Source organism: Sturnus vulgaris, chromosome 5, assembly GCF_052056855.1.
Source record: "Sturnus vulgaris isolate bStuVul1 chromosome 5, bStuVul1.hap1, whole genome shotgun sequence".
NCBI classification, from domain to species: Eukaryota; Metazoa; Chordata; class Aves; order Passeriformes; family Sturnidae; genus Sturnus; species Sturnus vulgaris.
Window position 1 is genome coordinate 73,212,894 of NC_142247.1, and position 121,896 is coordinate 73,334,789.

Sequence of the window (121,896 nt, forward strand, 5' to 3'; positions counted from 1 at the left end):
TTTTTGCTTCATGGGGTTCAGAGACTGACTCAAAAAATGTCCCTCAGAATAATTCCACGAGCAAGGAAAGGTTCCACTGCTCCCCCCCACATCCCCAAGAGTGAAATTCCACCAGTCAAATCCTTCCCTTCCCCAAATATTTCAGGGAATGACGGGAATGGTGGTGGGGTTTCCATACAAAGAGCAACCAGATCGATGTGACCCAAAGTGAGGTGAAAGCTGGGCAAGGTTTGCTTTGGTGGGTGGGTTGTTCCCCCCTTTTTTTTGGTTCAACCACACAGGAACACCCTGGAATTTTCCAACAGCCTCCCAAAATCCCGTTGTCTGCTCAGCACGGGAATGTCTCTGTGTCCAATAGGAAGGACAAGGTTGGATCCTGCCCTGTTCCTTTTTTTAATTTATTTTATTTTTCAGCCGATTAGCAGCACTGAGACAATCTGGAGAAATCCTGAACATCTTTTCCCTGGTGGAAGAGGCTTCCTGTGCTTCCCCCACCCAGCTTGAGACTCCATTCCTTCTTCCCTCCTTTTCCTTGGCAGCACACCCCAAAATTGGCACCAAACTCCAAGCCCAGCCCTTTCCAAAAGCTGCCCTGCCCCACGGATGATGTTTGACGTCCTCTTTTCCTGCTCTTCTCTTTCCCTAGGGATTAAGGATGCTGACAAGAAGGAGCTGGGCAGGATTGCTTCAGATCCCACGGCGGAGCACGTGCTTTATGTGGGAGATTTCCAGCTGCTCCCAGATGTGGCTCCCAAACTCTCGCGGAGGCTCTGCTTCACCGCCTCGGAGCCGCCGCGCCCCGCCAGGCTGAGGGTGCCAGGTGTGTCCAGGTCCTCCCTCCATCCTGCTTTTCCAGCTGCCCAAACCGGTTTCAGGATGTGATTCCATGGGGGTGAACTCCCCACATCCCTCTGATCCTACAGGAGCAACCAGCTCCTGCTTTGGGACAATAATCCTGGTTGGGTTTGGGTTTGGGTTTTTGTTTTTTTTTCCTTGTGGCTGCCTCTCCATGGTTTGTTTAGGGATATTGGATCCTGGGAATTTTGATGCTGGGTCAAGCAAAAGGAGCAGCAATGGGATGGAGAAGAATTTCTGCTCCTCGGGGTGTTTGGTTGTGGGATTGTTACAGGGAATTCTGGCAGCACAGCTTGGGGGTCTGGGGAAGAACTTAATTCCCTGATGATGATGCAAAGAGCAGCCAAAGGGCTCTCCAAAGGGATTTCCAAAAAGAGATCTCCAGAGAGATCTCCAAAGGGATTTCCAAAAAGGGACCTCCAAAGGGATCCAGATCTCCAAGAGATCCTGACACTGCAGTGAATCCAGAGGTGATGGCACTGAATTCCTGCCCCTTCTTGGCTCACGAGCTCATTTCCTAGAAATGGGAAGACCTTCAGCTGAGACTTTAAAAGTCTCTTTTTGGGGGTTCTGCAGCACTTCAGGGCTTCCTGTGACATTCCATGGACAGTCCAAGCTTCCTGGCAGATTTCTCCAGTGTCAGGAGGAGGGAGAAGGGCAGGGAGGAGCTGCTGCCCCTTGCATTTACCAGCTGTTCAATGGGGAAGTGTAACCAGAACCAGTTTCTGTTTCCTGCTTTGTGCTGTCAAAAAAAACGGCCAAAAAAAAAAAAAAAAATTCTGCTGGAGCATCTCCTGTCTGGAAACAGATGCCAGGTGTCCCTGTGCTCCCAACCTGAGCGACACTGACTCCACCCCTGAACTTCCACACGTGCTGGAATCCAATCCAAACCCTTCCCTCGGTGTTTTTGCAGCTGAGCAGATCCTGGGCCCTCGGGAGCTGCGTGTCAGCGAGCACAGCCACAGCTCCCTGAGGCTCTCGTGGGTGGCAGCCACGGGCAGGGTGACAGGGTACCGTGTCCATGTCCACCCCTCGCTGCCACCGGGGCAGCCGGAGCACCAGCGACAGGTAGGGACATGTTCCCAATTTCCAGGGCACCAGTTGGGTTCCGGTCCCCCAGTGTTGGGTTCCGGTCCCCCAGTGTTGGGTTCCGGTCCCCCAGTGTTGAGTTCCAGGTCCCCCAGTGTTGGGTTCCAGTCCCCAGTGTTGGGTTCCGGTCCCCCAGTGTTGGGTTCCGGGTCCCCCAGTGTTGGGTTCCAGTCCCCAGTGTTGGGTTCCGGGTCCCCCAGTGTTGGGTTCCGGGTCCCCCAGTGTTGGGTTCTGGGTCCCCCAGTGTTGGGTTCCAGTCCCCAATGTTGGGTTTCAGTTCCCCAGTGTTGGGTTTCAGTTCCCCAGTGTTGGGTTCCAGGTCCCCCAGTGTTGGGTTCCAGTCCCCAGTGTTGGGTTTCAGTTCCCCAGTGTTGGGTTTCAGATCCCAATGTTGGGTTCCGGTCCCCAGGGTTGGGTTCCGGTGCCTGGCATTGGGTTTCAGTCCCTGGCATTGGGTTTTAATTCCCAGTGTTGGGTTTCGGTCCCCAGCATTGGGTTTCAGATCCCAGCTTTGAGTTTGAGTCCCCAGCATTGGATTTTAATTCCCAATGTTGGGTTCCAGTCCCCTGTGTTGGGTTCCAGTTCCCAGAGTTGGATTTTAATTCCCAATGTTGGGTTCTGGTCCCCCATGTTGGGTTTCAGATCCCAGCGTTGGATTTTAATTTCCAGTGTTGGGTTCCAGTCCCCAACGTTGAGTTGGAGTCCCCAGTGTTGGGTTTTAATTCCCAATGTTGGGTTCCAGTCCCCGGCTTTGGGTTTCGGTCCCCAAAGTTGGGTTTCAATTTCCCAGCGTTGGGTTTGAGTCCCTAATGTTGGGTTTCTGTCCCCAGCATTGAGTTTTAATTCCCAGTGTTGGGTTCCAGTTCCCAATGTTGGGTTCCGGTCCCCCAGCATTGGGTTCCGGTCCCCAGCGTTGGGTTTTAGATCCCAGTGTTGAGTTGCAGTCCCCAGCATTGGATTTCAATTCCCAGTGTTGGGTTCCAGTCCCCAGTGTTGGGTTTCCTTTCCCGGTTTTTAGAGGCTCATCCCATGTTGAGGGCACAGCCTGGTCAGGAAGTGGCACCATGTCCTTCAACCATCCCGGTCACATTGGAATTTTTGGGAATTCCTGAGGGCTGAAGTGAAGCTGCAGATCCACCACGGGTGTGGATCCACCATCAAATCCACCACTTCCAATTCCCAGTGTTGGGTTTCAGTTCCCAGTGTTGTGGGGTCGTGCTGGGTTAGGAATCTTCCCAATATCCAATCCTTTTTCTCCTTGTCTTTATGATGCCACCGCTCAATCCCATCCAGCCTCCCTGGCAGCATCTCCTGCTGCCAGACTTGTTCATTTTGGGAGGATCTCCGTAAGTTTTGGGATTTTCCGTGTCCTTGTGTGAGGAATGCTGCCGTGTGCTCCAGCTCATCCCACACTGCACAAAGTTTGAGAGTAAAACTGAAGATTGGAAGATATTTGCCCTAAAAACTTAGATTCCTAATAATAGAACAAAGCTATGAAAGCTTAAATTATTAAGGTGAAGATTATTAATTGTATTAATTATTAAAATTGTATTTAAGTGGAGTGATCATCCTTGGCAGCTTCTGTGTTTTCCCCGTTATTACGAGATCCCGAAGTTCTGTTTCCATCTCTTGCCCTCGGGGAACATCAAAATTTCCATCTCTGAGATTAAAAGGAGCTGTCTCCATTGTTTTTTTCCTTCATTTTCCACAAAGGAATTTGAGATCACTTTGACCCTTAATGCACTCTCCATGTTTTATTTCCATGGGCTATTCCAAAATTTAGCGATCACAACATCCGGGTGAGGGTTTTAAGGGGCTCCCGCCCATGGAAGTCACCTTGAGCAGGTGTGGCAGGTGACCTGCTGCTCTGCTGGGGGGTGTAACGGTGTCCCTTGTCCCCCGTGTGACAGGTGGAGGTGGATGGGGACACAACCACGGTGCTGGTGACAGATCTGAGGCCCGGCACCGAGTACGTGCTCACGGTGAGGGCCAGACACGGAGGAGCCCTCGGGGAGCCGGAGACCATCAAAGGGAAAACAAGTGAGTGTCCCATGGGCCATCCCTGAGGAAAACAGCAGCCAGAGCTGGAGAGGAGGGAGGGATGGATGGATGATGGATTGATGGATGGATGTTGGATGGATGTTGGATGGATGGATGATGGATGTTGGATGGATGATGGAGGATGGATGGAGGATGGATGGATGATGGAGGATGGATGGAGGATGGATGGATGATGGATGTTGGAGGATGGATGGATGTTGGAGGATGGATGGATGGATGATGGATGGATGGATGATGGATGGATGGATGATGGATGATGGATGGATGATGGATGGATGATGGATGGATGGATGATGGATGGATGGATGATGGATGGATGATGGATGGATGATGGATGGATGATGGATGGATGATGGATATTGGATGGATGATGGATGGATGATGGATGGATGATGGATGGATGATGAATGTTGGATGGATGATGGATGATGGATGATGGATGGATGATGGATGATGGATGGATGATGGATGATGGATGATGGATGGATGATGGATGATGGATGGATGATGGATGATGGATGGATGATGGATGATGGAGGATGGATGGATGGATGGAGACGTGGGTTTGGAGCTTCAAAGTTCATTAGAGAAGCTCCCGTTGAGTCCTGAGGTGCAGGAAGGATTCCTTGGTTTTCCAAACTCCTCCACGAGGAGCCTGGATCCAATCCCAGCCCAGATTGTCAATGGATTAAATCTGAGGAATTGTAGAGGTGTGGCTGAACCTTTGTCCAAGGATTAAAGAAGGCAAACCTGGTATATTTATATTAAAATTAATGATTTCTTATGATAAATTAGTAGATAGAAAAATCTTGATCAGAATTATTTACTGCACAGTAGAGAAGATAAAACTACCAGGAGAGGACAGAATCCTGCACTTTATCAATGTAATTACCTTATAGAAATTAAATAAAACAATTATATTAAAGTAATAATAATAAAATTAGTTTTAAAACCCACAATTATTGAGGTCACTCACCCAGATCTTTCCAGGGGCTGACCCTCAGGGGTGGCTTTGAGGGGTGTCCCCAATCAAAGGAGGAATCTCAATTCCCAAAAAGGGATATGGGGATGTGTCAGGAGAATGTTTGGATGTGGGACTGGATTTTTATCATCTCTGCTTTTAGGGTTTCTCAGAGTTCAAGGGATTCACTAATCCCACTCCCATCCCTTTGCCAGAGGGAATTTATAACCCATTATTCCTTCCCTCCCCACACCCCCTTGCAGTGCCTGGAATTTTTTGTTTTCTCGAGAGCAGATCTCTGACAGGATAAATAAATAAATAAATAAACAAATCTCCTCAATGAGCTTTGGCTCACCTGGATTTGCCAGGAAGAAGATGGAATGTTTTTATGGATGGAAATAAAACCATTTGAGCTCTCCTTTTATCATCCCCAACACGAAGCCAGAGGCTGGAGCCAAAAATAAATCTGCCATGTCTGGCTGGATCCACGTGGGCTCCTCTCCCCTGGAATTGTGGCAGCCTTGGATTCTTGGCTTTGGCTCCTGCTCAATCTGCAGAGTTTTCCCTGCCCGGGGAGAGGATATTTCAAATCCCAACACCATTCCCAAAAAAAAAAACCTCCCAAACTTTCTGCCTTTCTAGTCTTATTTTCAAGTGGGGAAAAAAGGGTTTGGTAGGAGTGGGATTGTTGATTTTAGGTTTCTCCATTTGTGTCTCTCTATCCCTCAACCCAAAAAGTTTTCCAAGGATCTTTTCCCATTATTCTGGCTCTGCCACCTCCATTTCTGCCTTCTTTTCGTGTCCCCAAAGCTCCTGTGCCTCCAGTCACCAATTTCCGTGTGGTGGAGGAAGGAATTTTCAGCCTGAAGGTGGCTTGGACCCCTCCCCTGGGCAAACTGGAGGGCTACAAGATCCACATCGCCAGGGGTGAGTTTTATTCGCTTTTAATTCATTTTAATCCATTTTTTTCATTGCTATTTTTCTTTTTTTTTCTTTTTTTTTTTTTTTTTTTCTTGGAGTTGGTTTTAAAAGGAGCAGTGATCCAAGGACAGGGGAGGTGCCCTTAATTCCTGGCATGGCTTTGGAAAGAATCCAGGATAAATTTTTCCAAATATTGTGTGATTTAAACAAATCTTTATGGGGAAGCTTCACCTTTGCAGATTTAAACAGATTTTTATGGAAAAATCTTCACATTTAAACCAATTTTTATGGAAAATCTTCACCTTTTCAGATTTAAACAAATTTTGGGGGAAAAGCTTCACCTTTGCAGTATTAAGCAGACAGGACTTCGGGTGTTTTATGTAGAAAAAGCTGATTTTTTTAAAATTTTATTTATATATATATATATATAAAATATTTCTATTTCTAGCTCTATTTCTAATTCTATATTTATATTTCTATATTTATTTCTATTTCTACTATGTATTTCTATTTTTATAGGGTTAGCACAAGACACGACGTTAGATTTAATTGGCTAACACCATATCAATACTCATTTTACGGGTTGATAAATGGCATTTTTATTACTTTTGGCTGATTTCCATCTATTTTTAACCGATTTCCGCGGGACAGATTTCTTGGGGTTTTTTTTTTACAGCTGCCGACAGTAAAATCTTCTTGTCCTGCCTTTCATCCTCATAATCCTCATTAATTAAATTTATAAATCCTTTTTTTTTTTTTAAATAACGCGATTTACAACATCCGCCATCCCTTTTTTTTTTCCTCATTTTACAATTATTTTTATTTTTATTTTTGCAGTCTCGAATCCCGGGGTGTCCCTGGAGCAGTCGCTGGGGGCCGATGTCTCTTCCCACCTGCTGGAGAACCTGCAGGAGGATCGGGAATTCTCCATCGACATCCGGGCCGTGTATCCCGAGGGTCCCGGCCCGCCCGCGACCACCCGGGCCAGGACACGTAAGGGACACAGAGACCCCCGGGTTAGGACACGTAAGGGACACAGAGAGACCCCCGGGCTGCCCTTAATTGATTTTCATTTTTTAAAAAATTGTTTTGAATTTTTAAATTTTTTTTTTTTTAAATTTTGGGGGGGGGTTTTAAAAAGTTTTTTTTTTAAATTTTTTAAAATTTTTGTTAATTTATTTAAATTTTTTTTAATTTTTAAAAATTTTTGTTAATTTTTAATTTTTTTAAAATTTTTATTTTTTTTTAATTTTTGTTAATTTATTTAAATTTTTTTAATTTTTAAAAATTTTTGTTAATTTATTTAATTTTTTTAATTTTTAAATTTTTTTTAAATTTTTGTTAATTTATTTAAATTTTTTTATTTTTAAAAATTTTTTAGAATTTTTGTTAATTTATTTACATTTTTTTAATTTTTAAAAATTTTAAAAATTTTTGCTAATTTATTTAAATTTTTTTAATTTTTGAAAATTTTTTTAAATTTTTGTTAATTTATTTAAATTTTTTCAATTTTTAATTTTTTAAAAAATTTTTGTTAATTTTTAAAATTTTTTTTAATTTTTAAATTTTTTTAAAATTTTTGTTAATTTTTTTAATTTTTTTTAATTTTTTTTTAAATTTAATTAGTTGAAATTTTATAAATTTTTTTATTTTTTAAGATTTTTTTTAAACTTTATTTCAATTCTCTCTAAAATTTTTAAACATTTTTTGGCATTTAAAAAAATTTATTTTAATTTTTTCTTCTTATTTTTTTTTTTTTAATTTTTAAAAATCTTTTCAAGTTTCTTTTTAAATTTACTTTTTTTTTTTAAAAAAAAAAAAAAACTTCCATGCTCGCCCTCATTCCCTTGCACCAGAGCCCAATCCCACCTGGCCACCTCCTTCCAGGTGTTCCCCCAGGTGAGCTGGAGGGATGTCGATGGAGACCCAGCTCCCAAAGGAACGCTCTGAAATTTTCTTCCCTCTCCTCCTTCCAGTGAAGCTCCTGCCTGTGGAAAATCTCCGGCTGCAGAACGAGACCATGGACACCCTGCAGGCCAGGTGGAGCCCGGTCCGGGGAGCAACGGGGTACAGACTCACCTGGACGTCTGCAGGTAAGGACTGGGATGGGATACAGCTCACCTGGACAGGACAGGGATGGATACAGACTCACCTGGACATCTACAGGTAAGGACTGGGATGGGATACAGACTCACCTGGACGTCTGCAGGTAAGGACAGGGATGGGATACAGACTCACCTGGACAGGACAGGGATGGGATACAGACTCACCTGGACAGGACAGGGATGGATACAGACTCACCTGGACAGGACAGGGATGGGATACAGGCTCACCTGGACAGGACAGGGATGGATACAGACTCACCTGGACAGGACAGGAATGGATACAGACTCACCTGGACGTCTGCAGGTAAGGACAGGGATGGGATACAGACTCACCTGGACGTCTGCAGGTAAGGACAGGGATGGGATACAGACTCACCTGGACATCTGCAGGTAAGGACAGGGATGGGATACAGACTCACCTGGACGTCAGCAGGTAAGGACAGGGATGGGATACAGACTTAGCTGGACGTCAACAGGTAAGGACTGGGATGGGATACAGACTCACCTGGACAGGACAGGGATGGGATTCAGACTCACCTGGACAGGATAGGGATGGATACAGGGATGGATTCAGGCTCACCTGGGCATCAGCAGGTATGGACACAGGGATGGGATACAGACTCACCTGGACAGGACAGGGATGGGATTGATCTCACCTGGACATCTGCAGGTAAGGACAGGGATGGGGTGTGTATCAGTGAGCAGGGCAGGGAAAGATGGGAGCTGTGAGATTCCCAAGGGATTGGATTGGCTCGGATCGGATTGGATTCCATCGTTGTCCAGAAGGAATTGGGATTTTTTGGGGGGTCTGTGACCAGTGGAATTTTCTCTGCCATGGATGCAAATCTTCCTGCTGTGTCTCTGCATATCTGGTGGATATCCAGCCTTGTTACATGGAATTAGCATTCCATGGATTTACTGCACCTGAGGAGCTTGGGAATAGCTGAGAGGAGCTGGGGAAAACCCTCCCTGCAGAGCTGCCCAGCCCCTGAGTATTTGGGGTCACCCCTTTTTTGGGGGGACAACTGAGTCCATGATTTCTGGGGGGACAGCCTGGAAGTGCCTGTGCTCGTTGCTTTTCTCTCTGCAGCACTAAAACCTGGCTGCACCCCCCAGAATCCTCGTTTTTAGGAAAATTTGGGAGTTTGGAGACAGATCCACCTTTGCAGCTGGAGCTTTTCCCCTGGCCTGAACCCAAAGATGTTTTCCTTGGTGCTGGGAGTGAGAAATTCTGGTTTGGATGGCAGATTTTGGCCTTGGGAGATTGATGTTTCTGGGGCTCAGGGATGTCAGGACACCTGGGCTCTATCCCAGGCTTTGAATAAAAACCACATTTTCCTCTCCTGGTTCTGAGAGGAGGAGATAAATCCCACCAGGACAGGGGGGGATTAGTGGGAAAACAGCTCCAAAAGTCACCAGGGGGGAAAAATCTTCGCAGGGGAGACATAAAACAGCTTTTGTGGCTTTGTAATGAACTTGTCTCGTGGCACACCCCAAAACTCAGCATTTTGCCCGGGCTGTGCCCAATATCCCAGCTAGGAATGGAATTCTGTCTGGGAGTGGGGACACTGAGGGGACAGTGGGACAACCTCCTCAGGTAGAGCAGGAAGAACACATCAACCCCACCCCGAATTTCCAGCTGTTTTTCACCTCGTACCAGCTGCACCCAAAAAAAAAAAAAAAAAAATCCCAAGGGATTTTTGGGTGGAAAAATCCCAAGGGCAGCCCCTCCCCGGCCTCTGAGTCCTCTTCCCACCCTCCATCCCGGGGTTAGGGATGCAGTGATGAGATCCAGACCCTGCTGCCTGTCCCAAGCACGGGAGGGGTTTGGTTTTCCTCGTCTGCCTTTTAAAACCGAGATTAGATAAACACAAAGTGGAGATTGGGGGATGTGGAGAGCAGGTGGGAAAAGGGGGATGTGGCTCCAGGTGCTGCTGGAACAGAAAATGGGGACGTGGCACCATCCAGTGACCAAAGTGGAAAAGGCATTTTCCCTCTTTTAGAGGTTTTCCTCATCATCCTGCTGCCCGCACCTCCCCGCCCCTGGCAATCGGGGCTGGAGCCACAGGAATTCGGTTTTAACTCTTCTCCTGCTGGGCACGTTTAGCTGAGCTGGGTTTAGCCCACACCAAGGACTTTAAAACTGGGTTTTGGGGCATTGCTGCCCTCAATTCCTGCAGGATGACTCCAGCATGGAGCCACCCAGGGCTGGGCAGGGTGTGGACCCTTTTATGGGATCATTCCCAGACCCCAACGTGCCCAGTTTGGGGTTTCCCTGGTTTATTCCCTTTGCTTTGCAAATCCATGGTTTGGATTCAGTTCCTCTCAAGCAGTTTTGGATCATTTAGGTATTAAAATTCCAAAATAAATAACCACAGTTGCCTCGGTGATCCTGTCTTGGTTTCAAAGACAGGTGTGTGGCAAGAAAGGGAGGAGCCTCTTTTTAAAAAAGGAGAATGTAAAGCCCTTCCCTCCAAATTATTATAATTTCTAAATTAAGGCGCTCTCGGGCAAAGATCTGGGAATAGGAATAACAGTTCTTCACTAGGAGAATTAAAATAGAAATACAGGATTACAAAAACCAAACCACAGCCAGAGTGAGACTCAAGGTGCCCCGTCAGTCAGTCAGGGTTGGTGCAGTCCCATTCCAAGGTGCAGTTTTCCTCCAAAGCTCCAGGGATGATGTGGAAGGCTCTGGTTTTCCTCTGGGATCCAGTGGGAAAAGGCTGCTCTGATGTTCCAAATCTCAGTTTTTATCTGGGTAGGAAATGCTTGGCTCCTCCCCCTGGGTGGAGCATCTGCCAGTGGGATGATGGAATTTTATCAGTTAATTAGTGGGACCCAATGGGATGATGGAATTCTATCAGTTAATTAGTGGGTCCCAGTGGGATGATGGAATTTTATCAGTTAATTAGTGGGACCCAATGGGATGATGGAATTTTATCAGTTAATTAGTGGGACCCAATGGGATCATTTGAATTTTATCAGTTAATTAGTGGGTCCCAGTAGGATGATGGAATTTTATCAGTTAATTAGTGGGACCCAATGGGATGATGGGATTTTATCAGTTAATTAGTGGGACCCAATGGGATGATGGAATTTTATCAGCCATGCCCTGGGACTCCATGGCCCATTAACAGAGGATCTCTCCCATGGGATCAGGATCCCTGTCCCAGCTGGTGACAAAATCCAGACTTTTGGTCACACCCTGTATTTCAACCCAAGCCAGATCCCTGAGCATTTCCAGGTTGGGTGTGGATGATTTCCCCCCGGGGTGGCCCCGCTGTGTCCCAGGGCGGGGTGGCCTGAGCCAGGGGACTCCGTTTCCCTCCACAGAGGGCAGCATCCAGGACGTGACCCTGGGCAGCTCCTACAGCTACTACATGATCCAGGGGCTGGAGGCGGGCACGGAGCACACGGTGACCATCAACCCCATCTTTGGGGACATCGAGGGACCGGTGGTGACCGGCAAAGCCACCACGGGTGAGTGTCCTGCAGCAGGGGTGGCATTCAGCCCGCACAGACACGGGGGTGCTGGCACGGAGTTGGTGTCACTTCTGTCACTTCTCTGGGAGCTCTTTGAAGCTGTTGGATGGAAATGGATGAAACCACTAACAAAAAAAAAAAACACCACACCAACAAGGCTAGTCAACCAGTAAACAATTATAATCCCCCCAAAAAATAAAAATTCCTCAAAACAAACTCCCAATACAAAATCAAATGTCAAAAACCAATATTGAATCCTTTTCCCTAAAAAACCTTTGTAACCTAAAAAAAAATTACACCCAACAACCTAATAGATCTATAATTAGTTAATTAATCCGTCTTTAAAACACTGCAAACAAAGCTACAATTCTAAATAGTATTAAAACAAAACATTGAAAATCCCTATGACATAATCCTGTTATCAACCAAAAAATAATAAAAAAGGTAATCCTCAAAGTCTGTAAACACAAGTCCTAAAAAAAACCCCACAAAAATATCTGTGTACAAATAATCTCTATATACAACAAACCCAATTGAAAAACCATACAACAAAAAAATTCAGAAAATTCAACACTTAAAAAAACAACAACAACAAAAATTGTTTTTTCAAATAACCTAACAACTAAAAATCCGAACTTAATACCACGTGCATCCATAATGTAAGAAAAACTTACACAACTTAAACCACAAAAATGCACTTCTACTTTAACAATAATAAAACAAAAAAACAACAAAAAAAATGAATATCACTTTTCTGCCTTGCAGTGGCATCCAGCACTGTCCAGATGCTGAAAGTGAGTGAGATTTCCATCAACAGCCTGCTGGTGTCCTGGGATTCGGTCATGGGAGCCACTGGGTACAGGGTGGCCTGGGGCCCGACGCCAGGTGAGATCCAGCTCTGCTCTCCTGGGATGGGAGAACCTCAGGAGTGGTGGGAGTGGGGCAGGTCCAGCTCAGGAGCTCCTCCAAGCAGCCTCTCCCACAATTCCAGGGCGTGAACTAAAGCCAGGGATTATTCCTGGTCCTGAGGCCGACACAGAGTCCCCAGGAAGGCGATAGGGAGCATTCCCAGATTCCTGTGGTCCCTGGATGTGACCTGGTTTGCATTCAGTTCCTCTCAACTGGTTTTGGATTATTTAGGTATTGAAATTCCAAAATAAATAACCACAGGAAAACTGTGAAATCCCAGCATGGAAAAGACCTCCAAGTCCAACCTGTGCCCAATCCCCGCCTCGTGATGGAAGTGCCACCTCCAGGAATTCCTTGGACACCTCCAGGGCTGGGCACTCCAAACCTCCCTGGGCAGTTGCAAGGCCTGACCACCCTTTCCTGCTGAATTATCCTGGAGCAGGTGGATTTCCCAGGATGCAACAGAGCTGCCGCTCTCCCGACCCTTTTCTCCTCTTGTGTTTTATTTCCTCTTCCAAAGAATTCCTCGGCAAGGACCGTCCCCGTCACGTGTCCCTCAGCAAGTCGGTGACGTCCCAGCAGCTGGGCAGCCTGGCCCCTGACACCGAGTACGTGATCTCCGTGTCCGTGCTCTTCGGGCCCGGGGAGGGCCCCGGGGTCACCACCTCGGCCAGGACGGGTGAGTGAGGGCGGGGTGGTGGAGCAGCTGCCACTGAACGTAACCTCTGTGTATGTGGTTGGAGCTCGAGTATCCCCGGCTGCGTCCGCTCCTGTGCTCTGGGCTTGGGAGGAGATTCAGATTCATGAGATCCTGGATTGGTTGAGGGTTGGAAAGTTTGGAAGAGTTGGAAGAGTTGGAAGGGTTGGGAGGTTTGGAAGGTATGGAAGGGCTGGAGGAGTTGGAAGGTTTGGAAGAGTTGGAAAGTTTGGAAGGCTGGGAAGAGTTGGAAAGGCTGAATGAGTTGGAAGATATTGAAGAGTTGGGAGAGTTGGAAAGGCTGGAAGGTTTGGAAGAGTTGGAAAGGCTGGAGGAAAGTTTGGAAGAGTTGGAAGGTTTGGGATGATTGGAAGAGTTGGAAAGTTTGGAAGGTTTGGGATGATTGGAAGAGTTGGAAGAGTTGGAAGGTTTGGGATGATTGGAAGGGTTGGAAGAGTTGGAAGATTTGGAAGAGTTGGAAAGTTTGGAAGGGATGGAAAGTTTGGAAGGGATAGAAAGTTTGGAAGGGTTGGAAGCCCACCTTGTTCCAGCACCTTCCACTATCCCAGGTTGCTCCAAGCCCCATCCAACCTGGCCTTGGACACTTCCAGGGATGGAGCAGCCACAGCTTCTCTGGGAAACCAGTGCCAGCCCCTCCCCATCCTCACAGCCAGGAATTCCTTCCCAAAATCCAACCTCCACCTGCTCTCGTTCATTTAAAGCCCCTCTCCCTTATCCAGATCCCTCCCCAGTGGTGAAGTGCCCAATCCATACTCACTGAGATTCCAGGTATCCCAAAATTCACACCAGTATTAAGTCCTCAGCATTGTTAGAATCCATAAAAAAAAAAAAATCTGAAAAATAGGAAATCTGGGTAAAATCTGCTGTAGGAAACCACAGGAAGATAAAGAGGGTGGAACATCCTTTTTGCTTGGTGGTGAGGGCTGTCTCCTGCCTCAAAGAATTCCAGAATTCCCAAAGGATCCTTCCAGGAGATCAGATTCCCTGGACAAGAGGCAGCAGATGCAAATCCTTTGTGTAAAATAGGGAAAGTTGATGGACAAACCTTGTCCCTCTCTCTGAAACTTCGGGGCTGCTGCCCAAAAAAACAGACCCAAGAACGGAGATGGAATTCTTGGAAGATGTTCCAAAGTGGCAGCAGGTGGCTGGAAACCCTGGAATGCCACATGGACACAATGTTTAGACCCTTGTGAGGAAGGGAAACAGGGAATATTCAGCATCTGGATCTGGGATATGGATCTCCTGACTCCATGGATCCCTGAACTGCCTGGCCTGGCCCTGCTCCCACTGCATCTGGATCCCACATTCTCCTTGATGGCTTCAAGGAGTGGATTCTCTCCAGATGAGGATGAGGAGACACCAAGGATAAGCCAAAATTTCTTTGATGTAATTTTGACTCATTAACCTGTCAGTGATTAGCCTCTGGACAGGAATTAGGACACTCCTGGTGTTGTCCCCATCACCCTGGCCTGTCCTGGCCCTGCTCCCACTGGATTTAGGGCAGAACATTCTCTTTGATGGCTTCAAGGAGTGGATTCTCTCCAAGTGAGGATGAGGAGACATCAAGGACAAGCACAGACACCATTTTTAACCCTTTGATGTAATTTTGACTCATTAACCTGTCAGTGATTAGCCTCTGGACAGGAATTAGGACAATCCTGGTGTTGTCCCCATCACCCTGGCCTGTCCTGGCCCTGCTCCCACTGGATTTAGGGCAGAACATTCTCTTTGATGGCTTCAAGGAGTGGATTCTCTCCAGATGAGGATGAGGAGACATCAAGGATAAGCAAAGATGCCATTTTTAACCCTTTGATGTAATTTTGACTCATTAACCTGTCAGTGATTAGCCTCTGGACAGGAATTAGGACACTCCTGACGCTGTCCCCATCCTGCAGCTCCTCTGGGATCTGTCTCCAACTTCAAGGTGACATCCCACACCAGCACCAGCCTGTCCCTGGCCTGGAGTGCCACAGCCGCTGCCACCAAATTCAAACTCACCTGGAGCCCCGTGGGAGCAGGCACAGGTGAGCAGGGAAAGGACATTCCAGGCACCTTCCCAAATTCCTGACCCGCTCCTGGGGGTAGGAAAGAGATCCCAGAGCTGGGAAACTCGGTCCTGTTGGTGACAGCTCCTCCTCTTTGTTTTCGTGGTTTTGTTGATGGAGAGAATCCCCAGAGCTCTGGGACAGCAGCACAGAAATTTCCTTTGGAGGAAATGATGCCTTTAGTTTTCAGTTTTCCTGCTCTCCTGGGAGGTGCTTTTCTGATGTGCTGGGGTGAGGAAGACAAACCAGTCCTGTTCCAGTTAAGAACTCAAGTTTCTCCAAACTTCAGCCCTGAGCATGTGGAAAGGTGGAGGGTGGGTTCATACAAATGAACCAGAACCTATAAAAGTGTGAGATTTTGTGGCCAACCCCTTCTTTCCTTCCATCTTGGAGCCATCCAGGCAGGGGCCACCACTGTGGCACTGATATTGCCAGGGTGTGGCTTTTGTAGGCTTTTCATAGGCCTCATGATATTTATATTTATTTTTATTTTTATTTTTATTTTTATTTTTGTTTTTATATATTTATATTTATATATTTATATTTTATTTTTATATTTATATATTTTTATTTTTTATTTTTATATATTTTTAAATATATTTTTATATTTATATGTTTATATTTTTATATTTATATTTTTATGTTTTATCTTTATATTTATGTATTTATATTTATATTTTTATTTTAATATTTTTTAATTTTTATATTTATATAGTTATATTTTTATTTATATTTATTTATTTATATATTTATATATATTTATATTTTTATATTTATATTTTTATTTTTATTTTTATAGTTATATATTTTGATTTTTATTTTTATATATTTTTAAATATATTTATATATTTTGATTTTTATATTTATATGTTTATATTTTTATATTTATATTTTTATGTTTTATCTTTGTATTTATATATTTATATTTTTATTTTTTATTTTTTTATTTTTTTATTTTTATATTTATATATCTTTATTTATATATTTATGTATATTTATATTTTTATATTTCCATATTTTTTATATTTTTATATTTATATATTTTTTATATTTCTATTCATACATTCATTTCTATATTTATTTACTTAAAATCTATTTTATATTTACACCTTTCATTCCCCTTACCTCCGTGTGTAGCCTCTATTCCAGCTCCTCAAGGCTGATGAAAGAGGTGAACTCCAGGCTCTGAAATTTCCGTTTTTGCAGGACAGCAGGCTGCCAGGACTCGCTACCTGGGCAGCCGAGTGCTGGCTCATCGCCTCGACCACCTGGAGCCCAGCACCGTGTACAGGGTCAGTGTCAGGGCTGTGTTCAGCAGGACCGAGGGGCCCGAGGTGATCCTGACTCACCACACAGGTAAATCCAGCTGGGAAAACCCTCCTGGAGTTGGGATGCAAAGCTTGGATTGGTTTGGGGATTGGCTCAGTTGGGCAGAGCCCGGTGATGATGAAAACACCCAAGTTTGGGGTTTAATTCTCGTGTTCCTCCATTTAAGAGTTGGGCTCTGTGATCCCGGTGGATCCAATTTAGGGTGGCCTGTGGATGGTGGGGGCACGAGCAGCCCTCGCTGCAATAATGGGAATGATGGGATTATGGCAATAATCCAGGGCTGTTCCCATCCTGGATTTATCAAGGCAATTCCCAGAGTTATTTATCCACAACCACCTCGGGAATGCAGGAGCCTCTCTGCAGGCATCCCCCACCAGCCTTCACTCCGGAGGTTTTGGGAATTCCTTGGATTGTGCCTCTTCCAGCGTGGAATTCTGGCTCCTTTTCCACCTGAGTCCATCTCAATGGGTTTTCCATGGAATTTGAAGATGTGTCTGGATGATCCATCCTCTCTTGGAGCTTTTCTCGTTCCCTCTGTGTGTCACCAGTTTGGTGTGGGTGTTTAGAGATGAGGATGAGATTCCTCAGCTTGGAATCCATGGATCCATCAGGAATTTCAGCCCGGAATCCTGGATAATGTTTGGAAAGTAGATACTGAATAAATGCCCCAAATTTTCTCCTCCACCACATCTTGGAGCCATGGTGCTGCTCTGGGACTGAGCTGAAATCTTATCCTGGTTCATTTTTCCAGCTCCTCCTGGAGATTCCAACCCCATCCCAACCATCCAGGACCTGAGGGTTACTGACACTGGTGTAAACACTTTGAAGCTGGCTTGGCAAAGGCTTGCTGGGATAAACCACTACAAGATATCCTGGGAGCCATCCAATGGTAAGAATCCAAATCCCTTGGTCAGGGAGCACAAGGAAGCCACAAAAAAAAATGAGGAGTTTGGTTCAGGAAATTCCTTTTTCCATGGGTGGTCGGGGCAGGTGGAGACTTTAATGTCTGCAGGGATTAGGCTGAACTCCTCTAAACGAGCCCTGAGCTAAGCTTTAGGCTCCAACCAAGGGTGTAAATGTAACTGGGAGTTGGGAATTCCAATAATTAGTTCCTTTCCAGGTTTGTGACCTCAGTTTCAGAGTGAGCTCCTGGCTCTCCCCCCTGGCCAGGTGCTGTCAGGTGTGTGTGAGGCTGCTGTGACCACGGCTGTTACACTCCCTGCGGCAGGGTGGGGTTTGGCACCACTCAATTCGTGTTTTTTTCTGGGGTCTCTTCTGTCTTCACTCACAGCCAGGATGAAAAAATACACGAAGGAAATGAATTTTCTCGTGTTTGGGCTTGGTTGTTTATTAAATCTTATCTAAAGTGCAGAAAGTTCAGTAACAATTCTATCCATTAGCTAGAAGTGAGCAAAATGGAGAGAAATCCAGTTAGCCACAAGGTCTCTTAAATCTAAACAGTTCAATAGAGAAATAACACCGATATTATTTATATTTTTAACCCAATAACCAAATTTTAACCCAAATTCCTGTGACCTCAGTGTGACACTGACTGTCCAACCAGAAACTACTGCCTGAAGCCATGGAGAAGAAGGAAGATGAGCACCAAAAGAGACACCCCCCAAAATCCTCCATCTTGTCCCAGCCCTATTTCTATATTATAAAAATCTCAAATTTAAAACCCTTCACCGTGTGAAATCACACTTTTATTTAACTGCACACCCGTGATTTTAACTCCATCACCCGAATTTGGAAGCTTTTTCCAAAGCTTCAAGTCAAAAGCAGAGTTCAGTGCCAGAAAGCACAGAAAGCTCAAAAAAAATCCCAGGTTTCTGGGATCCAACACTTCCCTTTCCATGGACCCCACGGATTTTTTTTTTTTTTTTTTTTTTTTTTTTTTTTTGGGATGTCTCCTCTCAGGTGACTCGGAATCCTCCCAGCTGGTCCCAGCAGAGGCCGTTTCCTTCACCATTCCCAAACTGAAGGACAACACCACCTACACCATCTCCGTGTGTGCAGTGGGAAAGGGGCAGGAGGGAAACCCCACGGTCCTCAAAGCCAAAACCTGTGAGTATGGGATTCATGGATTGGGATGGGAGCACCTCCATAGGGGAGTGAGAGGGGAAAAAAAAAAAGAGCAATTTTGGCTGATGGACACCTTGTTCCTGGAATTCCAGAATGTTTTAGGTTGGAATGTCTGCTTCCAAAACCTTCCATAGTTCAGGTTGCTCCAAGCCCCATTGTTTCTTCTCAGATCCCACCAAAAACCAGGCACTGCTCCTTTCTTCTTTTTACGGAGCAATATTGGGATTTCCCTGCCTTCCCCTGCCAATAATCCCCTTTTTTGTGGCGCATTGTCTTGGAATTCCCTCTTTGTGCAATATCCTGACCGTTTCCAGCATCCCTCAGGAGTTGTGCCAACCCTGGCAGGTTTGGGGATCAAACAGAGGAGGAAGTCAGCGATGTGGAGCCAACCCTGGGATTTCAGGGAGTGTGGACACACACATTCACAGAGCTGGGGAATTCCAGTTTGGGAATTCTTTCCAAGCCTGGATTTCTCCTGACTCTCAGCTCCATTCCCAGGCTGACAAGCTGACTGCAGCTTCAGTTAGGGAGGAGTCTCCCAGGGTGATAACTTGGTGAAAAACAAAATAAAATTCATCATAAAGATTAACCCCTGGTGTCTTTGCCGTGGGACACATCCTGAGGTGCTGTCCCAAGGATGTTTTTCCCAATTGTCCCATGAGCTCCTGTCCTGTCCTGGCTGCACTAACACACTTTAAATACAAGTTATCCGTACAATAAATTGGCCTTTTTTCCCCAGAAAAGTCCGTGTGTGTTGCTGTCCTTTCTCTCTCTTTGCAGCCCAGTAACCACAAGGGAGCATCTGGGGGAAAAAAAAAAAAAATCACAGGAAAAATCTTCATTACCCATCCCAAAAACTCAAATTCCAGTCAGTTGAGAATCCAGACTGAAGATCTGGCAAAATTCCCACCAAATGAGGACCTGCTCTGACTCAGCTCCTTGGAAAACACGTGAAGTGCTGGAGGAGCTCCTCCCTCTCACCAGAATCACGGAATTCAGGAGACAGAAATGTCCCCGGGGCTGTTTCCAGCCCCTGAGCTTTGTTCCTTGCTTTTCCAACAGCGGATTTGCCCAAAGTGAGGGAATTCAGGGTGCAGGAGGCCGAGGATTCCAGCGTTTTGTTGTCCTGGGATGCAGTTCCTGGAGCATCCCTGTATCTGCTGACGTGGGGATTGTCCTCAGGTAAGGTTTGGTGTGGGAAGGGAAACGCTGATCCATGTCCTGAACTCCTCTGGATGTGGTTTAGAAGGAGAAACCTGGGGGTTTCCATGGGTTCCTTCATCTCAGCTTCTCCATTTTGGCTGGAAAAGAAGGAGAAATGGGAGCTGGGGGGAGCTCCCCAAATGTCCCAATTGGCCACTGTAAAATCCTTGGGGGAATTAAAAAAGGAGAGGTGGGAATAGCTGAGGAAAAAGGAATTTTGGCATTAGCTGTGTGCCTTCCTGTCCATCAAATCCAAAAAAAATAAAAGGTGGATTTTTGTCACCCATAAAACCCCATTCTTACTTTTTTTAAATCTCTGCTCTGCTGTGAAGAGTTTTTAAAAATTCCTTCATCATTCCTCACCATTCCTTTTCCCAACTGATTTGGCTTTTCGGGATTTACATTTTTAAAGCACTGACTCCATGATTTTTTTTTTTTTTCCCCCTGGATAAAATCCTCCTTGAATTTAGAGTTTCCTTTCCCTGTGACTTCAACCACAAACTTTTTTCTGGGATCAGTTCATGTCCAAAGTCAATAAAGAAACCAAATCCAACAGAATTCCCTGCGGTGCTTTTGGAGCTACCAGGAGCTTTAATTTTTTATTTATTTTTGAATTTAATTCCAAGGATATTTCAGGATTGGCAGCTCCATACTTGCAGGCTGTGTCACTCAGGATGAAATATCCCGTGACAGCAGAATTTTTTTTTTTTTTTTTTTTTTTTGGATAAATATTATGGAAAAGTGATTTGGGAATGGAACCTTTGGATCTCTGGGATGATTTTAGAGATTTAAAGCAACTGTTCCCCTTCCTGTGCTGTGCTGTTCAATTATTGATCCTGAAGGATTCAGAAATCCCTGATTTCAGAATTTTAGGGAATGGGAAATGGATAATCCCAAGTCTGGCAGTGGCCCCGTGCCCTCCCTCCATCGATCCTGCTGGAATAGGTTTATAAATATTGATTTCTATCAAATCCTGATCCCACTTCTCCATAGGATAAAATTTATGCTCCTGAGTGAGTAATTCCAATTTTTCCTGATTAATTATCCCAGCTGCCAAAATTGGTGTATAAAAGCAATTAAGAATTTGGTCCTTTTTTTTTTAATGAATTTTCCTCCACAAAACTTGATTTTTTTTTTCTTCCCCTAAATGAACATTATTTTATTACACATTTTCCTTTTTAAGCTCATTTAATGCCCTTTTCCCTGCTGATTCCATCCAGCCAGTCCCATAAAAAAAATTTCTATTCCATTTGGGATCATTCCACCTGTGGGTCAGACAAAATAAACCAATTACGGCTATTTTGACTCAACTTCCCAAAAAGAGGGGAGCATTTAGTTTAAGTCAAATTTAAATCAAATTTCAGGAGGGATTTTACTATTTTATTTAAAGGAGGAAAAACCTCCCTTCCAAAACTTTTTGTGGAGAATTGAGAACAACGAACTGGATTTGACCTTTGGAAATTTTTTCCAACCTTAATTTTGTGAATTGACGACGGTGGAGCAGATTATTTGCACTGATTTTATTTCTTGCCATACAAACTGAACTTTCTGGGTGATTTTTTTTTTTTAAAGTACAATGTTATTTCAGAATAAAAAAGGTACAAATTCCACTTTGAACAGTGTCAAATTCATCATTTATTATTTCTAAATGAAAGCACTTAGCAATCATTATTATGACTTTTTTTCCTCCTATCATTATTTTAAATCAAAACGATGAATTGTGTGTGCAACCAAATTTCTCAGTCAAGTTTGATTTTAATTTTCATCAAACTTTCCATTCATTCCCAAAAAAATTATCTTATTTCTATCCATAAGAACCACTGGATAGAAATTTGCCTCTCAGCCTTGAGCACCACTTGCACCAAATTCCCTAAATTTTTGTGAAAATTCCAAATTTTTTTCCTTTTTAATGCACAAAATCAACCTCATTTCACCTGGCTTAGGACCTGACCATTGCACTTCGTAAATTATTTTCTTTTGCCTCTTCTCCAAATCCCAGGAATCATCTCATCCTCAAATTCCTGTTTGGCAACAGTGATGCCACAGAACTGGGAATTACTCTCGAGTTTTTGTGGCTCCCAGTCGTGTTCCTCCTGTTTTCCACAGCTCCTGCTCTTTCCCGGGAATTCTTACCAGCAGCTTCCCGATCGTATCGAGTCCTGGGGCTGAGCTCCAAGGAAATGTATTTGTTTTCCATAAAACCCGTGTTTGGAGACTGGGAGGGATTGGAGACGACGCTCCTTGGACAAACGGGTACGGAGGATGGACACCTGGGTTTTCCAGGGAAAGCTGCTCTTGAGGCTGATTTTTGGGTTTTCTCCACTTTTTGTCTTTGCTGGAGAGTGACATCATGGCTAAAAGAGGTTTAAAATTCGCTTTTTCTCTTTGGGTCCTGCAGCAGGAGCTCCCAGGGAGTCACCAGCGGCTCCAGTGGCTCCTACGCCGCTGGATACGAGGGAATCTCCATCGGGATCTCCCCGCGGTGTGGGGACCACTCCCCTCCCAGTGCCCACCAGCACCAACCTCCCAGAGCTCCCAGTATGGACCAGCACGGGGTCGGCACCGTTGACAGCCCTGCCTGGGCCGAGTGAGTGTGGGGATGGTGACGATGACCATGATGTAGAGATGATGATGACGATGACGATGTAGAGATGATGATGATGATGATGATGCTGTAGAGATGATGACGATGATGACGATGATGTAGAGATGACGATGATGACGATGATGTAGAGATGATGATGACGATGACGATGTAGAGATGACGATGATGACGATGCTGTAGAGATGATGACGATGCTGTAGAGATGATGATGATGATGATGATGCTGTAGAGATGATGACGATGATGACGATGATGTAGAGATGACGATGATGACGATGATGTAGAGATGATGACGATGATGTAGAGATGATGACGATGCTGTAGAGATGACGATGATGATGTAGAGAAGATGACGATGATGACGATGCTGTAGAGATGATGACGATGCTGTAGAGATGATGACGATGCTGTAGAGATGATGATGATGATGACGATGCTGTAGAGATGACGATGATGGTGATGCTGTAGAGACGATGATAGTGATGCTGTAGAGATGATGATGGTGTAGAAACAGTCCAAGCTCCCAGAGGCCCCAATCTTCTCTGATCCCAGGAGCTAAACTCATTTGTAATTCCTTGAATAACGAGAGTGGACGATGTCAGGGAAGGCCCAAAGCCCACAAATGTGGTGAAGGCCTCAGCCTTCAGCTTACCCTGAGGGGTGAAGGTGCTGCTGCTCACCCCAAAATTGGCATCGCAAGAGGTTTGGGGTTTGCTTTGTGTCTCTGAACAGAAAAAAAAACACGATTCTGCTTTAGGACCCTTCCGCTTATGGAATTCCTCTCTTCCCTCTGCAGTTTGTGGGAAGCTCAAGGCAGACGTTGGGTTCCTGGTGGATGAATCCTCGAGTATTGGCCAGAGCAACTTCAATAAAGTGAAGGATTTCCTCTTCCGGATCGTCTCCTATTTCCCCAAGATTGGGCCTGAAGGGACACAGGCAAGATTTCCTTATTCCATTTCCTGAAGATATTTTCCTTCTGTTTTCTCCTTCTGCTCAGCCCTGCCTGGAGCTCGCCCAGGAGTTGTGGAGCAGAAAGGCCAGGGAAGGATCTGTGTGGAACAAAAAAGACAGGAATTAAAATCTCCTCAATGTCACCTTTCCCATTTGGATCGATTTCCATTTCTTGGTTATTTTTCCAAGACTGAATCATCAGGAATAAAGCAAATTCCACACCTGAAACGCTGTCTAGGTTAGCCCAGAGATCTGCCAGGTGCATGTTCCTCCCTCAGATCCCATTTCTGACCCCACCCAGAGCGGGAAGGGTTGGGAATCCAGAGTGGGGATGGCTGGAAATCCGGAGTGGGGACAATTGGAAATCGGGAGTGGGAACCACTGGAAATCCAGAGCAGGGATGATGGGAAATCAGGAGTGGGGAATTGTTGGAATTACAGATTGGGAATGGTTGGAAATCTGGAGAGGGAACAGTGGGAAATCCAGGGTGGAAATGGTTGGGAAATCCAGAGTGGAAATGGTTGGGAAATCCAGAGTGGAAATGGTTGGGGAATCCAGAGCAGGAACGGTTGGAAATCCAGAGCGGGAATGGTTGGGAAATCCAAGCAGGAATGGCTGGAAATCCAGAGTGGGAACGGTTGGAAATCCAGAGTGGGGATGATGGGAAATCTGGAGTGGGGATGGTTGTGAAACCACAGTGGGGATGGTGGGAAATCCAGACAGAAAACACTTGGGAATCCAGAGTGGGAATGGTTGGGAATCCAGAGTGGGAATGGTTGGGAATCCAGAGTGGGAATGGTTGGGAATCCAGGATGGATCAAGTGGGAAATGCAGGATGTCCCAGCAGCTCCCTCTTCCAACAAGCAGAGAACCAAAGCCCTGGATCATGATGGGAACCACCTCCAGGGAAAATGAAGCCTTGAGGGATTTAGTGGCAGCAAAGCCAATGGGAAGACTCAGTCCCTCATTTATTTGGGGTCATTTATTTAATTAATGTCATATTTAAATTAGGAAGGGAGAGTTAGAGGGCTAAGTTTAAGTTAAGCAGGAAATGTGAATTTCTTGGGCTCTGCTCGGAGGTTTTAGGTGAATGATGAAGTTACCCTGGGCCAACAAATAACCCTGAGAAAATTTTTAAAAAAATTATTTAGGTGAGGATCTGAGTCCCTTTTCCCAGAGAATTCAACCTCTTCCCATTCCCTGTGCTCCACGCTCTGACTGGAGGCAGTCTCTCCCATTTCCTGTGGATTTTAGGGATTTTAATCCCTGTTTTTTGGCAGGTTGCTGTTGCTCAGTACAGCGAGGAGCCCAGGGCAGCTTTTCACTTCAACCAACACCGCGACCGCAACGGAGCCCTGGGAGCCATCAAAGGGCTGAGCTACACCGGAGGCAACACCAAAACAGGTCTGGGAGGAGACTTGGACACCTGGGATCATCCCTCTGGGCCAGGACAGAACCTGGAAGCCAAGGAAAACATTTCTCTGCGTGGTCTGGAGCCATTTCCTTGGTGGCAACGTTGTGCTCAAAGTTGTTTTAAATTTGAGCACGGATTAAATTTAATTTTCGGGAACGGTTTTTCCAGCCACTTGTCCTGGTTTTTCCCCCTGGGTTTTCCTCATTGTTTTATGGTTTTGCCTGCACTTGAGGGAGGTTTTCATCCACCATAAACACGAGGATGGCTGATTTGAAGCATTCTTGCATCCCAGAAATCCAGATATTTTGTCAAATTCAGAAAGCTCGGAGAGGGATGACACTTCCCATGCTGGACACTGGGAATACCTGGTTCCCTGGAGGAACACAACCAGGAATGCTAAATTAAAGGTGGTTCATTTTAATTTAATCATTTAGCCCTTTTTTTTGGAACCTGGTGCCAGTAACTGGGAGATTTTATCCTGTTATGGACCATTCAGGAACTGGACTCGATGATCCTTGTGGATCCTTTCCAACTTGGAATATTCTGTAGTTTTGTGGTTTTTCAAGGAATTCTTCACATCAGGAAAGCTTTGAGGCACCCAAATCCCTCATCCTGCCTCAGAGATATTGGACAAGAGCACAAAAAAAAACAGGGATAGTCAAAACAGGAATTTTCATGGGATGGTTTAGGGGAAGAAGACATGGAATTGATCAGGGTGGAAATTCCTGGCTAACCATGCCTTTAATCCTTCTTTTTTATGGAGTTTGTGTCAATAAAGACATTTTACTCCATGCAGGAATCTTTCCATAGTGTTTTGGAGCTTCTTGACCATTTCAATCTGTGGGAGATTTCTTTGTGAAACTTTCTTGGTCTTCCCAAAGGCTTTTGGAAATGGGAATTCTGTGGATTTTTTTTTCCAGAAACGAAAGAAAAGTGCTTCGATTTTTTTTTTTTTTTTTTAATATTTTGGTTTCCTTTTTCCAAAGCTACCTGCTGATTCCACCAGAACCATTCCAGCCAAGCTGATTTCCTGCTGTTATCCTTCAAAAGACGCTGTCCCACACCCAGGGCTTTCCACTTATCCTGAATTCCCTTCATCCTCCACCCCTGGAATGAGAATCCAAACCCCTGGAATTAATCCAGACTCCCACCCTGTCTCTCCCTGTCTGCTCAGGCCGTGCCATATCCTACGTGCTAAAGGAATTATTCCAGCCCTCCAGAGGGATGAGGCCGGGTTTTCCTCACATCCTGCTGCTCGTGACCGATGGACAATCCCAGGACGACGTGCTGCCCCCAGCCAGGGCAGCCCACGCTCTGGGTAGGAGTTCCAGTTGGCTTCCCATGGTTCTCCATGAATTTCCAGGGGGTTGAGGTTGCCCCATTTAATTTCCATGGTTTTCCATTAATTTCCAGGGGGTTGAGGTTGCCCCATTTTATTTCGATGGTTTTCCATTAATTTCCAGGGGGTTGAGGTTGCCCCATTTTGTTTGCATGGTTTTCCATGAATTTCCAGGAGGTTGATGTTGCCCTGTTTTGTTTCCATGGCTCTCCATGAATTTCCAGGGGGTTTGAGGTTGCCTAGTTGGGTTTCCATGGCTCTCCATGAAGAGGTTTGAGGTTGCTCCATTTTGTTTCCATGGTTCTCCATTAATTTCCAGAGGTTTGACGTTGCCTTGTTGTGTTTCCATGGATGGCCATGAATTTCCACGGGGTTGACATTGCCCAGTTGGGTTTTCCTTAATTCTCCATTAATTTCCAGAGGTTTGGGGTTGCCCTGTTTTGTTTCCATGGTTTTCCATTAATTTCCAGAGGTTTGGGGTTGCCCTGTTTTGTTTCCCTCAGTTCTCCACGAATTTCCAGGGGGTTGATGTTACCCCATTTTCTTTCCATGGTTCTCCATGAATTTCCAGAGGCTGAGGTTGCCCCATTTTATTTCCATGATTTTCCATTAATTTCCAGGGGTTTGAGGTTGCCCAATTTAGTTTCCCTCAGTTCTCCATGAATTTCCAGAGGTTTGAGGTTGCCCAGTTGGGTTTCCATGGTTCTCCATGAATTTCCAGAGGTTTGAGGTTGCCCAGTTGGGTTTCCATGGTTTTCCATGAATTTCCAGGAGGTTGAGGTTGCCCAGTTGGGTTTCCCTCAGTTTTCCATGAATTTCCAGGGGGTTGAGGTTGCGCTGTTTTGTTTCCATGGTTTTCCATGAATTTCCAGGAGGTTGAGGTTGCCTGGTTGGGTTTCCCTCAGTTTTCCATGGATTTCCAGGGGTTTGAGTGTGGAGCACTGTGTGAGGAGTCACTTTGAGGGCACTGCTGGTTCCTTCCCCCCTTTATCCTTTCTCTTTTCCCAACTTGTCTTGGTTTGCCGTGGCTCACCCCCAGCTCCAGGTGACCTCTCTGTGTTTTCTTCCTGATCCCACCAGAAGTTTTTACCAGGTAGGGGTTTGGAACCTCCAATCCTAGGAATGAGGAGAGGTGGAATCCGTGTCATTCCAGGGCTCCGTGTCATTGCTGTGGGGGTGTCAGGAGCCGACCCCATGGAGCTCCACGGGATCTTGCTGCAGCAGAACCCCCAGAACGTTTTCTACGTCAGCACCTTCGAGGACTTCCCCCAAATCCTCCAGGAGCTGATAGAAAACATTTGTTCTGATCCTCAGCTTCCAGGAACCCAAATCCCACTGGAAAAGGTGAGTTCCTGCTCCTGGGAGTAAATCCAGCTTGGATTCCAGGCACAGGAAAATCTTTTTCCCTGAGGGGAGTTTCCGAGCAGAATCAGAGTGGATTTAGGACACCCTGTCCCATCCTGACCTCACAGCCCAGCCCTAAAGAGCAAAACCTTTGAAATCCAGGGAGTGGAGCTGGGGAAGCCAGGATAGAGCTGGGAATGTTTTGGTGGATAAAGCCACTGCAGAACACTTAGAGATAATAAAAATTCATATTATAAATTCATAGGAATAGACTCTAAACGCCTGAGAATTCTCCTGGATGGTCGACTTTGCTTTTCCCTTTTTTTGCCTAAGCCAAGGAATGTTTTAGCCTGTGTTTCCTGGGGTTTTTTTGCCATCCTTTGGTGGATATTAATTCCCTGATAATTTTTATTTTTTCTCTTTTCTGTTGAAGAGCTCCAGGGGCTCAGCAGCTCACAGGGGTTACAACCCCCACAGCTCCACCACGAAGGGAGAGAAAGGGGAGCGGGTGAGTCACAGAATATTCTCACTTTTTGGATCCTCGAGTCCAACTCCTCAGGGAATGGCCCCACAGCATGATCCACTTGGATTATCACCATCATGGAATCGTGGAATGCTTTGGGTTGGAAGGGACTGGAAAGATCATCCAGTTCCAACCTCAACACCTCCCACTACCCCAGGTTGCTCCAAGCTCCATCCAACCTGGCCTTGGACATTCCAGGGATCCAGGGGCAGCCACAGCTTCTCTGGGAATTCCATCCCAGCCAGGAATTCCTTCCCAATATCCCATCCATCCCTGCCCTCTGGCAGAAAACACGACCAAATTATGACCAAGGACAAGAATCACCCTCAGATCTTTTCTGTCGGCGTTTTGCTCTTCCTGCTCCGTGCTGGCTTTGACAACCCAAGAGAGGGGGACCTGCTGTGGGATTTGGGATTTGGGAACGCTCTCGAGTGCTGCCTGGAGCTGTTTGGGGTTTGCTTGCCCCCCAGGCTGATGTGCTCCACGTTTTCAGGGTCTCCCTGGGAAGGATGGCATTCCTGGGCTGCCGGGCAGGCCGGGCCGGACGGGTGCCCCGGGACCCCCTGGAATCATGGTAGGGATTGGGTTTAATAAATTTTTCCAAAGGGCCATTCCAGAGACAAGTGGCCGATCTCCCTCTGTCCTGTTTTGCAGGGGCTCCCTGGCAGCCAAGGTGACGTTGTGAGTATTTGGAATTTTGGGTTGGGAGGGACCTTAAATCCCACCCCATTCCATGGGCAGGGACACCTCCCGCTATCCCAGGGTGCTCCAAGCCCTGCCCAACCTGGCCTTGGACATTTCCACGGTCCTGTGGGTGTTTCTCTATTTAATACTGCAGGATTTATTTTTCATTCCAGGGATCTCCGGGCTATCCAGGACCAGCTGGGCCAAAAGGAGACAGAGTGAGTTCCACTCTTGGATTTCACTGGGAAAAATTAATTTCATTGTTCTGACCTCTCTTTTCCAAGCATTTTCACTGGGATTTTTTGTGAATGTGAATTTTTAAGCTGTGTCTACCTAATCCTCCACTGCCAGACTTCATCTTGGGGAGTTCCCTCAGGAATTTTATGTCTTTATGGTGTTCAATCCTAATCCCAGGTTCTGGGCACAATTAATTAGTTAGTTAATTGCAGGAGGAGGTGGGGTCATTCTGAGTTTCCATTATGAACAAACCTGGTTTAATCCATTTAAAGCACTAAAATATTTCAATATTTACTGGGGGCAGATCCCAGGAGGAGCTTCCTGTCCTTCCTCCAATCCCCACTCCTCCTCTTTCCCTGCATCCCCCTGAGCTGTCTGTGAGGATGAAGATCAGGAATGGATCCTGCTGAAAGCCAATTTCCATTTTTCCCTTGGGATTAATTTTTTTTTTCCCATGCCAGCAAGCCAAATCCGGGTCCCGGCCGTGTGGTTTTGGGTATACAAGGTGCTTTGGGTCGATAGAATTCAATGAATTAAATTAAATTAAATTAAATTAAAACACCCAATTTCCTGTCTGCTCCTGGATCTCCCGAGGTGCCTTTATCCACAGGGAGAGCCAGGCTACGTCCTGGGAGGAGTGGAGGTGATTCCAGGCCGGAATGGGCAGCCTGGCCCCCCTGTGAGTATCAAACCCCAAAGATATTTGGAGCCTTCATCTCCCCAAGGGCTGGGAGAGATCCCAAATCCCTCCCTCTTTTCCTTGGCTGCAGGGACAGAAGGGGCAGCCGGGGGTTCCCGGGGTTCCAGGAGTTCCAGGTTCTCCAGGACCACCTGGAATCTCCATCAAGGTGAGTTTGCAGCACAGTTCTGGGAAAAGGAGACCCAGCACGGAATTTTGGAGGTGGAGGTGCCTGGAGACCTCTCCCAAAGCTCTTCCTTCTGCTGGGAGCAGGAATTTTGCTCTGCAGGATTTTTTTTTTTTTTTTTTTTTTCTGGGATGAAGTTTGGTGAGGAGCCCCAAAATTCCCATCCCATGGGAATTCTCCTTGTCCTTTGTGTTTCAGGGTGAACCAGGGGATTCAGGAAGCAGGGTGAGTACCTGAGGTCACCTTTCACTTGGGGATGAAAAGCCTTTTTTTCCCCAAGAATTATTCCCAAGCTTCCCAGGAAATTCTGGCTTCCAAACTTCCCAAAATTCCATGGGAATCCATGAAGGGATCATGGAGTGGGAGTTTCCTGTGCTTCCTGCAGGGTCCCCGTGGGAGGAGTGGCCTCAAAGGTGACAGAGGGGACACGGGAGAGCCGGTGAGTGATCCCAGAAAATCAGGGAAAAATCGGGGGACGCATCCAGAGGAAGGAAAAAAATGTGGATCAAGAGTGTGGGACAGGAAATCCAAAAGAAAGGAAGGGCTGGTTCTGCCCAGGAATCATCCCACGAGGAGGTTTGGGGTGGGGGAAGTTGGAGTTCAAGGGGAGACACGAGAAGGGAAAAAATCCATGCAGGATTATTGGGAATAAAAGACACCAGCAGTTTGGGAATTCTGTGTGTTACAAATGGCTCAATCCGATGGATAAAATCCATGGGCTGCTTTTCCATCCTTCCTGGATCTGTTTTTGTCATATTGGAGAGCCATATCCCATAAATCAGCTTTTTCCAAGGGTCTGGATTCACCATTCCAGACCAACGTGGGCTCCCAGCCTCTGATTTCCATTATTTCCCCTTCCCAAATAAAGCCAGGGATTCATAACTTATTTGTGAGGGGAAAGGAAATTTGGGAATACACAGACAGCTCTGTAATTCCTCAGTTTTAAAGGAACTGCTCAGATGGACAGATCAGGATAAATATTTCCCTGCAGAATTAAAAATAAACCTTTCCAGTTTGGAGAAAAAAAGAAAAAAATTGATGATATGCCTTCCTTTTCCAGGGAAAACCTGGTTTGCCAGGCCCTGTGGGACTCCATGGGGTTCCTGGACTTCCTGGACCACGAGGAGAAAAGGTTGGATATTTCCTGAAACCCTCAGCCCAGGGGGAAAATGAGAGGAATAGCAGGAATGTCCCAACATTCCTGGAATTTCCTGGCTCTGCTCAGGGCCAAACATTTCCAGAGGAAATTTCTCCCCTCCTGTTTTGCTAAAAAAGGCTCTGCAGCAGAAATCTGGGAAGGATGGGTGCCCTGGGATCTGGAATTCCTGAGGATTCTGTGCTTTCCTTGCAGGGAATGGCAGGAATTGGAATTCCTGGCACTGCTGGAGTGAAGGGGGAGGAAGGAGAGCAGGTGGGTTGGGATTTGCATTAAAATCCTCTTGGAGTGTTCAGTGTCCCCAAAATCTCCTCCAATATTTAGGATTTCCTTGGAATCCCGTGGTTCCACGTGGAAATGGGTGAGAAAAGGGAAGATTTGGGGTTTAAAATCAGAGCTTTCACTGTTTTCCTTCTGTTGTTTCCAGGGAATGATGGGACCCCCAGGAGCACCAGGACCAAAGGTGGGTGCTGAAATCCTGAACCCGAATTCCCAGGCCTGGAATTTCAGGTTCCAAGGAAATTTTCTGCCCCTCACCAGCATCATAATGAATCACCATGATCATTCCTGTGGGAATCATTGGATCCATGGAATGGTTTGGGTTGGAGGTGACCTCCCAAAGCCACCTGCTCCAAACCCTCTGCACTGAGCAGGGACAACTCCAACCACGCCAGCCCGACCTGGAGCCTTCCCTCAACAGCACAAAAAAAAATAAATAAAATTTTAAAAAATCATTTTCCACTCTCCCTGGCCTCTGGAATTCCTTGCTGCCAAGGAAAGACCCGGAATGGCAGCAAGGTGGGATGTTTTAAATATCAAAATAACAAACATCACTTTTGTGATGGCCAGGGAGACTCCAGAGCCCCGGGCTGGAAGAGTTGTCCATGCAATGAATGGAAAATTGGGATGAAGAGCTCCATCCCTCCCTGTGGATGGCAGCAGGAACCCCAAAACTGCTGGATCTGTTCCCATTCTGGTGGAAATTCCCTTCTGGTTTCTTCCAGGGAATTCCAGGACCCCCAGGGCAGAAGGGAGACCAAGTGAGTGAAGCAATAAGAGAATATTTGACCAGCTCAGGTGCAGTTATCCTGATTTTTTTTTCCCAGTTTGTTCCCTGTGGGATCCTTGAGCTCAGTTCTCCTCTCCGTGGCTCTTGTGCTTCTGGGATGACTTTTGAGCACTTTTAAGGAATAAATGGTGGGGAAAGGGATGAGCAAAAAGTTTTCCCTGCCTCCCATTTTTCCTTCCGTTGGCCACCATTCCTTCCTCTTGCCTTGCAGGGAACTCCAGGATTTCCAGGTGCTCCAGCCTTGGAGGTAACTTGGGGTGGTTTAGAGACTTCTTTGTCCTTCAGCCGTGCGGCTTCAATCCCAAAATTCCCGGAATCCAAGAGTTGTGTCCCACAGAACCACGGGAAGGACACCCAGACCTTTTCCCTGACCCTCCAGCCAACTTTGTCCTCTTCCCTCTTTCTCCACTTCCTGTATTCCCGATGTTCCCATTGTCCCCTCCTCCACTGCTGTCCAAGGATCAAAATTCACTGAATCCATCTGCTCCAGAAACCTTGATGGTGGCCACCTCTGTGCCACAAGATTTCTTATCCCATAAAATCCTTATCCCATAGAATTCGTATCCCACACAATCCTGATCCCACACAATCCTCATCCCACACAATCGTTATCCCACACAATCCTCATCCCACACAATCGTTATCCCACACAATCCTGATCCCACACAATCCTGATCCCACACAATCCTGATCCCACACAATCCTGATCCCACACAATCCTGATCCCATAAAATTCTTATCCCATAAAATTCATATCCCATAAAATCCTTATCCCATAAAATCCTTATCCCATAAAATCCTTATCCCATAAAATCCTTATCCCATAACAATTCTTATCCCATAAAATCCTTATCCCATACAATTCCCATCCCACAAAATTAATATCCCACACAATCCTGATCCCACACAATCCTTATCCCATAAAATCCTTATCCCATAAAATTCATATCCCATAAAATTCATATCCCATAAAATCTTTATCCCACACAATCCTGATCCCATAAAATCCTTATCCCATAAAATTAATATCCCATAAAATCCTTATCCCATAAAATTCATATCCCATAAAATCTTTATCCCACACAATCCTGATCCCATAAAATCCTTACCCCATAAAATTCATATCCCATAAAATTCATATCCCACACAATCCTGATCCCATAAAATCCTTATCCCATAAAATTCATATCCCATAAAATTCATATCCCATAAAATTCATATCCCACACAATCCTGATCCCATAAAATCCTTATCCCATAAAATCCATATCCCATAAAATCCATATCCCATAAAATCCATATCCCATAAAATCCTTATCCCATAAAATTCATATCCCATAAAATCCTTATCCCACACCAATCCTTATCCCATAAAATTCACATCCCGTAAAATTCATATCCCATAAAATTCATATCCCATAAAATCCTTATCCCACACCAATCCTTATCCCATAAAATTCACATCCCGTAAAATTCATATCCCACAAAATTCACATCCCATAAAATCCTTATCCCACAAAATTCACATCCCATAAAATTCACATCCCATAAAATTCATATCCCATAAAATCCTTATCCCACACAATCCTTATCCCATACAATCCTTATCCCATTGGATTCCTTGCCTTGGGAAAAGCACCATGAAAAGGAGATTTTATTTTTTTTTTCCCCCTCCCATAACCGAGGATTTCTCTGATTTCTCCTCAGGTTTTGGGACCTCCGGGCATGAAAGGTGTCAGGGTAAGACTGACATTTAATTAATTAATCAATTAATCAATTAATCAATTAATTAGCACTGCTTAAAAAGCCGAGATCTATTCCTGGAAAAGCTGTTCCATGTTTCCTGAATTCCATCTCCTTTGTGCTTGGCAGGAGAGCAGAGCTTGGAAAAGTCTCATCCTGGGGGATATTTCTCCCGCTTTTATTCACATTTTTGTGCTTGGAATTCCCATTCTAGCCTTAATCCAGGGGAAAATTTGGGATTTCAGGAGGGAGGACATCACTCAGGTGCAGCCCCAGCCCAATTCCAGGAGATCCTTCCAGCCAAGGGAGGCCAAAATCAGGGATAGGAGAGGCTGGAAGGGATTTCTGGAGATCCCCAATCCCACCTCCTGCTCCCAGCAGAGCCCAAAGCTGGGCCAGGTTCCCTGTGCTGAGAATTCCCAAGGATGGAGAATTCCCAAGGGTGGAGAATTCCCAAGGGTGGAGAATTCCCATGGATGGAGAATTCCCAGGGGTGGAGAATTCCCAGGGCTGGAGAATTCCCAAGGGTGGAGAATTCCCAAGGATGGAGAATTCCCAGGGCTGGAGAATTCCCAGGGCTGGAGAATTCCCAAGGATGGAGAATTCCCAAGGAAGGAAAATTCCCATGGATGGAGAATTCCCAAGGGTGGAGAATTCCCAGAGATGGGGAATTCCCATGGATGGAGAATTCCCAAGGGTGGAGAATTCCCAGGGATGGAGAATTCCCAGGGATGGAGAATTCCCAAGGGTGGAGAATTCCCAGGGCTGGAGAATTCCCAAGGATGGAGAATTCCCAAGGATGGAGAATTCCCAGGGCTGGAGAATTCCCAAGGATGGAGAATTCCCAAGGATGGAGAATTCCCAAGGAAGGAGAATTCCCAGGGCTGGAGAATTCCCAAGGATGGAGAATTCCCAGGGCTGGAGAATTCCCAGGATGGAGAATTCCCAAGGGTGGAGAATTTCCATGGATGGAGAATTCCCAGGGATGGAGAATTCCCAAGGGTGGAGAATTCCCAGGGATGGAGAATTCCCAAGGATGGAGAATTCCCAGGATGGAGAATTCCCAAGGATGGAGAATTCCCATGGATGGAGAATTCCCAGGGATGGAGAATTCCCAGGGCTGGAGAATTCCCAAGGATGGAGAATTCCCAAGGATGGAGAATTCCCAAGGATGGAGAATTCCCAAGGATGGAGAATTCCCACATTTTCAGGCCCCTCATCCTGAGTTTGGCCTCATGGAGAGAAAATTGAATTTCCCAAGCTCTGGGACAGAGCTGGTCCCTGGCTCCAGTGTTAAAATATTAAAATATCATTAAAATATGAACAATACTAAAAATGGTAAAATATTCCATATTTTATACTTTAGAGAATTCCAATCCCTTTCTGGATGGCTTTGACATGGAACACGACCTGGAATTTTTTTAATTGATTTTTCTTTTTTACTTTTTTTTCCTTTTTTTTCTTTTTTTTCTTTTTTTTTTTTTTTTTTTTTTTTTACTTTTTTTTCTGGTTTTTTGGGGGGGGGGTTTGTTTTTTTTTTTTTTTTTACTTTTTTTTCTGTTTTTAATTTTAATTTTTTTTTTTTTTTTTGCTGGGATTGGATGTTGGAATCACCTCCTTTTATTCCTCCTATTGCCCAGACCGCTTAACCTTGGCTGGTAAAAATCTCTCTTTTCTTTTAGGCTGAGCTTAAATCGTGTCCTAGGAATTTTGCTGTGGCTTTGTGTAGGAATTTGGCCTGGAATGCCCGAATTTTTATTTTTTTTTTTTTTTAATTATTATTCCTGATTCTTCACTGCCAACCTACAGAGAAATGACAGGTGTTCGTTTTATTCAGTTTACAGCAGTAAAAATGCGTTTGTGGTGCTTTGCAGTGATGAATTTTGGATGGCAGAAGAGCAGGTGCCACGGGAAAAAAATTCCTTTAAATCCAGGATGGGAGGATTTGGGGAAGGAATTTTTTCTGGGATGCACAAGAAGTGCAAAATGCAGCCCTAAGGAGTCGTGGGAAGTTGGTTTCCTGCAGGATATTCTTGAGTTCAGGTTTGTCTTTTATTCCCAGGGAGATCCTGGCCCAGCTGGACCACGAGGAGACAAAGGAATCCCGGGACAAAAAGGGGAGAAGGTGATGATGACCTTGCACTTCCTTTAGGGATAAAAGGATTTATTTTATTTTATTTTATTTTGTTTTATTTTATTTTATTTTGTTTTGTTTTGTTTTATTTTATTTTATTTTATTTTAATTTTATTTTTATTTTATTTGATTTTTATTTTATTTTATTTTTATTTTTGTATTTTTATTTTATTTTACTTTAATTTTTATTTTATTTTATTTTATTTTTATTTTTATTTTATTTGATTTTTATTTGATTTTTATTTTAATTTTTATTTTATTTTATTTTATTTTTATTTGATTTTTATTTTATTTTATTTTATTTTATTTTATTTTATTTTATTTTATTTTATTTTATTTTATTTTATTTTATTTTATTTTATTTTATTTTATTTCTGTGGCCACCAAGGAAACTCTGAGGGAGATGGAATTCCTCCCCAAGTCATCCATCCAGGATTCCATGGGGAGAATTCCATGGGCAGAAATCCAAAATTCCTGGGAAGGAAATCAGGGAGGGAATAAATGCTGAGCTCCCTGCTCGTCCCTGGGGATGGAAACACCCCAGATCTGCTCTGGCTTTTCCTGCTCCGTGGAGATTCCTCCTGAAATTGGAAAAGCTGCCTTGGCAAGACCTCACATCCTTTTTTTTTGGGGTTTTTTTTTCCAGGGAAGTCCAGGATTTGGGATTCCTGGCCAGCCTGGGCTAAAGGGAGACGTTGGTGACAGGGTGAGTGGGGGACAAACCAGGAGAGTTAGGGACAAAAATCAAAGGTGACCCCAGGGATCAGCCCTGGGAATGTGAGCCCAGGATCAGCCCTGGGAATGTGAGCCCAGGATCAGCCCTGGGAATGTGACCCCAGGGATCAGCCTCGGGAATGTGACCCCAGGGATCAAACTCGGGAATGTGACCCCAGGGATCAGCCCTGGGAATGTGACCCCAGGGATCAGCCCTGGGAATGTGACCCCAGGATCAGCCCTGGGAATGTGAGCCCAGGGATCAGCCTCGGGAATGTGAGCCCAGGGATCAGCCCTGGGAATGTGAGCCCAGGGATCAGCCTTGGGAATGTGACCCCAGGGATCAGCCTCGGGAATGTGACCCCAGGGATCAATCTTGGGAATGTGACCCCAGGGATCAGCCCTGGGAATGTGACCCCAGGATCAGCCCTGGGAATGTGACCCCAGGGATCAGCTTTGGGAATGTGACCCCAGGGATCAACCTCGGGAATGTGACCCCGGGGATCAGCCCTGGGAATGTGACCCCAGGATCAGCCCTGGGAATGTGACCCCAGGGATCAGCCCTGGGAATGTGACCCCAGGGATCAGCCCTGGGAATGTGACCCCAGGGATCAGCCCTGGGAATGTGACCCCAGGATCAGCCCTGGGAATGTGACCCTTGGTCATGAGCTGGGTGCAAAGCTGGGATCCCCAAAAATGTGGAGAATTCCTCGTGACTGCAGGAAAACACGGATGGCCAGTGCTCAGCTCGGTGATCACCATTTCCAATTATTTCCTCTCCTGGAAGTCCCCTCCATCTTCATCTTCCTGAATTTTGTGTCCAGGAAGGTCTTGGTGGCTCCCATGTCACTCCACAGACATCCAGGAAGGGTTGGGATAATCCCTGCTCTTCCCTTCTGTCCCGTCCATTTTAAACCACCAAAAATCAACAAATCCCACCATTATTTTTGGGAAGATGAAAATATTGATGGTTTCAAATTTGGGGAGGCAGGAGACACCTCAGGGTGCACCTGGCACTGCCCCTCGTGGGACATTCCCTGGATTTTTTTCGTGGTTTTTTTTTTTTTTTTTCCCTCTCCCGGATTTTAGCTGCTGGAATTATCTCACCTGTGTCATTCCTTCTGTGTTTCTGCAGGGAAATGTGGGATTGTCCGGGAAGCCAGGCCAGAAGGTGAGTCCATGGAAAGCTTTGTTCCCTGAGAGGATGGGAATTCCTGGAAAAGAATTCCCAGAGCAGCTGTGGCTGCCTCTGAATCCTTGGAATGTCCAAAGCCAGGTTGGACATTGGGATTTGGAGCATCCTGGGACAGTGGGAAGTGTCCAAAATCTGGGATCAAAATGGTCTTAGAGGTTCCTTCCAACATTTTTGATCAAACCTTAAAAAAATTCCTGCGAATCCTCACCCGCGGGATTTTTCCTGGGAAAAGTTCAAAACCAGAAAATTTCTGGAAAAAAAATCCCACCCGTGGTGTTTGTTCAGTGAGTGGGCATTCCTCAAACTGGGATCCACCCCCCAGGCTTGACTGGGAATTGTTCCAAAAAATCAGTGAATGGAATATTTAGTCCGGATCAGCTTCCAGGGATTGGAAAAATGGGATGTCACAAGAAAAAAAAAAAAAATGGGATGCAGCCGAGGCAGGAGGTGTTAATGAGATGCGTTAATGAGATGTGTTAATGAGGTCGCAAATTAGAGGCAAGGAAAAATGTTTGGGGTCGGGAGAAAACCTGGAGGGGTGGTGTCCCAAATTTCCCGGATTTCCTGGAATATTCTGAGCTGGGAGAGACCCACAAGGATCCAGCTGGGAATGGGATCAAAGAGAGGGAGGAGAGGAGCCCCCCGTGAGAGCTCGGCTGATCTGAAATGGGAATAAAAATAAAAAAGTGGAATGGGAACTGATCCCGGATCCCCGATAATATAATAGTCATAATAATAATAATAATAATAATAATAATAATAATAATAATAATAATAATAATAATAATAATAATAATAATAATAATAATATTGTTATTGTTATTGTTATTAATTATTATTAATTATTATTAATTATTATTATTATTATTATTATTATTTATTGAATAAACCGAAATGGTATAAATATATATCAGGGATGGCTCTGGGGTCTGGATAGGTGAGCTCGGAGCTGGAGACTTTCCAGCCCAATAATCCTACAAAAATAATTAAATAATAGAATTAAATAAATCAAAATGCTATCAAATATATATCAGAGATGATTGTGGGGTCTGCATAGATGAGGTCGGAGTTGGAGACTTTCCAGCCCAATAATCCTACAAAAATAAAAATTAAAATTTAAAAAAAAAAAAAAAAGTAGAATTAAATAAATCGAAATATTACAAATATATATCAGGGATGGCTCAGGGGTCTGGATAGGTGAGATCAGAGCTGGAGGCTTTCCAGCCCAATAATAATATAATAATAATAATAATAATAATAATAATAATAATATTAGAATTGAATAAACCAAGATGCTATCAGTATATATCAGGGATGACTGTGGGGTCTGGGTAGATGAGGCTGGAGCTTTCTGGCCTAATAATCCTACAAAAATTAAAATAAAAATTTTAAAAAATGTAATAATAATAATAATAGTAGCAGAATTAAATAAACTGAAATACTATGGGATGGGGGAAGGCGCCCACGGGATTGGGAATGGGAATGGGATTGGGAATGGGATTGGGATTGGGATTGGGAATGGGAATGGGAGTGGGATTGGGATTGGGATTGGGATTGGGAATGGGAATGGGATTGGGAATGGGAGTGGGATTGGGATTGGCTGGAATGGAAAAGCCAAAAAAATAAAGAACTAAACTGGGGGGTTTGGGGTTTTTTTATGGGGTGGTTTTTGGGTTTTGGGGTGGTTTTTTTGTTTTGTTTTTTGGTTTTTTGTTCTTGCTGGTTTGGGTTGGTTGGTTTTCTGGTTTTTGTGGTTTGGTTTGGGGTTTTTGTGGTTTTTTGGGGGTTTGTTTAGTTGCTGTTGGGGTTTGGGTTTTTTATTTTTTTGGTTGGTTGGTTTTTTGGTTTTTTGGGTTTTTTTGGTTGGTTGGTTGGTTTTATGTGGTTTGTTTTGGTTTGGGTTGGGTTTTTTAGGGTTTGTTTTGTTGCTTTTGGGTTTTGTTTTTTTTATTTGTTTGTTTTTTTGGTTTTGTTGTGGTTGTTGATGTTTTGGGGGTTTTTTTGTTGTTGCTGCTGGTTTTGGTTGGTTGGTTTTCTGTTTTTTGGGTTTTGTTTTGGGTTTTTTGTTGTTGAGTTTGTTTTGCTGCTTTTGAGTTTTGGTTTTTTGATTTTTTTTTTGTTTGTTTGTTTTTTTGGTTTTTTTTGTTGTTGTTGCTGATTTTGGTTTTCTTGTTGCTGTTTTTGGTTGGTTTTCTGGTTTTTTGTGGTTTGTTTTTGTTTGTTTGATGTTTTGGGGGGTTTTTTTGGGGGGGTTGTTTTGTTGCTTTTGGGTTTTGGTTTTTTTTTTTTTTTGTTTGGTTGGTTTTTTGGGTTTTTTGGGTTTTTTGTTGTTGTTGTTTCTGGCTTTGGTTGGTTGGTTTTCTGTTTTTCGTGGTTTGTATTTTTGGGGGTTTTTTTGGGGTGTATTTTGGGGTTTGTTTTGTTTGTTTTGCTGTTTAAAACCATCCCAGACATCCCAAAAATTGCCTCTATCCCAATTTTCCAAGCATTAAACTGAGCCTAAAGAGATTTAATCTCCTTTAGAGCCCCTGGAATGTTTGATGGGCTCGGGTTTTTTTCCCTTTAAACCATTTCCTCCAGGCTTAAGTGCAAAATAAAATAAAATAAAATAAAATTCCTGTCACTTGATGGAAAAAAAACATTTGGAAAAGCTGTTCCTCTTTTTTTAGGGAGAAGCTGGAGTCCCTGGAGAGCCCGGAGTGAGAGGGATCAGGGTAAAAATTCCATTTTTCTCACTGTAATTATCATTTCCTGCCCTGGAGAGTTGGGGGGAGTTTCCCTTCTCCATCCCAATGGGTGGAGAATTTTCACTTGGAAATATTCCACTTCCAAATATTCCTTTCCCTTGGAGAAAATAATATTTTCCTCGCTATTTTCCCCTCTCTGAGCTGCTTGGTTGGGCTCTGCTTGTGATTTTTAATTTTTTTATTATTTACTTATTTATTATAATTTATTTATATTATTTATTTATTATTTATTAATAATTTTTTTTTTCTCTTCTTGCAGGGTCCTCCTGGACTGCCAGGACGACCTGGAGAGCAAGGAATGAAAGGAGATCCAGGAGAACCTGGAGAGGAGGTGAGGAATTCCTGAAGGAGCAGCTGGGAGAGGGTGGATTTTGGGACAGCTTTTATTTATTCCCAACAGTATAAATAAATAATATTTATTTCTTGGGATTGGGGCTGGATGGATTCACTCCATCCTTTTTTTTCATCCCCGTGGGGGAAAAAAAAAAAAATCAGGGAAAATATTACCAAGTTTCTCATGATTTTACCTAAATCCTATTCAGGAGATTCCCAAAAAATCACAGCAGCTCCTTCCCCCTCTCCCACCCTTCTCCTCGTGGCCATTTCAACAAGAATTGGGAGTTTTGATTTGTAATTTAATTATTTGGGAGTTTAAATTTACAGTTTAATTATTTAATTTACTTCGTTTAATTATTTCATTTCCTTTATTTATTTTATTTAATTGAATGATTTCATTCCTTCCATTTAACGATTTCATTTCTTTTAAATTTTATTTATTCTTGCTGTTGATTTAGTGGGGACAGGGAAGGACACGAGCAGCCAGAGCAGCAATTCCCAAGAAATTGGGAGGAAAAAAACTCATTCCCAGAGGTCCAAAAGGTGTTTTTTTGGATGGATCCTTTGCAGCCATTCCTGCCCAAAATCCTGATTTACCTGCAGGAATCGTGCCCTGAGTCAGGGAAAAAATGGGATTGGGAGAAAAGCTGCAGGAAATATCCAAACCAGATCCAATCCCCAAAGAAATGGTGTGGCTTCCTCAGCCAAGATGTGGTGGCAGGGAAATAAAAGCAAGATTTGGGTTGCACGAGAGGTAATTCCATGAATCCAGGTGGGATAGCAGAGGGGAAAAAGGAAAAGCAGGAAATCTCCCAGGAAAATATGAACCTTTCTGGAGGTCAAGCTCCAAGTGCAGAGCAGAATTGCTCAGAATTTAACTTTGAAATGGGAATTAGGGAGGCACCAGCAGGGCTTGGTTGGTCCTTGTAGAAAACGTGGCATTAGTTTGGGATCAGCACCCAGGAAATGGGAATTTCAGAGGGGAGCTAACACTTTGCTGCTGGTTTTCAGGGATTTCCTGGGAAGGATGGTCTGAGAGGTGAAAGAGGCCCCCCAGGCCCAAAGGTAGGTCCTGAGGCCACATTTTTGTGGTGGTGCCACCACCTTGAGCGCACCAGAAGGGAGAAAAACCCAGCTCAGGTCTCTCCTGATCCCCCCCAAAATTTGGGGATTTCAAAGCAGAGCTCCTGGGATGGGCTCAGGAAGTCGTGGGGCCGTGGTCCCACATCTCCACAGAGCTCCTTTGGGGAGAAGAACGTTCCCCAGGAGCCCAAGGGAGTGAATTTCTGGAATGTTCTCGGATTGTTGCTTCCTCCTGCGAGCTGAAGAGCGTGTGGAAAGGGGTGGGGGAGGAATGGCGGCTTCGGATCAGAGGTGGGAACAGCTCCTTCCTCAAGGGAGAGGAAAACGCTGCAGGAAGCAGGCAGGGACATTTCCCCATTGCCACAACATTCCAGACTTGTGGAAAAACCAAGATTTACCCAAGGGACAGGCATCCCAAACCATCCCTGGCTGGAGGTGCCGTCGGGGCCTTCCTGGTGCCCTTCATTCCACCGGAATCTGTCGATGCAGAGCCGGATTTGGGTGGAATGAAGCCCCTCAGAGAGGCAGCTCAGCCCCAGCTCAGCACGATGTTCCTCACCCCAGCGGCCTCCAGGCTGGGCCTCCCAAATCCCCGCGGCTCATCCCTGCTTTCATCCGTGTTTCACCGTGCCCAGGTGGGAATCCCGTCGCCGTGACCGTCCGTGGGAGCCAAGATGTGCTGGTTCGAAAGCAAAGCCAGTGAGAGAAAGTCAGAAATGCAATTTAAATGTGAATATTTAAAAAAAAGAGAAAAGAAATAAAACACAAGCAACAGTAGAAAAGAAAAGCACAGCCAGAGTGAGAATCCAGGCTGACTCCCATCAGTCAGTCAGGGGTTGGTGCAGTCCCATTCCAAGGTGCAGTTTTCCTCCAAAGCTCCAGGGATGATGTGGAAGGCTCTGGTTTTCCTCTGGGATCCAGTGGGAAAAGGCTGCTCTGATGTTCCAAATCTCAGATTTTATCTGGGTAGGAAATGCTTGGCTCCTCCCCCTGGGTGGAGCAACTCCCAATGGGATGATGGAATTTTATCAGTTAATTAGTGGGACCCAATGGGATGATGGAATTTTATCAGTTAATTAGTGGGACCCAATGGGATGATGGAATTTGATCAGTTAATTAGTGGGACCCAGTGGGATGATGGAATTTTATCAGTTAATTAGTGGGATCCAATGGGATCATTTGAATTTTATCAGTTAATTAGTGGGACCCAATGGGATGATGGAATTTGATCAGTTAATTAGTGGGACCCAGTGGGATGATGGAATTTTGTCAGTTAATTAGTGGGACCCAGTGGGATGATGGAATTTTATCAGTTAATTAGTGGGACCCAATGGGATGATGGAATTTTATCAGTTAATTAGTGGGACCCAGTGGGATGATGGAATTTTGTCAGTTAATTAGTGGGACCCAGTGGGATGATGGAATTTTATCAGTTAATTAGTGGGACCCAGTGGGATGATGGAATTTGATCAGTTAATTAGTGGGACCCAGTGGGATGATGGAATTTTATCAGTTAATTAGTGGGACCCAATGGGATGATGGAATTTGATCAGTTAATTAGTGGGACCCAGTGGGATGATGGAATTTTATCAGCCATGCCCTGGGACTCCATGGCCCATTAACAGGAGAGATCTCCTGGAGGGAGGATGGGCTGTGGAAAGATAAAAAATTATAATCTGGTTTTTAACTCCTGGCCCATTAACAGAGGATTTTCCAGATCAGGATCACTGCCCCAGCTGGTGTCACAGCTCGTGATAGAATTAAAACTTTTGGGGACATCTTATTTGGTAACCTAGGACACCACCCCACTGGAGATGTTGGACCCAGCCACTTGTGTGGCCACCAAGGCTCCAGAAGGGGCCACCAGCCCCGAGGGCACCTTGGCCATCATTCTTGGTGTCCTCTGCACTGGTGGCACTGAGGGACCTCAAAAATCTTTCCTTTTCCACAAATTTGTGGTGGAGAAGGGGATGGAGCAAAGCTCTGGCCTAAATAAATCTCCTTTGGACTCTGCTCCTGGGCCAGGCTTTCCCTACAAAATCCAGCCCTGCCCGTGTCCAGTGGAGGAGGGGAGGAGCCTCTGGAGCAGGGTGGGATCCAAAGCCCCAAATGGGATTTATCCAGTTTTACAGAGCAGGCAGAGGAAGGGCCAGATTTTTGGGATTGCTCCCCTTCCTCTTCCTGCTCCTCATGGAAATGATGGAATTAATGAGTTCATCTCGTTTATTCCAAGGGAGAGCCTGGCCCACCGGGAAAAGGAGTGGAAATGAAGGTAAATAAATCAAAATTCGAGACCATGTAAATGGGATGGCAGAGGGGACCCGAGGTGTGTCCCCTTGGCCATCAGCCACCTCCAGGAGAAACTTCCTGGAGAGCAGAGGGGGACAAGCTGGGACCTTTCTTTGCCCTTGCAGGACCTGGAGAGGCTTTTTGAAGCGTACGGGATCAAGGTAGGAGATCCTTTGTGATTCCTCCTGGCCAGGGGTTGGAAATTTGGCTTTTTCCACCTCTTCCCTCTGGAATCCTGGAGGTGACATTTGCTCCTCCAGCAACCCCAGGAAGGTTCATTCCATTTCCAGGTTTTGTTTAAATATTCCTGGATATGTAAAATTTCAATATTTCTGGGGCGGGTTTTTTGCTGCCATTTTATGGGGTGGGTGGTGGCTTTGAGGCCCCTTGAGGAGCTTAAAAATCCCCTCTTGATTCCAACCTCAACACCTTCCACCATCCCAGTTTGCTCCAAACCCCACCCAACCTGGCCTTGGATGCTTCCAGAGATCCAGGGGCAGCCACAGCTTCTCTGGGAATTCCATCCAGCTCCTCCCCCACCCTCCCAGCCAAAAATTCCTTCCCAGTATCCAACCTAAATCCTCAGACAGTTTAAAACTTTTCCCTGTTGTCGTATCCCCATATTCCCGTGGAAAAAAAGCCACTCTCCCGCTTCTTTAAATCCCTTTGAAGTCCTGAAAGGCCACAGATGTGGGGTTTTTTTTATTTAGGATGGGGAGAGATCCCACCGAAGCTCCATGATTTTTTGATGGAGCTTTTCTGATCCCAAACCTGTATTTAAACCATCCCTCGGCCGTCCCTGCCCCTGGGATCCCCTGGGAATTTGTCATTCCTCGTTTTGGGGTGGGATTGTCACGTGTTGGGGACACGAGGGTGGCACTGGGCTGCCTTACTGGTGTGCACTGGTTCCAGCTGGAGCTGCTGAGGGAGCTCTCCGAGGCCATCCTGAGGGAAGGGCTGGACGGGCTCCGGTGGCACCGGGGTGGCTCCAGGACGAGCCAAACTTCCAGGGAAAACCAGGCAGCCCTGCCTGTCACCGTGAGTAGTGTCACCTGGCAGGGGGGGACAGACCTCCAGGGAATGAGGGGGGTGGGAATGAGCCGCCCAAGGGTCACCTCTGTCATCCAGCAGGTCAGGGTGGCTCGGGAGAGGAGCCGGGATCTGGGATTTTTGGGATGGAGGGATACAAACCGCTCGTTTTTTAATGGGAATGAAGGAAGCAGTCAAGCTTTGTTGTCCGTTCCCAAAGCCACCAGAGTTGGTCCTTGTGCCCTCGAGGAGCTTTTGGGGTGGTGGGTGTGGGGCTGGAAGCTCCAAAAAGGATCCCAGGGGTGGGAGGAGCATTCCTTGGATGTGGCCAGCAAGGAATCGCTGCCCACTCGCCCCAGCCTGGCTCAGAAATGTCCCCGAGTGGGACAGAGCGCGCTGGAAGGTTGGGAAAAAAGGTTGGAATGAAGCCACCAGGATGGAGCAGCAAATCCTGGGAGCTCGGGGCTGTCGCTGTCACACCAATCCCTTGTTCTGGTGCTGCAGGACCCGCTGGTGTCCCACACGTCCCACCCGGTCCCGGCTGGCACCGAGGGGACAGGAGAAGGACAGAGCCCGGAGCTGGGGGTGTCACCGTCTGGAGGATCCCCCGAGGTGAAAATGAACAGCGGGGAAGACGAAATCGGGGATTTTACTGTGCCCAGTTCTGGGCTCTTCCAATCAGGAACGACATGGAGAGTGTCCAGGGAAGGGAATGGAACTGGGGAAGGGTCTGGAGAACCAGGAATGGCTGAGGGAGATGGGAATGGAGAACCAGGAATGGCTGAGGGAGATGGGAATGGGTCTGGAGAACCAGGAATGGCTGAGGGAGCTGGGAATGGAGAACCAGGAATGGCTGAGGGAGCTGGGAAGGGGCTGAGCCTGGAGAAAAGGAGGCTCAGGGGGGACCTTGTGGCTCTGCACAACTCCCTGACAGGAGGGGACAGCCGGGGGGATTTGGGATCTGGGAACAGGGACAGGAGGAGAGGGAACGGCCTCAGGGTGGGCACCAGCAGGAATTTCCCCATGGAAAAGGGTGGGCAGGGATTGGAAGTGCCCAGGGAGGTTTGGAATGTCCATCCCTGGAGTGCCCAAGGAATTCCTGGAGGTGGCACCCAGGGCTCTGGGCTGGAGACAAGATGAGGATCAGGCAAAGGTTGGATTCCATGGTCCTGGAATTCTTTTCCATCCTGGGATTCTGTGGAGCGTGTCCTGCCCTGGCAGGGATGGATCCAATCCATCAGGAGGGGCTGGGAATGCCAGAGCTCCGGGAGCTCCCAGGGGCAGGGTGGGATTGTTGGGATGTCCTGGGCAGGGCCAGGAGCTGGGACTGGATGATCCCTGTTGGACACTTCCCACTCAGGACATTCCATGATTCTGTGACTCCAGAATTCATTTGGAATAACCAGACAAATCCCAGCCACCTGCACCCTGATTAACAGCTCCAATTTATGGAAATTAGGAATTTATCCACAATTTTAAGGCTTCTCTCCATGCTGGGCTTCCTGTAGGAGGCATCTCCTGGGGTTTTATCTCCATCAGGATGATCCTCAGAAATTTGGACAAGGTGGGACAGGACATTCCCTCTCAGCCCCAGGCTCCTCCCGTGTCCTCAGGTTTTTCCCAGATTTTTCCAAGCTGGATTAGGACATTTTAGAGGCTTGGGAAGGGAGATTTGCACCAAGAGACACAACCTTGGAGCCTGCAAAAGTTGGGATTTGGGATACAGAGACCCCAAAATTGTCTCTGTTGAGCTTTGGGAGCCCAATCCAAACTGGAAAAAAAAGGATTTGGGACCATCAGAGCATCCCTCAATTCCTCAGGGAATCCTTCCTTTTCCATTGGTGCTGATTGGATGGATGCAAAGGAGTTAAAATTCCCAGAGTTTGACTGGACACATCATTGGAATTCTGAATTTTGCCCTGACTTTGTTGCAATGGAAAAATGAAATTAGGGAAAGGATGAGGATTTCTGCATGGATCAGGGCTTGGGAAAGGGTCCTGCTGTCCGTTTTTTCCATACTTTTTTCCCCAGGAATTAATGGAATTTTGTCAGCATTTATCCATCCCTCTCTGCAGAGCTCGGCACCACATCCAGGAGATCTGCAGGAAAAGCATTCCCTGGATTTCTCTGAGCCCTTGGAGGAGGAGCAGGACAGCAGCCAGGTGAGTTTTTCCAAGGATTTCAGACCAGTGATGGACTGGGGATGCAAATCTTAATTTTGGGGTGGCTTCTCCATATCCCTGGAGAGCACCAGAGCTCCTGGAACGGGCAGGAGGCTGATGGGAGTGACCAAAAACCCCGTTGGGAAACGTTTTGTTGGTTAATCCCACAATTTTCTGGGGGGGAAAACCAGGATAATCCCATTTTCTCTGATCCCATCTGGCCACACCATCCTGGTGTAATTCCAGCTTGGTTGACTGAAGAGTTGATGGCTCCCAAGACTTTTAAAACAGGGATAATGCAGATTCCAAACTGGGAATTTAAAATATTCCTCTTAAAAGGCGTTTCCTTTTCCTTCCCACTTTCCATGGATATGGAAATCCATGGATATGGAAATCCATGGATATGGTCTCAGGATATTCCAGGATCTTCCTGCTGTGCTCTGGAGTATCTGAGTCATTTAAAGAGCAGGATTTTAGGGTCTAGGCAGGAATTTTGGGATTTTTTTCTCATTCCTAAAATCCCATTTCCCTCTGTTTCCTTGCCCTCCTGGGCAGAGATTCCTTTCCCAAAAACCCAGCACTCTCCAGTTTGGACATTCCCTGTGGAATTCTTGGAAATACCCAGAGACAGGACAACACCGGCTTTAAAAAGTGAAGGGAAAAATCCCTTGGATATTTCCTTGGATCTGCAGGACCAGCATCAGCAAGGATATTTTTAAGAGGAGAATAACTGGAAGTGAGGAAATGCTGCTCCAGGAAATCCTGCTCTGCTTTATCCAGTTTGCCAAACTTTTCCTTCTGCTCCCATCCCTTCGTTTCCCTGGTTTCCTTTCCCTGGAAATGAATCCCAGGGTTAATCCTGGAGCTGGAATCACGGTGGCTCAGCAGCCACGAGAGGGCTCCCGGCTCCAACGCAAAATCCTGGAATGGGAATTGCGGCTCTGGAGAGGCCGGGATGTGCCAAGAGCATCCCCGGGCTCTGCTTTTCCTCCTGGATGCAGAAATTCCCTCTCCTGGGAATGGTTGAGATGGAGAAACACAGAGGATGGAGCCCAAATCCATCGGGTTTTTTAGAACCATGGAATGGTTTGGGTGGGAAGGGATTTACAGGATCATCCCATTCCATCCCCATCCATGGCTGGGACAATTCCCACCATCCCAGGGGATCCAAACCCCAATGTTCAACCTGGCCTGGGACATTCCAGGGATTCTCTGGCAATTCCAGCCCAGCCAGCAATTCCTCATTCCCAAGATCCCATCCATCCCTGTGTCCTGTCCCTCTGTCCCTTGTCCCCAGTCCCTCTCCAGCTCTCCTGGAGCCCCTTTATTCCCTGGAATGTTCTGGAAGCTCTCCCTGGATCCTTCCCTTCTCCAGGGGAACATTCCCAGCTCTCCCAGCCAGGGCAGAGCAGCTCCATGGATTTCTCTGGATTTTCTCCAGCACTTCCTCCAATGATCCCCATTTTATCAGGAGCTTTATAAACATAAAACAACTCCCACCATTTTTTTTTTTAGGACATTCCAAACTCCCTCAGCACGATGGGATCTGCATCCCAAGGATGCATTTGGAGTAAAATCCCATTTATCCTCACGGGAAGGGAACAGCAGATTCCAAAGGCAGGGAAAGAGCAGCTCCAAAATCTTGGATATTCCCAGGGGGATGGAGCCAGTTTTCCTGACAGTTTTCCTGACAATTTTCCTGCTGCTTTTCCCAGTAGCATCATCAGGAATCACGAATTTCCACCAGTTCCACGGTGCCTGGGAGAGCCCAGGAGCTCCATCCCTGAGGAGCAATTCCTGGAAGCAAAGGAATCTCTGGGAAGAGCAGGATGATCCCAAATCCACGTGTCCAGAGCAGGGCTGGACACTCCTCCATGGATGAGCCACTGCTTTGGGATTGTGGGACCATCCCCAAAAATTCCTGATCCTCCATCCCTGCATTTAAGCTTATTCCTTTTATTTATCCCTATGGATAAACCCACAATTGCTTCATTTCCCTCTCTGAAATCCTGACTTTTTTTCCTATTTTTTCCTATTTTTTTCCTATTTTTTCCTATTTTTTTCCTATTATTTTCCTATTTTTTCCTATTTTTTTCCTTTTTTTCCCTATTTTTTTCTATTTTTCCTATTTTTTCCTTTTTTCCTATTTTTTCCTAATTTTTCCTATTTTTTCCTATTTTTTTCCTATGTTTTCCTATTTTTTCATATTTTTTCCTTTTTTCCCTATTTTTTCTATTTTTCCTATTTTTTTCCTATTTTTCCCTATTTTTCCCTATTTTTTCCCTATTTTTTCCCTTTCCTTTTTTGCAGGAATACTTTTTTTCCCTCTCCCTTTTATTTACATTCTTCTCTTCCCTCCTTTTCTCCCTTCCCTCTTTCCCTTCCTTTTTTTTTTTTTTTTTTTTGTTCCCCCATAGCAACAAACCATTCCCTCCCAATTTTTCTTGGAAATGCCTCATTCCTGGAGCAGGAAACTGCCAAAATTATGGAGGAATTACAGAAATAATGGAGCCTCATTACCCCAGGCAATTTCCCAGGAAATGAGATCCCAGGGAACATTCCAAACCTCAGCCAGGTCTTGGCAACCTCTGGAATCTCTGGAATTTAGAGCCGTTCCCAGGGAAATGAGCATTTGGGAGATTTTTTTTCCCTCCTTTATCCCAAAAAAATCCACCCTGGATGGGTTCTCCCCATGCCAGCATATCCTTCATCCCTCTTTTATCCCTTTTTCCCTCTTCCAGTAAAGAATTCCAGTTTTTATTGGCTCAAAAATGGTTTTTTTTTTCTCCTTGTGAGCCAGAAATTTGCTGGGTTTGTTATCCATGAGTGGAATTATCCTTTAGTTTGTTAAAATCCAGGAAAACGGGATGATCATCCCTAAAACCTCACCCTGCTGCACTCACCAACATTCCCTGGAAGTTCAGGATTGATTTTTCTCTGCTTAAACCATCCAAAAATCCATTAAATTCATGGAGGTGAATCCAGACCTTTGTTCCTAAAAAAAAAAAAATGGGAATATCCCTAAATAACTGCACCACATCCTGATTTTTCCTGATTTTTGCTCCTCCTGGAAGGTCTCAGGGCGAATAAATTCCGCTTTAAATTTAATAAATTTAATAAATAAATAAATAATTTAATAAATTTATGGCAAATAAATTCAGTTTTTGCCTTCAGATCCAAACATTCCCCAAATATTTGGCTCAGGAAATGATTGCTGGGAATATTCTCATTTTTTTTCCAATGGATCATTTCCTACTGCTTGCTATGGAAAAGCAGGAACAATTTAGGAGCCAGGTTAGGAATAATTTGCTTTGCTTTGTGTGCCTTTAAATATTTCAAATTATCACCGAGGGGCTGATTAACATGTGGGTGTTAATTGGCATTAATTGATGGTTTCTTCCAATTGGATGCTCCAGGAGCAGGGAGGGATTTCAGAATTCCAAGTTGGAATATTTTAGGTGGGGTTTTATTGCTCTGAAACAGCCGTGGATTTGTGGCCTGGTGACAAACTGGAAAATGGAATCAGGGAATTGTTAAGGTTGGAAAAGATGATTTTGGTTGATTGGCATTGATGTTGTTATTTTATAATTAGGATTTCATGGAATCACGGAATGGGTTGGGAGGGATCCTGAAGCCCATCCAGATCCGTGGGCAGGGACACCTTCCACTATTCCAGATTGTTCCAAGCCCCATCCTTGGACACTTCCAGGAATGGGGAATCCACAATTTCTCTGGGAAACTCTTTCCAGGGCCTCCCCATTCCCTGGATAAGGAATTTTTTCATCTAATGCTATCCCATCCCATCCAATCCCATCCAATCCAATTTCATCTCATCCAATCCCATCCATCCAATCCCATCCAATCCCATCCAATCCAATTCCATCCATCCAATCCCATCCCATCCAATCCCATCCAATCCAATTTCATCTCATCCAATCCCATCCATCCAATTCCATCCAATCCAATTCCATCCAATCCAATTCCATCCATCCAATCCCATCCCATCCAATCCAATCCCATCCAATTCCATCCATCCCATCCAATCCCATCCAATCCCATCCAATCCAATTTCATCTCATCCAATCCCATCCATCCAATCCAATTCCATCCCATCCATCCAATCCAATTCCATCCCATCCATCCAATCCAATTCCATCCCATCTATCCAATCCCATCCCACCAAATCCAATCCAATCCTATCCAATCCAATTTCACCCCATCCAATCCCATCCATCCAATCCAATCCCATCAAATCCAATCCCCTCCCATCCCATCCCATCTAATCCAATCCAATCTCATCCCATCCAATCCCATCCCATCCAATCCCATCAAATCCCATCCCATCCAATCCCATCAAATCCCATCCCATCCAATCCAATCTCATCAAATCCCATCCCATCAAATTCAATCCAATCCAATCTCATCCCATCCCATCCAATCCAATCTCATCCCATCCCATCCAATCCAATCTCATCCCATCCCATCCAATCCCATCAAATCCCATCCCATCCCATCCCATCCCATCCCATCCCATCCCATCCCATCCCATCCCATCCTCTCCTCTGTTGGTTTTAAACCATTCCTTGGCCGTACCTCAGGCGCCGCGTTTCCCATCCCACAGGAAAATGGGAATTCCAACAGCGGCTCCGCCATCCCCAGGCACAGATCCAGGAGATCTCCCTGGCCTGAGGGACATTCCATGAGGATCCCATCCCAGAGCCATCCCTGTGATCCAGGATCCTGCAGTGCCCCTTCCCTGGAGCCTCCACCCCCAGCTCATCCCCCCGGTGCTCCGGGAGCTCGGAAATTCCCGTTGGGATCCACGGTGAGCGATGGAGGTGGATCCCTAATTCCAACCTGGACCAAGACACCATGAAGATGGAAATTTAGGGATAAAGATCCATAAATAAGGCAGGAAACAGCTGCTGCAGGAATCCTTTTTCATGGACAAACAGATCCTTCTCCATGAATTTACGCAGGGAAAAGAGGGAACAGGATAATCTGGGTTTGGGGGAAAACAGAACAGCTGGAATTCCCTCGGAATTCCCTGTGGGGGTGGTGATAAACCTGCACATTCCTGGCACACCTGGACATTCCAGGGATCTCTAACACAAGATCCCAGAAATGGGGAGGGGGGGGGAGGGGGAAGTTGATTTTTATACAATTTAAGAGCAAAAATTCCAGTTCCCAGGAGTTAAGGATGGAAAATTCGGGACCCTCACTCTGCATTCCCAGGAGGAATGAGCTGAGCTCATCCACCCCTTCTCCAGAAATTCCAGGGTTAAAATGGGATACCCAGGCCATTGCCAAAAGCCTGGAATTCCTCAGGAATTGCCCAGGAATTCCATGCTCCTGGCAGCTCCCAGAGGTCCCATCCAGGCTGGAGCAGAGCAGGAGCCTGGAGGCCACCCCAAATCCAGCCAGGAACATTCCAGAAGATCCTGGTGATCCCTGGAAACCCCCAGCTTCCCTCTGGGATTCCCTACTTCCTTCCTCACATCCCATTCCTCAGAGGTGGCTTTTCCATGGCTCAAGGAAAAGTTTTTCCAGCTGCTCTCACACTTCCCTCTCCTCTTTTTGAATCCAAGGCGTATCCAGGCCCTCATCATCCGAGGAGAGTTAAGGTATGGAATTCCTCCTGCCCTGCTTTTATCCCAGGGAGGAGGCAGCTGCTCCTTTCTCCCATCCCATGGATCCCATCCCATCCTATTATCCCATCCCATTATCCCATCCCATTATCCCATCCCATTATCCCATCAAATCCAATCCAATCCCATCCCATTATCCCATCCCATTATCCCATCCCATTATCCCATCCCATTATCCCATCCCATTATCCCATCCCATTATCCCATCCCATTATCCCATCCCATTATCCCATCCCATTATCCCATCAAATCCAATCCAATCCCATCCCATTATCCCATCCCATTATCCCATCCCATTATCCCATCCCATTATCCCATCCCATTATCCCATCAAATCCCATCCCATTATCCCATCCCATTATCCCATCCCATTATCCCATCCCATGGATCCCATCCCATCCCATTATCCCATCCCATTATCCCAACAAATCCAATCCAATCTCATCTCATCCAATCCTATCCCATCCCATCCCATGGATCCCATTATCCCATCCCATGGATCCCATTATCCCATCCCATGGATCCCATTATCCCATCCCATCCCCTGGATCCCATCCCACGGATCCCATTCAATCCCATGGATCCCATGGATCCCATCCCACGGATCCCATCCAATCCCATGGATCCCATGATCCCATCCCCTGGATCCCATCCCATGGATCCCATTATCCCATCCCATCCCATGGATCCCATTATCCCATCCCAGTGCATTTTTTCCTTGCAGAAGGAGGGAAGTGCCCCAGCAGATCCCTCCTCCCGTGGGCCAAAGGTCGGTGCTCTTATCCCACTTTTTCATGCCCATTCCCGGGATAATGATCCATTTTCCCAGAGCTGCCTCACTTTGGAAACTGAGGAATCACAGGAAAAAAAAAAAATCAGGAAATTCAGGATGAAATCAACAGATTTTGCCTTTGGTGATGAGCAGAAATTCCAGGAGGGAATTTCTTTCACAGCTGATCCAAACATGGGATTTGTGTTTTGGGAATCCTCAATCAGTTTGGGATTCCTCCTGTCTCCTTCAAATTCCTGGGATTCTTTAACATCCACAGAATCCTGGGATAGGGAAATCCTCCATTTGTCACTTATCCCTGGCCTTTGCTCCAGGATTTGTGGTTTTCCCACTGCACAGGAGAATTCCCAATCCATTGTGGGAATGGGATTCTTCCATGGATTTTTGCCAAAAAAAAAATGGAGCAGGAATGAGGGGAGCACTCAAAGAGGGAAGGGGGAAAATTCCTTGGAATAATGAATTTTTTGGGATTTTTTTTTTTTTCTTGGGGATTGCTTGTTTTCCAGGGAGAAATGGGAGCTCCTGGAGCCCGTGGAGATAAAGGAGAAAAGGTAGGGATGGGGATTTTCCTGCTTGATCCTTTGAAACCAGAATTCCAAACCGGAATTCTGGGATTGGCACATTCCCACATTTATCCCCAAACCTTCCTGGGGGTTTTTTGTTCCCAAATTCCAGCAGTTTTCCCACACATCTGCCACGCTCAGGAGGAAATACAAAATTAAAATTTGTTGGATTTAGTGATTTTTGAGGAATTTTTCCAGCCTAAATGATGGAATTATTGTTTTCTACGATGCTGAAAATTCGAGGGGGGAGGTTCCCAATATTCATTTTCTGCTGGATAAGAGAATTAAAAGATGGGATAAAAAAGGAAAATCCAGCCGTGGCAGGAGAGGGATGGGGGAAAAAAAAGCCACAAAAAAAAAAAAATTCATTTCATGGACAGTGAAAATTTATAGGGAGCAGGTGGAGATGGGACACGGAATTTTGGGAGAAAGGGAGGGTTGGTAAAAGGCAGAATCCCGTGGGGAATTTTGGATGGAATCCTGGGAGAAAAGGAGGGAGGAGAAGTGGCTGGAAAGGGAATTTTGTCTTGCAGGGACAGCCTGGGGACGTGGGAGAACCTGGAGAGAAGGTGAGTGCTGGAATCAGCTCCGAAGTTTTGGTTTTTTTTGGGAATTTCCTCCAAGAGCAGCCTGGGTGGGGCTGGATCCAATCCCAACCCTGGAATATCCATGGATTAAATCTAAGGAATTGCAGAGCTGTGGATGAACCTTTGTCCAGCAGGATTAATGACGGCAAACCAAAAATATTGATATAAAAATTAATTATTATTAATTAATAATTCGACAACAACATCATCATCATCAGGATTATTAATTCTGGAGAAGCTGGATCTCCCGGGATAGAACAGCGCGGGATACCAAAGTAAATAAATTAAATTAATTATTTTGGCGATTGAAAATTTTAAATTAATTATTTTAAAGCAATTATATTAAAATTAGCCACAAACCCAAACAATTGAAGTCGGGATTGACGTCCCTCACCCAGACAAGGGCCTGAGAGGGGCACTGGATGTCTCCTCTCATCCCACCACTAAATTCCACGGAATTTGGGCGTTTTCCCAGATTTTTTTCCCCTCCTCATTCCAGGCAGAGAATCCCTGGAGATCTCTTGCTCAGGGGGTGGCAATTCCATGACCTTGGAATTCTCTCTTGATTCCCCAGGGCACCAAAGGAGAGCGAGGGGAAGAGGGACAGAAGGTAAAGGACAAAGCTGGTGCCAGCCAGATCCAAGGAGGGATTTTCCCTCCTTTTCCCACCTCGGGATCAGGGGCCGGGAGGAGATTCCAGGAGGATCACACGGACAGGACACCTTGGGAATGAATCTGATCCAGAATTCTGGGACAGAATTCCAGGAATATTCCAGGAGGATCACACGGACAGGACACCTTGGGAATGAGTCTGACCCAAAATCCTGGGATACAATTCCCAGAAATATTCCAGGAGGATCACACGGACAGGACACCTTGGGAATGAGAATGAGTCTGACCCAAAATCCTGGGATACAATTCCCAGAATTATTCCAGGAGGATCACATGGACAGGACACCTTGGGAATGAGCAATGAATGCCAGGGAATGAGTGTGACCCAGAATCCTGGGATAGAATTCCCAGGAATATTCCAGCTCCCTGTCCTGCTCAGATCATCCAGAGGAGATGAGGGCTCTGTAGGAACCCTTGGAATGGGATCAGCTCTGTGGGATTTCAGGATTTCCATGGAGCAGCACAAACCAAACCCTCCCTGGGCTGGGTTTACACTGGGAGCAGAATTCCTGATTTTTCCTGACTTTCCTTCCACAGGGAGAACCAGGAATTGGGTTCAGAGGTCCCATTGGCCAGGCTGGGCCACCCGGATTTAAGGTAAAGTTGGATCTTGCTTGGATTTTGTTTTTCCCTGGATTTTTCCTCTTTGTCATCCTGCTTTTCCACTGCTGGATGTGGAGCACGGAAGTGGAAGCACCAAAACCATCCTGGAAAGGCAGGAGAAGGATTTGGGATGGAGGGAATGCCCTGAGTCCTCCAAAGGCCCCTTTCAGAGGGAGATCCTGAGGAAAAACATGGATTCATGGAAGGGCTGACCTCTCTGCAACCAGCAGGGACATCCTCAGGCTGGGGGGAAAAAATAAAAATCCAGGGAATTGTGGGCTCAGCAGGAACGAGTTCCAGGAATCCCTGGGATGTTTGAATTCACCACAGGTCAGGAGCCAAAGGCTCTGTCCTTATTCAGGCACGGAAAAACCCTTTTGTCACCAAAACTTGGGAAGAGAACACATCCCAAAATTCGGTGACGATTTCTCCAGCCCTCGCATCTCCTCACGGATCAGGACTGGAAGTGCTGTCCCAAATTCCCTGCACTGATCACGGGAATTCAAGGAGACATCCCAGCCTTAAATCCCACCCAATATCCCAATTCCTCGTGATTCCCTCACCAGGGAGAGCCAGGGGCCCCAGGACCTCCAGGAGCTCAGGGCATCCAAGGAATTCGCGGCAACGCCGGCACTCCCGGATCCCAGGGGGACAGAGGGGCTCCAGGTGTGCCCGGAATTCCAGGACAGAAGGTGAGGGGACAGCGTGGGTCGTGTTTGTCACCTCCAGGTGACCACAGTGAGCAAACTGTCCGTGCCAGGTGGGTCAAACCCTCACAATTCCAGGTCTCCCTGAGGCTGGATGTTGTCAGGGAAGCAGGAACAAATCCCAGTTGGGAATGATTAGAAGGATGGGATGATGCTCAGGTTCCAAAAGAAAACAGTGGAACTCCCAGGGAGTTTTTCCTCCTGGGAATTTGATGGTGTGACCAGAGGAGGGGACTGGGAAGGAGTGGCCATAGCGTGGGGATGGAATTTTGGGGTCATTTTGGGGTCTGGGAACAGAGGGAGGAATCCCAGAATCCCAGGATCACCGAGGTTGGGAAAACCCTCCAAGGTCATGGAGCCCAAGCTGTGCCAAATCCCCAGTGAGTGCCACATCCAGGAATTCCTTGGACAAATCCAAGGGATTTGTGGGGAATCCAAACCTCCCTGGGCAGCCCCTGGCAATGTTTAACAACACTTTCCACGAGGAAATTCCTGCCAGTGCAGGGATCCCTGGGATCACCAGCTCCTGCTTTTGTCTGGATCAGGGAAATCAGGACCTTTCCCATCCGTGTGTTCTCCCCTCACAGGGTTTTGTTTTCCAGGGGGAACGTGGGAGGAGAGGCCGGAGTGGATTTCCCGGGCCCGTGGGACCATCGGGATCTCCAGGAAAAGAGGTGGATTTGTACAAATTCCCTGGGGTTTTTGGGAAGGGTGGATGAGGGATCTGGGCTGGGTGGGCTTTGATCCTCTGGGAATGTTGGGATAGGAGAGGCACCAGCACTTCCAAAGCAAATCCTCCTCTTTTATCCTGTTCTCCTTGTCCTACAGGGAATTCCTGGGACACCTGGACCCAAAGGCAACAAGGTCAGTGCCACCTTCCCAGAAATCTTGGGATGGGAATGGGATAAATCCCTGCCTTCTCCTGGCTCCTCATCCCTGACCCCATCCTGCTTCATCCCACTCCATCCTCGCTCCCTTCCTCCATGGAATTGAGTCTCCCGAGTCTTCCTGGGACTTCAGTCCTGGCCAGACTCATCAGGAATTGTGTGGTGGGGTTTCCCTGCTCTGAGTGGCACCTCTGGAATTCTCTGCTTTCCAGGGAGAAGCCGGCGTCGGAGCCGCTGGCCCAAGAGGTCCCCGTGGATCCCCTGGCCCTCGGGTAGGTCCATCCATGAATATTCCAGCCGTGGATTCCTGCAGCTTCCAGCCCCCCTTTGGAATCAGTTTGATCCATCACCTCCCTCCTACCCATCCCAGAAATTCCTGAGGGGTTTCAAGCAGCAAAATTCCCTTTTCCTCCTATCCCCTGAGAAGTTTTGGTCTCCTTCCAGCAACGACGGAATCGGAGGCCGTGTTTAAATTTGCTGCTCCTCCCAAAAATAAATCGGGATTTTATGGCCCAGTCCATGGGGGAAAACTCCCCACCTGCTTTTTGGATTTTTTTAGACTCCCCAAAAATGGCAACAGCTGTGGGTAAACCTTGCTGGAGCTTCATTATCCAAAGGAAATGATGGAATAATGTTTCTGCTCTTCTGACTCCGGCATGAGGTGAAATCCCAGGATTTCAGGTTGCCTTGGCTTCGTATGGGAGACATAAATTTGGCCTCAGTTGTTTGGAATTCGGGCAATTCCTGAGGTTTAAAGGTCAAGAAGGTCCTAAAAGGCCTCCCTGGAGCCTCTGGCACAGCTCTTTCATCCCAAATCCATAAAAACACCCGGCACCAATTCCCGATGGAGGGATAAAGGGGCTGTGGGGACAGGGAATTCTCTCTGCCCCATTCCCAGAGGGAAGGTTTGTGGGTTTGGGATTCCCTGCATTCCTCACGGCCATCCCTGCCCCCTCTGCATCCCCCAGGGTGACGAGGGCATCGTGGGAATGCGGGGTCCCCCTGGAATGATGGTGAGTGCTCCAAGATCCCGGAAAAACCTCGGATCCGCGGCTGGAAAAAATCCCAAAAATGGGATTGTCCCGGTGGGAAATGGGGATTTGGGAACCTGAGTTCCAAGGGGATGAGGGGAGTGGAAATCCTGTGAATTCCTCGCTGTGCTTCTCCATTTTGGGTGGCTCATCCCAAGGTTTGGAAGCCCTCCTGGAATATCAGTGCCTCCCTGCTGTTGGCAGGTCTGTGGGAATTGCAGGAATTTCAGGGCAGGAATTTCGGGCCCTTGTTCTGCTGGAGGGGGCTGAGTGGAGGGAGACACAAATGACAGCTGGAATTTGGATAAACTCCTTATTATTTATTATTTGTTATTTATTATTATTTATTATTTGTTATTTATTATTTGTCATTTGTCATTTGTTATTTATCATTATTTATTATTTGTTATTTATTATTTATTATTTGTTATTTGTTATTTGTTATTTGTTATTTGTTATTATTTACTAATTATTATTTGTTATTTATTATTTGTTATTTATTACTTGTTAATTGTTACCCATTATTTGCTAATTGTTAACTGTTAAGTGTTTTTTATTAATTATTAGGCTGTTACTTTTCATGGAATGAAAGGATTTTTTTATAAGGATGCAGAGCAATAGGAAACGGGAAAATGGCTTTAAACTGGAATAGGGCAGGGATAAATGGGATATTGGGATATTTGGAAGAAATTCTTCCCTGGGAGAAGGGTGGGGAGTCCCTGGCACAGAATTCCCAGAAAAACTGTGGAAGTGTCCAAGGCCAGCCTGGGTGTCCCTGCAGATGGAAATTCCCATCTTGCTGCACATTCCCAGGCATTTAGCAAACAGGGGGTGACCACGATGCCTTTGGACCTCTCCAAATTTGCTTCCCATCCTCTCTTGGCCTCCAAGGGAATCTGGAGAATTCCCATCAAGGATCCAACTCTACCTTGGAGCAAGTTGGCTTTTCCTTCTTGTTGAGGGTCCAAAAAATCCCAGTGGGATTCTCAAAAAAAAAGAGGGAATTGGGCTGAATTTATCCACCTGCCAGGAGCTCCTGTGCTGGTTTTTCCAGCAGTTTTTCCATGCTGGAGCCCATCCCTGCCTTTGGGCTGCTCTTTCCCAGCTTTCCCACTTTTCTCCTGTTATTGTGGATCCTCACGTGGTTTTTATGGGTTTTTTCCAGGGTCCAAAAGGGTTCCCAGGCGTGAAAGGCCAAAGGGTAAGAGCGGATTTTATTGACAACTCTTATCTCTGCAACTTTTATCTCTGCAACTTTTATTTTCTCCACACGGAGCAGCTGCCCTTTTAAATCAGTGGGAATGATCCCAGGATCTCCTGGGAATTAACCGGGAGAACCCTGGATCAGGCTTTGGGAATGATCCCAAAATCTCCTGGATTTAGACTGGGAGAGCTCCTGGATCAGCCTTTGGGAATGACCCCAAAATCTGGGAATGGATTGGGAGAGCCCTGGATCAGCCTTTGGGAATGATCCCAAAATCTCCTGGGAATAAACTGGGAGAGCCCCTGGAACAACCTTTGGGAATGATCCCAAAATCTCCTGGATTTAGACTGGGACAGCTCCTGGATCAGCCTTTGGGAAAAATCCCAAAATCTGGGAATGGACTGGGAGAGCCCCTGGATCAACCTTTGGGAATGATCCCAAAATCTCCTGGATTTAGACTGGGACAGCTCCTGGATCAGCCCTTGGGAATGACCCCAAAATCTACTGGGAATAAACTGGGAGGGCCCCTGGATCAGCCTTTGGGAATGACCCCAAAATCTCCTGGGAAAGGATTGGGAGAGCCCTGGATCAGCCTTGGGAATAATCCCAAAATCTCCTGGGAATAAACTGGGAGAGCCCCTGGATCAGCCTTGGGAATGATCCCAAAATCTCCTGGATTTAGCCTGGGAGAGCCCTGGATCAGCCTCGTGTGCTCTGTGCTCCAGCTCCTATTCCATGCAGATTCCATTAAAAGATTTGAGGGAGAAATTTGGGGAATCCTTCGTTTTTTAGGATGCTGAATCCCATTGGGATGGGAAATCCAGCAGTAATTCCACATTGTGCAGAGCATGGAGTCAGGGAAACCACCTCAGTCCTCTGGGATTTTGTTCCCTGTCAGTGCCACAAATTTGGGGTTCCCACAACATTCCATGGCGAGCTGAGGGTTTTCCAGAGTGTCCAAGGGATCTGATTTTAGTTTTTAGTGGCCTGGAGTGGGAATCGATGGCCTGAGCAACACAAGAGGGAATAAAAAGGGAATAATTCACCTATTTTATTTTTTTTTCCCTGTTTTTAGGGTGATCGGGGACTTGTGGGACCGAAGGGAGAACGGGTAAGGAAATTCCAGATTTTTTGGGGTTTTCCTTTCACTGCGTGGCTCCAAGAAAAGCCTGGATCCATCATCTCCCCTGTGGAAATTAGGGGGAGACAAGACCTGGGTTCTCCCTCTCCTTTTTGGGGTTCTCCACCAGTTTAAAATCAAAATTTTTTTATTCCATCCTTGCACTGGAAGCATCTCATGGAGCTGAGTTTGTGGGATGAATTTGATGGGATACAAAGCAAAAAGAGAAAAAAAAAAGAAAATAATAAAGCAATTTTGGGAACGATTTGCTGGAGCACAAAAATCCTGAATTAAGGGAGGAAGAAAATTCCCCCTAATTTTTTTTTTTTTTTTTTTGAATGAGCAGCTGACCCCAAACCCAACCCTTAATTTCCCGAGCTGGTTCCTGACAGGTAATGGGAAAAATAACTCCTCAAATGCTCCTGGGGAAAAAAAAAAAAAAATGAAAATGCTCAGAAACGGCTGAACTCGTGCCCGGCGTTTTGTTAAGTTTCCTTCCTCGCTTGGAAAATGAGGTTTGGAAAAAAAAAAAAAGCTCCGTGATGATGCCGCCCTTGAGTCACGCAATATTCCGTGATTAAGGCACTTTTTTGTCTCCGAGGAAGCTCCTCTGGAAAAAGGAATTCGCTCCGGAGACCAATCAAGTCTTAATTTGCTTCGTGAGCAAGGGAACTCTTCCCGAGCCCAAGGAATGTGGGATGAGTTTTTCCCCACGGAAGATAAGGTGGAATCGGAGATAAAACCGGGAGCAGGAGGGGAGGGGGGAAAAAAAATCGGTTTGGGTTTGTTGCACCTGATTGCTGCAGCTTCGTTTTCCGTCTCCTTCTCCCTGGATGGATGTGGGAATAATTCCATGCGTCCCAGAGAGGGGTTTTTAGTCTCTCTTTTATTCCCAAAAATTTGTTGAGGCCCCATCCTGCCCCTGTTAGAGAGCTGGGGAGCAGGAATGTGCACGAAATCAGGATTTGGGCAGAGTCCAAAAAATGTCGGATTTTTGGGAATATTGGATGTGGAGTTGGTAAAACCCCAGCAAGGCCGGATCAGCCAGATCAGGAATATTTGCACTCAAGGGAATCGAGTGAAGGGAATTTTTTTTTTTCCCACCTGCCTCATCCCTTTGGAGTCACAGCCATCCCTCCTCCAGAGCAGAGACATTCCTTGGAAAATCCTGGATTCCGCTCTCTGAGGAGCTCGGTGTGGATGTGTCCGTGGGGTTCCCGTGTCCCTGAGCTCCCAGGGGTGACACTTTGGGGGTGTCACCCCCCCCCCCCCCAAAAAACCTCCCTCCGAGGGAGGGGTGACCTCAGTGCCACCCCCATTCCTCAGCTCCGGCTGCATCCACAAACCGGGACACCACGGACAGCTCCAGTCCCAATCCTGCCACTTCCCAGAGCTGGGAAAAGCTGGAAATCCCAACCCTCGAGTGACAAAGCCACGTGGCACTGATGGAATCTGTCCCAGCACGGGCAGCCTGGGATCAGGGAATGATCCTGCTTGTCCTTTTCCATCATGGAATGACCCTGTTGTTGTCCTTTTCCATCATGGAATGACCCTTTTGTCCTTTTCCATCATCATGGAACGATCCTGTTGTTCTTTTCCATCATGGAATGATCCTGCTTGTCCTTTTCCATCATGGAATTATCCTGGTTTTCCTTTTCCATCATGGAATGATCCTGTTGTTGTCCTTCCCCATCATGGAATGATCCTGTTGTCCTTTTCCATCATGGAATGACCCTGTTGTCCTTTTCCATCATGGAATGATCCTGGTTGTCCTTTTCCATCATGGAATGACCCTGTTGTCCTTTTCCATCATCATGGAATGATCCTGTTGTCCTTTTCCATCATGGAATTATCCCAGCACAGGCAGCCTGGGATCAGGGAATGATCCTGTTGTCCTTTTCCATCATGGAATGACCCTGTTGTTGTCCTTTTCCATCATGGAATTATCCTGGTTGTCCTTTTCCATCATGGAATGACCCTTTTGTCCTTTTCCATCATCATGGAATGATCCTGTTGTTCTTTTCCATCATGGAATGATCCTGCTTGTCCTTTTCCATCATGGAATTATCCTGGTTTTCCTTTTCCATCATGGAATGATCCTGTTGTTGTCCTTCCCCATCATGGAATGATCCTGTTGTCCTTTTCCATCATGGAATGACCCTGTTGTCCTTTTCCATCATGGAATGATCCTGGTTGTCCTTTTCCATCATGGAATGACCCTGTTGTCCTTTTCCATCATCATGGAATGATCCTGTTGTTCTTTTCCATCATGGAATGATCCTGTTGTCCTTTTCCATCATGGAATGATCCTGGTTTTCCTTTTCCATCATGGAATGACCCTGTTGTCCTTTTCCATCCAGGAGAGCTGCACTGGGATAACTCCGACGTTTTTAGGGACAGGAGGTCACTGGGAAACCTCAGGATTTGGAGTTTTCTGGGCACGTCCATAATCCGGCTTTTAATTAAGGGTGATTAACCCTAACAATTAATGTCACTGTAATCACTGCATTCCCAGTGGGATCCAGGAGCTCCCAGTCAATCCCTTTCCCTGTCTCTCCTCTCTCCAGGGTGAATCCGTGACAATTTTTGGACCCCAGGGCTACAAAGGCACCAAAGGAGATCCCGTAAGTTCGACTTTCCAAGCTTCCCCTTCCCTGCTCGGGATCAACACCTGGATCCAGCTGGATCCTTCCAGGAGAGCTGGAAAAATTGGGATCCACCAATTCCTGGTTTTCCTTTCAGGGTGAGCAGGGCCTGCCGGGTTTTGATGGAGACAAAGGCGAGAAGGGAGAGGACGGACCTGCAGGAGAAAAGGTGGGAACTTCCCAAAATGTCCCCTCCAAAGGGACTGAGGGTGGTGAAGGGAATTCCCAAAAAAAAAAATTACAGGTGCCCCTGGATCCCTGGAAGCGCCCAAGGCCAGGTTGGATGAGGTTTGGAGCAGCCTGGGATGGTGGAATTTGTCCCAAGGCTGGGATTGGAACTGGGTGATCTTCAAAGCCACCTCCATCCCAAATTTCCTGGGATTTTTCCGGTCCCAGTCCCGTTTTCCCGAGAGGAATTATGGAATTCTGCCACTCCCAGCTGAGTCACAGCTCCCATCTCCGTGTCTCGCTCATCCCAATTTTCCCTAAAAAATTTCCATTAAAAATTATCCATTTAAAAGAAATCCATTAAAATATTCCATTAAAAATATTTCCTAAAAAATAATTCATTTAAAAAATCAATTAAAAATCCATTAAAAATATTCCATAAAAAAGATTCCCTAAAAAATAATTCATAGAAAAAGAATCGATTAAAAAATCCATTAAAAATATTCCATAAAAAAGATTCCCTAAAAAATAATTCATAAAAAAAGAATCGATGAAATAATTCATTTAAAAAGAATCAATTAAAAAATCCATTTAAAATAATCCATGAAAATATTCCATGAAAAATATTCCCTAAAAATAATTCATAAAAATAAATTTAAAATACATTAAAAAGAATCCATAAAAATATTCCATTAAAATTCTTCCTTAAAAAAATAATTCATTTAAAAAAATCCTTAAAAATAATCCATTTAAAAAATCCTTTAAAATATTCCATGAAAAATATTCCCTAAAAAATAATTCATAAAAAATCAATTAAAAATCCATTAAAAATAATCCATAAAAAATATTCCATTAAAAATCTTCCTTAAAAAAAAATCCATTAAAAATCCATAAAAAATAATCCATTAAAAATTCTCTAAAAAATAATGCATAAAAAAAAAAGAATCAATTAAAAAATGCATTAAAAATAATCCATAAAAATATTCCATTATAATGTTCCTTTAAAAATAATCCAGAAAAAATCCAGAAAAAAAAAAAAAAAAGGAATCCAGAAAAAATAATCCGTAAACACAATCCATTAAAAATATTCCCTAAAAAAAATAATTCATTAAAAATAATCAATAAAAAAATCCAGAAAAAAAGAATCCAGAAAAATATTCCATTAAAAATCTTCCTTTAAAAAAAAAAATCCATTAAAAAATCCAGAAAAAAAAAAAAAAACATAAATTGAATTTTAATATGCAAATTCTTTTTGTCATCTTTATTACCTCCACGACTTTTTCCCGTGGATAAATTCCAGAGATCAGGTGCTGAAAATACATTTAATACAATTAATAAAAAATTTTTAGGGAATCAAAGGAGAACCTGGATCCAAGGGAACGATGGGAATTTTCGGGAGCAGAGGACCCGTGGGACAGAAGGTGAGACCCAAAATCGAGGAATTTTCCTGCCACGACTGAGCTGGAAAATCCCATCCTGCTTTTCCCATGGAATATAATCCATAATTCCTTCCCCCCCCCAAAAAAAAAAAAAATTGCATTGAATTGATTGAAGCTCTGGAAAAGCAGCAGCAGCTGCACTTTTCCAGGAAAATCCTAAATATTTGTAAAGGAGCTGAGCGCCCTGAGAGATTTTCCTGGAAAATCCTGAATATTTTAAAGGAGCAGAGCGCTCTAGGATTTTTCCAAGAAAATCCTAAATATTTTAAAGGAGCTGAGCTCTCTGGGATTTTTCCAAGAAAATCCTAAAGATTTTTAAAGGAGCTGAGCGCCCTAGGAGATTTTCCAAGAAAATCCTAAATATTTTAAAGGAGCAGAGCGCCCTGGGAGCTTTTCCAAGAAAAAAATCCTAAATATTTTAAAGGAGCAGAGCACTCTGGGATTTTGCCAAGAAAATCCCAAAGATTTGTAAAGGAGCTGAGCGCTCTGGGACTTTTCCAAGAAAATCCTAAATATTTTAAAGGAGCAGAGCGCCCTGGGAGCTTTTCCAAGAAAAAATCCCAAAGATTTTTAAAGGAGCAGAGCGCTCTGGGATTTTTCCAAGAAAATCCTAAATATTTTAAAGGAGCTGAGCGCCCTGAGAGATTTTCCAAGAAAATCCTAAAGATTTTAAAGGAGCAGAGCGCTCTGGGATTTTTCCAAGAAAATCCTAAATATTTTAAAGGAGCAGAGCGCTCTGGGAGCTTTTCCAGGCTGGAATGTTCCTTGAGGAATTGCTGGAATGTCAATATTCCAGGAGGGAGGTGAGAGATTCTCTCCAAGCTCCGTTTAGAGGTGGCAGGAATCCACTTGGGATATTTGGGATATCCCAGCGCCCTTCCAGCTGCTCTCCTTATCCCGTTTTCCACAATTCCTGCGGCATTCCCCGTTCCCAAAGGGATCCCAGCTCTTCCCCGACGTGACCCATCCCTTTTTTTTTTTTTTTTTTTTTTTTTTTTTTCCTTGCAGGGGGAGCCAGGAGAACCGAGCTCACCGGGATCTTCTGTGAGTTGGAAAATATTTCCCTGTCATTCCAAAAATGTGGAGAAACGCCCTGGTTCTCCCACAGGAATTTGGGATGGGGTGGGAAGAACCCGTGGGAACTCGGAGCTGCTCCCAACCCCTCCCAAATCCATGTTCCAAGAGGGTTTTTTTTTGTTGGAAAACCAGCGTGGATATCGGGGATCACAGCCAGAGGTTTGGGAGAAATTCCTCTCTGTGAGGATGGGGTGGCCCTGGCACAGAATTCCCAGAAAAATTTGGGATGCCCCATCGCCACAAGTGTCCAAGGGCAGCTTGGATGGGGTTTGGAGAAATTTGGGACAGGGGAAATTATCCCTGCCCTTGGAATTGGGACTGGATGGGATTTAAGGTCCCTTCCCACCCAAACCATTCCCTGATTCCATGATTTTGCATTCAGGAACACAAGGAAAAAAAAAAAAACCACATTTATTCCCTGTTTTTAATGACTTTGGTTTATTAGCCCTCCTCCATCCCCCAAGTGGAAAATTCTCCAAGCTCCAAATCCTCTCAAAATCACGGAATCATGGAATGTTTGGAGCTGGAAATGACCCCCCCCCAGGATCACCGAGCCCAGCTCTTCAATTAAAAATTCCATTCAATTAAGAAGTTCCAAATTCCAAATTTCCGAGGTTGTCCCCGTTCATTCCTGGTCACAGCTGTGGAATTATTGACGGGCCTGGAATCCAGAGTGGGAATTGCTCCATGAGGAAAAGCATCCAATTAATGATTTTATTAATTATTATTATAATTAATAATAATTATAAACAACCTTCTGAGCACTTTGCCCAAGTGGAATGTGCTGCAGGAGCTGGGATCAGCACCGGGAGTCGTGGGATTGGGGATTTTTATGGAATTGTTTTGTTGGGAATGCCAGAATCCATGGGGTGAATCCATCCAGGAACAGAGCAAAGTTTGCCGAGTGCCAAGGGATCCCAACATCCCGTTTTTCCCTGGATTTTAGGGATAATAACTCCCACAAAGTGCCAGCCACCATCTGAGCCAAGCAAAGGAATCTTCCTTTGGGAAATATCCCAAATTCTGCTGGCACGGGCCAAAGATGGGATTTGATCTTTCACCGCATTCCCAAAATTACAAAAAAAACCAAATCCGAGCTGGGACGCTGCTGGAAATCCAGGATAAATCCTGGAATTCATCCCACCTCTGCCAGGTCTGGTTTTATTGGAAAATTTAAGGAATTCTCACCCATCATTCAGGCAATTCCCGATGGGAATTAAGCTCCCACTTTCATTATTCCTTCCCTGAGTTATTCCCGAGCTCTCCATCATTCCCAAATCCCTTTTTTTTTCCCGAACTCCCATCCTGCCTGGACCCAAATCTTCCAGGCAAAGGCCGGGTGCTCCTCATTTTCCTTCATTTCCCTCCAATCCCATCTTTTATTCCCACAAATTGCCGGCGATTGCCGCTCCCTCTGAATTCCCTGGCAGAGATTTCAGCTCCCTCCTCCCTTGGCTCTCCCGATTTTCGGATTCCGTGGAAGTTCCCAACCGAGCTGAGCAGCATTTTGCGTTTTCTCCCCTGCAATTATTCCTCGGAAATTTTCTATGGATGCGTTTGACTCCACGAACGGGCTGGGTTTTGATATTTCCAGGCGCCTCCTCCTCTTTTCCAAAAGCTCCTCTCTCCCTTTTTGTTTTCCTGCTCCTGCCTCGCCTCCTTCTTTTATGCTCAAATTGCCGCTCGTTATTCCCATTAAATCATCATTTGGATCGTGGATTCCTGCTCCTCTTCTTTATTCCCTGTGATTGCGCGTTCAAATAACAACGGATTAACCCGTTATTCCCCTCAAAACTCCGATTTTTTTTTTTATTTTTTAATGTTCTTTTCCTCTCTTTTCTTGCTCCCCTGTTTTGGTTTTCCAGGGATTCTGAATCCATGGAGTCTGGGGCGCTCCAGACTCGGGGTTCAGCAGGATTGGGGATGGTTTATAAGCAGGAATTTGAGTTTATTGTGGATATTAAGTTTCCCAGGAAAACTGGGATCACAGAAAATCCTAAAATTCTGCGGGTTGGATCATTCCCCTCCCAGATCCTCTCATTCCAAACCCCCTTCCAAGGGGAATTTTCCACCGAATCAGGCAATTCCCACCTCAAACACCAAATTTTAATTTTTTTTTTTTTTTTTTCGGGAAAGGAGCTGAAAAAGCAGCAAACAATCCTGCCCAGACCCATTCCACCAAAACCCAGCAGGCAAGGGAATAAAAACCGGATTAAAAAAAAAAACAAAAAACAAAAAACCACGGCTGGAGCTGCGAGGTGGAGATTCCATTTGCATCATCCCATCAAATATTGAGGAGCAGGAGCAGCAGGAGGAGGAAAAAATCTATTAGGAGAAGTTTGGGAATTCATCCTCTTTTTTTTTTTAATATATATATTTAATTTATTTTAATTTATTTTTTGATGTGTGTGGCTTCAAAGGGCTCCATCCTTTCGGGGGAGCATCCCGATGGATTCCAGCCTTTCCCTGCTCATTCCCCTGGAGCTCCGCTGGAATTTTTTATTTTTTTATTATTTTTTATTTTATTTTTTGCCTGGAAGCAAAAACCCGCGGTTTCTCTGCGTCACAGGATTGGTGACTCAGCCTCTCTGCGTTCGCCCTTAAATTCCAGCAAATTTTTCATCCCAAATCCAAAGAGCCGGAGCCGTTTCCAGTATTCCCGCAGTAATTGCCTTTAAATTGCCATTTAAATTTTAATTGACTTCCGGTTATCGTCCAGCCTTGACTTCCCTGGCACAACACCGGGATGGAAATCCGAGGGAACAAATTTCCATTCGGCTTCTTTCTATTTTCTTTTTTTTCTTTTTTCTATTTTCTTTTTTCTATTTTCTTTTTTCTGTTTTCTTTTTTCTTTTTTCTTTTTTTTTTATTTTTTTTCCTTTTTTTTTTTTTTTTCCTTTTTTTTTTTTTTTTTTTAAATTCCTCCTATCCCATCTTTTCCCTGTCCTGGGAAAACATCACCTCCATCACCTTCTTCCCCTCCAGACCAATCCCGATTTTAACCCTTCCAATCCACATCCCAAACTCTCTCCAGCCCAGGAAATCATTTATGGAGTGATAAAATCCAGGTCTAAATCTCATTTATGTTGCTTGGACTAATTAGGCCAAGCTTAGACCCAGCTTTGCTTCAGCACATCCTAAAGTGAGTTTAACTTTTCCTGAAACCGTTTGGGATTCTCTCATGGAAAACCTGGAGATATTTGGGATAATTAAGAGAAATATTCGAGCTAATTAAGAGAACTCCAATTAAGGGTCAGGTTTTCTAGCGCACAAAAAAAAAAAAAAAAAAATTTAAAAAAAAAAAAATCTTTTTTTGACCCATCCCTGGTGTGATCCCAGAACTCCAGGCACTTGGAGGTATCCCGGATTTGTGGGATTTCAGCACCACACAAATGGTTTATTACCCTCCAGTCTGTCATTCCCGGGGTTTTATGGTTTATTTACAATCCCAAAATAGAATTTTCTATTGATTGTGCCAACAAATAGTTCCCAATAAAGAGATATCCCTGCCTGATAGTGCCTGGAATAAGGAGGAACATGGATTTTCCCCGATCCAGGGAAGCTTTGGCACACAAATTTTATTTTTTTTTTTAATCTGTATTTTATTTTTAATGCATTTGTTTCCCTCCAACAACCACAGCCAACGGATTCCAAGCAGAGAATTCCACTCGTTCAGCTCCTGATTTGCTCAAGCAGCCAATTCATTCTCCCCAAGAGGCCCAAGTGGGGATAAATCCGATTTTTCCTTCGCATCCAGGTGCTGGAAAATGCCATCAAAATTGTCCAGGATGGATCAGGAGACTGTGGCAACCTCGGAAAAAAAAATTAAATTTTGAAAATAAAAATTAAGTGAGGCTTTTTAGCTGCTTTATTTGCTGCCACAACAATGGGAGACTCCATGGAAAAGTGTCCCAGTGGCTCCAGAAGCCAAAAAAAAAAATTCCAAAATGGGATTTAAAAAAAAAAACCCTGCAGCCCCCTGGGTCACACATTCCCTAAATCCCTGTTCCCATTCCCAAACCCATCCCAATCTCCCTGGCCTGCAATGATCCTTTGGCTGCCACAATTTCCCCAGCTGGAATTACAAATTATTCCCCTGCCAGGTTTCATTTCCCAGGAATTTCCAATCCCATGGAATTGGGAGATAAATCCCAGCCTCGGGTCTTGGGGTTGTACTTGGGGGAATTTCTGACCTCGGATTGAGGGGATCCCAAGGTTGGGTTTCCATCCTGGATTGTCCTCATCCCTCTTCCCTGGGGAAAAAAAAAAAAAAAAAAAAAAAAAAAAGTTTTGGAGTGAATTTTTCCCGATTTTCTGGCAGGGTGCAGCAGGAGTGGATGGGAAAAATGGGATCAAGGGAGCCAAAGGTGACAGAGGCCCTCAGGGACAGAAGGGGAAGCAGGTGAGTGGCAGGAAGGGACAGCGAGTGTTTGGAAAAGCTCTGCTCCTTCCCGGATCCCAAATTCCTGTCTCTGCTCCTTCCCCGATCCCAAATTCCTGTCTCTGCTCCTTCCCGGATCCCAAATTCCTGTCTCTGCTCCTTCCTGGATCCCAAATTCCTGTCTGTTCTCCTTCCTGGATCCCAAATTCCTGTCTCTGCTCCTTCCCCGATCCCAAATTCCTGTCTCTGCTCCTTCCCGGATCCCAAATTCCTGTCTGTGCATTCCCGGATCCCAAATTCCTGTCTCTGCATTCCCAGATCCCAAATTCCTGTCTCTGCTCCTTCCTGGATCCCAAATTCCTGCTGTTCTCCTTCCTGGATCCCAAATTCCTGTCTGTGCATTCCTGGATCCCAAATTCCTGTCTGTGCTCCTTCCTGGATCCCAAATTCCTGTCTGTGCATTCCCAGATCCCAAATTCCTGTCTGTGCATTCCCGGATCCCAAATTCCTGTCTGTGCCTTCCCAGATCCCAAATTCCTGTCTGTGCATTCCCGGATCCCAAATTCCTGTCTGTGCATTCCCAGATCCCAAATTCCTGTCTGTGCATTCCCAGATCCCAAATTCCTGTCTGTGCCTTCCCAGATCCCACATTTCTTTCCCTTCCCACCCCCTAAAGTCCTCCAGGGCTTCCTCAGGGCCTTTCCCAAATCCTGGAAAAATCTCCTGGCCTGGTTTTTTAGGAGTTGTCCTCCCCCAGTTCCCAGCATGTCCGTATCCCAAAATTCCTTACTTATCCCGTATTTCCCAGCCTGAGTTTTCCTCTCTCTCTTTTCCCAAAGCCCGAATTTCAATTTCCTTCACATCCCAAGTTTCTCTCTGCCTGATGGAGAGCAGGAAACCCAGGAATCCTTCACTAAATCCCTCCTGGATCTCCCTTCCCTGGGATCAGCTCCTTCCCAAAAACCTTCCTGCGCACGGATGGGATTTTGACCCAAAATTCCTGAAAATTCATCTCCTTTCTCCCTTTTTTTTTTTTTTTTTTTCCCATGTAGGGAGGGAAAGGTGACCCTGGAGCCACTGGTGACACGGGGCAGAAAGGGACAAAGGTAGGACATGGATGAAATCCTGGGAAATCTCCATCCTTGGGGATGCCCCAAATCCTTGGGAATGTGGTGAAAAATCCTTGGATGGCATTGCTTGGATTGGGAGTTGGAGAAAAGTTCCAAAGAACGAAATTGGGACGAGCAGAGATGGAGAAGGAGCTTCCAGCACCATCAGAATTCCTCCTCTGCCCCTCATTCCCTGTGGAATTCCCTCATTCCTGCTTTTATTCCCAGGGTTTGCCAGGGTTTCCGGGTCGGATCGGAGCTCCCGGAGCCAAAGGGGCCAAGGTGAGCCAAGCCCAGATTCCCACCCTGCTCCAGCTCCATTCCCACCCTCCCACTGCCAGGAAAGCTGCAGGCATGGAATCCTGAGCAATCCACCCCATTTGTCTGGGAAAATCCCTCTTGGAAGAGCAGGGAATCACAGATTGGGAAGTTTTTAGTCTTGAAGGGAATTTTGGGATAAAAAACCCAACTAAATCCTCTCCAAATCCTTCCTGACCCATGGCATGGAATCCTGAGGAATTCACCCCATTTCTCTGGGAAAATCCCTCTTGGAAGAGCAGGGAATCACAGATTGGGAAATTTTTAGGTTTGTAGGGAATTTTGGGATAAAAAACCCAACTAAACCCTCTCCAAATCCTTCCTGACCCGTGGCACGGAATCCTGAGGAATTCGCCCCATTTCTCTGGGAAAATCCCTCTTGGAAGAGTAGGGAATCACAGATTGGGAAGTTTTGGGGTTTGTAGGGAATGTTGGGATAAAAAACCCAACTAAACCCTGTTCAAATCCCTCCTGACCCATGGCATGGAATTCACCCCATTTCTGTGGGAAAATCCCTCTTGGAAGAGCAGGGAATCACAGATTAGGAAATTTTTAGATTTGTAGGGAATTTTTGGAATAAAAAACTCAACCAAACCCAGCCCAAATCCCTCCTGACCCATGGCACAGAATCCCGAGGAATTCACCCCATTTCTCTGGGAAAATCCCTTTTGGAAGAGTAGGAAATCACAGATTGGGAAATTTTTAGTCTTGAAGGGAACTTTGGGATAACCTGGGGTTAAAAACTCAACCAAACCCAGCCCAAATCCCTCCCGAGCCGTGGCTTAGCAACGGGCTGGGCTCAGTTCTAAATTGGTGCCGGGCTCTTATCAGCGCCATTAGTCCCTTATCAGCAAACAACGCTAATGAGCCTTAATGGGATTTTTATGGAGCGTTTGGAAATCTCGATAAGGGCAATGGGAGCTGTTGGTGACGGAGACGATGTTGTTGTTGTTGTTATTATTGCGGTTGTAATAAGTTTTAATTAATATTATTTCGGTCATTATTGCTGTTAATATTTGATTTCATCAGCCCCGGCTCCGTTTCGCAGGTGAATTTTTATCCGGGGAATTTTCCCACCTACTTTAGGTGAGCTTGGGGTTGGGATAATCTCCAATTTTTAGGGATTTCCAATTATCTTGGTTATGGGGTTGAGATTAGTGTTAATTACTTAATTTGCCTCATTTGTTGCTGTGAGTTAAATTTTAGTGATCTGGAATTTCTAGGCCGAGGTGAGACTTTATCTCCGAGTGTCATCCCTGCATTTTCCCTTTCCTTGCTTTTCCAGAGTTTTCCCCAATGTTTTTGGGGTTCTTTGTCCTCACAGCCCCTTTTTCCATCCACAGGGAGAAATTGGCAGTCCTGGAAAACCGGGAATTCCAGGATTGAACGGACAAGATGGAGCAAAGGTGAGGATCTGAATCATCACACAACCCTGGAATGCTTTGGGAAGGGACATTAAAGAGTTTTCCCAATTTTCCCAAATCCACCTTGGCAAAATGCTCCTTTTTTTTCCTAAAGGGCATAAATTGGTTTTTCCTGGATCTGTTCCCATAAATCAGCATGGATTGGGTGAAAATTCTTGGATATTGGGGATTGGGATCTTTATTGAGTTCATCCATCCCAATCCTGATGCTCCACAGGTTTTTTTTTTTTTTTTCCATTTTAATGGGAATTTTCCCTCTCCTGGAATACCACCAGTGCCCAGACTGAGGTGACACTCAGCAAACAAACAAAAAAAACCCAGTTTATTCCCAAAATCCCAGCCTTTCCAAACCCAGATTAACCAGGATTTTCCCCTTGGCTCCTTCCAGGGCCAACCAGGATCCTCAGGGAACGACGGCGCCTCGGGAATTCCAGGGGAGAAAGGACAAAAGGTTGGTGCCGACCACGCTGCCATTTCCAGGGAATAAATCCCACATCCATCAGGTGGAGTTAACAAAATTTCACATTTTCCACATCGCTGGTGCCCTTTCCAGAGGGGAAATGTCAACTGGCTGGGAACGTTAGGGTTGGGAATGCAGCTGGAAAAGGGCAGGAGAGAGAGAGATTTCCTTAAATTCACCTCTGTCCATGGATAAAAATCCCAGTTCAGAGTGAGGAAAAGCCATCCAGAGGGGCTGGGATTGGTTGTCAGAATTATCCCACCACCATGGCAAATCCCTGGGAATCTCTGGGGTGGGGAAAAAAAAAAATCAGGCTTGGCACAGGAAATGGGGAAGGTCTCCAGGCTGATCCCGAGTTCTGTTCTCATCCTCCCTGAGGAATTCCCACCTGGATCACTCCCCACCAATCTTCCTTCTCAGCATTCCTTCATTTCCTGCTTTATTCCTTAAAAAAACCAAAACAAAACAAAAAAAACCCCAAAAACAAACAACAACAACAAAAAAAACAAACAACAACAAAAAAAAAAAACCAACCACAAAAAAACCCTAAATTTGTACTTTTCCACAGAGGGAAAAAATTCGGGATTTCTGTTAGAACAGTCAATTTTTAAGGGAAAAAAGAAAAAAAACCACAATAAAATCTCAGCAGCCTCCATCAAATCTCTTGGCATTTTCCAGCCCCTCAGGCCCTTCCTGCATTCCAGTCTCCAGCAGATTTGGGATTTTAAAGGATTTTATTGATAAGAAACCTGCTCCTCATCCCCCTGATGGTCAAACACCTCCTGAAGATCATTGATCCTTGGAGATCATTCCCAGGGAATTCTCATTCCCTTCCTCTCCTGGTCTTCTCCTCTCCCACTGATTTGTTTTCCACCACTGCTGGGTGTTGGATTTTTTTTCCCTTCTGCTGGATTTCATGGGAATATTTTCTGTTCCAGCAGCTCTGGGAGAAAGCTCAGTGGTGAAGATGAGTGGGAAATTTATAAGTTTGGGATTATTTTCCTCTTTCCCGGCTTTTCTCAGGGTTACAAATGAAAGGGTTCTGAGCTGGGAATTTAGGAATTCTTGGGAATAGTTGGATGGAAAATCCATGTCAGCAAGCACCTTCTGGACAAGGAAAAGTTGGGGAGCAGAGCTCCCACACCAAAGGAATGGGGAAGGTGTTCCCAGATTCCCAATGCCGTGGGAATGTTGGGGTGAAATTCCCTACAACCCCCTGTGATTCCCAGGGAGCCAAGGGAGTTCCTGGACTGGGAGGATTCAAAGGACAAACGGGATGGCCTGGGAAGCCTGGAGGGGCTGGAGCAGCGGGACCCCGAGGGCCACGGGGAGAGCCAGGACCACAGGTGAGCAGAGAGTCCTAAATCCCACAGGTGAGCTGCGGGTCCCGAATCCCACAGGTGAGCAGAGAGTCCCGAATCCCACAGGTGAGCAGCAGGTCCCGAATCCCACAGGAATCCAAACAGGTCTGACTCCCACAGATCCTGAATCCTATGGGAATCCCACAGGAATCCCTGCAGATCCTGAATCCCACGGATCCTGAATTGTACAGGAATCCCACAGGTCCTGAATCCACAGATCCTGAATCCCAAATGAACCCCACAGGTCTGGAATCCCAGCAGGTCCTGAATCCCACAGGTTCTGAATCCCATAGGAATCCCACAGGTCCTGAATCCCACAGGAATCCCTCAGATCCCAAATCCCAGCAGATCCAGAATCCCACAGGAATCCCACAGGTCCTGAATCCCACAGATCCAGAATCCCACAGGAATCCCAGCAGATCCTGAATCCCAGAGATCCCAAATCCCACAGATCCTGATTCCCACAGGAATCCCTCAGATCCCAAATCCCAGCAAACCCAAAATCCCACAGGAATCCCACAGGAATTCCTCAGATCTGGAATCCCACAGATCCCAAATCCCAGCAGGTCTTGAATCCGACAGATCCAGAATCCCACAGGAATCCCACAGGTCCTGAATTCCACAGGAATCCCAGCAGCTCTTGAATCCCACAGGTCCTGAATCCCAGCAGATCCCAAATCCCAGCAGATCCCGAATCCCACAGGTCCTGAATCCCACAGGAATCCCTCAGATCCCAAATCCCAACAGGCCCAAAATCCCACAGGAATCCCTCAGGTCCTGAATCCCACAGATCCAGAATCCCATAGGAATCCCACAGGTCCTGAATTCCACAGGTATCCCAGCAGATCTTGAATCCCAGAGGTCCTGAATCCCACAGGAATCCCTCAAATCCCAAATCCCAGCAGGCCCAAAATCCCACAGGAATCCCACAGATCCTGATTCCCACAGGAATCCCACAGCTCCCAAATCCCAGCAGATCCCGAATCCCACAGATCCCGATTCCCACAGGAATCCCTCAGATCCCAAATCCCAGCAGGCCCAAAATCCCACAGGAATCCCACAGATCCCAAATCCCAGCAGGCCCAAAATCCCACAGGAATCCCTCAGATCCCAAATCCCAGCAGATCTTGAATCCCACAGATCCCGATTCCCACAGGAATCCCTCAAATCCCACAGATCCCAAATCCCACAGGGATGCACACCTGGCCACCCTGGCGTGCCCCAAATCCCCTGAAATGTCCCCATGTCCCACATTCCCTCATTCCCTCATTCCCTGGCACCTTTATCCCCCTATTCCATCTCTGGAGATTTTTCCATCTCCTCCTTCCCCGTCCCCTCTCCATGGAGAAGAAGATTTGACCTCTGCAGGGAGAGATAATTCCAAGTGATCAGGACATCAGGTCGTTAATTATCCCGGGATCAGGATGCCAAGGCTTGGGAATGCTCTCAGCTCCCGTTTTTAATGAATATTTTTGCATTCCAGCCACGCCGGGCACCTTTAGAAACGTAAAAGGGTGGGGGAAAAAAAATAAAAATTAAAAAAAAAAAAAAAATCCTGGGAAATGAGATGTTAATTCCATCGATGAGCAGGATCACCCTGCCCTGGGAAGTTTTCTTGAGGCAGCTTCGAGAAATAAAGAACTTTCCAAAGGGGAAATAAAATTTTTTAAAAAGGCTGGAAATGAAAATTCCCTCCGTGGTTTTGCTGGGAGAGTTTCAGGCTTGGATTAAGGAATGCAAAAATTACCTGGAAGATCCAAGAATAAAAGTTGGACTAAAATAACCTGAAAAACCGAATTTTATCCTGACAGTGACGGCAATAATTTGGATTTTGGAGGATGGAAGTCGGGACAATTCCCAATTTTCTGGGAAAATCTGAATGGGTCTGGATCTCCAAAATTTCTTTTTCCTGCAGATTTTTGCAGGAATTCTGACATGGATGGGTCACTAAAAAAAAAAAAAAAAAAAATCTCTATTCCACCTCGTTCCAGCAGAATTTTCCTGCTTTTTTCCCAAGCTGATATCCCTTGACAACTCTTACACCACATCAGGATGGAATATTGAGAGGATTTGGGCAAATTCCACGTGAAAAAAAACGATGTTTTAATTAATTAAGTAATTAAAACCTGCAACAATCAATGTCTGGAACGGGAGATGTGGATCAGAACACGAGGCTGCTCTTCAGAAAGACAAAAAATGTTTGATCCCATGGAATTCACCAAAAAAAAAAAACAAAAAAAAGGGGATTTAAGGCCAGGACAGAGGGATGCAGAGCAAAAAACAAGAACAAGAAACTCAACCCACATCCAGCAATTCCCAATATTTTTTTTTTTTTTTTTTGTGGATCTCCTTAATCAACTCCTTTATCACAAAATCAACTTTAATTTTTCTTTTTTTTTTTTTCCCCCAAATATTTATTTTTTTTTTCCCCTAAAAAGACTTGGATTTTTTTCCCTGCTAATTTGCCTTATGGAAGCTGAATTTTTACCTGGAAAATACCTCTGGAAATTGGCATCTTCCTGAAAAAATAAGAGCTTGAAGTCACTGAATAAAGATGCTGGGAGCGTGGCAGGGATCTTTAAAAGGAATTTTGAAAGGTGTTTATAGGAAGAAGGTGGGAAAAGGTCCTTCCAGAACAATAAAATATGGATTAAATCCCTCTCCAGCCCGTGGAAACAAAATTATTCTTCCTCCTCTTGCTCCCCAGGCTGTGCCTTGCCATGAAAAATAAATCAAAGGAATGGCAGGAGGGAGGAGGGAGCCGAAAGGTACAAGATTCCCTCATGGATATTTTAAAAGGCTGGAATTTTTGATGTTATTAGCGAGCCCAGAAAAGCCTGTCTGGGATAATAAATGGCTTTTTTTCTTTTTTTTTTTTTTGTTTTTTTGGGACACTGATTAAAGACTTTTCCCACCCACGCCGTTCCTTGGCTTTCTCCTGGAATTAAAGGAGAAACTCTGGGAGTGCTCTGTGGGGTTTGGGATAGAGGGAAAAAATTCCAGAATTCCAGAGGGTTGATCCCATCCCATCTGAGTTCCCTCTGCTGATACCCAGGTGGGGTTTTTAGGTGGGAAAAAATCCCGAATAAAATGTGGGAAGTGTTGGCTGAACTCTCCTTTTCCTCTTCCAGGGCCCACCAGGGAGAAGAGGGAGATCCCAGCTCTGCCCCCAGGGTCCCCCGGGCACGGATGGGCCCAAAGGAGACGTGGTCAGTGTGGGAATGATCCAAAGGGATCCCTCAGAGCTTCCCAAAATTCCACACCGGGGTGGGATCGAGCCCTGCGCCTCTCGGGATCCATTTCCCGGCGCAGCAGAGGAGCCGGAATCCCGAATTCCGGGCGCTGCTGCCCAAATTTGTGCCTGGGGGAAGATTCCTGTTGGAAAACATCGGATTTTGGATCAGCACGGCCTCGGGGCAGAGCAGGAATGAGGCAATAATCAGTAATTAATGCAAAAATCAGTGATTAATGCAGCAGGAATGAAGCAATAATCAATCAGTAATTAATGCAAAAATCGGTAATTCATGCAGCAGGAATGAAGCAATAATCAATCAGTAATTAATGCAAAAATCAGTAATTAATGCAGCAGGAATGAACCAAAAATCAATCAGTAATTAATGCAAAAATCAGTAATTAATGCAGCAGGAATGAGGCAATAATCAGTAATTAATGCAGCAGGAATGAAGCAATAATCAATCAGTAATTAATGCAAAAATCGGTAATTCATGCAGCAGGAATGAAGCAATAATCAATCAGTAATTAATGCAAAAATCAGTAATTAATGCAGCAGGAATGAACCAACAATCAGTGATTAATGCAGCAGGAATGAAGCAACAATCAATCAGTAATTAATGCAAAAATCAGTGATTAATGCAGCAGGAATGAAGCAATAATCGATCAGTAATTAATGCAGCAGGAATGAAGCCATAATCAGTAATTAATGCAGCAAGAATTAACCAAAAATCAGTAATTAACACAGCAGGAATGAAGCAACAATTGGTAATTAATGCAGCAGGAATGAACCAATAATAAATCAGTAATTAATGGAGCAGGAAGGAACCAACAATCAGTGATTAATGCAGCAGGAAGGAACCAATAATAAATCAGTAATTAATGCAAAAATCGGTAATTCATGCAGCAGGAGTGAAGCAACAATCAATCAAAAATTAATGCAAAAATCAGTGATTAATGCAGCAGGAATGAACCAATAATCGATCAGTAATTAATGCAGCAGGAATTAACCAAAAATCAGTAATTAACACAGCAGGAATGAAGCAACAATTGGTAATTAATGCAGCAGGAATTAACAAAAAATCAGTAATTAATGCAGCAGGAAGGAACCAACAATCAGTGATTAATGCAGCAGGAATGAACCAATAATCGATCAGTAATTAATGCAGCAGGAATGAAGCCATAATCAGTAATTAATGCAGCAAGAATTAACCACCAATCAGTAATTAATGGAGCAGGAAGGAACCAACAATCAGTGATTAATGCAGCAGGAATGAACCAATAATCGATCAGTAATTAATGCAGCAGGAATGAAGCAACAATCAGTGATTAATGCAGCAGGAATTAACAAAAAATCAGTAATTAATGCAGCAGGAATGAACCAATAATCACTAATTAATTAATGCTCAGCAAAGAATTCCAGCAAGAGCTCCGGATCCCAATCCCAACCTGTTTGGGGTCAGTCCCTGCAAATCCCAATATCCCAAAAACGTCCCAAAAATGCCCCAAAGGGATTTTAGGGTCGGGAGTGGCCATGTGCTGCTGGTGGAAAATGTGATTTTTTTCCTGGCACTGGATGTGAGCGTGGATTGAGAAAAATGACCCTGCCCAGCTTTAATTGGGATCATCCTTCTTGTGCTCCTTTGTCCTTTAATGTTTTGGAGGAGCCTTAATCCACAAATCCGGTTTTGCAGCAGTTCTGAGTGGAAAATCTGTCAGGGTGTTTGTTTTTATAAATCTGTCAGGGTGTTTTTATAAATCTGTCAGGGTGTGTTTTTATAAATCTGTCAGGGTGTGTTTTTATAAATCTGTCAGGGTGTTTTTGTAAATCTGTCAGGGTGTTTGTTTTTATAAATCTGTCAGGGTGTTTTTGTAAATCTGTCAGGGTGTTTTTATAAATCTGTCAGGGTGTTTTTAATCCCTTGTTGACAACGCTCAGCATCTCCCGGTTTTCCCGTTTTTCCAAGCGTTGGAATTGCAGTTCCAGCTTCCAATCTTCTGCTTGGGTTGATTCCCTAAAAATTCTCTTCAGGCCGGATCCTCTCTGTGTATCCAACCTCTTAAAACCTGATTTTAAGGTGTTAAAATTCATATCGTTGGGATGGGGTAGAACCCCTAAAAAAAATCTGGATGAGATTCCCGTCAGCCCACTGAGCTACTCGTAGATATCCCTAAAATTTATAGGAAAAACGCACGAGGCTTTTTACCCATCTCCCTCCCCGAGCTAATTCCTAATTCCCTAATTCCCGGAGCTTTTCATGGGATAATTTCCGGAGATTTGGTAATGACCAGAGTGTTTTTTAACAGGGTGAAAATGGTCCCGCCGGGCAGAAAGGAGCCAAGGGAGATCCCGGCCTTTCCGTGAGTGCTTTCCCCCAAAATTATTTCCCATTATTTGAGGGGGGGGGGGGGGGGAAATGGAGAAAATCGGCCCTAAAAGGCCCTTGGGAGGAGGGGAATGCTGGGAAATGGATTTGTTTCGGGAAAATCTGGGAAATGAGGCTGTTGGTGTCACCCAGGGAAGGCAGAGCTGGGCTCTGCAAAGCCGAGACTAAAATCCCTTTAGGGCAGATTTTTTTCCTCTCTTATTTTTCCCCCCCGGTTCCCAATTCCTGCTTGGCCCACAGGATCGGTGCTCCAGGGCTAATCCAATCCAAAGGAAAAGCTGGAGAGGGAAATGTTCCTCATTTTCACAGCTTTTAGGGAAAAGCTGCTGCCCTGGGATTCTGAATCCTGAGGAAGGAGGAGGGGTTGATCCACATGGATCAGGACAAAATTCCCCACATGGATCAGGACAAAATTCCCACATGGATCAGGATAAAATTCCTCCTGCAGCTCCCTCCACATCCCGGATTTTGTGCCCCTTTGGCTGCCACAAGGCAATATTTCCATTTTTCCGGGGTGTGGATTAATTTTAGCAGGGGCTTTGTGGGAAAGGATCTCCTAAATTTGGGCTGCTGCAAATTCCAACTCCCTACATGGAAAACGCCCCAAAATTCAGAATCAGAGGTGGTGGAAAATCCAATAGGACATGGACAGGGAAAATTCCCAATGGGATCAGGGGCCATTGGCTGTGCCAGGGATGAAGGGTGGGATCCAAATCCGTGAGATTGGAGATGTCATTCCATGGGGAATGGCACTGGAGGAGGGGGTGCAGCCCCAAATCATCAAATGTGATCCCACAGCTCCTTCCCAAGGGGAAATCCTGGAGGATCATTTGGGTGCAGGTGGCTCCATGGCTTTGCAGAGCTCGGGGAAATTTGGGAAATCCTGGGGACAATTCCAGGAGGGTGGGGACACCCCTTGGAGAGCCAGCCCAGGTTTGAGGTGTGACATGGATTGGGATCCCAATTCCTCTGGAATTCCTCTGGAATTGGGATCTGAGGGATCAGAGGGACACCTGGAGGTCTCCTGTTGTCACCCCCTCCTCCAGGACACGATCAAATCCCTTCCTGACCCCACTATTTAAAGCTGAACCCACAGAAATCCCAATCCCATAAATGCCCACAAAATCCCGGGATCGCTCCACCATCCCAAACCATGGCCAGGATGAGCTCCAGGACTCTTGGAATTCTCATTCCAGAGGGAATGAGCCACAAATCTTGAGCTCACCATGACACCAAATCTCTGATCCCATTGCACCCAAAATGACGTGGCTCCACCTCAGTGGGACAATTCCAGGAGGGTGGGGACACCCCTTGGAGAGCCAGCCCAGGTTTGAGGTGTGACTTGGGTTGGGATCCCAATTTCTCATGGCCAGAGGAGCTGGCTGCAGGAAAACCAGGAATTTCCAGAGGGAATGAGCCACAAATCTTGAACCCCATGACACCAAAATCTCTGATCCCAATGCACCCCAAACTCAGTGGGACAAGCAGGGAGTTGGCACCGGGGCCGGAATTCATCCCTAAATTCCTTTTCCCCACTGTGGAGCAGGAGGAAGAGGTGAAGGAATTGCTCAGGAGCGAAATGAGAGGGATTTGTGGTGAGTTGGCCCCGTGGTGACCCTGCCAGCAGCTAAATTGGAGCCGTGTCCGTGCCAGCACGTCCCCAAATGTCACCCGAGAGCAGCAGGGGGGGCTGGGGCCCCTCTCCAGGAGCGTGGAATTCCAGGCCCTGCACATTCCTGACTTCCTGGAATTCTTCATTTTTATCCCTTAAACCACCCCCCCCTCCCCTCCTCTCTCTTCCCCTTTGGGTTTGTCAGGAAATGTTTCCTGAATTTCCTCAGGGATTGGGAAGGTGCTGGGTCACGGTGGGAAGCTTGGAGCTCGCTGAGTGTTTTAATTCCCATTTTTTTGTGGCGTTCCTTGGCACACAGAATTCTCCTTTCTCACAGGGAATAACTCCCACCAGCACAAAAAATCCCCCAAAATTTAAAATTTGGGGATATTTTACCCCAGAATCCCAACACAGAAAGTTTTTGGGGGTTTTGCTTTCCTTGCCTTGCAGAAATCCAATTATTTAAGATCCAGCAGAACTTTCCTGCCCCATTCCCTGCACTTTCCCTGTGGATATGGAAGATTTTTAGTTTCACCCCCACTGGAGTTGTTAGGAAGCATTTGAATCCTTGAAAAGGAAGGGGGGGGGTGTGAAAGGGATGGAAAATAATCCATAAAAATAATTATTTCCTTGAAAAATCTTATTTCTGTTGGAAAAATAAAAGTAGCAAGCAAACTCTTCCCTGTCTCTTCTGCCTGCAGGTTGTGGAGGTGAGCTGGGAAGGAAATCCATGGAAAAGGGTAAGGTTTGGGAATTCATGCAGGAAAAAGATTTTGTCCTTGCCCCAAACCAGCCTGAAACTTCAAGTGAAAGGTTGTTTTTAGGAATAAATGGTTTTTTGGGTTTGTTGGGTTTTTTTTTCCTGGGATTCAACGCAGAAAATGTTGGATCACCAACAACTTTTGGATCCTGGTTTGGGGAGGGGGATTGGGTCTTCCTGAGAGGAATCTGAGGGATCAGAGGGACACCTGGAGGTCTCCTGTTGTCACCCCCTCCTCCAGGACACGATCAAATCCCTTCCTGACCCCACTTTTTAAAGCTGAACCCACAGAAATCCCAATCCCATAAATGCCCACAAAATCCCGGGATCGCTCCACCATCCCAAACCATGGCCAGGATGAGCTCCAGGACTCTTGGAACCCTCAAATCCAATGGTCCAGGGAGCCTGGAGACCCCAAATTCCTCCTCAGTGACCCTCAATCCTCAGGTGTGGAAGTCCAAGGGTATTCCCAGCCTCGGGAATACTCCGGGAACGGTGGAAACGGGGAAGAAAATCTTGGCACAACTCACGGCAAGACCACGCCGGGGTCTCCAGTGAAACCCCCCATGGAGCCACCTCCAACCACTGCAGGTGAGTGCAGCTGCCTCCTTCCCATCTCTCCTTTCCCAGAGCATTCCATGGAATCCTCTGGAATCCTCTGGAATCCTCTGGAGCACCCCGTGAGCCTCGTGGTAAATCCTCTTCCCTGGAATTGGGCAGGAATGAGGCAGGGATGGGGTTCCCAGGGAGGGCTCCCACATTTGGAGATGACACTGAGCTGAAAACCTAAATATTCGTGGGATCAGTGGTGATCCCAATATTCCAAAAAGTTCCTTTTAAAAGTTTGGGAAGAAATAGCAATTTCCAGGCTGATTTTATCCCATTTTTTCCACCACATCTTTGGCAGGAATGAGGCAGGGATGGGATTCCCTGAGGGCTCCCACACCTGGAGATGACACTGAACTGAAAACCTAAATATTCATGGGATCAGTGGTAATCCCAATTTTCCAAAAGGTTCTTTTTAAAATTCTGGGAGGAGGCAGACATTTCCAGGCTGATTTTATCCCATTTTTCCCATCACATCCTTGGCAAGTTCCAGTAAAACTTCCAGGCAGGCAGAAATGGCATCCCTGAGACCAAACACTCATCCCAGAATATTTCTGTCCAGGGCCTCGTGAACATTTTAATAAAGGGAAAAAACCACAGCTTAAAAATCAGGGAAAAAAAAAAAAACCAACTGGATCTGTTCCTGTTTGTGTTTTCCATGAGGGAAGGACCCTGGAAAAGCCAGACCAGCAAGGCAGGAGCCAGCCATGGATCTCCTCAGGGATTTCCACCTGGATTTGTGGGAGAGAGGGAAAACAGGACAGGGGGGGAAATGGAAGGGTTATGGAGTCATTTGTGTCAGGATTCCTCAAAATCCAAATTTCAGGGTTAAAAAGGAGGGAGAGTTTGGGATAATTTCTTGTAACTCAGCGAATGAAGATGTTCAGATTTTTGTCATCAGGAGGAGGAGGAGGAAAAATAATGGAATATTATATATAATTCATTCATATATTCATATAAAGAACATGGAAAAATAATTTAAAATAAATTAAAAATCCCCTTGCACTGAGCAGGACACCCCAGTGTTGTCACCTTCCCACCCCCAAATCAGCTGTGGTGTTGTCCTGCAGTTTATGGGATGCAAGTTTGGGAATTTCTTCCAAATGATGGGGATGGAGCAGTGGAATGCTTTTCCAGCCTGGGGGTTTGGGGTTTAAACCCTCTTTGTCACCCCAAAAATATCCCAAAAATAGGGGAGGTCCCAATGCCCCAAATTCCAGTCTAAGAGGGAGCTGGGCTCCGTGATCCTTCCAACACCTTCCAGTTTGGGACATGGAATGGTTTGGGATGAAAAGGGCCTTAAAAATCCTCCAATTCCAGGCCAAGGAGTCCAGCAGAGATTTGGATTCCAGGGATTTCACAGCCCCCTTTCCAGTTTGGGATGTGGAATGCTTTGGAATGGAAAAGGTCTTAAAAATCCTCCAAATCCAAGGCAGGTAGTCCAGCAGAGATTTGAATTCCAGGGTTTTCACAGCCCCCTTTCCAGTTTGGGACATGGAATGGTTTGGGATGGAAGGAACCTTAAAAATCCTCCAATTCCAGGCCAAGGAGTCCAACAGAGATTTGGATTCCAGGGTTTTCACAGCCCTCTTTCCAATTTGGGATGTGGAATGATTTGGGATGGAAGGAGCCTTAAAAATCCTCCAAATCCAGGCCAAGGAGTCCAGCAGAGATTTGAATTCCAGGGTTTTCACAACCCCCTTTCCAGTTTGGGACATGGAATGGTTTGGGATGGAAGAGGCCTTAAAAATCCTCCAAATCCAGGCCAAGGAGTCCAGCAGAGATTTGGATTCCAGGGTTTTCACAGCCCCCTTTCCAGTTTGGGATGTGGAATGATTTGGGATGGAAGGAGCCTTAAAAATCCTCCAATTCCAGGCCCAAAGAGTCCAGCAGAGATTTGGATTCCAGGATTTTTACAGACTCTTCCAGTTTGGGACATGGAATGGATTTGGATGGACAAGGTCTTAAAAATCCTCCAATTCCAAGGCAGGGATTCCAACAGAGATTTGGATTCCAGGGTTTTTCACAGCCCCCTTTCCAGTTTGGGATGTGGAATGATTTGGGATGGAGGAGGACTTAAGGATCACCCAATTCCAAGCTCACGTCGATTCCATGATTCCCCAGGACGGAGAGCTTTGGGAAGGGCTTTAGGAGCTTTGGGAAAGGTTTTCAAATCAAACCCATTGATGATTCCCCACGTCAGGAATGAACACATCCCCCCCCCAAAAAAAAAAAAACCCCAGCCAAGCCTAGAACCAACAACCCTCGCTCTCCTCTCCTCCCGCCGTCGGTGCCGGATCCCGTGTGGATGTAAACTGGATTTATGGCCGGGCAGCAGCGGGGATCAGATGGATGGGACATTCCAGGTGTTATCAAATCACGGCAGCAGCCAACAATCCCATTAAAATCCGGGGCCCGAGGCGGGGAGGGCTCATAAATCCCTTTGCTAAGTGCCGGGCGCCGGGCGGCTCCAAACGCTAACAGGATTGTGCGGCCCCGGCCTCAGCGCCGCCAGATTCCAATCGCTCCCGGCTTTCCCGAGGCTCCCGGGCTGACATTTATCTCCAACAAACAACCACAAACACTTCCATCCTCTCTGACGAGCGCCCAACCTTTCCCACCGAGTTGTTTAACACCATTAAGGGTTTTATTGCCGCGGCCGGTTGCTCCGTGACGTTTATTAGGAGAAACTCGTTAGCCACGGGAGGCTCCAAGGATCTTTATTTAAATGCGGGATAATTTGTTTGCACGCCCTCTTTCCGTGTGATTTCCTTGGGTTTTTGGGGGGTTTTTTTTGGTGTTTTTTTTTTTTTAATTTTCCTCCCCCCCCCAGCCCGGGCACGGCAGACAACGGGAACGACTCAGCCAGAAGCCGACAGCCAATTACCAGGTGAAAAGCAGGGAATGAAGCGGCATTTAGGGAAGTCACTTCCCAGTTGGGAAAGGGCTGCTGGGCCTTGGGATCAAGGGAGGTGGCACTGAAGGAGTTGCACGAGGTTAAAACTCAGTTTGGGCTCGGCTTAAAGCGGCTGGGTTTGAGCTGGGGGTGAAGGAACTGGGTTTTGATCCAGAAAAACGCACTGGGAGGAAACTCCTGGAATTCCCCGCGTGCAAACGTTCCTGTGAAAATATCCCACCGGGAATGCAGGGTTTAACCATCCCTTGGGAAGGGTCAGGGGCTGCCATCGTGGGAATCACAGGGATGGATGATGGAGCAGCATGGAGCTCATCCCACACTGGGAATCCACTGCTGGATTTCCCCATTTTCCCAATATGGGAATGCACCCCTGGATGTCCCCTTTGTTCCTTTTGGGAATCCACTCAGATTCCCTCCTTTGTCCAGTATTGGAATCCACTCCTGGGCATCCCCATTTCTCCAATATGGGAATCCAGTACTGGATATCCCCATTTTTCCAATATGGGAATCCAGTACTGGATTTCCCAATTTTCCCAATATGGGAATACACTCCTGGATTTCCCCTTTGTTCCCCTTTGGGAATCCACTCAGATTCCCTCCTTTGTCCAGTATTGGAATCCACTCCTGGATATCCCCATTTTTCCAATATGGGAATCCACTCCTGGATTTCCCCTTTTTTCCTTTTGGGAATCCACTTGGATTCCCTCCTTTGTTCACTATGGGATCCAACCCCTGGATGGTTTTGGGGATATTTTCCAGAGCAAATCCAACCCTTGGATTATTGTGGGGGTGTTTTCCCACCTGGATCCAACTCGTGGATGATTGTGGGGGTGTTTTCCAGAGAGGATCCAACCCCTGAGTAGGTGTGGGAGTATTTTCCCACCTGGATCCAATCCCTGGATGGTTTTGGGGATATTTTCCAGACCAAATCAAACCCATGGATTATTGTGGGGTGTTTTCCAGAACAAATCCAACCCCTGGATGATTTTGGGGGTGTTTTCCCACCCAGATCCAGCCCATGAGGAATTTGGGGGTGTTTTCCCACCCAGATCCAACCCGTGAGGAATTTGGGGGTGTTTTCCCACCTGGATCCATCCCATGGGGAATTTGGGGGTGTTTTCCCACCCGGATCCAGCCCATGGGGAATTTGGGGGTGTTTTCCCACCCGGATCCAGCCCATGAGGAATTTGGGGGTGTTTTCCCACCCGGATCCAGCCCATGAGGAATTTGGGGGTGTTTTCCCAACCCAGATCCAACCCATGAGGAATTTGGGGATATTTTCCCACCCAGATCCAGCCCATGGGGAATTTTGGGATGTTGTTTCCCTGCAGCCCTGTGCCTGCAGCCCATGGACGAGGGTTCCTGCCAGCACCATTCCCTGCTCTGGTACTTCCACAGCCCCACAAATTCCTGCCGGCCCTTCCTGTTCGGGGGCTGCCGAGGGAACAGCAATCGCTTCCCATCCCGGCGGGAATGCGAGCGGCGCTGCCAGAGCCCCCCAGGTGAGCCTGGAAAATCCTCCAGATCCCCTCTGCCCCCTGCCAGGAGTGAAACACAGAGCCAGGAAATCCCACCCAGGATTTTCCAGAGCCAGGGAAACCCATCCAGGATTTTCCAGAGCCAGGGAAACCCATCCAGGATTTTCCAGAGCAGAAAAATCCATCCAGGGAAATCCATCCAGGATTTTCCAGAGTGGGAAATCCCATCCAGACTAGGAAATCCCATCCAGGATTTTCCAGAGCCAGGGAAACCCATCCAGGATTTTCCAGAGCAGAAAAATCCATCCAGGATTTTCCAGAGCCAGGAAAACCCATCCAGAGCAGGAAATCCCATCCAAGATTTTCCAGAGCAGGAAAACCCATCCAGAGCCAGGAAAACCCATCCAGAGCAGGAAATCCCATCCAGGATTTTCCAGAGTCAGGAAATCCCATCCAGAGCACGAAAACCCATCCAAGATTTTCCAGAGCAGAAAAATCCATCCAGGACTTTCCAGAGCCAGGAAAGTCCATCCAGGATTTTCTAGAGCAGGAAAACCCATCCAAGAATTTTCCAGAGCCAGGAAAACCCATCCAGGATTTTCCAGAGCCAGGAAAACCCATCCAGGATTTTCCAGAGCAGAAAAATCCATCCAGGATTTTCCAGAGCCAGGAAAACCCATCCAAGATTTTCCAGAACAGCAAAATCCCACCCAGGATTTGCCCACTCCCGTTTCTTTCAGGTGCCCCACTGGGAAGTGCCAGGAAATTCCAGGGTTTTCTTCCCATTCCCATTCCCAGATCCCATTCCCAGGAGCTCCTGGACATCTCCCATGGGTGGGATGGGCATGGATCCTCCTGGACACCAGGCCCTGATTTTTTTTTTTAAGTCTTTTGTGCTTTCCAAGGCCTGAGATTGGCAGGAATTCTGGGATCTGTGCCCTCAAAAGCCTGGAATGTTCCATCCAAGCACACTCTGGCATCTCCAGTTTGTGTGGATTTTCCCTTGTCCCCAGGTTATCCCAGGGAAAATGGCAGGAATTCAAACCCTGCTTGGAGCTGTGACTGATCCCAGCCTTCCCAGGAAAATATTCCTCTCTCAGAATTCCCTCTGCTTGGAAAAAATCCCTCTGGATTAAAAAAAAAAAAAAAAAAATCCATGGATTCTCCACAATCCATTAAAAAAAAAAAATCTCTGCTGAGGTTTGTCCCCTCTGGGTTTGAGGGGAAACTTTAAAAAAAAAGAGAGGAATTAAAGTCTCAGATCCATAATTTTGGGAATCATTCCAAGGGCTTGAAATCCAGGCCTGGCAGCACCAGGAAGTGAGAGAGGCTCCTCCTGCCCAATTTTTTTTTTTTCCAGGGAATTTGGTTTAGGAGTCACTGGGAACTTCACCAAGCAGCCCCAGCAGAGTTTGTGGGAATAAACAACTGGGAATGGGATTCATCCCAATCCAAGGCAGATTCCTGACTCCTCCCTGTGCCCATTTTTCCTGGCTGATTGGGAGATTTGCTTTTTCTGGATGTGGGATGGGACAATCCCGTGGTGTCAGGGACATCCCGTGCCACTGTGAGCTTGGGAATTCCAAGAGGGAGCCCAAACCTCTGGAATTCCCATTTTTTTCCCTTTTTTTCCCCCAAAGCAGGAAGAGGGAGGTGAGCAGCTCCAAGGGCTTTCATGAAAATCCAAGAGGATTGGGAGGATCCAAAACCTCCGGGATGGACAAGAAAAAAACAAAAAAAAAACAAAAAAAAAACCAAACATGAAGATGCTGGGAAAAAAAAAAAAAAAAAAAAAAAGAAAACTGGAATTATGGACATTATGGGATGAGGAGAGGGAAACCTCTGGATGCTCAGGAAAAGGAGGGTGGGAAGGGCAGAATTCCTGGCACGAATTCCCGAGTTTTATTTTTGTAAAATAAAAAGTGTCCCCCAATGCCTTGGAGTTCTGGATCATTCTCCTGGAAGAAGGAAACCTTGGGAATGGCAGAGAAAAGTGGGAATATCTGATTTTCCAGCTGGATCAGGTGGGAGGGTGGAGCCCCATCCCTAAATTCCCTGGGGCCTTTAGGAATTCCCTGGGCAGGTTAAAAGGATCCATCCCAAAATCTCCAAGAAAAACCACAGGGATCCAAGCCAGGCTTCTCCCTAAAAAAAATGCCAATTCCTCCAGGAGCTCGGAGCTGCAATTTGTGGGAATTCAATAAGAGGTCTGGAAATCCACAGGGATTCTAGGCAGGACTAAGGTCGAGCTTAATGGCTTAAACCCAGCTCAAATTCCCATCAGAGAAATCTCAGAGAAATATGAGAACTGGATTTTTTTTTTTTTTTTTTTTTAAATCCCACTTGGAATAATCAAATGTTCCCCATGGATTTGCCACCCAGGTTTTGGCAAGGCCAAAATATTCCGGGAATGGAGCCCCAGCACTTCCCTGGAAAATGTCAGGTCAGCCTAATCGAGTTCCTTGGAATTATTTCAGTGCAGGGAGTCAGGGGAGAGGTTTTAGGGCTGGTGGCTTCCCAGGCTCCGAACCAGAAAATTCCTCAACATCCTTGGAAAAAGCAAAGCTGAGCTGGGGAAATCTGGGATTTCAAACTCATCAAGGCAGCTCACAAATCCTCATGGAATTTGGAAATTAAATCCTCAGGGAATCTGGAAATGAAATCCTCATGGAATTTGGAAATAAATTCCTCATGGAATATGGAAATAAAAACCTTATGGGATCTGGAAATAAAATCCTCAGGGAATCTGGAAATAAAAACCTTATGGAATCTGGAAATAAATTCCTCAGGGAATCTGGAAATGAAATCCTTATGGAATCTGGAAATGAAAACCTTATGGATCTGGAAATGAAATCCTCATGGAATCTGGAAATAAAATCCTCAGGGAATCTGGAAATAAATTCCTCATGGAATATGGAAATGAAAACCTTATGGAATCTGGAAATGAAATCCTCATGGAATATGGAAATAAAAACCTCATGGAATCTGGAAATAAATTCCTCACGGAATCTGGAAATAAAGAGGGGGGTTTTGGGCCGTGTTCTGTCGGGATTTGTGGCTCCAGCACCGATGCAAATCCAGGGATTTAGGAGCACTCCCAGCCCCCTTTTCCAGGAGGGAATTCCTGGCGCATCCAAGCCCAGGGAATCTTGAAACTCTCCCGATTGTCCGCGGCCGTTCCTAAGCAACCCCGACAAAGGCGAAGGGACGGGGAGGGAGGGTCGGGATAATTTGGGGTAATTGGAAAATGAGGCCACGGCTGAGGCTCGGCCACCTCTGGATGCACCAGAAGATTGGATTGGACACCTCGGGAAGGAGCTGAGAAAATCCCGTCCCGGGGAAAAAGGGGGAAAATCCCGGCTGGAATTGGGCTCAGGGAGGGCTGGGGTTGGTCCTGGAATCGTGGAATGGTTGGGTTGGGTTGGGTTGGGTTGGGTTGGGAAGGAGTTTAAAGCTCATCCCAAAGGCAGGGGCACTTCCCACCATGCCAGGCTCGGGATTAGCCTCATCCAGCCCGGCCTAAATCTTGGAAAAGCCCCCGTGGCTCCCGGCATCGCCCCCGGGAGCTGTTCCTGCCATCCTCAGGCCCTTTGGGGAGAAATCCCCAGCCCTGTTCCCAAATCCCCAGCCCTGTTCCCAAATCCCCAGCCCTGTTCCCAAATCCCCATCCCTGTTCCCAAATCCCTAGCCCCGTTCCCAAATCCCCATCCCTGTTCCCAAATCCCCATCCCCTTCCCAAATCCCCATCCCTGTTCCCAAATCCCTGGCCCCGTTCCCAAATCCCCATCCCATCCCAAATCCCCATCCCATTCCCAAATCCCCATCCCATTCCCAAATCCCCATCCCATTCCCAAATCTCCATCCCTGTTCCCAAATCCCCATCCCTGTTTGGAGCAGGAATTCCATCCCCGAATCCACTGGGAATTCCCATCCCAAGGGTGGAATTGCATCCCAACAATCCCAGGGAAGGCAAAAAAATCCTTGGAAAAATCTGGAAAACCTTCAGTGCCCGACAAGGGGGAAAAAATCGGGAAAACCAAGGGAAAATCCCACCTCGGGCTCTTTGTCCTGCTCCATAAAACAAAAACAAAAAAAATTCCTGGAAAAGCAACAAAACTCACCTGGAGGGAGTGAAACATTCCCGGAATTTTCCAGCTGCTGCAGCGGGATCAGATCCCACATCTGGATGGAGGGAAAACAAAAAAAAAAAAACCAAAAAAAAACAAAAAAAACCCCCCCCAAAAAAAAACCAAACAAAAAAAACAACAAACAAACAAAAAAAAAACCAAAAAAAACAAAAAAAAAAAAAACCAAAAAAAAAACCAAAACAAAACAAAACAAAACAAAACAAAACAAAACAAAAACAAAAAAAAAAACAAAAAAAAAAAAAAAGCAGGAGAAGCTCCAAGGCTCAGATCCTTGGGACACAAAAAAATTTAAAAAATTTAAAAAATAATTAAAAAAAAAAAAAAAGGGAAAAATTCCTGGAGTCTGTGTGAGGATCCATGAGGATCCCTTCACATTTTCCTGGATTTTTTTTTTTTTTTTTTTTTTTTTTTTGCCCTTCCAAGCAGGAATTTCGCCTTCATTTCCATGGAGGTGCAAAAATCCCTTGGGAAAAAGGAGTGGGAGGGAAAGAAATACAAATATCCCAGGAAAATTCGGAGGATTTGGGATTATTTTTCCTCTCCCATCACTTTTTTTTTTTTTTTTCTTCTTCCTTTGGAGGGAAAGCAGCAAAATCCAAATTTAATTCCATGCCCAGGAGCTGCTGGGGGATTTTTATTTTTTTGGGAATTTCCAAAATATATCCCCAATCCCAAGGAGCTTTCCCGATATTCCATTGGCATCCAAAGCTCCAGGCTTTAATTAATTAAATTAATTTAATTAATCAATTGAACTAATTTAATTAATTCCCAAGAAGAGAGAGTTTTGTGGAAATTCAGGGATGCAAATCTCCCTCGGAAAAGGTTAAAAAAAAAACCCAAAAAAAGCAAAATAATTATTCAGGATTTTCTATTCCCAACTCTTCTCTTCCCATTGGATTGGAATTTTTCCAAATTGGGAAAAATTTATGGATTGGAGCTGTCAAAAAGAGTGAAAATCACCCCCAAAAATGGGGAAAAAAAAATCCCATAAAATCCCTTAAATCAACCTCGAGGCAGAGGAAAGGTTTGCTGTAGGATTTTCGGGAAATTGGGAATTTCCCCGGGAATTTCTCCTCCTTCCACAACCTGGAAAATGCAAATCGAGTCCTAAAAATTGGGAAAAAATTGGGAGTGGAAAATTCCCTTTTCCCCCCTCAGTGAATCCATGGAATTCTGGTGCTGGGATCTCCTGGGTTGGGCAAAACTTCTGGGATTTGGGATAAATTTTCTTTTTGTTGGTTTTTTTTGGTTTTTTGTTGTTGTTGTTGTTATTTTGGGGGAGTTTTGGGGTTTTTTTTTTTGGTTTGGGGGTTTTTTTTGGGTTTTGGTTTTTTTTCTTGTTTTTGGGGGGTTTTTTGGGTTTGGTTTTGTTTTGGGGTTTTTTTTTTGCTTTTTTTTCTTCTGGGTTTTTTGGGAGTTTTTTGGGGTATTTTTGGGGTTTTTTTTGTTTGGGGTTTTTTTGTTTGTTTGTTTTTTGTTTTTGGGGGGGTTTTTTTGTTTTTTGGGGGTTTTTTTCTGCCTTCTCTTCCCCATTTTCCCTTCATAAAACCACCGTGAAAATTCCACGCCTGGAGCCTCCTACAAGGAAAATTTTCCCCTTCCCAGCAAAGCTTTAGGTGGGAAAATAAATTTGTGGGGAAGGGAATAAAATTCAGGAAAACACCTCGGGATCAAATCCAGAGGTGGAAAAACCTCTCAGTCCTGATCCTTTTCCTTGGAAAATCGGATTTTTCTCTCCCAGCTCCTTGTTTTGGAGTCACCTGGGAGTTTTCCTTTCCCAGAAATAGCTCCAAAATTCCAAATATTTGGATTTTTTTTTTTTTTAAATTCCCTTTTTCCTCAGGGAAGGAAGGAAATCAAAATCTCATTGCAGGGATTGAGGTGGGAAAGGAAGGAATTTCTGGAGAGGTGGATCCTGAGTGTGCAGAATTCCCAAGGTTTGGAGCCAAAGGGAAGCTCCCAGCTCAGATCCTGGATTCTCATCCAGGAATTCCCAAAATTTTGGTTCCTTCTCTCCAGGAAAGGAGTGGGAAAATTCCCCCCCCTTAAATCAGAGCCAAACTTGGGGTCTCTGCTGCCTCCAGGGGTTTCTCCATGGATTTTTTTTTTTTTTTTTTCCCCACTTTTAGCAGGATTTGCCTCATTCCCAGGGAAATCTGCTCCCCTCCAGCTCGGCAATTCCTTTTCCAGGGAAATTTCAGAAAGGAATTTTGGATAATTCCGTCCCGGAGCCTCCAGGAAAATCCACAAATCCACAAATCCATGGTGGGACCCTTTGGAGGGAGCTGAGATTTTTCTTTGGATCACGTGGAAAAATCCCCGTTCCCAAATCCCCATCCCCAAATCTCCATCCCTGTTCCCAAATCTCCACCTGATCCCAAATCTCCATCCCCGTTCCCAAATCTCCATCCCCGTTCCCAAATCTCCATCCCCATCCCTGTTCCCAAATCTCCACCTGATCCCAAATCTCCATCCCTGATCCCCAATCCCAAGTCTCCACCCTGATCCCAAATCTCCATTCCCATCCCCGTTCCCAAATCTTCATCCCTGTTCCCAAATCCCCATCCCCGTTCCCAAATCTCCACCTTGATCCCAAATCTCCACCTTGATCCCAAGTCTCCACCCTGATCCCAAATCTCCATCCCTGATCCCAAATCTCCATCCCTGATCCCCAATCCCAAATCTCCACCCCGATCCCAAATCCTCATCCCCGTTCCCAAATCTCCATTCCCGTTCCCAAATCCCTGTTCCCAAATCTCCATCCCCATCCCTGTTCTGCTCCCAAACCTCGGGGGGATTCCAGGAATTTCCTCTCCAGGCACACTGGGACCAGTGATCCCAAACTGCTTTGGGATGATCCCAGTTCATCCTGCTGGACTTTTATGGAATTGGAGTTTTGGGGTTTTGGGTTTTTTTTCCCCCTTATCCCACAGCTCATCCTTCCCATCCTCTTCCAAAGCTGCACCTTGTGCCAACAAATCCCAGAAAAAGTTTTCCCAAAATTTCCATTTCCCAGGGGTTTCCCTGCGCGAATGAGAAGAGAAAAATCCCCCAGAAACGAGGAAAAAAGAGGGAAAAACCCTCCCAAATCCCCACTCTGCCAATAAAACCCCATTCACTGGGATAACACCGATCCCCGGAATCCCAAAAGGCGTCCCTGGAGCTGGGAAAAAAAAAAAAAAAAAAATTTAAAAACCTCAGGAATTCAAACATCCCCCAAAACCCCGGGGACAAAACCGTGCGTGATCCTACAAAATATCCAAAATATCCAAAATATCCCGGCACTGACGCCAGCCCCACCTCGGGGTGACTCTTCCCAGATTTTTGGGATCCGACGTCTTTTCCCTCCTCCCCCCCTTTCCTTTTCCCGGTTTTTTTTTTTTTTTTTTTTTTTTTTTTTCCCCCTGCGGATCGGGAGAGGCTCCGTGACGTCACCGGCTCGCTGTGATCTCATTTTAATGAAATCATTCCCAAAAGCCGAGGCTCCACGTCTGGAATTACGACTCTAACCCCGTGATCCCTGATTTTTTTATAAATACACCAGGGAGAACGGAAAGGTTTCCAGAGAGAGAGAGACAGAGAGAGAGTGGGGGGGGGAATTAAAAAAAAAATATATCCCCGGTCCCTGAAAAAAAAAAAAAAAATAAAAATTAAAAAAATAAAATAAAATAAAATCAGGGAGGAGAAGTTGGGGAAAGGCTCCCGATGCCTCTTTCCTGGCACTGATTCCTCGGCAAATCCTTCCCATCCCAAGCATCCAGGAGAAGCAGGTGAGTGCCTGGATTCCATTTATTCCCCAGAAACTTTCAATATTCCTTGGGAAATCAGATTCCAGGTTTTTTTTTTTTAGAGGGGAAAAAAAAAAAATTAGGCAGGGTAAGGAAAAGCAATGAAAGATATTTTGATATCAAATTATTCAGAATTCCCCTCCTCAGAAAAAAAATTTTTTTTTTGGGGGGTGGGTTATTCCAGCAGTTCTGGGAGGCAGATGGGAATGGAAAGATGGGGAAATATTGGGAAAAAAAAAAGGAAAATTAGGGATAAAATTCCCTGCAGGGATGGGGAGCAGAGCGAGGCACCCCCAGCACCGCCCGGATTTTTTTGGGGGGGAATTTCGGGGAAGCGCAGCTGAAGTCTCCGGGTTCCAGCCCCACTTTGATCCCAGACTTACTCTGGAAAAGGGAAAATTCCGGCTCCGGCTCCGTCCCCGCCGAGGAGAGGCAGCAAATCCATCCCCGAGCCCGCTTTTCCAGAGCTGCTGCCCGAAATGGGGCAGTTCTTCTCTTTTTCCTCCTTTTTCTCCTTTTTCCTTCTTCTCCTTTTCCCTTTTTCCTTCTTCTCCTTCTTCTCCTTTTCCCTTTTTCCTTCTTCTCCTTCTTCTCCTTTTCCCTTTTTCCTTCTTCTCCTTCTTCTCCTTTTCCCTTTTCCTTCTTCTCCTTTTTCTCCTTTTCCCTTTTTTCTTCTTCTCCTTTTCCCTTTTCCTTCTTCTCCTTCTTTTCCCCTCCTTCTCCTTTTTTCCCTCCTCCTTTTTCTTCCCCTTCTCCTTTTTTTCTCCTCTTTTTTCCTCCTTCTCCTTTTCCCTCCTCTTTTTTTTCCTCCTTCTCCTCCTTTTTTTCCTCATCTTTTTTTCCCTCATTCTCCTTTTTTTCCTCCTCCTCCTTCTCTTCCTCCTCCTTCTCCTTTTTTTCCTCCTCCTCTTTTTTTCTCCTTCCCCTTTTTTCCCTCCTTCTCCTCTTTTTTTTCCTCCGCCTTCTCCTTTTATTCCTCCTTGTTCTCCCTTTTTTCCTCCTCCTCCTTTTTTCCTCCTCCTCCTTTTCCCTCCTTCTCCCTTTTCCTTTTTCTCTTTCCAAGCCCAGCGGGAGATTTCTCACGAGACACAAACCAGGAGCAGCATCCCGAGAAAATTCCCGGAAAAAAAAAAAATTCCCGGCTCTCCCAGCGGGAGGAGCGGCTCTCGCTGGTTTCATTCCCATCTCCTCCGATCCCTTTTTTTTTTTTTCCTCCTTCTCCTGCTTTTATTTTATTTTTTTTTTTTTAAGCAAGGAGGAAACCCCAATTCCAGCTTTTTTTTTTTTTTTTCCCTGCTCCATAAAAACTTCCTGGAGCGCCCCCCATCCCCACCTCCCGCCGGCAAAAATAAACCAAAATCCCCCCCAAAAAAAATTTTTTTAAAATCAGATTTTCCTTGCTTTTTTCCCTTTGATTTCAGCTCAGGGATGGGTGTGGGCGGCTTCAGCCGCGTTTTCTCCTGGTCCTGCTTTTCCCAGAGCTCGGCTGAGATTCCCAGAGTTTTGTGGAGCGGGAAAATGGGGAAAAATCCCGGGAAAACCGGGAAAAATCCCGGGAAAAATCCCTGTAAAATCCCAGGATTCAGCCCCAGTGGTGAAGATGCTGCTGCGAGATTCCAGACGGGGCGGGAACATCCCGGGGCTATTCCAGGGATTTTTTTTTTTTTTTTTTTTCCCCCCTCTGGAAGGGATTTTGGTGACATTCCCATTGCCCCATCCAGGATTTGGGAATCACGCAGGGGTGGGAAAATCCCCAATCCCAAAAATTCCCCACCCCGAGCATCCCATCCTGCAATTTGCTCAGGGTGGGGGGAGAAAAATGGGAATTTTGGGGTGGGAGAAATTAAGGGAAATTCCCAGGAACATCCGGAAAAAAAATGGGAATTTTGGGGTGGGAGAAATCCTGAGTCCTTCGGGAATCTCAGCCTTGAATCAAATGGAAAAATCCCCCAAATCCCCAAATCTCCACCCCGTTTTCCCAAGAAAAATTAAATCCTGGCATATCCTAATGTTTAAATGGCCAAACGTGCCCCAAATTTGGGGTGGAGAAAAAGAGAATTTGGGGATCCTAAAGGGGTTGAGTGCCTGGGAAGGATTTTCCTGCCTGGATGGTTCAGGTGGATTTTTTTGGGGGAAGATCTGCGGGGTTTTGGGAAATGGAGCAGCTCCATCAAATCCCGAAGGGTTTTGGAAAGGTCAAATCTCCCCTCGGGAAGAGTTAAGGGAATGAAATTCCCAAATCTCTTTTCCATGGATGGCAAAGAGCAGAGTTAAAGGGAATAAACTCACCCAAAATTCCCTCTCCAAGGGATGGGAAAAGGCAAAATTAAGGAGAAAAGATTTTCCTAAAAATCCTTCTCCAAGGGATGGCAAAAGGAAGAATTTAGAGGATGAAAATTCCCCAAATTCCCACTCTGAGGGATGGAAAAGGGAAGAGTTAAAGGGATAAAATTTCCCAAATCTCTCCCACCCTGGAAAACAAAGGGCAGAGTTAATGGGAATAAACTCGCCCAAAATTCCATATCCAAGGGATGGCAAAAAGCAGAATTCAGAGGATGAAAATTCCCAAAATTCCCCCTCCATGGACAATGAAGAGCAGACCTAAAGAGAATAAAGGTTCCCAAAATTCCCACTCCAAGGGATGGAAAAGGGCAGAATTAAAGGAATAAATCTGCCCAAAATTCCCACTCTGAGGAACAGCAAAGGGCAAATTTAAGAAGAGATCTTCCTAAAAATCCCTCTCCAAGTATTGGAAAAAGGCAGAATTAAGGGAATAAACCTGCCCAAAATTCCCTCTCCAAGGGATGGAAAAGGGAAGAGTTAAAGGGATAAAATTTCCCAAATCTCTCCCACCCTGGACAATAAAGGGCAGAGTTAAAGGGAATAAACTCGCCCAAAATTCCCTCTCCAAAGGACGGAAAAAACCAAAATTCAGGGAATAAACCTGCCCGAAATTCCCACTCCAAGGAATGGCAAAAGGCAGAATTTAAGGGATAAAAAAAAAATCCCAAATTTCCCCCTTTCAGGGACAGGGAAAGGCAATTTCAGGCTCAGCAGGTGCCAGATCCCGGATTGAGTTTGGATGGATCTGAGGCACATCCCTCATTCCCAAAAAAAAATTCCAAGAAATCCTGCAAGCCCCCATGGGAATGAGCCCAAAATCCAGGATGGAATTCCAGCCCCATCCCAGCCCTGGGGACCGTCCCCAGCCGGGAATTGTCGTGAGAGCTGCTGGCCACAAGATGGGGCCAGGAGATTGGGAATGGCAAAAAAAATCCAGGATTTGGGAATGTCAGCAAGATTCCAGGATTTGGGAATGCCAGCAGAATTCCAGGGTTTTGGGAATGCCAGCAGGATCCCAGTTTTTTTGGGAATGTCAGCAGGATCCAGTTTTTTGGGAATGTCAGAGGATTCCAGGGTTTTGGGAATGCCAGAGGATTCCAGAGTTTTGGGAATGTCAGAAGAATTCCAGGGTTTGGGAAATGCCAGAAAAATTCCAGTTTTTTGGGGAATGCCAGCAGGATCTCAGTTTTTTGGGAATGTCAGAGGATTCCAGAATTTGGGAATGCCAGCAGGATCCCAGGGTGTTTTTGGGAATGCCAGCAGGATCCGTTTTCTGGGAATGCCAGCAGAATTCCAGTTTTTGGGGAATGCCAGCAGAATTCCAGTTTTTTTAGGAATGCCAGCAGGATCCCAGATTTTTGGGAATGCCAGGGGATATTTTTCCATCCTGGGAATCCACAGGAGATCCTTGGTGTTTTGGTTTTTTTGGAGAGGTCGGGTGGGGATAAAGGGAGATGGGGAGGGTTTGTGGAGCAGGAGAGATATCCAGGGATTTACTGCTCCAAAAAATGGGCCAAAAAGACCCAAAATGACCCCAAAAATGACCCCAAAAATGACCCCGGTGAAGGAAAGGCCAAATCCTCCTCTCCATGGAAATTCCATGGAAGCAAAGCTCCAATCCCCCCCTCCATGGAAGCAAAGATCAAATCCTCACTTCCATGGAAATTCCATGAAGGAAAAGCCAAATCCTCCTCTCCATGGGATTTCTGTGGAATTTCCATGGGATTTCTGTGCAAGTTCCATGGAAGCAAAGGCCAAACACTTCTCTCCATGGGATTTCTGTGGAATTTCTGTGGAATTTCCATGGAATCAAAGCTCCAATCCCCCCCTCCACGGAATTTCCATGGAACCAAAGCTCCAATCCCCCCCTCCACGGAATTTCCATGGAATCAAAGCTCCAATCCCCCCCTCCATGGAATCAAAGCTCCAATTCCCCCCTCCATAGAATTTCCATGGAATCAAAGCTCCAATCCTCCCCCTCCACGGAATTTCCATGGAACCAAAGCTCCAATCCCCCCCTCCACGGAATTTCCATGGAATCAAAGCTCCAATCCCCCCCTCCATGGAATTTCCATGGAAGCAAAGCTCCAATCCCCCCCTCCATGGAATTTCCATGGAAGCAAAGCTCCAATCCCCCCCTCCACGGAATTTCCATGGAATCAAAGCTCCAATCCCCCCCCTCCACGGAATTTCCATGGAATCAAAGCTCCAATCCCCCCCTCCACGGAATTTCCATGGACTCAAAGCTCCAATCCTCCCCTCCATGGAATTTCCATGGAATCAAAGCTCCAATCCCCCCCTCCACGGAATTTCCATGGAATCAAAGCTCCAATCCCCCCCTCCATGGAATCAAAGCTCCAATCCTCCCCTCCACGGAATTTCCATGGAATCAAAGCTCCAACCCCCCCCTCCATGGGGACAAACCTCCTTTCCCTCTCCCCCTTTGCCACCAACGCCCCGAAGCCCCGGCCCGGGGGCCTCATGGCCACCCGCCCACCTTTGGGGCGACCCCGGGAGCTGCGGGCACAGGATCCGAGGGGACGGGGAAAGAGCCTGGATCACCCCCCTGGCCCCCAGGGGAAGCTCACGGCCCTCTCTGCCCTCCCCTCGCTGTCCCCAGGGCCATGTCCCACTCCAGGCTGCTGCTGCTCCTCGTCCTGCTGGGAGCCGCGGGCAGCGGCCGCGCCCTGGGCCTGTCGGGCGCCGCCTCCATCCTGAGCTGCGTGCAGGCCGCGCTCTGGGAGGCGCGGGGGGACAGGGCCGTGCCGGACAAGCGAGGCTCCGAGTCGCCGTCCCCGGAGGAGGCGCCGCGGGAGGACGAGCTGGGCAAAAGGACGTTCCCAGGAGACGGCCACGACAAAGGCGCGGCCCAAGGGAAGGGCAAGGGCCACCAGGAGCGGGCTAAGAGCGACCGGCGCACCAAGGTCACGCTGTCCCTCGACGTCCCCACCAACATCATGAACATCCTCTTCAACATCGCCAAGGCCAAGAACTTGCGGGCCAAGGCGGCGGCCAACGCCCACCTCATGGCCCAGATCGGGCGCAGGAAGTGACAGGGCCACCTCCAGAGGGGACTGATGGCCGGGTGTGGCATCAGTGCTGTCTGGTGGTGACCCACGGAGCCACCTCACGCCCCTCGTTCCTTCTCGTCCCCTCTGTGTCCTCCCCGCTCGTTCCGGACGTTTCCGTGCGCAGGGAAGAGGTTCCTGTCCCCAGCGGTCGCCCGGGAAGGTTCCTGATTAAAGCTGCCATCTCTGGAGTTTCCAATGCTTTGGTGTCCCCTCTCCTGCTCCCCTGGGGCCACAGGGATCCCAAATCCTCCCCCGAATCCTCCCCCAAATCCTCCCCCGAATCCTTCCCCAAATCCTCCACGAGCTGTCCCTGCCACAGCCACCAATCCACGGCAAGGGAAAAGGGACAACCCCAGCAGGGATTTCCTGATTTCTCCTCTTGGTTTTTCCCGAGTTTGGCACCAGCACATTCGGCATCGACCTCACATCCATGTGGCCCTGGTGACACCTGTGGGTCCTGGCCACCACACAGCCCCAGTGTCCCCCAGTGGGTCCTGGACAGGGTGACCCCATTGCTCTGGTGTCATCTGTGGGTCCTGGTCAGTGTCACCCACATGTCCCTGGTGTCACCTGATTGTCCTGACCAGGGTCACTCCATTGCCCTGGCGTCACCTGATGCCACCACACGGCCCCAGTGTCCCCAGTGGGTCCTGGACAGGGTGACCCACACAATCCTGGTGTCACCTGATTATCCTGGTCAGGGTCACCCACATGTCCCTGGTGTCACCTGATGGGTCCTGGCCAGGGTCACCCCATTGCTCTGGTGTCACCTGATGACACCACACAGCCCCAGTGTCCCCAATGGGTCCTGGCCAGGGTCACCCACACAGCCCCAGTGTCCCCAGTGGGTCCTGGACAGGGTGATCCCATTGCTCTGGTGTCACCTGATTGTCCTGGTCAGTGTCACCCACATGTCCCTGGTGTCACCTGATGGGTCCTGGCCACCACACAACCCCAGTGTCCCCAGTGGGTCCTGGACAGGGTGACCCAGACAATCCTGGTGTCACCTGATTATCCTGGTCAGGGTCACCCCATTGCTCTGGTGTCACCTGATTGTCCTGGTCAGTGTCACCCACATAGCCCTGGTGTCACCTGATGGGTCCTGGACAGGGTCACCCACACAACCCTGGTGTCACCTGATGCCACCACACGGCCCCAGTGTCCCCAATGGGTCCTGGCCAGGGTCACCCACACAGCCCCAGTGTCCCCAATGGGTCCTGGTCAGGGTCACCCCATTGCCCCGGTGTCACCTGATGGGTGCCCAGGGCCACCCCATGGCCTCAGGTGGCTTTGGATCCCCAGGCAGCTCCGTGGCTGCTCCAAACGCCCCCCTGGTTCCCCCCACAGATTCCCGGCTGTCCCTTCCCGCTCTCCCACTGCTCAGCCCCCGTTTTCCAGCTGGTCCAGCTCCACCCCCCACACCCTCCGGGCTCATCCCGCTCCTTCCCAGCCCCCCACTCTCCCACCCTTCCCCTTGGAATGTCGATCCCTCCCTCCAAACCTTTCCCTCCAGCTCCTCCCTCATCCCTGCGTGCAGCAGGTTTGGGAGGTGGGGAGGAAACTTGGGGAGGGAAGAAAATTTGGGGGAAGGAAGAAATTTTTTTGGGGAAGGAAGAAATTTTTGGGGGGGAAGGAAGAAATTTGGCCGTTCCTCCCCAGGAAATGCTCACCCAGAGGAGGAAATGAGATCCCACAGCCCCATCCAGGCCATGGCCACGGGGACATTGCAGGTGGGACACCAAGGGACAGGCAGAGGGTTGGAAATGTCCCGGGGAGTCACCAGAGGGACAATGACATCCTGCTCAGCTCCAGGGGGGCACGGGTTGGGGGGGGTCTTTTCCCATTGCAACCCGCTGGAATTTTGGATTTTATGGAATTTTATCACCCAGCGAATTCCCGGCATTGTCCATGCAGGGAAACTGAGGCTCGGGAAGAACGAGGTCACCTTGCTCCACTCATCCCTCTGTGGCTCCTCCAGGATTCCCAGTTTTCCAGGCTCAGCCACTGGGATGCTCAGGGATCCTGGGGAGGAGGGATTTGCTCAGAGCCGAGGGTGGAATCCCTGCCTTGAGCAGAAAGTTGGGAGGGATTTCCCCCCTGGGATTCCCAGGAAAGCACCAGTCCAGCTTGGGGAGAGATTTTCCCACCAGGAGCTGTGCTTGGGATCTGTTCCCAGCTCCTGGCTGGACAAGGAGAACATCCCTGACACCTGGAGAAACCCTTCCCAGATGGATCCTTCCCAGATGGAGCCTTCCCAAATTGACCCCTCCCAAATTAACCCTTCCCAAATGGATCCTTCCCAAATTAACCCTTCCCAGATGGAGCCTTCCCAAATGGAGCCTTCCCAGATGGATCCTTCCCAAATGGATCCTTCCCAAATTAACCCCTCCCAAATTAACCCCTTCCCAAATGGATCCTTCCCAAATTAACCCCTCCCAAAATGGATCCTTCCCAAATCAACCCCTCCTAAATTAATCATTCCCAAATGGATCCTTCCCCAATTAACCCCTCCCAAATTGATCCTTCCCCAATTAACCCCTCCCAAATTAACCCTTTCCCAAATGGATCCTGTTCAAATTGATCCTTCCCAAATCAACCCCTCCTAAATGAATCCTTCCCAAATGGATCCTTTCCAAATTAACCCCTCCCAATTTAACCCCTTCCCAAATGGATCCTTCCCAAATTAATTCCTCCTAAGTCAAACCTTCCCAATTTAACCCTCTCCATATTAATCCTTCCTAAATGGATCCTACCCAAATGAATCCTTCCCAAATTGATCTTTCCCAAATCAAACCCTTCCTAAATGAATCCTTCCCAAATGGATCCATTCCAAATTAACCTCTCCTAAATGAATCCTTCCCAAATTAATTCCTCCCAAATTAACCCTTCCCAAATTAACCCTCTCCAAATTAATCATTCCCAATTTGATCCTTCCCAAATCCTTCCCTCTGCTGGATCCCAACCAGCCCATCCCAAATCCTTCCCACTGTTCCCAAAACAAAACAAACCAAACCAAAACAAAAAAAAAAAAAACCCAATGAAAAGAATTTTCCTGGATTCCCAGGAAGTGCTGATGGATGTCACAGGGAAAGCAGTGCCGAGTGAGGATTTAAAAGCCAAGAAAACTCCAAATTCCACCAGAATTCCATCAGAGCACCTCCATCTCCCAGCTGGGCATTCCCAGAATCCCAGAGCAGGAGGGGACACATTTTTGTGTCCACGAGATCCCCTGTGCCACCATCAAACAATTCCAGGACAGCATCATTCCCACAGTTCCCATGGGATTTTTGAGGGGTTTTTTTTGGGATCTCCTGGATCTGCTCAGGTGTGATATTCCCACTTCCAGGCAGGTGAAGTCCATGAAGGATAAGATTTGGAGGAGTCCCAAGAATATTCCTGGCTGGATCCCATATCCATGATACCCACAGATCCCAAAGATGCAGCTCCCAGGAGAGGAAGGCAGATTAATTTATTAATTTAATCCCTTTTAATTAAAGAGTTCCTAAACCCTCTGGAAGGATGGGAAAAGCTCGTTCCCTGTGCTGGGAATGCTCCAAGGAAAAGGGAAGCTGGAGGTGAGGCAGCTGCCAGGATTTCCCAGATCCAGGGAGAAATGGCCCAGGGAAATTTGGGATTTCAATCCAGGCCCATTAAACATTCCCGAGCCAGACAGAATATCCCAGCAAAAATGGGATTGGGAATATCCAAGAGAAAATGGGATTGGAATATCCATCAAAAAAGAGGATTGGAAATATCCATGAAAAAATGGGATTGGGAATATTCAAGAGAAAATGGGATTGGGAATATCCACTTAAAAATTGGATTGGAATATCCATGTAAAAATGGGATTTAGAAATATCCATGGAAGAATGAGATTTGAAATACCCACTTAAAAATTGGATTGGGAATATCCAATTCCAGCCCCACCCAACTTTTTTCCCTTGGGTTTTTCCTTTTATTTCCCCTTGGATTCCTTTTTTCCCCCCGCTTTCCATTTTTTTTTCCCTTTTCCTTTTTTTTTTTCCTCCTGCCCCTCTGCTTTTCTTGGATCCTGGGATCGAGGGGAGTCCCCAGAGGAGGAGGAAGAGCCCTGAACATTCCAGAAAAAGCAGAGCTCAGGCTCAATTCCCTTTTCCAGCTCCTTGGCAGCTTCCAGGGATTCCTGCAGCACAGGGAAGGAATTTTTTTTCAGCCAGACAGGGAGATTTTCTAGGAGGCTGAGCACTGGAATTCCCATCTCCATCCCAGTTAAATTTCCAGCCCTGGCAGCAGGACAGGGATTGATTTAGCAGGAATGAGTGGTTTAAAGATTCCTTAGGGAATCGCTGGAAAAAAAGGGGATTTAATCTCAAAGTGAAAGTGTGACAAAGCTCCTTGGCAAAGCTCAGCCTGCAGATTTCACTGGATGGGCTAAACTCAGGGAAAAGGCAAAATAAAACCTAAATTGGAGCAAGCTTTGAAAGTAAAAATGAACAAAAATGAGCTGTGTGGAATGGGAGAGGGAATAAGGGAGATCTTCCCATGGAATTCCTTCATCAAGCTGAGCCCCTTCACCACCAGTTTAAAGGTTTCAACCTCCAAATTTAAAAATTAAATTCAAATTCAAGCAGTTAATGGCCTAATTAGAACAAGTTAACAAAAGGTTCTGTAGAATTTACTATCAGCACCAAGTAATTGACTCCATGTCTTAATTATGAATAAAAACAGAATTAAGAATGGGGGATGGGAACATTTTCCCCCAAATCCCTCTCCTCTCCTTTCCAGGGGGACTCCACCCCCAGGACACAGCTCCCATTCCCTGTCCCCATTCCTGGCTGGACCTGGAATCTCCTCAGGGGACAATCAGGGACCTGCACCTTCCTGTCACCACTCTGGGGGTTTTTTGGGCCACCAGAGAGTTTTTGGGATCCTTCCACCCCCTGTCCCAAATCTCACACACAGCTCCCCCTCTCCCGCCATTCCTGGCTGGATTTCTCTGGTTTGGGAATATTTTCCCCAAATCCTCAGCACTCCCCCAGCCACCAGGATTTGTTCAAGTGTTTGTCCAGGTAACACTTGAGCTTCACCCAAGGGGGTGAGAGGAGGCCAAACCCCACAAAAAGTGCTCCCCACTCCTCCAAAGTGATTCCCTGATCCCAGACAAGGAATTCCCAGAGCAGCATCCAGCTCCAGCCAGAAATTCCCACAGGATCCAGGGCACTTCCCCCACGACACGAATTAGGGCTGGTGACTCTCTCACTCACAGCACACCCTGAGCAGAGTTTGCTCCTCTGCTCGGGACATCTCCCCACAAAACCACCCGGGGTGAATCCAAGGAATTCCGAGCCAAAAAAACAAAAACCTCTTTATTCATATACAAAAAAGCCATTTGCATAGAAGTTGACAGGTGCTTTTCTAATTCCAAAGTGCTTTTACAAGAAAAAAAGCCAGAGCAAGAGTTTGCCATTCCAGCCAAAGCAGGCAGCTCAGCGTTCCCTGGGTTAGGAGCCCCCAGCTAGGAGGGATGTCAGGCCTAAGTTAGGCCTGGCTCAGCGTCACTCATCAATAAACAGCAGTGGGATAAAGCTCAAGACACCCAGGCTAAGGAGGAGCTCTGTGAGCCCAGACTATGCAAGCAGGGGAGGTTTAATACATCAAACATCGAGGTCCAGGCTGGTCCTTCAGCACCTCCAGGCCCTCGGGGATTGGGGACACGAGTTTGGATTCCAGCTGGGGTCAGGACCGTGGATGTGGGCAATGCAAATGAGACTGGGATTAATGAGCAAATGCAGCCTGATAACGAGGACAGCCTGGCAAGGGCCAGCAGAGCTCTGGCTGCAAGGAGATTGGATCAAGTCTGGCTTGTGGGAAATGAGGCTTGGCTAAGTGGAAATGTCCAGTTTGTCAGTGTGATGGTTAATGGGATGATTGCAGTAAAACATCACCAGCCTTGCTGTGACTGGGCTGTGAGCACACGCAGCGCTCAGTGAAGCCGGGTTCTCATCGACACAAGGCCAGGCTGCACTTTGTCAATACTCATCCTCATCACCCTCATCCTCCTCTCCATCTGCAGAGTCCCTTCCAACCTCCTCATAATCCTTCTCCAGGGCCGCCAGGTCCTCCCTGGCCTCGGAGAACTCCCCTTCCTCCATTCCCTCCCCCACGTACCAGTGCACGAAGGCCCTCTTGGCGTACATCAGGTCAAACTTATGGTCCAGGCGCGCCCAGGCCTCGGCGATGGCCGTGGTGTTGCTCAGCATGCACACGGCCCTCTGCACCTTGGCCAGGTCCCCACCTGGCACCACGGTGGGTGGCTGGTAGTTGATACCCACCTTGAAACCAGTGGGGCACCAATCCACGAACTGGATGGAGCGGCGCGTCTTGATGGCGGCGATGGCGGCGTTGACGTCCTTGGGCACGACGTCGCCGCGGTACAGCAGGCAGCACGCCATGTACTTGCCACGCCGAGGGTCACACTTCACCATCTGGTTGGAGAAGTCGAAGCAGGCGTTGGTGATCTCGGGCACGGAGAGCTGCTCGTGGTACGCCTTCTCGGCCGACACGATGGGAGCGTAGGTGGTGAGAGGGAAGTGGATGCGTGGGTAAGGCACCAGGTTGGTCTGGAACTCGATGAGGTCCACGTTGAGGGCGCCGTTGAAGCGCAGCGAGGCCGTGACCGACGACACGATCTGGCCGATGAGGCGGTTCAGGTTGGTGTAGGTGGGCCGCTCGATGTCCAGGTTGCGGTGGCAGATGTCGTAGATGGCCTCGTTGTCCACCATGAAGGAGCAGTCCGAGTGCTCCAGCGTGGTGTGCGTGGTCAGGATGGAGTTGTAAGGCTCCACCACGGCCGTGGACACCTGAGGGGCCGGGTACACCGAGAATTCCAGCTTGGATTTCTTGCTGTACTCCACCGAGAGCCGCTCCATCAGCAGCGAGGTGAAGCCGGAGCCGGTGCCTCCCCCGAAGCTGTGGAACACCAGGAAGCCTTGGAGGCCACTGCACTGGTCAGCCTGCAGCACAACATCACATTTATCCCAAAAATACTGGAGATCTATCCCTCAAAGGACTGGGAAAACTACCCCAAGCAAGCAGGTATTTTTCCCTCAAAAGATTGGGATAACTACCCCAAGAAAACTGATATTACAATCTTTTTAAGGGATAAAGATCAGTTTTCTTGGGATAGTTATTCCAATCTTTTAAGGGAAAAATACCTGCTTGCTTGGGGTAGTTATTCCAATCTTTTTAAGGGATAAACAACTACCCCAAGAAAGCAGGTATTTTTCCCTCAAAAGATTGGGATAACTACCCCAAGAAAACTGATGTTTATCCCTGTAAGGATTGGAATAACTACACCAAGAATATTGGGATAACTACCCCAAAAAAGGGACATTTATCCCTGTAAGGACTGGGATAATTATCACAAGAAAACAGATATTTTTCCCCTCAAAGGATTGGAATAACTATCCCAAGAAAACTGATGTTTATCCTTGTAAGGACTGGAATAACTATCCCAAGGGTATTGGATATTTATCCCTGTAAGGACTGGAATAACTATCCCAAGAATATTGGATATTTATCCCTGTAAGGACTGGAATAACTATCCCAAGAATATTGGATATTTATCCCTGTAAGGACTGGAATAACTATCCCAAGAATATTGGATATTTATCCCTGTAAGGACTGGATAAATCCCAATAATGGATACTTATCTCTTTAAGAACTGGGATAAATATCCCAAGAAAATGGATCTTTATCCATTTAAGAACTGGGATACCAACCCCAAGAAGGTGGAAACTCATTTCTGTAAGGACTGAGATATTTACCCCAAACACAAAATCCCACTTGGAGCGCTCACCGAGCCCCTTAAAAACCCCCGCTTTTAACCCTAACTCTCTGCTTTTACAACAACCACACAAACCCAATCCCAAACTTTTTTTTTTTTTCATTGAAAACCTCCACCCCAAGCTCCAAAAAGGTGCAATTTGAACCCAAAAGCGTGGCTCCTTCCCCACCATTTTGCGGATCCTGCTGAGCACGGTGTCGATGATTTCCTTGCCGATGGTGTAGTGGCCACGGGCGTAGTTGTTGGCAGCGTCCTCTTTGCCACTGATGAGCTGCTCTGGGTGGAAAAGCCCGTGGTAGGTGCCAGTCCTGATCTCATCTGCACCAGGAGGAGAAGAAAAAAAAAAAAAAAAAAATGGTGCTGGGTGAAGCGTGAGGCAGGAAAAATCCGTGGAATGTTCACCGGGAGGGCACCGTTAAGGAAGGGTTGTGGGAATAAATTTCTATAGGTGAGTCCTGCCAGAACTCCATCTTCACCCTGAAATCCTCATTTAATCTGGTTTAATGAGTTAGGACACCACAATTCCAGCGTTTTTATGGGATTGGTTACCACAGGCAGCTTGGAGAAGTCTGGAAGCTCCACACAATGCTGACATTGCCACCTGACCCAGCCCCAGAGGGTTTTCAAATGGACACATCCCATAATGTCCCGGCTCACCTCATTAAGTTCCCCTTTTAATACCTTAATGAGGTGTCTAAAAATTAAGCAGAGCCCAAAACAAAAGTCTGCAATCCTTTAATTAGAACTAATGAGTCACATCCCAGATGGGAAGATAGGAGGAGAAGCCTGGAAGGCAGGAACAGGTGACTGGATTTGGAGTCCTTTCCAAAATAAAAACAATTTTTATTTTCTAGGAAGACACCCCAAACTGAGCTGCCACACCAACAAACACCCAGAGATCCCCAGGGGTGCTGGAATCTTTTGGAATCCAAGGTGAAGATTAAACAGGAGAGCCAGGTCCCACAGACACATGGGATGTGTGGCACCCCACTCGGTGGGTGACATCAGAACCAGATGTGCCACACCTGGCCATGGGATGGTGGAATTTGGGCCAGGACCACCAAGGCTGGAAAATCCAGGTCACTTTCCACCTGCTGAAGATCCCAAAAGAAGGGAACAAGTCACTCCTGGTCCCTTGGGAAGTGTGAATCCTCTCTGCTTCCAACGCCTGGGGACATTTAACCAGAGCAGAGGAGTGGGAACAACAGGATTTCATGGAAAAAGGGTTGGGAATTACGGATCAAAGCTGGATCAGGGACAAAATCCCAGTTTTACCAATGACAGTGGGCTCCAGGTCTATGAACACTGCCCGGGGCACGTGTTTGCCAGATGCTGTCTCACAGAAGAAGGTCTCAAAGGAGGAATCCACTTGCTCAGAGTTGGGATCCATGGATTTCACCTGCTTGGAAGCAGGAATGGTGCCATCAGCCTGGATGCCGTGCTCCAGGCAGTAGAGCTCCCAGCAGGCATTGCCCATCTGCACCCCGGCCTGCCCGATGTGGATGGAAATGCACTCCCTCTGGAAAAGGGAAACAGGGAATTTCACACGTGGGATGGGGAGTTCCAGACCCCCAGAGCCATGCTGGGGTTGTGAAGGAAACAGGCAGTGTCTGGAGCTAGAGCCAGGATCAAACTGGGATTAAACCAGGATGAAACCGGGCAGCTGGACACAGCATTCCCAGGAAAAGCTCTCCCAGCCCAGGGAAGGAGGAAGGAAGGAGCTGCTGGCTCCACGCTGGGGCAGCACCAGCTCCAAACCCCCACATCCTGATGGGACAGCAGCAGCTCCAGGCTCTTGAACCCCGGGGAAAAAAACGCTCAGGGAGAAGCCAAGCTTGGAAAAGCTGAGTCAAGCTGGAGTGACGGCAGGGATTGCCCCGGGGCAGAGCCAGGCTGGGCTGACTCCTGGGATTTATCCAGGTCATCCCCAGCAGCCTGAGGCTCCAGGGAGGCTCCTCAGGCGCCGGCGTCTCCTGGAGGCTCCCTGGGCATTTTTGCTGCTGGTGCTTCCCTGGGTAATTGGCATCTGCCGAGATCAAAGCCGTGGCGCAGCCTCCTGTCCCAGATCCCAGGAATCCCAATTATTGCTGTGCCCGGCACGGGGCTCTGCTGCTTCCCCAGGGATCCCTGGGAAGGACAAGCAGGGCAGCTGGTGCCGTCATCGGTGCCATCCATGGGCAGCTCGGCTCAGGTCTCACCTCATCTCACCAAGCTGGGATCTCCACAGGTAAGCCTGGCTTAGGCAGGCGTGGTGGGAACAGCAGATCCCAACCCTCCAGGGAAGTGCACAACCCCCCCCCCAAAGCGCCCAGGAGTTTCCAGAGGATTCCAGCTGGACACGCCAGGGCACCAACCACCCGTGGCAGGGAAACGATCCAAGGAAACTTCTCCATCTCCTTCCCCAAGCGTGGATGTGCCAGGATTTCCCCATCCCACACAGCCAGGACAGAGCAAGGCAGGACTGGATGGTTCCTGGGACACGGGGACACCAACCCAGAGCTGCCTGAACACCCCCAGACCCCAGGGAGGGCCACGAGCCCCGGCTCTGAGGGAGGGGAGGCTGCTGGGATCTGGGATTGTCGGGATCAGGAGCTGCTGGGATCTGGGATTGTTTGGACCAGAGAATGCCGGGATCAGGGATTGTTGGGATCTCATTCCTGCTGGGGTCATGAAGGGTCAGGATCCAGGATTCCTGGGATCACAGACTGTCCTGCTGGGATCAGGGCATGTTGGGACCCCATTCCTGCTGGGATCTCGAGCTGTCAGGATCCCATTCCTGCTGGGATCTCGAGCTGTCAGGATCCCATTCCTGCTGGGATCTCGAGCTGTCAGGATCCCATTCCTGCTGGGATCTCGAGCTGTCAGGATCCCATTCCTGCTGGGATCTCGAGCTGTCAGGATCCCATTCCTGCTGGGATCAGGGATTGTCGGGATCGTGTCCCTGCTGGGATCAGGGATTATTGGTATCCCATTCCCGCCGGGATCCGGGATTATTTGGATCCCATCCCCGCCGGGATCAGGAAACGCCGGGCTCCCATTCCCGCCGGGATCGGGGATTATCGGGATCCCCTCCCCGCCGGGATCGGGGATTATCGGGATCCCCTCCCCGCCGGGATCCGGGATTATCGGGATCCCCTCCCCGCCGGGATCCGGGATTATCGGGATCCCCTCCCCGCCGGGATCCGGGATTATCGGGATCCCCTCCCCGCCGGGATCCGGGATTATCGGGATCCCCTCCCCGCCGGGATCCGGGATTATCGGGATCCCCTCCCCGCCGGGATCCGGGATTATCGGGATCCCCTCCCCGCCGGGATCCGGGATTATCGGGATCCCCTCCCCGCCGGGATCCGGGATTATCGGGATCCCATTCCCGCCGGGATCCGGGATTATTGGGATCCCCTCCCCGCCGGGATCCGGGATTATCGGGATCCGGGATTATCGGGATCCCATTCCCGCCGGGATCCGGGATTATCGGGCTCCCATTCCCGCCGGGATCAGGGAACGCCGGGCTCCCATTCCCGCAGCCCCGCCCAGCAGCCCCGCTGCCATCGCTCCCCATCCCACATTTCCCTGCTCAGCCTCCCCGGCACAGCTGCTCCCCAATCCCAGCACCTGCCGCACTGGGAGCACTGGAATTTGCCACAGCTCAGGCAATGAGAACAAAGGAAAGGGAAAAAAAAAAATAAAAATAAATGAAATAGAAAAAAAGTGGGAGCTGCTGGAAGGGAAAAAATGCACAGAGGTTTATTGGAGGTTTTCCCCTCCTCTAAAATATTCCAGAGTTTTTTTGGGTTTTTTTTTGGGATCTTCCCAACATTTGCATGCAGCTGAAGTGCCTTTTACAGACTCTGGCTATAGGCAGCCTATTGTTGTCCAGCTGATTTTCCCATTGGGAACACCATGTAAATATTTAACACTTTTATGGCCAGGCCAGACCAGAAATCCACAGACTAAAGGAAAAGTTCAAAGCCAAATCCCTGGGAGCCTCTTTGAAGTTTTTCTCCCATTTGCAACCAGATTTTTTTTTTTTTTCCCAACAAGTTGCTCCTTTGCATCCACTAAAAAAAAAAAAAAAAATAATTGCCAGTTGGGATCCTCTTTCCCAAAAAAGTTTCAGCTGGATCAGCCAAAAATAAAGATTGCAGTTTTTTTTTTTTATTTTTAAGTTCCCAGCTCAATCCACTTCAGTTTCCCAGCTACAAACTTTTTTGGAGCAGGGATTCCATGAAAAAATTACATGGAAAAGGGGGATTTTTATCCATTTAATATCTAATCCCAAGGGTTTAGAGCAGACAAAGGCAACATGGCAGTTCATTCCTAAGGAAAAAAAAATAAAAAAATAAAGGTTGTGCTTGTTGCAGCACACTGAGAGTGTTAAAATTTTAGGAAAAGTGGAGCAGCAGGATTAAAAATTTGAATTTTAATGCATAATTCAGTCGAGGAAAAATATGCTGGTTTTATACATACACACAAAAACACACACAAAAAAAAAAAAATTAAAATCCCAACTTTTAAAAAAACTTTCTAAAGTTTCCAGACCCCAAACTCAGGAGCTGCAAAGAAAAAGAAAAGAAAGCACCAAGAGGCCACTCCAACAATTCCAAGCACATCCCTCATTTTTCCCTTATAAGGAGCAAACCCTGAATCAATAACCCAGAAATTCCAACCAAACTGCTGGAAATTCAAATCCCCCGGGGAGAAAAAAAGAGAAGGAAAAAAAAAGAGAATTTTGAGCTCAGAACGTTTGAGAAGGGGGAAAAAAAAAAAAAAATATAAAAAGTGGGGGAATATTGGAAATTGAATATTCTTACCATGGTGAGGCTGGGTAAGATCTGAGCAAAGCAGCTGCTGCCTCTGCCTCTCCCTGCAACTTTATAGCCCAGGAAATCCTGACTCCACCTGAATTTAAAGAAGTTTCTCCAAGCTTAAAGGAGCAGAGCTCCTTTTCCTCCCATGCCTCCCCCCCCCCAAAAAAAAAATAAAAAATAAAAAAAAATCGGGATCAAATCCAGCTTAGCTTGCAGGATTTCTCTCATTAAAGGCGGCGTAATGTGAATTTTTTTCTTTTTTTTTTATAAGGGTTTTGTTTGAAAGTTGATTTTTAAGTGTGGGGTTGGTCCAAAAAAAAAAAAAAAAAAAGAAAGGCTGGAAAAGTTTTGTGTGTTCCCACAAAATTCACTTTATCCAGCAGGAACAATCTGCCTTTATCATTATTCACAGCACTGCCACTGATATTCTTCATTTTGTTCGTTTTTTTAGACAAAATCCTGCGATTTTGGGTCTTTTTTTTTCCCCCCTAATTTTATCCAGGATTTCATGGGAATCTGCTGGGATTTGCACCTCAGGTGGAGGCTGAGCCTCTCTGGATTCCTTAAAGATTCATTTTTCCCTCCTGCCAAGGATTGGGAATCATTTTTGGCCCCATTCCTGTGGGATTTTCCACATCCCAGCAGTGCCTGGGTGGTTTTGGTCATTTTTTTCCTAATCCCCTCATTTACCTTTTTATTTCCATTAAAAATTCCCAAATTTTCTTTGATTCATCCAACAATTCTCCTCATTTACCTTTTTATTCCCATTAAAAATTCCCAAATTTTTTGTTCATCCAACAATTCTCCTCATTTACCTTTTCATTTCCCATTAAAAATTCCCAAATTTTCTTTGATTCATCCACAATCCCAACAGTTTGATACCTCTGGGATTGGGAGAGACAAGGATGTCCCAAATGGGATCAGGAATTTTTCCCTTTTTTCAGCATTTTTAGGATTTTTTTTTTTTTTTTTCTTACTGGGTCCAGTTTGAGCTTCCCAGTATAAAACCAACACTGGTAAACTGGAGCAAATCCATGGAATTTTGGGAATTTTTATCCTTGGGTGTATCCCAAACCTTGCCTGATTTTATTGGTTTATTCACTAAATCAACTTTTGGGCAATGCCAAATCCCAAATTTTTTTGGTTTTTTTTTCCTTGGGAAATGAGAAGGAAAAGAAGGAATTGCTGGAACTGGTGGTGACAGAGAAACTTCCTGGAATTTCAGCTTTTCTGGAGAAAAGAGAAAAAAACAAGAAATTCAGTCATTTCTTCACTAAATAATGGTTTTTTGGGCAACCCCAAGTCCAAAATTTTAATGTTTTGGGTTTTTTGGGGGGGAAAAATGGGAAGGGAAAGAGGGAATTGCTGGAACTGGTGGTGACAGAGAGAAACTTCTGGGATTTCAGCTTTTCTGGAGAAAAATTAGAAAATTAGGAATTCAGTCATTTCTTCACTAAATAATGTCTTTTTGGGTAACCCCAAGTGCAAAATTTTGGGATTTTTTATTGGGAAATGAGAAGGGAAAGAGGGAATTGCTGGAACTGGTGGTGACAGAGAGAAACTTCTGGAATTTCAGATTTTCTGGAGAAAAGAGAAAATTAGGAATTGAGTCATTTCTTCACTAAATAATGTCTTTTGGAGCAACCCCAAATGCAAAATTTTGGGTTTTTTCTTGGGACATGGGAAGGAAAAGAGGGAATTTCTGGAGCTGGTGGTGACAGACAAACTTCCTGTAATTTCAGCTTTTCTGGAGAAAAGAGAAAATGAGGAAATTCAGTCATTTCTTCATTAAATAATGTTTTTTTGGGTAACCCCAACTGCAAAATTTTGGGTTTTTTCTTGGGAAATGGGAAGGGAAAGAGGGAATTGCTGGAGCTGATGGTGACCCAGAGAAATGTTTTGGGATTTCAGCTGCAGGCCAGATTTAGAACAGAACCAAGCAGTGAGCACCCCCCACTGAAAGGACTTTTTATAGGCAGAGCTCACAGCTGCTGCCTCCTTCCCACATCCCAAAAATCCCAAATCCCCCCCTCTGCCCATTGCTGTCACCTCCAGCTGCTGTTTCATCCCTTGGGGTAAATCCTGATCCCAATGTCCTGTTGGACATTTCAGAGTTTGCTTCAAAATCCAAAGATTTCGGCACTGGGAAGAGAAATAATTTAATTTAATTTAATTTTTTTTTTTAGGAAGAATTTGAAGGGGGGAAAAAAATTCCTTTTGCTTCAAGGATTTTTGGCCTGGTTGGCTGAGCTGAAAAAAAATTGGATTTCAGGCATTTCCAAATTCAGGGATTTGATCCCAAATTTTGTTGTTCACCTGCTGAAATCTGCTCCATTTCAAGGGTGAATTTCCCCAAAATCACCTTCCAGCCTCTCATTTTCCCTTTTGGTTTTTTTTCCTGGGAAGGAAATCCACCCATTTTCCACACCCCCTGTTCCTCCAAAGGCATTTGTTGTCTTTTCAAGAGAATTCTGTGCTGGAACAACAATCCCAGCCAAGGGAAAATCACTTTTTGATCCAACAAATCCTTTGGAACATCCACTTATTTTCCTGATTTTTGGCTGATTTTTTGCTAATTTTTTGCTGATTTTGGCTGATTTTTAAATATTTTTTGCTGATTTTTGGCCAATATTTTTCCAGTTTTTTACTGATTTTTTTGCTGATATTCTGCTGATTTTTGCTGATTTTTCTTGCCAATATTTTTCAGGTTTTTGCTGATTTTTACTGATTTTTTGTTCATTTTTTTGTTGATTTTTTTACTGATTTTTGCTGATTTTTTAATATTTTTCACCAATATTTTTCCAGTTTTTGCTGATTTTTGCTGATTTTTTGCTGATTTTTGCTGGTTCATTTTGCCAATATTTTTTCAGGTTTTTGCTGATTTTTGCTGATTTTTTGCTGCCATTCTGCTGATTTTTGCTGATTTTTCTTGCCAATATTTTTCTGGTTTTTGCTGATCTTTACTGATTTTTTGCTGATTTTTTGGGATTTGGGGATATCCATGTAAAAATGGGATTGGGAATATCCATGAAAAAATGGGATTGGAAATATCCAAGCAAAAATGGGATTTAGAATATCCATTTAAGAACAGTATTGGGAATATCCACATAAAAATGGGATTGGAATTATCCACATAAAAATGGGATTGGGAATATCCATGTAAAAATGGGATTGGAATATCCATGAAAAATGGGATTGGGAATATCCAAAAAAAAATTGGATTGGGATATCTATGTAAAAATGGAATTGGGAATATCCAAGTAAAAATGAGATTGGAATATCCATGTAAAATGGGATTGGGAATATCCATGTAAAATGGGATTGAGAATATCCATCAAAAAATGGGATTGGGAATATTCAAGGAAAAATGGGATTGGAAATATCCAAACAAAAATGAGATTGGAATATCCATGTAACAATGGGATTGGGAATATCCATGTAAAATGTGATTGGAAATATTCATGTAAAAATGGGATTTAGAATATCCATTTAAGAACAGTATTGGGAATATCCACATAAAAATGGGATTGGGAATATCCAAGAAAAAATTGGATTGGGATATCTATGTAAAAATGGAATTGGGAATATCCAAGTAAAAATGAGATTGGAATATTCATGTAAAAATGGGATTTGGAATATCCAAGTAAAATGGGATTGGAAATATCCACATAAAAATGGGATTGGGAATATCCATGTAAAATGGGATTGGAATATCCATGTAAAATGGGATTGGGAATATCCATGTAAAATGGGATTGGAATATCCATGTAAAAGCAGGATTGGAAAATCTCTGGCCCAGTTATGAGCAGTTTCTCTCAGCTCTGAATGCAGCTGTGCCAGGGAAGTTTGGGGTTGGATTTTAGGAAAATCTCTTCCCCCTGAGGGTGAAGGTTCCCAGGAATGGGCACATTCCCAAGGGGCTGCTCCAGGAGAGTTTGGATAACACTGCCAGGGATGCACAGGGTGGGATTTTGGGGTGTCTGTGCAGGAATTTAATTGGGCTGGGTGATCCTGGTGGGTGCATTCCATGAATTTGTGATCCTCACCTGCAGCTTTTTCTCCTCCCTGAACACAAGTGCAGCACTTGGAGAGGAGCAGCAGCCTCACCCAGTCCAAGAGAGGCAAAAAAAATAAATCAGAGAAATCTTGGAGGAGAAACAGCTCATTCCTAAAAAAATAAAATTTAAAAATTTAAAAAATAAAAAAATAAATACAAGAGATCCAAGAGAAAGAGCCCTGGAGATCCCATCCTGGGATCCTGACCTCCCCAAACAATGATCCCACAAGCACCAAGGCATTCCCAAATTCCACTCACTGCTCTGGGGAGGGGGGATTCAGAGCTCAGGGCTGCAGCTGAATGCAAAGAACAGGAGATTTGGGAACTCTGTTCCACTTTCCAGGAGGCCACAGAGATTTGGGAATGGTTGATGCAGAAATCAGGATGCAGCCAAGGCAGCTTTGGAGAAGGAATTTGGCTGGGGGAGATGAAAATGGATGAAAATCCATCAGTAGATCCCAGCCAATATAAATGAAATGTTGAGTGAGGCAACACAACTTTGCTGAAACGTTTAGGTTTGAACCCAAATGGAAAAATTCACAGTTTGGTCATGTCAAGTCTGCAGTGGAATAAAAAAAAAGCAAAATTAATTCCCTTTTTCTTTGGCATCATTCCTGTGCTGAGTCTGAGTCCTCTGGCACACCTGGTGTCCCAGGAATGCTCCCTCTCCCATCTCAATGCATGCTTTTCCCACAAAAAAAAAAAAAAAAAAACCAAAAAAAAGCACAAATTCCTCCTAAAAACCTTTAAATCCTCACTCTCACATCTGGTTGTGTGCAGTTTTTTGGCAGCTTAAAGAGGGGACATCTCATCTGAATCAAGGTCCCACTCCAACAGCTGAATTTGTGGGGTTTTGCACCTCTGAAGAACCCATTTGTGATTTTTTTTTCTTCTTCTTTTTTTTTTTTCACTTAAATACAGCCAAGAAAGCCAAATGCTTTGTGCACATGTGGGGGTTTTTAATGGGGTTTGAAAAGAATTTAATGGGTTTCAAAGAATTTCATCCAAGGGCTGCCCAGAAGTTGAGCTCAACCTGATGAACCTGATCAAGTGTAAAAGGTTGTTCCAGCACTGGGGTGTCAGAGTTGTTAAAAGGAGATTTTTTTGGGCCAAAATTTGGCAAAATTTGCACTCCAGAGGAGATATTCCCAATTTTTAAGCAGGGAAAAGCCACCCCCTGTTACAGGGACGTTGGGGGTGTCACCCCATGAGGGGACAGACCCCATCCCCTCCTCATCCCTGCCACTTTCCAGAGGGGAAAAAGCTGAAATGGAGGAAAATCCAAGTGGCAAAGATTCCCAGATGATCTCCTCAGCTGAGAGTATCCAAAAATCCCCCCAGAGCCTTGCTGGAAGCACCACTTGACCCTGCAGTGGGGTGGGAGGAACAGCAGGGGCTCCTGATGGCTTTTCAAGGCAGGCTTTGGGGATTTGCTGCTCTGTCTGGCCAGAGCAGATGCTTTTTTTTTTTTTTTTTCAAGATTTATCAGATTCAAAAACCTCACCACAAATGGTTTAGGCAGTGGTTTTGTGCCACAACACAGCTCAGGATTTAAACTCCTCGTGCGTGGTAAATTTTTGAGATTTGAGCTGATTGCTGAGGTGTAATTTTTCCTTTTTTTTTTTTTTCTTTAAAAAGAAGCTGTTTCTCCTCCAAAATTTTGCTGATTTTTTTTTTTTTTTTGCTTCTTTCAGGCTGGGTGAGGCTGCTGCTCCCCTTTCCCAGGAAGAATCTTTTCCTAAAATCCAGCTTAACCCAATCCAACACAGCAGTGATCAGGGATGGAGATGGGAATGGAATTTCAACAAAACCAAGGACCGGGTTCTACTCTTTGCCCACAGCAAAGGCTGGGACAGAGGGGCTGGAAAAGCTGGGAAAGGCCCTGGGGGTGCTGGTGACAGCAGCTGGATGTGAATCCAGATGTGCCCAGGTGGGCAAGAGGCCGAGGGCACCTGGATTTTGCCAGGAATGGAGTGGCCAGCAGGGTTAGGGAAGTGACTGTCCCCTGGGCTGGGCACTGCTGAGGGAACACCTGGAATTTGGGGTCAGCTCTGAGCTCCTCAGCTCAGGAAGGACATGGAGGGGATGGAGAGTGGGAATGGGGCTGGAAAATCAGGAATGGCTGAGGGAGATGGGAATGGAGAACCAGGAATGGCTGAGGGAGATGGGAATGGATCTGGAGAACCAGGAATGGCTGAGGGAGCTGGGAATGGAGAACCAGGAATGGCTGAGGGAGATGGGAATGGGCCTGGAGAACCAGGAATGGCTGAGGGAGATGGGAATGGAGAACCAGGAATGGCTGAGGGAGCTGGGAATGGATCTGGAGAACCAGGAATGGCTGAGGGAGATGGGAATGGATCTGGAGAACCAGGAATGGCTGAGGGAGATGGGAATGGAGAACCAGGAATGGCTGAGGAGATGGGAATGGAGAACCAGGAATGGCTGAGGGAGATGGGAAGGGGCTCAGCCTGGAGAAAAGGAGGATCGGGGCGGGGGGACCTTGTGGCTCTGCACAACTCCCTGAATTTTTTGAGGGATTTAGGATTTGCTCCCAGGGAACAGGGACAGGAGGAGAGGGAACTGCCTCAGGCTGGGCCAGGGGAGGTCAGGGTGGATACTGAAAAAATTCCTTCACGGAAAAAGTTGTAAATCATTGGAATGGCCTGCCCAAGGCAGTGGTGGGCTCACCATCCCTGCAGAACGACCGCGCGTGACACTCAGCGCTCAGGTCTGGTTGACGAAGTGATGCTCGGCCACAGTTTGGTCTCCGAGGTGTTTCCCATCGCCGCTAACGCCGCCATTCCCGGGAGTTGCAGGACGGGGGAGCGCCATGGCCGCCCCCTGCCTCACCTTCCCCACAGCGCGCTCCGCCAGGGGGCGCTGCGCCCGCCGCCTCCCCCTCACAGCCCGCGCCTCCCTCTGGCCACGCCCCCGCGCTTTCTGATTGGCCAGCGCCGCCAGCGCCGCCATTTTCAAACCGCCGCCGCCGCCGCCGCCATTTCTCCCCCGGCTGAGGCGCCGCTGTCGCCGCCGCCGCCGCTGCCAGCCCCGCTGCCAGCCCCGCTGCCGGTGCCCGTCCCCATGGAGGCAGAGCCCTTGGGCCACAAACCCTCTGGGCGGAGACGGGGCAGGGCCAGCATCTCGCCCACGGCGGGCGGTACCCCCGGTGTGGCCGCCTCCTGCAAGCGGTAGGAGTCGCGATCTCCCCCCGCGTCCTCCCCGTGAGGGGCTGAGGGTGCCCTCAGAGGAGGCCCCGCCGCTCTCCTGTGGGAGGAGGGTCCCTTCA

General features: G+C 46.3%; 4 protein-coding genes across 6 annotated transcripts in view; 3 read left to right on the forward strand and 1 right to left on the reverse strand.

The window, feature by feature from the left end:
* LOC148223792 (collagen alpha-1(XII) chain-like) overlaps positions 1-979 on the forward strand; it is a 12,184-nt gene extending 11,205 nt beyond the window's left edge. For both annotated transcript variants that reach the window (XM_088166067.1, XM_088166068.1), the window contains exon 6: positions 647-979. In XM_088166067.1, coding sequence (XP_088022193.1) covers positions 647-882 — 236 coding nt within the window. In that variant the 3' untranslated portion in view covers positions 883-979. The remainder of the gene's footprint in view (positions 1-646) is intronic.
* Positions 980-4,537: 3,558 nt separating this feature from the next.
* On the forward strand, positions 4,538-90,503 carry LOC148223793 (uncharacterized). The gene is made up of 75 exons (XM_088166122.1): positions 4,538-4,715; positions 5,777-5,893; positions 6,725-6,880; positions 7,864-7,980; positions 11,329-11,475; positions 12,244-12,363; positions 12,908-13,066; positions 15,001-15,129; positions 16,357-16,506; positions 17,231-17,368; positions 18,400-18,546; positions 19,627-19,746; positions 21,874-22,020; positions 22,166-22,354; positions 23,169-23,308; positions 24,604-24,727; positions 25,912-26,055; positions 27,230-27,420; positions 27,854-27,928; positions 28,437-28,517; positions 28,598-28,624; positions 28,801-28,845; positions 29,475-29,543; positions 29,635-29,712; positions 29,929-29,955; positions 30,116-30,169; positions 30,791-30,862; positions 31,082-31,141; positions 31,314-31,349; positions 31,891-31,926; positions 32,167-32,202; positions 33,662-33,694; positions 35,760-35,822; positions 36,478-36,537; positions 37,681-37,716; positions 40,410-40,454; positions 40,747-40,818; positions 41,835-41,888; positions 44,140-44,178; positions 44,321-44,356; positions 45,108-45,233; positions 45,729-45,836; positions 47,300-47,386; positions 52,008-52,211; positions 52,975-53,010; positions 53,759-53,803; positions 54,331-54,375; positions 54,921-54,956; positions 55,549-55,584; positions 56,184-56,243; positions 56,816-56,941; positions 57,559-57,630; positions 57,785-57,820; positions 58,056-58,115; positions 58,812-58,856; positions 60,040-60,075; positions 61,154-61,189; positions 63,766-63,822; positions 63,941-64,012; positions 65,361-65,432; positions 66,459-66,494; positions 70,849-70,929; positions 71,961-72,014; positions 72,246-72,299; positions 73,679-73,741; positions 74,147-74,209; positions 75,448-75,564; positions 78,711-78,788; positions 81,118-81,171; positions 82,744-82,792; positions 83,511-83,549; positions 84,017-84,160; positions 87,009-87,065; positions 88,424-88,594; positions 90,214-90,503. The coding sequence occupies exons 1-75, from the start codon at positions 4,538-4,540 to the stop codon at positions 90,225-90,227; spliced, it is 6,216 nt and encodes a 2,071-aa protein (XP_088022248.1). The 3' UTR covers positions 90,228-90,503.
* A 5,659-nt stretch (positions 90,504-96,162) lies between these two features.
* Positions 96,163-102,108, forward strand: UCN3 (urocortin 3). The gene is made up of 2 exons (XM_088166069.1): positions 96,163-96,488; positions 101,470-102,108. The coding sequence occupies exon 2, from the start codon at positions 101,474-101,476 to the stop codon at positions 101,900-101,902; it is 429 nt and encodes a 142-aa protein (XP_088022195.1). The 5' UTR covers positions 96,163-96,488; positions 101,470-101,473; the 3' UTR covers positions 101,903-102,108.
* Positions 102,109-107,238: 5,130 nt separating this feature from the next.
* TUBAL3 (tubulin alpha like 3) lies at positions 107,239-121,448 on the reverse strand. 2 transcript variants are annotated; one of them, XM_088165995.1, is made up of 4 exons: positions 121,299-121,448; positions 111,021-111,264; positions 109,915-110,063; positions 107,239-108,912 (listed from the first exon to the last, which is right to left on the reverse strand). In XM_088165995.1, the coding sequence occupies exons 1-4, from the start codon at positions 121,299-121,301 to the stop codon at positions 107,929-107,931; spliced, it is 1,380 nt and encodes a 459-aa protein (XP_088022121.1). In that variant the 5' UTR covers positions 121,302-121,448; the 3' UTR covers positions 107,239-107,928. The 2 variants fall into 2 exon arrangements, with proteins under 2 accessions (XP_088022121.1, XP_014738018.2); XM_014882532.2 differs by lacking the exon at positions 121,299-121,448 and adding an exon at positions 114,557-114,586.
* Positions 121,449-121,896: the final 448 nt, after the last annotated feature.

Coding starts and splice junctions, on each gene's coding strand:
- LOC148223793 (XM_088166122.1), top strand. CDS start 4,538: ATGGAGGATGGATGGATGGATGGAGACGTGGGTTTGGAGCTTCAAAGT. Junction 30,170..30,790: donor GAGGGGACACGGGAGAGCCG/GTGAGTGATCCC, acceptor TTCCTTTTCCAG/GGAAAACCTGGTTTGCCAGG. Junction 75,565..78,710: donor GGGGAGAGCCAGGACCACAG/GTGAGCAGAGAG, acceptor TTCCTCTTCCAG/GGCCCACCAGGGAGAAGAGG.
- TUBAL3 (XM_088165995.1), bottom strand. Junction 110,064..111,020: donor CCTGGAGCCCACTGTCATTG/GTAAAACTGGGA, acceptor CTCCTGGTGCAG/ATGAGATCAGGACTGGCACC. Junction 108,913..109,914: donor TCAGCAGGATCCGCAAAATG/GTGGGGAAGGAG, acceptor GTTGTGCTGCAG/GCTGACCAGTGCAGTGGCCT.
- UCN3 (XM_088166069.1), top strand. CDS start 101,474: ATGTCCCACTCCAGGCTGCTGCTGCTCCTCGTCCTGCTGGGAGCCGCG.